General features: G+C 44.2%; 4 protein-coding genes across 11 annotated transcripts; 1 reads left to right on the forward strand and 3 right to left on the reverse strand.

Moving 5' to 3' along the window:
* Positions 1 to 28,782: 28,782 nt before the first annotated feature.
* LOC106570429 (zinc transporter ZIP4) lies at positions 28,783 to 71,207 on the reverse strand. 4 transcript variants are annotated; one of them, XM_014142755.2, is made up of 18 exons: positions 70,946 to 71,207; positions 66,483 to 66,603; positions 66,142 to 66,251; positions 65,606 to 65,770; positions 65,171 to 65,333; positions 64,730 to 64,884; positions 56,792 to 56,900; positions 47,306 to 47,617; positions 46,684 to 46,888; positions 45,881 to 46,137; positions 38,221 to 38,392; positions 36,897 to 37,069; positions 35,155 to 35,322; positions 34,673 to 34,768; positions 33,080 to 33,134; positions 30,131 to 30,283; positions 29,623 to 29,810; positions 28,783 to 29,347 (listed from the first exon to the last, which is right to left on the reverse strand). In XM_014142755.2, the coding sequence occupies exons 7-18, from the start codon at positions 56,837 to 56,839 to the stop codon at positions 29,219 to 29,221; spliced, it is 1,956 nt and encodes a 651-aa protein (XP_013998230.1). In that variant the 5' UTR covers positions 56,840 to 56,900; positions 64,730 to 64,884; positions 65,171 to 65,333; positions 65,606 to 65,770; positions 66,142 to 66,251; positions 66,483 to 66,603; positions 70,946 to 71,207; the 3' UTR covers positions 28,783 to 29,218. The 4 variants fall into 4 exon arrangements, with proteins under 4 accessions (XP_013998230.1, XP_013998229.1, XP_013998228.1 ...); XM_014142754.2 differs by having other exon boundaries at positions 64,712 to 64,884; XM_014142753.2 differs by lacking the exons at positions 56,792 to 56,900; positions 64,730 to 64,884; positions 65,171 to 65,333; ... (2 more) ...; positions 66,483 to 66,603; positions 70,946 to 71,207 and adding an exon at positions 49,135 to 49,485.
* On the reverse strand, positions 70,946 to 80,268 carry LOC106570431 (uncharacterized). Its single transcript, XM_014142757.2, has 12 exons — positions 80,234 to 80,268; positions 79,866 to 79,951; positions 79,529 to 79,678; positions 76,797 to 76,937; positions 76,018 to 76,140; positions 73,768 to 73,932; positions 73,482 to 73,572; positions 72,480 to 73,312; positions 72,280 to 72,363; positions 71,697 to 71,881; positions 71,152 to 71,272; positions 70,946 to 71,061 (listed from the first exon to the last, which is right to left on the reverse strand). The coding sequence occupies exons 7-11, from the start codon at positions 73,552 to 73,554 to the stop codon at positions 71,227 to 71,229; spliced, it is 1,221 nt and encodes a 406-aa protein (XP_013998232.1). The 5' UTR covers positions 73,555 to 73,572; positions 73,768 to 73,932; positions 76,018 to 76,140; positions 76,797 to 76,937; positions 79,529 to 79,678; positions 79,866 to 79,951; positions 80,234 to 80,268; the 3' UTR covers positions 70,946 to 71,061; positions 71,152 to 71,226.
* Positions 80,269 to 81,028: 760 nt separating this feature from the next.
* On the forward strand, positions 81,029 to 86,662 carry hgh1 (HGH1 homolog (S. cerevisiae)). 5 transcript variants are annotated; one of them, XM_014142750.2, is made up of 7 exons: positions 81,029 to 81,175; positions 81,550 to 82,186; positions 82,510 to 82,610; positions 82,799 to 82,897; positions 84,637 to 84,728; positions 84,901 to 85,023; positions 86,253 to 86,662. In XM_014142750.2, exons 2-7 carry the CDS (start codon positions 81,645 to 81,647, stop codon positions 86,436 to 86,438), a joined length of 1,143 nt encoding a protein of 380 aa, XP_013998225.1. In that variant the 5' UTR covers positions 81,029 to 81,175; positions 81,550 to 81,644; the 3' UTR covers positions 86,439 to 86,662. The 5 variants fall into 5 exon arrangements, with proteins under 5 accessions (XP_013998225.1, XP_045550829.1, XP_013998224.1 ...); XM_014142749.2 differs by having other exon boundaries at positions 81,099 to 81,175; positions 81,612 to 82,186; XM_014142751.2 differs by lacking the exon at positions 81,029 to 81,175 and adding an exon at positions 81,188 to 81,489 and having other exon boundaries at positions 81,612 to 82,186.
* A 22-nt stretch (positions 86,663 to 86,684) lies between these two features.
* On the reverse strand, positions 86,685 to 97,024 carry LOC106570427 (testis-specific serine/threonine-protein kinase 5). Its single transcript, XM_014142747.2, has 8 exons — positions 96,716 to 97,024; positions 96,369 to 96,476; positions 93,989 to 94,191; positions 91,303 to 91,358; positions 91,059 to 91,191; positions 90,605 to 90,720; positions 89,969 to 90,148; positions 86,685 to 87,185 (listed from the first exon to the last, which is right to left on the reverse strand). Exons 1-8 carry the CDS (start codon positions 96,920 to 96,922, stop codon positions 86,791 to 86,793), a joined length of 1,398 nt encoding a protein of 465 aa, XP_013998222.1. The 5' UTR covers positions 96,923 to 97,024; the 3' UTR covers positions 86,685 to 86,790.
* Between the last annotated feature and the right edge of the window lie 10,259 nt (positions 97,025 to 107,283).

The raw sequence follows: 107,283 nt of genomic DNA on the forward strand, positions 1-107,283 counted from the left end.
CCCATTATTCTTATAACAGTAACGACTCAATTAGGCTTATTGTTTACCCAAGTAATTATTTCCCTCCAGTCAGAGGAAACCCGCTGGTTCTCAGGGTAGATGGTGTCTGATGTAATAGATAGTTCTGCTTTAAGCAGAGAAGGAACATGGGAGTAAATACCATCTGTCTGGCTGGCTTCCTCCTCCTGATTTAAATCCCCTCTCTTCTATCTTTTCTATATCATATCATAGGGTAAGATAGCATATCCTAGCACATACAGGAGAAGAGAGCAAGCTGTGACCCAAATAGCAAACTCAATAATCTCCTGAAACAGATTCAGGAAGTGGAGGAAGAGACTTCACTCAATAAAATACTTCAGGGATTGTTGTTGCCGACGAGGCTGCGGCAACTACCAGCCAGCACAACAACATAGCACACAAGAAAGAAGAAAGAGAAGACAAAAGTGAAAGAAATCACCAAAGAATGTGGACAGATATAAGTGTGGTATGGGAATTACTGTACAGATGTAGGATATTAATTTGAGCCAGTTTTCTTGCTACCGCAGGAAAATAATCCTGCAGCAACAGGAAATATGAATTATTGTTTGGATTATAATTAATGGTCATTTTTAAACATCAAATACACTACAAGGTTTACATTTCTTGCATAGCAGGAACATTTTCCTGCAACAGGGTGATCAAATAAAGACCCTACATCTGTAGTTAAATAATGGTGGTCTAAGCCACAGAGGAAAATCTGTAAAACGGGTCCTTTCTTTGACCCCAGCATATCCAATTTCACTCCTCAATAGAAACGCAGAATTTTGAGTTGAGACTGAACTGAGAAACGAAACTCTGGAGAACATTTTGGTGTTAAGATAAACCACACAGACACACACACGTGAGCGTATTGACGCACGCACGCACGCACGCACGCACACACACACACACACACACACACACACACACACACACACACACACACACACACACACACACACACACAGTCTCAGACAGACAGAGACACAAACACACACACAGATGCCGGGAACGCACACACCGACAAGGACTATGCATCTATGCATTGGATGACAACTGAACCTCACCAAACTTCTGTGCATCAACAACACCCTCTATAAATAACATGACTATAACAAGTGGTAGCGAAGGAGCCGAGGAAAGACCTTAAACCTCCCACCCCACACCCCGTCAGAGTCAGACTCTACCATTACACATAAACCTCCCACCCCATACCCCGTCAGAGTCAGACTCTACCATTACACATAAACCTCCCACCCCACAACCAGTCAGAGTCAGACTCTACCATTACACATAAACCTCCCACCCCACAACCCAGTCAGAGTCAGACTCTACCATTACACATAAACCTCCCACCCCACAACCCAGTCAGAGTCAGACTCTACCATTACACATAAACCTCCCACCCCATACCCAGTCAGAGTCAGACTCTACCATTACACATAAACCTCCCACCCCACAACCCAGTCAGAGTCAGACTCTACCATTACACATAAACCTCCCACCCCACAACCCAGTCAGAGTCAGACTCTACCATTACACATAAACCTCCCACCCCACAACCCAGTCAGAGTCAGACTCTACCATTACACATAAACCTCCCACCCCACAACCCAGTCAGAGTCAGACTCTACCATTACACATAAACCTCCCACCCCACAACCAGTCAGAGTCAGACTCTACCATTACACATAAACCTCCCACCCCACACCCAGTCAGAGTCAGACTCTACCATTACACATAAACCTCCCACCCCACAACCCAGTCAGAGTCAGACTCTACCATTACACATAAACCTCCCACCCCACACCCAGTCAGAGTCAGACTCTACCATTACACATAAACCTCCCACCCACCACACCAGTCAGAGTCAGAGACTCTACCATTACACATAAACCTCCCACCCCACAACCCAGTCAGAGTCAGACTCTACCATTACACATAAACCTCCCACCCCACAACCCAGTCAGAGTCAGACTCTACCATTACACATAAACCTCCCACCCCACAACCCGTCAGAGTCAGACTCTACCATTACACATAAACCTCCCACCCCACAACCCAGTCAGAGTCAGACTCTACCATTACACATAAACCTCCCACCCCACAACCCAGTCAGAGTCAGACTCTACCATTACACATAAACCTCCCACCCCACAACCCAGTCAGAGTCAGACTCTACCATTACACATAAACCTCCCACCCCACAACCCAGTCAGAGTCAGACTCTACCATTACACATAAACCTCCCACCCCACAACCCAGTCAGAGTCAGACTCTACCATTACACATAAACCTCCCACCCCACAACCCAGTCAGAGTCAGACTCTACCATTACACATAAACCTCCCACCCCACAACCCAGTCAGAGTCAGACTCTACCATTACACATAAACCTCCCACCCCACAACCCAGTCAGAGTCAGACTCTACCATTACACATAAACCTCCCACCCCACAACCCAGTCAGAGTCAGACTCTACCATTACACATAAACCTCCCACCCCACAACCCAGTCAGAGTCAGACTCTACCATTACACATAAACCTCCCACCCCACAACCCAGTCAGAGTCAGACTCTACCATTACACATAAACCTCCCACCCCACAACCCAGTCAGAGTCAGACTCTACCATTACACATAAACCTCCCACCCCACAACCCAGTCAGAGTCAGACTCTACCATTACACATAAACCTCCCACCCCACAACCCAGTCAGAGTCAGACTCTACCATTACACATAAACCTCCCACCCCACAACCCAGTCAGAGTCAGACTCTACCATTACACATAAACCTCCCACCCCACAACCCAGTCAGAGTCAGACTCTACCATTACACATAAACCTCCCACCCCACAACCCAGTCAGAGTCAGACTCTACCATTACACATAAACCTCCCACCCCACAACCCAGTCAGAGTCAGACTCTACCATTACACATAAACCTCCCACCCCACAACCCAGTCAGAGTCAGACTCTACCATTACACATAAACCTCCCACCCCACAACCCAGTCAGAGTCAGACTCTACCATTACACATAAACCTCCCACCCCACAACCCAGTCAGAGTCAGACTCTACCATTACACATAAACCTCCCACCCCACAACCCAGTCAGAGTCAGACTCTACCATTACACATAAACCTCCCACCCCACAACCCAGTCAGAGTCAGACTCTACCATTACACATAAACCTCCCACCCCACAACCCAGTCAGAGTCAGACTCTACCATTACACATAAACCTCCCACCCCACAACCCAGTCAGAGTCAGACTCTACCATTACACATAAACCTCCCACCCCACAACCCAGTCAGAGTCAGACTCTACCATTACACATAAACCTCCCACCCCACAACCCAGTCAGAGTCAGACTCTACCATTACACATAAACCTCCCACCCCACAACCCAGTCAGAGTCAGACTCTACCATTACACATAAACCTCCCACCCCACACCCCAGTCAGAGTCAGACTCTACCATTACACATAAACCTCCCACCCCACAACCCAGTCAGAGTCAGACTCTACCATTACACATAAACCTCCCACCCCACACCCCAGTCAGAGTCAGACTCTACCATTACACATAAACCTCCCACCCCACACCCCAGTCAGAGTCAGACTCTACCATTACACATAAACCTCCCACCCCACAACCCAGTCAGAGTCAGACTCTACCATTACACATAAACCTCCCACCCCACAACCCAGTCAGAGTCAGACTCTACCATTACACATAAACCTCCCACCCCACAACCCAGTCAGAGTCAGACTCTACCATTACACATAAACCTCCCACCCCACAACCCAGTCAGAGTCAGACTCTACCATTACACATAAACCTCCCACCCCACAACCCAGTCAGAGTCAGACTCTACCATTACACATAAACCTCCCACCCCACAACCCAGTCAGAGTCAGACTCTACCATTACACATAAACCTCCCACCCCACAACCCAGTCAGAGTCAGACTCTACCATTACACATAAACCTCCCACCCCACACCCAGTCAGAGTCAGACTCTACCATTACACATAAACCTCCCACCCCACAACCCAGTCAGAGTCAGACTCTACCATTACACATAAACCTCCCACCCCACACCCAGTCAGAGTCAGACTCTACCATTACACATAAACCTCCCACCCCACAACCCAGTCAGAGTCAGACTCTACCATTACACATAAACCTCCCACCCCACAACCCAGTCAGAGTCAGACTCTACCATTACACATAAACCTCCCACCCCACAACCCAGTCAGAGTCAGACTCTACCATTACACATAAACCTCCCACCCCACAACCCAGTCAGAGTCAGACTCTACCATTACACATAAACCTCCCACCCCACAACCCAGTCAGAGTCAGACTCTACCATTACACATAAACCTCCCACCCCACAACCCAGTCAGAGTCAGACTCTACCATTACACATAAACCTCCCACCCCACAACCCAGTCAGAGTCAGACTCTACCATTACACATAAACCTCCCACCCCACACCCCAGTCAGAGTCAGACTCTACCATTACACATAAACCTCCCACCCCACAACCCAGTCAGAGTCAGACTCTACCATTACACATAAACCTCCCACCCCACACCCAGTCAGAGTCAGACTCTACCATTACACATAAACCTCCCACCCCATACCCAGTCAGAGTCAGACTCTACCATTACACATAAACCTCCCACCCCACAACCCAGTCAGAGTCAGACTCTACCATTACACATAAACCTCCCACCCCACAACCCAGTCAGAGTCAGACTCTACCATTACACATAAACCTCCCACCCCACAACCCAGTCAGAGTCAGACTCTACCATTACACATAAACCTCCCACCCCACAACCCAGTCAGAGTCAGACTCTACCATTACACATAAACCTCCCACCCCACAACCCAGTCAGAGTCAGACTCTACCATTACACATAAACCTCCCACCCCACAACCCAGTCAGAGTCAGACTCTACCATTACACATAAACCTCCCACCCCACAACCCAGTCAGAGTCAGACTCTACCATTACACATAAACCTCCCACCCCACAACCCAGTCAGAGTCAGACTCTACCATTACACATAAACCTCCCACCCCACAACCCAGTCAGAGTCAGACTCTACCATTACACATAAACCTCCCACCCCACAACCCAGTCAGAGTCAGACTCTACCATTACACATAAACCTCCCACCCCACAACCCAGTCAGAGTCAGACTCTACCATTACACATAAACCTCCCACCCCACACCCAGTCAGAGTCAGACTCTACCATTACACATAAACCTCCCACCCCACACCCCAGTCAGAGTCAGACTCTACCATTACACATAAACCTCCCACCCCACAACCCAGTCAGAGTCAGACTCTACCATTACACATAAACCTCCCACCCCACAACCCAGTCAGAGTCAGACTCTACCATTACACATAAACCTCCCACCCCACACCCCAGTCAGAGTCAGACTCTACCATTACACATAAACCTCCCACCCCATACCCAGTCAGAGTCAGACTCTACCATTACACATAAACCTCCCACCCCACACCCCAGTCAGAGTCAGACTCTACCATTACACATAAACCTCCCACCCCACAACCCAGTCAGAGTCAGACTCTACCATTACACATAAACCTCCCACCCCACAACCCAGTCAGAGTCAGACTCTACCATTACACATAAACCTCCCACCCCACAACCCAGTCAGAGTCAGACTCTACCATTACACATAAACCTCCCACCCCACAACCCAGTCAGAGTCAGACTCTACCATTACACATAAACCTCCCACCCCACAACCCAGTCAGAGTCAGACTCTACCATTACACATAAACCTCCCACCCCACAACCCAGTCAGAGTCAGACTCTACCATTACACATAAACCTCCCACCCCACAACCCAGTCAGAGTCAGACTCTACCATTACACATAAACCTCCCACCCCACAACCCAGTCAGAGTCAGACTCTACCATTACACATAAACCTCCCACCCCACAACCCAGTCAGAGTCAGACTCTACCATTACACATAAACCTCCCACCCCACAACCCAGTCAGAGTCAGACTCTACCATTACACATAAACCTCCCACCCCACAACCCAGTCAGAGTCAGACTCTACCATTACACATAAACCTCCCACCCCACAACCCAGTCAGAGTCAGACTCTACCATTACACATAAACCTCCCACCCCACAACCCAGTCAGAGTCAGACTCTACCATTACACATAAACCTCCCACCCCACAACCCAGTCAGAGTCAGACTCTACCATTACACATAAACCTCCCACCCCACAACCCAGTCAGAGTCAGACTCTACCATTACACATAAACCTCCCACCCCACAACCCAGTCAGAGTCAGACTCTACCATTACACATAAACCTCCCACCCCACAACCCAGTCAGAGTCAGACTCTACCATTACACATAAACCTCCCACCCCACAACCCAGTCAGAGTCAGACTCTACCATTACACATAAACCTCCCACCCCACAACCCAGTCAGAGTCAGACTCTACCATTACACATAAACCTCCCACCCCACAACCCAGTCAGAGTCAGACTCTACCATTACACATAAACCTCCCACCCCACAACCCAGTCAGAGTCAGACTCTACCATTACACATAAACCTCCCACCCCACAACCCAGTCAGAGTCAGACTCTACCATTACACATAAACCTCCCACCCCACAACCCAGTCAGAGTCAGACTCTACCATTACACATAAACCTCCCACCCCACAACCCAGTCAGAGTCAGACTCTACCATTACACATAAACCTCCCACCCCACACCCCAGTCAGAGTCAGACTCTACCATTACACATAAACCTCCCACCCCACACCCCAGTCAGAGTCAGACTCTACCATTACACATAAACCTCCCACCCCACAACCCAGTCAGAGTCAGACTCTACCATTACACATAAACCTCCCACCCCACAACCCAGTCAGAGTCAGACTCTACCATTACACATAAACCTCCCACCCCACAACCCAGTCAGAGTCAGACTCTACCATTACACATAAACCTCCCACCCCACAACCCAGTCAGAGTCAGACTCTACCATTACACATAAACCTCCCACCCCACAACCCAGTCAGAGTCAGACTCTACCATTACACATAAACCTCCCACCCCACAACCCAGTCAGAGTCAGACTCTACCATTACACATAAACCTCCCACCCCACAACCCAGTCAGAGTCAGACTCTACCATTACACATAAACCTCCCACCCCACAACCCAGTCAGAGTCAGACTCTACCATTACACATAAACCTCCCACCCCACAACCCAGTCAGAGTCAGACTCTACCATTACACATAAACCTCCCACCCCACAACCCAGTCAGAGTCAGACTCTACCATTACACATAAACCTCCCACCCCACAACCCAGTCAGAGTCAGACTCTACCATTACACATAAACCTCCCACCCCACAACCCAGTCAGAGTCAGACTCTACCATTACACATAAACCTCCCACCCCATACCCAGTCAGAGTCAGACTCTACCATTACACATAAACCTCCCACCCCACACCCAGTCAGAGTCAGACTCTACCATTACACATAAACCTCCCACCCCACAACCAGTCAGAGTCAGACTCTACCATTACACATAAACCTCCCACCCCACAACCCAGTCAGAGTCAGACTCTACCATTACACATAAACCTCCCACCCCACAACCCAGTCAGAGTCAGACTCTACCATTACACATAAACCTCCCACCCCACAACCCAGTCAGAGTCAGACTCTACCATTACACATAAACCTCCCACCCCACAACCCAGTCAGAGTCAGACTCTACCATTACACATAAACCTCCCACCCCACAACCCAGTCAGAGTCAGACTCTACCATTACACATAAACCTCCCACCCCACACCCAGTCAGAGTCAGACTCTACCATTACACATAAACCTCCCACCCCACAACCCAGTCAGAGTCAGACTCTACCATTACACATAAACCTCCCACCCCACAACCCAGTCAGAGTCAGGCTCTACCATTACACATAAACCTCCCACCCCACAACCCAGTCAGAGTCAGACTCTACCATTACACATAAACCTCCCACCCCACAACCCAGTCAGAGTCAGACTCTACCATTACACATAAACCTCCCACCCCACAACCCAGTCAGAGTCAGACTCTACCATTACACATAAACCTCCCACCCCACAACCAGTCAGAGTCAGACTCTACCATTACACATAAACCTCCCACCCCACACCCCAGTCAGAGTCAGACTCTACCATTACACATAAACCTCCCACCCCACACCCAGTCAGAGTCAGACTCTACCATTACACATAAACCTCCCACCCCACACCCCGTCAGAGTCAGACTCTACCATTACACATAAACCTCCCACCCCACAACCCAGTCAGAGTCAGACTCTACCATTACACATAAACCTCCCACCCCACAACCCAGTCAGAGTCAGACTCTACCATTACACATAAACCTCCCACCCCATACCCAGTCAGTCAGACTCTACCATTACACATAAACCTCCCACCCCACAACCCAGTCAGAGTCAGACTCTACCATTACACATAAACCTCCCACCCCACAACCCAGTCAGAGTCAGACTCTACCATTACACATAAACCTCCCACCCCACACCCCAGTCAGAGTCAGACTCTACCATTACACATAAACCTCCCACCCCATACCCCGTCAGAGTCAGACTCTACCATTACACATAAACCTCCCACCCCACAACCCCGTCAGAGTCAGACTCTACCATTACACATAAACCTCCCACCCCACAACCCAGTCAGAGTCAGACTCTACCATTACACATAAACCTCCCACCCCACACCCCAGTCAGAGTCAGACTCTACCATTACACATAACACATGAAGAGTTAGATAATGAAGTTAATGGGAATACTCCAATGAGGCCAAAAGCATCTGCTGTGCCCAAGGAGGTCCTGCTGGCTGGTATGTGTGTGTGTGTGTTGTGTGTGTGTGTGTGTGTGTGTGTGTGTGTGTGTGTGTGTGTGTGTGTGTGTATGGGTGCATGCATGTCTACATGCTTGCCTGTGTGTGTGTGTGTGTGTGTGTGTGTGTGTGTGTGTGTGTGTGTGTGTGTGTGTGTGTGTGTGTGTGTGTGTGTGTGTGTGTGTGTGTGCATGCATGTCTACATGCTTGCCTTTGTGTGTGTGTGTGTGTGTGTGTGTGTGTGTGTGTGTGTGTGTGTGTGTGTGTGTGTGTGTGTGTGTGTGTGTGTGTGTGTGTGTTTTTATGGGTGCATGCTTGTCTACATGCTTGCCTGTGGTGTGTGTGTGTGTGTGTGTGTGTGTGTGTGTGTGTGTGTATGCTTGTCTACATGCTTGCCTGTGTGTGTGTGTGTGTGTGTGTGTGTGTGTGTGTGTGTGTGTGTGTGTGTGTGTGTGTGTGTGTGTGTGTGTGTGTGTGTGTGTGTGTGTGTGTGCTCCTCCATGTAGGTACCTGAGGCAGACACACACACAGACGCTAATTGCAGTAATGACCGCAGCACAGACGCCAATTAAAAGATAGGAGCTGGATGGTGGTCTGAAGAAGGAAGCCCTGACGAGTGCACTGACGAGGCCTGACAGCACATGCTGGCATCCAGTAACAAAGACATTCTCTCAACAGGGAAAAAAAGGAAAATAGGAGTAAATATTTCCACACACGCTGACCATATGGCACTGGGGTAATTATAGATGTTTTCTTCTTCTCCTCTCCAACGAAGGAAAGCAGCCAGTGGATGTGTTAGCGTGGCCCTGAAGTATTTTATAGAGCAGAATTATTACTGTTTACGGCTTATGGTTTTGATTGCATATCTAATAACGTATCGGCACATGTAATATCTCAAACTATAAACACATTCAAAGACATAGACCACCTCTTCAGATACATGTTAATGGTTATCTTATTACGCCTTAATGAATATGTTATTAAACATGAATGTTTCTGTTCTTACGCCTCAATGAATATGTTATTAAACATGAATGTTTCTGTTATTATGCCTTAACAAATATGTTATTAAACATGACTTGTTATGTTATCCAGGCTACATCACATCTGGCTGTGATTGGGAGTCCCATAGGGCGGCGCACAATTGGCCCAGCGTCGTCCGGGTTTGGCCGGTGTAGGCCGTCATTGTAAATAAGAATTTGTTCTTAACTGACTTGCCTAGTTAAATAAAGATTTTTAAAAAATGAAGAAAAAAGCAATGTTATTATGCCTTAATGAATAGGTTATTAAACATGAATGGTTCTGTTATTACACCTTAATGAATATGTTATTAAACATGAATGTTTCTGTTATTACTTCTTACTGTATATGTTAAACATTAAGGTTATGTTATTACGCCTTAATGAATATGTTATTAAACATTAAGGTTTGTTATTACGCCTTAATGAATATGTTATTAAACATTAATACTTATGTTATTACGCCTTAATGAATATGTTATTAAACATTAATACTTATGTTATTACGCCTTAATGAATATGTTATTAAACATTAAGGTTATGTTATTACGCCTTAATGAATATGTTATTAAACATGAATACTTATGTTATTACGCCTTAATGAATATGTTATACACATTAATGATTATGTTATTACGCCTTAATGAATATGTTAAACATTAAAGGTTATGTTATTACACCTTAATTAGTATGTTATTAAACATTAATGGTTATGTTATTACGCCTTAATTAATATGTTAAACATTAATGGTTATGTTATTACGCCTTAATTAATATGTTAAACATTAATGGTTATGTTATTATGCCTTAATAAATATGTTATTACACATGAATGGTTGTTATTACGCCTTGATGAATATGTTATTAAACATTAATACTTATGTTATTACGCCTTAATGAATATGTTAAAAATTAATACTTACGTTATTACGCCTTAATGAATATGTTAAACATTAAAGGTTATGTTATTACACCTTAATTAATATGTTATTAAACAATAACGGTTATGCTATTATGCCTTAATAAATATGTTATTACACATGAATGATTGTTATTACGCCTTGATGAATATGTTATTACAGATGAATGGTTATGTTATTATGCCTTAATGAATATGTCATTAAACATTATTATTGTATTATTTTACTGCTTCTATCCCAGACAACAGAGGTTGTATCTCTGGCCCTTCATCTCCAAGTGATAAAGCTGCTTCACACTGCGTCTCTACAAAGAAAGCATACACAGCATTCTTCACTCTGTAATTTAGGTCCAATAACCAAGGACATTCCTACTTGGAAGCCAAGTTCACCTTGGATGAAAACAAAAGCAGTTTTCCAAATTGACTTTTCCGGATGAACCAAGGGACAATTACTCTGGATGAACATGTACCCAGTCATCTGTGGAATCTGACGCAAGCTCAACCGCTTACCACACTGAACTGCCCTGTCCCTAAGGAGCATGGGTTTTAGACTTACCCCACCGCCACCAGAAAACTATTTGAGGACACTCGCGATTAAGTGGTTCAAGTAGCGTTTAATTACATATAGAAATGAGGGCTGATTTCTTGTTAATCAAAGCTCTATTAACGGCCAGTGAATCCCAATTAACGTCCAATACATATTTAACAGATAAGGAGCTGGCTGAAAAACACCCTCACGTTTCCTTCCCCCTCTCTTTTTCCCCTCCTATGTAATATTTGTGAAGCGGTGCATATTACCTATCATAACAGGTTTAATTAGCTCTCTGACCTAGCCCTGAAGCATGTAGGACAAAATGGCACCTACTTCTCCAGCACTCTACTCAGCACCTCTGAAGAGCTCTAGCAGTCACTTTGACCTCATTGTATTCAACATAGAGGTGGTCCTCACCTTCTTTGAACAACGGAAGTGAAATTTAAACCTGGATAAAAAAACATTGTTGTTGTTGACACATTAGGAAATAGTATTTCCCTTAAACCGGCAAAGGAAAAGATTAACCCTCAGTGGAGAAGTGAATTTCAAACACAGATTCAAATACAAAGACCAGGGAGGCTTTCCAATGCCTCGCGAAGAAGGGAATCTATTGACTAATGGGTAAAAATTAAGGAGAAGCAAACATTGAATGACATTGAATATCCCTTTTGAGCCTGGTGAAGTTATTAATTACACTTTGAATGGTGTATCAATACACCCAGCCACTACAGATACAGGCTTCCTTCCTAACTCAGTTGCCAGAGAGGAAGGAAACCACTCAGGGATTTCACCATGAGACCAATTGTGACTTTGAAACAGTTACAGAGTTTAATGGCTGTGATAGAAGAAAACTGGGGATGGATCAACAACATTGAATGTTTCTGAGTGGCCGAGTTACAATTTTGCTTTTATTCTACTTTAAAATATATGGCAAGACTTGCAAATAGTTGTCTAGATGATGATCAACAACCAATTTGTCAGAGTTTGAAGAATTTTGAAAATAATAATGGGCAAATATTGTATTATCCAGTAGTGCAAAGCTCTTAGAGACTTACCCAGAAAGACTCACAGCTGTAATCACTCCCAAAGGTGATTCTAACATGTATTGACTAGGATGTGAATACTTTTGTAAAGTATATATTTGCTAACATTTCTAAAAACGTTTTATCACTTTGACATTATGGGGTATTGTGTGTAGATGGTTGAGAAAAAAAAAACAATTTAATACATTTTGAATTCAGGCTGTAACACAACAAAATGTGTAATAAGTCAAGGGGTATGAATACTTTCTGAAAGCACTGTATGACATTTTACTGCATTGTTAGGAGCTAGTAATTGTTAGGAGCTAGTAACATAAGCATTTCACTGCACCCGCTATAACGTCTGCTGAGGTGTGTATGCGATCAATAAACTTTGATTTGATGGATTTGAAATAGATACACAGAGATACATCACTGAAGAGCACATATACAGTGGCTTGCGAAGTATTCACCCCCCTTGGCATTTTTCCTATTTTGTTGCCTTACAACCTGGAATTGAAATGGATTTTTGTATCATTTGATTTACACAACATGCCTACCACTTTGAAGATGGAGAAATGTTTTTATTGTGAAACAAACAAGAAATAAGACCAAAAAAAACTGAAAACCTGAGCGTGCATTACTATTCACGCCCCCCCAAAGTCAATACTTTGTAGAGCCACCTTTTGCAGCAATTACAGCTGCAAGTCTTTTGGGGTATGTCTCTATACGCTTTTCACATCTAGCCACTGGGATTTTTCCCATTCTTCAAGCCAAAACTGCTCCAACTCCTTCAAGTTGGATGGGTTCCACTGGTGTACAGCAATCTTTAAGTCATACCATAGATTCTCAATTAGATTGAGGTCTGGGCTTTGACTAGGCCATTCCAAGACATTTAAATGTTTCTCCTTAAACCACTCGAGTGTTGCTTTAGCAGTATGCTTAGGGTTATTGTCCTGCTGGAAGGTGAACCTCCGTCCAAGTCTCAAATCTCTGGAAGACTGATACAGGTCTTCCTCAAGAATTTCCCTGTATTTACCGCCATCCATCATTCCTTCAATTCTGACCAGTTTCTCAGTCCCTGCCGATGAAAAACATCCCCACAAAATGATACTGCTGCCACCACCATGCTTCACTGTGGGGATAGTGTTCTCGGGGTGATGAGAGGTGTTGGGTTTGCGCCAGACATAGCATTTTCCTTGATGGCCAAAAAGCTCAATTGTAAGCTCATCAGACCAGAGGACCTTCTTCCATATGTTTGGGGAGTCTCCCACATGCCTTTTGGCGAACACCAAACGTGTTTGCTTATTTTCTTCTTTAAGCAATGGCTTTTTCTGGCCACTCTTCTGTAAAGCCCAGCTCTGTGGAGTGTATGGCTTAAAGTGGTTCTATGGACAGATACTACAATCTCCACTGTGGAGCTTTGCAACTCTTTCAGGGTTATCTTTGGTCTCTTTGTTGCCTCTCTGATTAATTCCCTCCTTGCCTGGTCTGTGAGTTTTGGTGGGCGGCCCTCTCTTGGCAGGTTTGTTGTGGTGCCATATTCTTTCCATTTTTAATAATGGATTTCATGGTGGTCCGTGGGATGTTCAAAGTTTCAGATATTTTTTTATAACCCAACCATGATCTCTACTTCTCCACAACTTTGTCCCTGACCTGTTTGGAGAGCTTCTTGGTCTTCATGGTGCCACTTTCTTGGTGGTGACTGCTGACTGCTTCTTCCCTAAATAGTTATTGCATAGTTTGGAGCTGTGCTTTGGGTCATTGTCCTGTTGTAGGAGGAAATTTGCTCCAATTAAGCGCTGTCCACAGGGTATGGCATTGCGTTGCAAAAATGGAATGATAGTCTTCCTTCTTCAAGATCCATTTTACCCTGAACAAATCTCCCACTTTACCACCATAAAGCACCCCCAGACCATCACATTGCCTCCACCACCAGATGGTGTCAAGCACTCCTTCAGCATCGTTTCATTTTTTTCTGCATCTCACGAATGTTCTTCTTTGGGATCCGAACACCTCAAACTTAGATTCGTCTGTCCATAACACTTTTTTCTAATCTTCCTCTGTCCAGTGTCTGTGTTCTTTTGCCCATCTTAATATTTTTATTTTTACTGGCCAGTCTGAGATATGGCTTTTTCTTTGCAACTCTGCCTAGAAGGCCAGCATCCCAGAGTCGCCTATTCACTGTTGACGTTGAGACTGGTGTTTTGCGGCTACTATTTAATGAAGCTGCCAGTTGTGGACTTGTGAGCCGTCTGTTTCTCAAACTAGACACTCTAATGTACTTGTCCTCTTGCTCAGATCAAGTTTGAGAAATTTAAGTTTTTAATGTTGTCTACCCGGCCAAAAACGGAGTCTGCAAGAGCAGGCCGCAGCAAGCCCGCGCCCTCTCCCGATTCACGCCCGCCACCGGACGCTGCTAATGCCGGCCCCACGGAAACACTGACTGTGGAGATGCTAAAATCCGTGATAGGCACCCTCAAAACCGGCAAAATTGACTCTCTCTCTACCAATCTCAGGTCAGAGATATCAATGGTCAAAGACGAGCTTAAAAAATAAGCTTGACGCACACGGATTGGCCTTATCGGATTTGGAACGAGGTGCTACAGACCACAGCACTCGCATTAGCGAGCTAGAGGCTAACATTGGCTCATTGACAACTAAGGTGGCATACCTCGACAATAGATACGGAAATATTGCAAAAGTAGAGTGCAGGGGAACAACATTAGTCTACTGGGAATACCGGAGGGAGTGGATGGCCCAGGAACCACGGAGTTCATGGCCCAGCTGCTTCAGAAGCTGCTTGGTCTGGAGGAGAAGCCACTGCTAGACCGGGCCCACCGCACTCTGCGTAGCCGACCCCGGGATGGAGAACCCCCGCGACCATTTGTCATCAGGGTGCATTTCTTTCATGTCCGCAATCACATACTGAGGAGATCGGGAGAAGCATCCCCTCTCCTCTATAAGGGTAAAAGAGTCTCGATTTTTGCGGACTACACCACAGCTGTGGCTAAGAAGCGGGCTAGCTTTGGAGCTATGAAGAGCCAGCTACGCGCCTGCCTGGGCGTGAAGTTTGGCCTCATCTACCCTGCAGTTCTGAGACTGACTTTATCGGACGGCTCCACGCATAGATTAGAGGACCCGGCTTTAGCAGCAGATTTCATTAACAAGAACGTGAAAGCGGCTGTTGTACTGCATGGTGTGGAACATTTGGTTGGTTAGCTGGTATTCTTAGCAGGCTAGTTAGCAGGCCGACTGGTTTGCTAGCGAAGCCAATTTTATTGGGATCACCGACATTTAAATGTCATTCTCTTTTAAAAAAAATCATTTCTAACCCAGGTTGCCGCCTCTAATGCCAATATCTGTCTGTTTTCATGGTTCAGTCGTAGTTTTACCATCTGTATTGCTGTTAAACCTCTCTTAACCAAAGTTAGTTTTCCTCAGACTCTGTTGGGGACCAATCTATGTATGTTGGCTTACTCTAGTTAAATGGTCACAAATCTCAGGTAGCACAGAATAAGAGTTATCATGCTTTGCTCTAAACTTTTTTTGTATTTAGGGTTTTGCTTGCATCTCAGTTGGGGAGATGCTTCGGCAAGGGAGGGTGTGAGGGAAGGAGTTTTTCCCTCTTTTATTTGTATATAGTTTTTACATGTCTTTTGTGCCTCGTCGTTTGTCTTTGTTTTTTAAATTTGCGCTTTTAGGGTCAACTAAGATCTTCAGTTTACATTGTACCTTGTCCTTTACACATCCTCTCTCTCTTAAGACATGACTCAGCCTAGTGTAGCCCATCCTGCTGGAGGGAATGGCTTTCATTTTCTCACTTGGAACTGCAGGGGCATAAATAACCCAGTTAAATGTAGTAAGGTGCTACACCACCTTCATCAATTGAAAGCTCACATCATCTTTCTCCAAGAAACTCATCTGAAGGTATCACAACACTCAAGTCTTAGGTGCAGGTGGGTGGGTCAGGTGTTCCATTCCTCATTTCAGAGTAAGGCAAGAGGGGTGGCTATTTTACTTCACAGATTGGTACCTTTTACATGTTCCAATGTGATCGCAGATCCCCATTGTAGATACATAATTGTCAGTGGTAGGTTGCTCAATACGAATGTACTTCTTGTTAATATTTGTGCTCCGACTTGGGACACATGGTGATGTTTTTAAATCAGTTTTCTCTACACTCCCAGATATGTTTTCCCATATGTTGATTTTAGGTGGTGACTTTAACTGTTGGTTAGACCCACATTTGCATCAATCCTCCACTAAACCTACCACCTTATCAACCTCAGCTAGAGTTGTCCAAACCTTTATGTCTGAATTCGCCGTTTCAGATCCTTGGAGAATGTTTAATCCAGCTGGAAAAGCATACTCTTTAAAATGATAAACTTGGATTAGCTAACACAACGTGCCATTGAAACACAGGAGTGATGGTTGCTGATAATGGGCCTCTGTATGCCTATGTAGATATTCGCTAAAAAAATCTGCCGTTTCCAGCTACAATAGTCATTTACAACATTAACAATGTCTACACTGTATTTCTGATCAATTTGCTGTTATTTTAATGGACAAAAAAATCTATTTTCTTTCAAAAACAAGGACATTTCTAAGTGACCCCAAACTTTTGAACAGTGGTGTGCAATTAGTGGATGATATCCAATGCAATTGTGGTGATCCTTCACATAACAATGGACCTCATGGGAGCTTCCTGTTCAGCATACAAGGCCAGGGGACAAACAGCTTGGCAGGGTGATGGTCTACCAACACACATCAAATCAAATTTGATTTGTCACATGTGCCGAATACAACAGGTGTAGACCTTACCATGAAATGTGTACTTACAAGCCCTTAATCAACAATGCAGTTCAAGAAATAGAGCTAAGAAGATATTTACTAAATAAACAACAACAAAAAATAAATTCAAAAAGTAACACAAAAAAATGACATAACAATAACGAGGCTATATACAGGGGGTACCGGTACCGAGTCAATGTGCGGGGCTACAGGTTAGTCGAGGTATTTTGTAAAGTGACTATGCATAGATAATAAACAGTGAGTAGCAGCAGTGTAAAAACTAAGGGGTGGGGGGGTTAATGTAAATAGTTAGGGTGGCCATTTGATTAATTGTTCAGCAGTCTTATGGCTTGGGGGTAGAAGCTGTTAAGGAGCCTTTTGGCCCTAGACTTAACGTTTCGGTTCCGCTTCCTGTTCGGTAGCAGACAGAACAGTCTATGACTTGGGTGACTGGAGTCTTTGACAATTTTTTGGGCCTTCCTCTGACACCACCTAGTATATAGGTCCCCTTCACTCATATACTGCTCCACCTTTCCAGCCCTCCATCCCTCCCCCCACAAACCCTCCATCCCTCATCTCATTGGCCCATGTCCATCACCTCCCATCTGCCTGATAAGGCTGGCCACATGTGACCATTAAGGGGAGGTGAGGGACAGCTGAGGTGGTTAGGTCCCAGAACACTGTTGGTGGGTGACTGACAGGCAGAGAGGGAACTGGGCATGGCCCTCTAAAGCATAGGTCACTTAGCTGTGGCTGGGGGGGCGAAGGTCTCACAGTGGTCCTATCAGTAACATTATCTGTGTTAGGAAGAGAGACAGAGGCACAGAGAGCAAGAGAAAGAGAGAGAGGGAGAGAGGGAGAGAGGGAGAGAGAGGGAGGGAGAAAGAGAACGAGAGAGAGAGGGTAGAGACAGACATTAGAGGGAGAGAGAGAATGATTACAGAGGAGTGAAAAAGTGTTTGATGGAGGAAGAAGAAGGGAGAGAGAGGTTGATGTTCTTCCCAGCTGGTGAGGACAGTCCATGCCCCCCCATCCCTCCATCCCTCCATCCCTCCATCCTAACTCACGACCACCTCTCCCTTCTGTTCTGACATGTGAGACAGAGCTGCTGTTAATTATCTTAATCACTCTTTACAGCTTTTCTAGGCTTATCGGCCCTCTCACTCCTTCAAAGACACTCACAGAGGCCTTCGCAGCCAACAGCTGAACAGCTGAGCCGGCTCCCAAATAACAAAGAGAAGTGGAGAACAGCGTTGGGGGGCGGAGGGATAGGGCTACAGGAGGATCTGATCTGAGAAAAGTTCTCCCGAGTACCCATCTTTAGGAAGTGTGTTGAGAGCGGTCTTCAGAGATTACCAGTGTTTTTTATTTATTTCCGGAGGTAGCAACTTCATGTGAAAGCACAGCGGGAGTCCCAGCTTCAATCAGCCCAACTAGCGCTTGGAGACAAGGACACTGCTTTTCTACTTGGCCATGCTCTTGAAAAATAGAAAGAGGAAAAACACTTTTTAAACGGCTAAATGGATTAGCCGTCACACGTTATTTTCGTAATGGAAACATCAGCAGAGGAAATATAACGGAGTAAGAAGTGAGTACATGGAGGGTCGTCCAGTGCAGATGAATCCAGGGTGGCAGTATCATCTGAAAACTCTCCCAGTTGAATAAAGGATCTGCCACTAATGCCACCAATGTGACGTTTTCCTTAACCATACCCACTTTGAAATCTGAAGACACCAAAACACACTTTTAATCTGTCCGGTCTTAAGCATCCATGTATTTCAAATGGAAAATGGGCTTTGGTTGGTATGTGACTGAGTCAGTGTGTGTGTGTGTGTGTGTGTGTGTGTGTGTGTGTGTGTGTGTGTGTGTGTGTGTGTGTGTGTGTGTGTGTGTGTGTGTGTGTGTGTGTGTGTGGTGATGAGGAACTTGATGAATCTCTGTTGAGTGGGGCTACAGGTGCGTGCGTGCGTGTGTGTGTGTGTATATGCTTGTGTGTGGATGTCTTTAACTATACTTGTGTGGACCAGAAGCCCCCACAAGACTAGTAAACAAAAACAATTTCACCATCCTTGGGACATTTCGTTGGTCCCCACAAGGTCAGATGCTATTTCTAGGTGGTTAAGGGTTAAGGTTAGAATTAGTGTTAGAATTAGGTTCAGGGTTAGTGTTAGGAGCTCTAGGGTTAGGTTTAGGGTTAAAGTTAGGTTTTCGGGTTAAGGTTAGGGTCAGGGTACAGGTTAGGGTTAGATTTAGGAGTTAGGGGTTGAGGAAAATAGGATTTTGAATGGGACTGAATTGTGTGTCCCCACAAGGTTAGTTGTACAATAATGTGTGTGTGTGTGTGTGTGTGTGTGTGTGTGTGTGTGTGTGTGTGTGTGTGTGTGTGTGTGTGTGTGTGTGTGTGTGTGTGTGTGTGTGTGTGTGTGTGGTGAGGAACTTGATGAATCTCTGTTGAGTGGGGCTACAGGTTCATCTGAAAGCTGACAAAACAGAGAGCGACTGGAGAAAGGGGGAGAGAGGGATGGAGGGAAAGAAGGCGGGAGGGAGGTGATTGAGATAAGCAGGTCAGTGTGCAGCCAGGACAGTGGGGGGGCAGCACTGGGGGGTGGCGGCAGTGTGTGTGCATGTGTGTGTGGTTTAGTCTCAGCTCAGGGATTAGGAACACCACGCTGACCAGGGGAGGAATGGGGTGGGGGGGCAGATGTCCAGGGTCCCACGGCTGGCCCCAGGGGAAACCAAACGAAGGGACACAGCAGCGGAATCCCGCCCGCCCACTGTCACCATAGCAACATGCCAGGGCCAGAGCTGCCCTACACTGTATCACTATAATGTCTTATACTGAGATAAAAACTGGAATCAGATGGTAGACGAAAGGATATATTTAATAAAATGTCTTACCTTCACTTTGAAGACCATGTTCAACAATGGATAATTTAACCTCGAGTGTGCAACAGCTCTTCCCATCCACTCTGTACACTCTGTGGAGGCTATTGACAGAATGATCCAGAGGGGACTATACTTTACATACGGTAGACTACCACCATCCATATCACAATGAGGCTATGTGAATCACTGCATTATAAACACTGTAAACTACTGAAGCAAGCCCACCAAATCAACTTCTCAGATCATCATTTACTACCAAACCTACAAGGTCCTTGACTCTTGACAGAGTCAATGGAGAATACTGTTGCGTGGCTGCCAGTGTTAGTGTTCAGAGCGAGGGCGACACAGCCTTAAGGAGTAAACGGCTTCGGCGCTGTTCAGGCCCACTGTTCACCAGGCAGGACATTCATCTTCTTGTGTTAGCATCATCAGCCTCAGCAACACACCGTCTCTACCCAGCATCACACTACACACGCAAACGGACAAGCACACACATACACACACACATGAACACACACACTGTCTCTACCCAGAATCACAGCACTATCTCTCACCGCCACATATTCATTATCCACTCAACTGACGAGGACCACAATACCTGCTCCAGCTATAAAACTTATCATCGTAATGCTACTAGGCATAAATCTTGTGCTAAGGAGACAGGCTACATTGAGGAATGGGGAGCCAGTGTGTTTTGGCTGTATGGGGATTAGATTGATGATTTAGATATGCTTATACTTCCCAGCAGCGTGGTTTATAATATAAGACAATGTTGTGGAACAGGGAGCAGGTACATGGGTTTTGAAGTTCGTTCAAGTGAGAAATAAATTGGATGGAGAGTGTGGGTTTTGCTTAGCTAGGCAAGCATGAAGCGTCACATCTAAGAGAAGTCTACTTTACACATCCCCCACAACTGGAATACTGTCATTACTAGACTCTGTTTACACTTTAACTTGATCATCAAAGAACCAAACTTTTCGGTCATTTAGCATCAGACAGAGGTAAGCTAATTGGCCAATTCAGAGTGACAGGGCAGGGGGCGAGCAAGGCCCTGAGACAAGTCTCCCAACCCTAACTGCCAATCACAGATTGGCACATTGTAATCTCAGAATGTGAGACTGTGAGAGAGTAAATCCCCCTCATCCAGACTCTTGCCCCGGGGCCGTCCTATCCTGTTTTCCCATAGCTGTCACTAGGCCTCAGAGCTGGGCACATGCACACACATGTACACACACAGGCACAAGCACGCACATAGACATACACAACGTGGACGCACACACACAGATCAGGATAGTTTCTCTCCCCCGTCCCCCAGGCAGTACTGATAATCCTAGCTGGATTAGTGAAATTATGGGGGAGCTGCTGTGGAGGAAGTTTTCTGACCCAGGAGATTAATTTGAGTGTGTGACTAGTCGTTTAACAGCTAAAATGACTCAGGCTGACTCCTAATGGCCAGCCACCGCCTGCCTGCTCAGTGTAAGTATATCAACTCAGTGTAAATATATATGTATATGATGGTGTGTATAGACAATTCGTGCAGTATATGGATAGACAAGGTGTGTAAAGCAGTAGTTATATAGGATAGGCCATGACTAGAATACAGTATATACATATGAAGTGGGTAAAACAGCATGTAAACATTATTAGTGACCATGACTATACGGCAACAGTCTCTAAGGTGCAGGGTTGAGTACCGGGAGGTAGCCGGCTAGCAACAGTGACTAAAGTTCAGAGCAGGGTACTGGGTGGAAGCCGGTTAGTGGTGAGTCTGGTGACTGACTGTTTAACAGTCTGATGGCCAAGACATAGAAGCTGTTTTTCAGTCTCTTGGTTCCAGCTTTGATGCACCTGTACAGTCTCTGCCTTCTGGCTGGTAGCAGGGTGAACAGGCCGTGGCTCGGGTGGCTGAGGTCCTTGATGATCTTCTTGGCCTTCCTGTGACATTGGGTGCTGTAGATGTCCTGGAGGGCAGGCAGTGTCCCCCTGTGATGTATTGGGCTGACCGCACCACCCTTGGGAGAGCACTGCAGTTGCGGACGTTGCAGTTGCCATACCAGGCGGTGATACAGACCGGCAGGATGCTCTCAACGGTGCATCTGTAGAAGTTTGTGAGTGTCTTAGGGGCCAAGCCGAATTTCTTCAGTCTCCTGAGGTTAAAGAGGCGATGTTGCACCTTCTTCACCACACTGTCTGTGTGGATGTACCATTTCAGGTTATCAGTGATATGCACGCTCTCCACTGCAGCCTCGTGGATGTCATTTTATTGACATTGATAAAGCAAATCTGAAGAAAACGCTACCAAAGTTTTATCAACACATTGCCACGCACCCTTGTGGGGCCCCCATGTTGAAGAGCAGTTTTTGCCTACCCTCACCGCCTGGGGATGGCCTGTCAGGAAGTCCAGGACCCAGTTGCACAATGCAGGTTTCAGACCCAGGACCCCAAGCTTAGCGATGAGCTTGGAGGGCACTATGGTATTGAAGGCTGGGCTGTAGTCGATGAACAGCACTCTTACATAGGTATTCCTCTTGTCCAGATGGGTATTAAAGTCCGGAGCTACAATAAATGCGGTCATAGCATATGCGGTTTCCAGTTTGCACAAAGTCCAGAGCCGTCGCAGTGTCGGCTTGAGGGGGACTATACACGGCCGTGACGATGACCAAAAAGAATTCTCTCGGGAGGTAATGCGGTCGGCATTTGATAGTGAGGTATTCCAAATCGGGAGAACAAAAGGACCTGAGTTCTTGTACATTACCACAATCACACCAAGAGTAGTTTTTTTATTTGGTTTATTTTACCTTTATTTAACTAGGCAAGTCAGTTAAGAACAAATTCTTATTTTCAATCACGGCCTAGGAACAGTGGGTTAACTGCCTTGTTCAGGGGCAGAACGACAGATTTTTACCTTGTCAGCTCAGGGATTTGATCTTGCAACGGTTTTCGGTTATTAGTCCAACGCTCTAACCACTAGGCTACCTGCCACCCCCAGTTCATGGTGAAGAATACACCTCTGCCTTTCTTTTTCCCAGAGATTTCTTTCTTCCTGTCTGTGCGATGTAAGGAGAACCCCGCTGGTTGTATGGACAGGGACAGTATATCCTGAGAGAGCCATGGTTCTGTGAAACACAGTATGTAACAGTCCCCGATGTCTCTCTGGAAGGAAATCCTCACCCTGAGCTCGTATACTTTATTGTCCAGGGATACTCGGAAGCGGTGGATGCTACAAGTCCACTTGATAATCCTCTTCTCCGTTGGCGGCGTCTTGGAGCAGCCCTTGGGATGAGTGGAAATGCCTCGGGGGATAAGAACAAAGGAACCAATTCAGGAAAGTATTATTTTTTTTTAAATGCTGGTGAGTGACCGCTAATCTAATATCCTAGATTTATTTCCGGACTAGCTAATATTGCAAGAAATGTTCTGAGCAAATAATGTAAGAAATAACACAAAAAAATATATATGGCAAAGTTTGTTAGGCGCTAGGAACACGGCAACCATGTCTGTCGGCGCCATCTTGTTCCATCTTGCTCCGTCTCTCTCTCTCTCTCTCTCTCTCTCTCTCTCTCTCTCTCTCTCTCTCTCTCAAGGTGCTCCGCTCAAGCCTTAAAAAGATAAACAAACAAACAAGAGCGGAATGTTGACAAAGAGCCTCTGACACTCACACAAAAAACTACTGGGCAGGAGCAGTCTGAGAGCTGCAGTAGTACAGTTACTGCAGGGCTCTTCTCAATCTCAAATATCCATGAGAGGCTGAAAGAAAAACGATACACACAGGAAGCATTTAGCTGGAGAAACCAAACAAGCTGCAGGGGTCTGGACCAGGCAGGGGGCTGTGGAGTGAAGCCTTTTTCTCTGGGTTGTTTTGGCCATCCAGAGAGGATAGATAGGCAGCGTCTCAAATGGCATTATATTCCCTTTATAGTGTATTAGTTTTGACCAGAGCCCCGTAAGGTCCTGGTCAAAAATAGTGCACTTCATAGGGAATAGGGTACCATTTGGGATGTAACCATAGATCAGTGGTGTCCTATCAGGGCCGGTGTTACTGGGGCTGCATCTCTCTCCCCCGATGGATGCTCTTTTGTGGAGGGCTAACCTTTAATTGGCTAGTGAAGTGGTGAGGCGAATAGGAGGGTCTGCTGTCTGTCTGTCTGTTGATCTGTCTGTCTTTGTGAAGCTAATGCCTCTTTGGTCTCAGCCACACATTCCCTTTGAATAGGGAGTGGAGCCCCACTCCCCTGTGAACACGGCTATCTGTTTCTTCATTTAACGCTTCATTTGTGATTGCTGTCACAGTAATGGTGTGCGTGTGCGTGTGTGTGCATCTGTGTGTGTGTGTGTGTGTGCGTGTGCGTGTGCGTGTGTCTGCCTGTGTGCATTGGGGAGGGTGTTAGGCAGGGGATGGTGTTAACATCCTCAGTGTGTGTCGTCTATCCAGACACAAAGGGTGTCCCCATGTGGGAGCAGCAGGAGCAGTCCTCCCCAGTCCTCCTCAACCCACTATAGGGTCCCACAGGGCACCTAATGGGAATGTCATTAACCACACAGACAGATAGAGCTGAATGGGAATGAGGGGAGAACAGGCCATGGATTAGATTAGAAAACCATTTATGTCACTCTCCTACTTCAACAGTGAATGACACTAGTGTTCCATGTCAACACATGTCAAACACATGAAATGTTACAATTCTATGATGATTACAAAATGATAGGGATCTTGCAAAGGCAATCTCCATGTAACTCACCAAGGTACAGTGCAAATGAAAAATATAAAAAAGAAAAGCACAAAATTGAACTGTTTTCGAGCAACAGAATGTAGAGCAACATCAATTAGCTCTCTACCTGTTGACATCAAAGACATGAAAACATTACAACATCCAAGACCTTAAGTTCTGCTAAAAGTATGAATAACAAAACATTACAACATCCAAGACCTTAAGTTCTGCTAAAAGTATGAATAACAAAACATTTGCATAATGTATTAATAGATTCTTCAAATGATAGTTCAGCTTCTTTATCTTTGTATCTGAGGAACCTCCTGGCATGTCATACCTTTTGTCCGATGCCTACCATATTCCTCCGTATCTGGCACCTAAACCAAAGTTATTGGATCTTTTCCGCTTTCCTACAACAAACAATGACACATGCATTCTATCCTGCAGACCTAAGCATGCCTCTGTGTCTATGAATAAATTAATCGATGCTTTCTAAAGAAGACTGGCAGGCTTACCACAATGGTTCTTAACATATCTAAGATTACGCTGCCATCTTATTGGCTCACACAGAAGCTTCACCCCCGCAGGAGGACGATAAGTAACGAATCAGATTCCTGATAGGCTCCATGGCTGTGTCTCAAATGGCACCCTATTATAGTATATAGTGCACTATTTTTGAGCAGAGCCATTTGGGACGCCGACTCTGTGTTTACAATCTAGCTCGGGGCTTCTGAAGGTTCTCCATGCAGTTTAGCACCACAATAGCAGGCATTATAAGGCATCTCTAGTTTGATTCTGAATGGGTACATTGTCTATTTCTAGCTATTTGTAGTTGTAAAGATGACAATTGTATAAACCTTGTTTTCTACAGAATTGTCACATCATTGTCAAATTATGATGCTGGTTTCATAAGGTTGGACATGGAGAATATTTGACAGGGAGGAGTTTATGAATAGCCTGACAGTTTGAAATGCTCTGCAGTATTTCTTTGCCTATGTCATCAGCAGTTGCAAAACAGGCAAATTATAATAGGTGGTAAATCATAAATGTTCTAACAACCTGTTCAATTAATGTTACTGTTAAGCTGTGACTGTAGTGAACTGACAAGGAAGGCGTAAATATTTTTTCAAAAAAAATAATATCCACTGAAAAAAAAACCTTCACTCATATTACAAAATAGGAAGGACATCAATTTACCTCACTATTTACAAAACTATATTCTGACAATCATGGTTGACATCTGTGAAAGCTTTGAATTATTAAGGTTCTATCTGCATTTTGTCAAAATGTAGTTATTGTCGTAGCCTTGCTCTGTAAAAGGTTCTCCACCAATATAGTACATTAAATACCCCAATTCATGTTGTTAAGTTAAAAATAATAAAATATTTTAAAAATTGCTCACACCATTCAAGCCAATGAGTGGTTTGGTACTTTAAAGCCAATTATCTTAGAATCATCTTTTTGCAGATAGAGCCTTATAATTTGAAGGTAATGCGACTTATCTATCATTGCTGTGGAAAGAAGACATCCTATGGTGATATACAGTATCTCTCCTCTAATGTGGCCATGTGTCGGGTGAATTTCAAGGTAACAGGAATACATAATATTATGAGTCTCAGAGCTCCCTCCAGTGGTCCATTTGAACACATACACTACTTATAAGCTACTTAATAATTATTACTCAATCATGTCTTCAAGAAAAAGCCTCAATTGACTATAAACTTAAAATTGAATGGGTATCTTCAACTCACCACAACCCTGTCACATTCTCACATTCATACACACTGTGTACACTTGCATCAACTTCACACGTCATAAGATCACAAATTCAAAAACAGCATCTACCTACTTTACTATACAGTGCACACTGCCAAGTACAGTACCGTCAGAAAGTATTCATACCTTTTGACTTATTCCACGTGTTGTTGTGTTACAGCCTGAATTCATAATGTATTACATGTATTTATTTATCTCACCCATCTACACACAATACCCCATAACGACAAAGTGAAAACATGTTTTTAGAAATGTTTGTACATTTATTGAAAACGAAATACAGAAATATCTCATTTACAGTACACAAGTATTCACACCCCTGAGTCAATACATGTTAGAATCACCTTTGGCAGCAACTACAGGTGTGAGTCTTTCTGGGTAAGTCTAAGAGTTTTGCACTCCTGGATTCTAAAATATTTGCACATTATTATTTTTTAAATTCTTCCAGCTCTGTCAAGTTAGTTGTTGATCATTGCTAGAAAACCATTTTCAAGTCTTGCTATAGATGTTTGAAAGGCTGGTCATGGCTCACATCAACACCATCATGCCGGAAATCCTAGACCCACTCCAATTTGCATACCGCCCCAACAGATACACAGATAACGCAATCTCAATCGCACTCCACACTGCCCATTCCACATGGACAAAAGGATCACCAATGTGAGAATGCTGTTCATTGTCTACAGCTCAGCATTCAACACCATAGTACCCACAAAGCTCAACACTAAGCTAAGGACCCTGGGACTAAACACCTCCCTCTGCAACTGGATCCTGGACATCCTGATGGGCCGCCCCCAGGTGGTAAGGGTAGGCAACAACACATCTGCCACACTGAACCCCAACACTGGGGCCTCTCAGGGGTGCATGGCCAAGCATGACTCCAAAACTATCATTAAGTTTGCTGACGACACAACAGTGATAGGCCTGATCACAGACAACGATGAGACAGCCTATAGAAAGGAGGTCAGAGACCTGGCAGTGTGGTGCCAGGACAACCTCTCCCTCAATGTGAGCAAGACAAAGGAGCTGATCGTGGACTACAGGAAAAGGAGGTCCGAACAGTCCCCCAATTAACAACGGGGCTGAAGTGGAGCGGGTCGAGAGTTTCAAGTTCCTTGGTGTCCACCAACGAACTATCATGGTCCAAACACACCAAGACAGTTGTGAAGAGGGCACGACAACACCTTTTCCCCCTCAGGAGACTGAAAAGATTTAGCATGGGTCTCCAGAACCTCAAAAGGTTCTACAGCTGCACCATCGAGAACATCCTGACCAGTTGCATCACCGCCTGGTATGGCAACTGCTCGGCATCTGACCATAAGGCTCTACAGAGGGTAGTGCGTACGGCCCAGTACATCAATGGGGCCAAGCTTCCTGCCATCCAGGACCATCCAGTACCTATATCCAGGACCCCCCTCTTCTTACACTGCTGGAATAATTGTATTCTGTACAGGCTTCCTTATTTTAACTTTGTCAATTAGGTTAGTATTGTGGAGTAACTACAATGTTGTTGATCCATCAGTTTTCTCCTGTCACAGTCTTTAAACTCTGTAACTGTTTTAAAGTCACCATTGGCCTCATGGTGAAATCCCTGAGCGGTTTCCTTCCTCTCTGGCAACTGAGTTAGGAAGGACGCCTGTATCTTTGTAGTGACTGGGTGTATTGATACATCATCCAAAGTGTAATTAATAACTTCACCATGGTCAAAAAAATATTCAATGTCTGCTTTTTTCATTTTTACCCATCTATCAATAGGTGCCCTTCTTTGCGAGGCATTGGAAAACCTCCCTGTTCTTTGTGGTTGAAATTCATTGCTCCACTGAGGGACCTTACAGATAATGAATTGTATGTGTGGGGTACAGAGATGAGGTAGTCATTAAAAAATTATGTTAAACACTATTATTGCACACAGAGTGAGTCCATGCAACTTATTATGTGACTTGTTAAGCACATTTTTACTCCTGAAATTATTTAGGTTTGCCATAACAAAGGGGTTGAATACCTATTGACTCAAGACATTTCAGCTTTTAATTTTGAATTCATTTATAAACATTTCTAAAGCAGAATGTTTTATAAGCCAATGACACAAGATCTCAATTTAATCCATTTTCAATTCAGGCGTTAACTCAACAAAATGTGGAAAAAGTCAAGGGGTGTGAATACTTTATGAAGGCACTGTACATGAGGTTAATACAAAAGGTGTGACAATTAGAGAGGAAGTAGCCTGAGGACCTGTGAGTCCCATTATAAATATAGGTTGTATAAATTACAGTTTGAACTAATCACATTCAGATGATATCCCTTCAAATAGTAACATTAGCACCAATGGCAGGATGTGTCCAAACAGAACACCAACAGATTATACTTCCATGTGTTAGATGCATAAGATACACCAGAACTAGCCTGTATGCTCATACTGTATATAACATCTAGAAAAGTAATGTCAGGTAATGTTGTGTCATTTAGAAATACCAAGCGTGTTACAGATACAGTAACAATCTCAAAACAGGTGAAATATAGCATAGCCTACAGAGTGTCATTTGTAAATGTATTGTACTGTACAGTGTTAGGACTGGGAGGCTCTAGAAGCCAATTTTATCCTCATATAGAGAGAGGAGCAGCAGGATGCCCCAGCCAGACAGCAGTCCTACGTTCTGCAGCAGGAACATGAGCCAGGGCCTACGGTTGTCCGCATGGACCATGGTGGGGAGCTGGGGGATGAGGATTAAGACAATAAAATGCATTTAAATCATTGTTCAAAATATATCATATTTATAGAAATGAGGCATTGCTGAAAGGAATAGGAGCAACTGTGGCATAACTAGGGGTCAGAGTTATTCCTGGTCAGGTCAGATGGCCAGGAGATGCTCAAGGCCCAAGTCAAAACAATTGAACTATTCGTGCGACAGATTCTCATTTGAAAAGAACCCCCAAGAAGCTATTCCTCCTATCCTGTTTGAGAATGTGGTAAAACTAGCATACTAACCATATCAGCCAGACCCACGTACAGGAAGAGACCAGAGGTGATGGCAGCGATCCACTGCTTGGTGGCCATGTCAGTAGAGATGGTGAGGGCGATGTAGAGTCCGATGAAGGATGTGAGGGCACTGGCCACGTTCAGCATCAAGGCCTTCTTCACTGACACCCCGCTGTGCAGCAGGATAGCGAAGTCACCTGGGAGATGGAGAGAAGGGAGAGAGGAGAGGTTTAAAGGGATGACACTGGTGATCAAATGTGGGTCTTAGGTTGATGTCATTGGAAGGATTGTGTGAATTAGAAATCTGGAAACAGAGCCAAATGGCTAAACTGTATATCTGCTAATCATCTACCTTTCATCTATTGCTATTAATCTATTCTAATACTTTATTGTTCAAAATGAAAGATATTCTTCTGAAATCAAACAAATCTAACTATATATATATATGGCTGGACCTTATTCTCAAGAGCCTTTTTCAACATGGCCAACTAGAGGAATCAGTCGGGTCTCCACTCACCCAGTTCATGAGGCAGCTCATGACAGAACACAGCCAGAGACGTGGCAAGGCCTGACTTCCAGGACACAGAAAAGGCCGCTCCGATAGCCAGGCCATCGGCAAAGTTATGTATGCCGTCCCCTATGGTAACCATGTAGGGTAGCAGACGCTGTTCTAGTGGAGGGGAGAGACAGAAGGGAAACTCAGAGAGAGGCTCAGTCATCTAAATAAGTCCATTCAAATGCAGCTATTGTTAATAATTGTATATATACTGCTTAAAAAAATAAAGGGAACACTTAAACAACACAATGTAACTCCAAGTAAATCACACTTCTGTGAAATCAAACTGTCCACTTAGGAAGCAACACTGATTGACAATACATTTCACATGCTGTTGTTCAAATGGAATAGACAACAGGTGGTAATTATCGGCAATTAGCAAGACACCCCCAATAAAGGAGTGGTTCTGCAGGTGGTAACCACAGACCACTTCTCAGTTCCTATGCTTCCTGGCTGATGTTTTGGTCACTTTTGAATGCTGGCGGTGCTTTCACTCTAGTGGTAGCATGAGACGGAGTCTACAACCCACACAAGTGGCTCAGGTAGTGCAGCTCATCCAGGATGGCACATCAATGTGAGCTGTGGCAAGAAGGTTTGCTGTGTCTGTCAGCGTAGTGTCCAGAGCATGGAGGCGCTACCAGGAGACAGGCCAGAACATCAGGAGACGTGGAGGAGGCCGTAGGAGGGCAACAACCCAGCAGCAGGACCGCTACCTCCGCCTTTGTGCAAGGAGGAGCAGGAGGAGCACTGCCAGAGCCATGCAAAATGACCTCCAGCAGGCCACAAATGTGCATGTGTCTGCTCAAACGGTCAGAAACAGACTCCATGAGGGTGGTATGAGGGCCCGACGTCCACAGGTGGGGGTTGTGCTTACAGCCCAACACCGTGCAGGACGTTTGGCATTTGCCAGAGAACACCAAGATTGGCAAATTCGCCACTGGTGCCCTGTGCTCTTCACAGATGAAAGCAGGTTCACACTGAGCACATGTGACAGACGTGACAGTCTGGAGACGCCGTGGAGAACGTTCTGCTGCCTGCAACATCCTCCAGCATGACCGGTTTGGCGGTGGGTCAGTCATGGTGTGGGGTGGCATTTCTTTGGGGGGCCGCACAGCCCTCCATGTGCTCGCCAGAGGTAGCATGACTGCAATTAGGTACCGAGATGAGATCCTCAGACCCCTTGTGAGACCATATGCTGGTGCGGTTGGCCCTGGGTTCCTCCTAATGCAAGACAATGCTAGACCTCATGTGGCTGGAGTGTGTCAGCACTTCCTGCAAGAGGAAGGCATTTATGCTATGGACTGGCCCGCCCGTTCCCCAGACCTGAATCCAATTGAGCACATCTGGGACATCATGTCTCGCTCCATCCACCAACGCCACGTTGCACCACAGACTGTCCAGGAGTTGGCGGATGCTTTAGTCCAGGTCTGGGAGGAGATCCCTCAGGAGACCATCCGCTACCTCATCAGGAGCATGCCCAGGCGTTGTAGGGAGGTCATACAGGCACATGGAGGCCACACACACTACTGAGCCTCATTTTGACTTCTTTTAAGGACATTACATCAAAGTTGGATCAGCCTGTAGTGTGGTTTTCCACTTTAATTTTGAGTGTGACTCCAAATCCAGACCTCCATGGGTTGATAAATTGGATTTCCATTGATTATTTTTGTGTGATTTTGTTGTCAGCACATTCAACTATGTAAAGATAAAAGGATTTAATAAGATTATTTCATTCATTCAGATCTAGGATGTGTTATTTTAGTGTTCCCTTTATTTTTTTGAGCAGTATATATATATATATATATTTTTTGTAAATACAGAATATACTGTATATATACACTACATGACCAAAAGTACTGTATGTGGATACCTGCTCGTCGAATATCTAATTTCAAAATCATGGGCATTAATATAGAGTTGGTCCCCCCTTTGCTGCTATAACAGCCTCCACTCTTCTGGGAAGGCTTTCCACTAGATATTAGAACATTGCTGTGGGGACTTGCTTCCATTCAGCAACAAGAGCATTAGTGAAGACGGGCACTGATGTTGGGCGATTAAGCCTGGCTCGCAATCAGTGTTCCAATTCTTCCCAAATGTGTTCGATGGGGTTGAGGTCAGGGCTCTGTGCAGGCCAGTAAAGTTCTTCCACGCAGATTTCCCTTCATTGGAATTAAGGGGCCTAGACCGAACCATGAAAAACAGCCCCAGACCATTATTCCTCCTCCACCAAACTTTACAGTTGGCATAATGTATTGGGGCAGGTAGCGTTCTCCTGGCATCCACCAAACCCTGATTCGTCCATCGGACTACCAGATATTGAAGCGTGATTCATCACTCCAGAGAATGCGTTCCACTGCTCAAGAGTTCAATGGCGGCGAGCTTTACACCACTCCAGCCGATACTTGGCATGATGATCTTAGGCTTGTATTGGGCTGCTCGGCCATTTCATGAAGCTCCCGACGAACAGTTCTTGTGCTGACGTTGCTTCCAAAGGCTGTTTGGAACTCGGTAGTGAGTGTTGGAACCGAGGACAGACGATTTTTACGTGCTACACGATTCAGCACACGGTGGTCCGTTCTGTGAGCTTGTGTGGCCTACCACTTTGCGGCTGAGCAAAGTTGCTCCTAGATGTTTTCACTTCACAATAACAGCACTTACAGTTGACAGTGGCAGCTCAAACCCTGACCTATATTTGTTTTATTATTATTATTATTATCATCTTCACTGCTCAGTCATGTCACTACTTACTTTAACACATTTCTTAGTCTATATTGTATATTCTTATTGTGTTTATATTTACAAACATTAATATAAAAAGAAAAAGGCTTTCCTGTGCAAGTGACCAATAAACTTTGATTAGATGTAATGTCTTATGAAAAGGTTGTATGTAGACCCAGAAGACTTTCTTACCCCTTGAGTGTTGGTTTTGTTCTGGAAAGGCTTTCTCTGTGTCATTGCTATCAACCTAGCAGGATCAGAACATTACAGAATAATAACATCTGAATTACAGCAGTGAAAGGGTTAGTGAGGGACAAGGTCTTCAGAAACACGGGTAGTAGAGACGTAAGACTACATGCTGTGCCAGGTAAAAATATAGGCTTACTATGAAACTGGCTTTTCAGTCATGGACCTATGTCTGACTCAGTTCCCCAAGAGAGAGGTTAGAGGGTTTACAACCTACCAAGTCTGTCTGTGAATAACTGTTACACAACCTACCAGGTCAGCCTGTGAATAACTGGTACAGAACCTACCAGGTCAGTCTGCGAAAACTGGTACAGAACCTACCAGGTCAGTCTGCAAATAACTGTTACACAACCTACCAGGTCAGTCTGCGAATAACTGGTACAGAACCTACCAGGTCAGTCTGCAAATAACTGTTACACAACCTACCAAGTCAGTCTGCGAATAACTGGTACAGAACCTACCAGGTCAGTCTGCAAATAACTGGTACAGAACCTACCAGGTCAGTCTGCGAATAACTGGTACAGAACCTACCAGGTCAGTCTGCAAATAACTGTTACACAACCTACCAAGTCAGTCTGCGAATAACTGGTACAGAACCTACCAGGTCAGTCTGCAAATAACTGGTACAGAACCTACCAGGTCAGTCTGCGAAAACTGGTACAGAACCTACCAGGTCAGTCTGCAAATAACTGGTACAGAACCTACCAGGTCAGTCTGCGAAAACTGGTACAGAACCTACCAGGTCAGTCTGCAAATAACTGGTACAGAACCTACCAGGTCAGTCTGTGAATAACTGGTACAGAACCTACCAGGTCAGTCTGCAAATAACTGTTACACAACCTACCAAGTCAGTCTGCGAATAACTGGTACAGAACCTACCAGGTCAGTCTGCAAATAACTGGTACAGAACCTACCAGGTCAGTCTGCAAAAACTGGTACAGAACCTACCAGGTCAGTCTGCAAATAACTGTTACACAACCTACCAAGTCAGTCTGCGAATAACTGGTACAGAATCTACCAGGTCAGTCTGCAAATAACTGGTACAGAACCTACCAGGTATGTCTGTGCATAACTGGTACAGAACCTACCAGATCAGTCTGCAAATAACTGACACCGAACCTACCAGGTCTGTCTTTGAATAACTGGTACAGAACCTACCAGGTCTCTGTGAATAACTGGTACAGAACCTACCAGGTCTGTCTGTGAATAACTGGTACAGATCCTACCAGGTCTGTCTGTGAATAACTGGTACAGATCCTACCAGGTCTGTCTTTGAATAACTGGTACAGAACCTACCAGGTCTCTGTGAATAACTGGCACAGAACCTACCAGGTCTGTCTGTGAATAACTGGTACAGATCCTACCAGGTCTGTCAATGAATAACTGGTACAGATCCTACCGGGTCTGTCTGTGAATAACTGGTACAGATCCTACCAGGTCGGTCTGTGAATAACTGGCACAGAACCTACCAGGTCTGTCGGTGAATAACTGGTACAGAACCTACCGGGTCTGTCTGTGAATAACTGGTACAGAACCTACCAGGTCTGTCTGCGATACAGACTGCTTGTTCTTTTTGTCCTGCAGGTACATCTCCAGGACTTTACCATGGTCACAGTGATGGGGCTCAGACTCCGCCTGGAAACACAATGAGACAATGTGCTCATAATATCAATATCTTTTGATTGCAGACAACATAGAACATGTATCTACTGTTATTACCTAACAATTATCACATTTTGGAACCAGTAAGACCTGACGAATTTCTGTGACCGAAGTGTTGCACTTTATTAAAAGTTTATTGCAAATATACGTGTGGGAGTTTTTTTCACCGTGGATCCACCGAACCAGTAAGCGGACAGAACAGTGGGGTTCAGTAAGAAGATAATATTTCGAAACAGAGTGAAATTGGGAGGTACTACCTGAAATTGTCCAATAAGGTCACAGATTTTTGTTTCTTGATGCAAAACATTTTGCTACGTTGGGCCCTACTGAACACAGCCCAGGGGATAGACACTACTTACCCCATGGTGATGCGGGGCATGGTGCGTGGTGACGATGGAGAAGATAGTCTCCATGAGATAGAAGCAGTAGATGCCAGCCATCAGCACCAGTATCTTATAGATGTAGTCTGGAACCTCCTCTGAGTGGCTGTGGTCTGTTCCTTCACTGTGAACATGGAGGCCTAGGAACTGAATCAAAAGAGGAAACACGGTCACAATACGGCCAGACACAGTCAGCCCAAAGTCATTATAATGACAGTGTTATGACAGTGTTATGTAACCTTTATGACGGCAATACACAGGGAAGGATAAAACCAAATACTGGTGATGCAATCAACCTGTGGGTCCATTACTCTGAAATGGCCTCCTTCACATGCCACTGTTCTGACAGATGAATGTTTAGAGTGGAGACTGGTACCTATCCACCATATTGCTTTCACCAATCATGTCCTCTCAATAGGTAGTTGTTAAGGAGAGGAGAGGGGGAAACAATTTCGGCACCATTGGGACACAGTGTTATGTTGCTCTCATCATTGGCTTTGTAATGACCGAAGATTCCCTGAAGCAACATCGGCCCATTTCTCTGTTTGTCCAATGAGAGGGTGTCGTTTCAGTTCCTTAATCACATTATTTTACACTGTAGCTGAGGATAGGGTGTGACAGCCTGCTAATATGTCGTCCTGTGATGTTGGCATGGATCTAAAAGGATTGAGCTACAGGAACAGGAAGTTCTGTATCTCCTTTAGAAGAGTCTGTCTGCCCTGGGGGAAATTAGCCAACTAAACTCAACTCCACGATTTACGATGCAGTTCAGTGGCGACAATGTCAAGCTATTCTTTGGGTGCTGAAATCAGTATTTTTTGATAAAACCATTTTATGTGACGTCGTAGCTCCAGTCCGCCCACACAAGTTGCAGCTCAGCTCCATCGTAAATTGTGGAGTTAAGTTTAATCAAAGGCTCTCAGACATCTAGATGATCATTGGGTCGCACAGACATTAAAGGCCCAGTGCAGTAAAAAAATGGATTTCCTGTGTTTTATATTTATTTCCCACAATATGTGGTTGGAATAATACTGTGAAATTGTGAAAATTATGACAACGGCCATTTGGTGTAAGATCTGTTTGAAAAGACCGCCTGAAATTTCAGCCTGTTTTGGTGGGATGGCGTTTTGGCCTTCCATGGTGACATCACCATGCAGTAAACTAGTTAACAGACCAATAAGAAAGAGCGTTTCAAACCTCTGGCAATAACAGCTAGTTTTCAGTTTTCACCCTCCAAACTCAGACCACTCGCAGACAGTCCTAGCAAAATTCTTGCTTGAGAAATTGCTCTGTTTAGAATCTATTTCTTTATATTTTTTGTACCATTTTAATTTAAAACAATCACAGTAAGGTACTTAATTGTTACCCAAAAATTATTTGATGTTGAGATAAAAATGGCTGCACTGGACCTTTAATCATAACACTTCAAGGAAGTGTTGAGGAGAAAGAGGCCTAGCTGGCTAGATTGTGATGTTGCGTGTGATGCGCTGCTGGTACAATCTAAAAGGTAATGCTGCTGAACAATAACCAGATGATACCTGACGATATACCTGTTATGCTATAAAGTGAGTATTAAGTCTAAATCAGTGGTTTTATTTTCACATTGTCCATTCCAGGCACAGTTCCAGCAACTATGATGGGTGTGTAACTAGGCTAGCACAGTACAGCTCAGCTTGAATCAGCTGGGCTCGGTAATGTGAATATGGTACTGTGGTGCTCACCATAGGCAGGAGGTGCAACAGGGCGTCCCCAGTGAGGGAGCCCACGGCCAGGCTGACACAGAACTGGATGATGAGCTGGAAGACACTACTACAGGAAGTACACAGCAGCACCACAACGCCAACCACAGCGGCCAGACAGATCAGAAGATTGGCGATGGTGGCATACACATACTCTGTGGAGAGAATTAATATTACCGGGTTCAATGTATACAGTAATAACAGGACTAAAGCAAATCAGTCAGTCAAGCCATGAAAGGTCAGTTAGACGATAATATATTTCACATACTGTGATCATGCTTGAAATAGGCCAATTACCTAATGATAACATCCATCTATACTGAACAAAAATATGAATGCAACATGCAACAATTTCAAAGATTTTACTGAGTTAAAGTTCATATAAGGAAATCAGTCCATTTAAATAAATTCATTAGGCACTAATCTATGGATGTCACATGACTGGGCAGTGTCGCATCCATCGGTAGGTCTGGGAAGGTATAGGCCCACCCACTAACCCAATGGGGAGCCAGGCCCAGCCAATCACCAATCAGAATGAGTTTTTCCCCACAAAAGGGCTTTATTACAGACAGAAATACTCTTCAGTTTCATCAGCTGTCTGGGTGGCTCAGACGATCCCACAGGTAAAGAACGCGGATGTGGTGATCCTGGGCTTGGCGTGGTTACACATGGTCTGCGGTTGTGAGGCCGGTTGGACGTACTGCCAAATTCTCTAAAACAACGTTGGAGGCGGCTTAAGGTAGAGAAATTAAAATTACATTTTCTGGCAACACCTCAGGTGGGCATTCCTGCAGTAATGCTGTTTAATCAGCTTCTTGATATGCCACACCTGTCAGGTGGGTGAATTATCTTGGCAAAGGAGAAATGCTCACTAACAGGGATGAAAACAAGTATGTGCACAAAATTGGAGAGAAATAAGCTTTTTGTGTTTATGGAACATTTCTGGGATCTTTTATTTCAGCTCATGGGACATTGGACCAACACTTTACATGTTGATTTTATATTTTTGTTCAGTATAGTTTACATTTTGGAGCGTTTATATTTATGAACATAGTAAATGTATTGGTGCAGAGTCTCACTATCATTCCCTTTTCATTAAAAAGTAAATAGTGATGAATGGGCCTCTCTGTATCAAAAGGAGAGGAGTGAGTGTTGAATAAAGTGTGTACTGTAGTAGTCAATCAATCACATATATTTTAGAAATCCCTTTTAACATCAGAAGTTTACATGTACCCATCCTAAAATCCCAAAGAGCAAGCAATGCAGAGGCAGAAGCACGGAGCTAGGACTGTAGCAGTCCACTCACTCTCTATGGTGCTGAGCTGGTCTGATGGTCCAGTAGGGGGAGAGGTGCTGTTGCAGGCCCCACTGAGGATCTGCTGGACCAGGGCTGGGCTAAGCCGGGCCACGTCATACCTGGACAGGCTAGATCCATTCAGCCCATGGATCTTTACCAGTTCCTCTGGGCTGAAACATGTCTACATGGAGAAAACAGGGCTGAAATACGTCTACTTAGGCAGGAAATGCCAACAACGAACAGTCTACCTCATATTTATGCATTAATAAACAAATAATAAAAGAAAGTAAAAATAATAAAAGAAAGCATTGTAAGTTTGAGTTTTTTCTAAAGTTGGTGCGGGAGAGGTTGATTTATTTTTGTTATCGATCAATAATGACACACCTTCTGGCATTGACAACTTAGATGGAAAGCTACTGAGGATGGTAGCTGACTCTATGGCCACTCCTATATGTCATATCTTTAATCTAAGCATACAGGAAAGTGTGTGCCCTCAGGCCTGGAGGGAAGCCAAAGTCATTCCGTTACCCAATCAGAACTATCAGCTTTTTGCCAGCTCTTAGCAAACTGTTGCAAACAAATGCAATGCTATTTCTCTGTAAATAAATTGACGTGCAGCATGCTTATAGAAAAGGGCATTCAACATGTACTGCACTGACACAAAATGACTGATGATTGGTTGAAATAAATTGATAATAAGAAGAATGTGGGAGCTGTACTGTTAGATTTCAGTGCAGCCTTTGATATTATTGCCAATAACCTGTTGTTGAGAAAACGTATGTTTTATGGCTTTTCAACCTCTGCCATATCGTGGACTCAGAGCTTTTCTTCTAATAGAACTCAGAGTTTTTTTTTACAGAAGCCTCTCTCTAATGTAAAACATGTATGGTATGGAATACGGCAGGCAGGTCTCTAGGCCTGCTATTCTTTTTCATTTGACCAATGACCTGCCACTTGCATTAAACCAAGCCTGTGTGTCCATGTATGCTGATTATTCAACCATATACGTGTCAGCAACCACCGCTAATGAAGTCACTGAAACCCTTAACAAGGAGTTGCAGTCAGTTTTGGAATGGGTGGCCAGTAGTAAACTGGTCCTGAACATCTCTAAACTAAGAGCATTGTATTTGGTACAAATCAGTCCCTAAGCTCTCCCTAAACTAGACCTGTAGCTGAATCTGGTAATGAATGGTGTGGCTGTTGAACAGGTTGAGGAGACTAAATTACTTGGTGTTACCTTAGATTGTAAAGTGTCATGGTCAAAACATATAGATTCAATGGTTGTAAAGATGGGGAGGTCTGTCCATAATAAAGAGATGCTCTGCTATTTTGACACCACACTCCAAAAATCAAGTCCTGCAGGCTCTAGTTTTGTCTGATCTTGATTACTGTCCAGTCATGTGGCCCAGTGCCGCAAAGGAAGGTCTAGTTAAGCTGCAGCTGGCCCAGAACAGAGCGGCACATCTCGCTCTTCACTGTAATCAGAGGGCTGATATAAATACTATGCATGCCAGTCTCTCTTGGCTAAAAGTAGAGGTGAGACTGACTGCATCACTTCTTCTTATTATAAGAAACATTCACTTGTTGAAAATTCAAAATTGTTTGCATAGACAACTTACAGCTCTGACACACACACTTACATACAGGACATGCCACCAGGGGTCTTTTCACAGTCCCCAAATTCAGAACAAATTCAAGAAAGCTTACAGTATTATATAGAGACATTATTGCATGGAACTCCGTTCCATCTCTTTGCTCAAGTGATCAGCAAATCTGGTTTCAAAAAACAGATAAAGCAATACTTCACGGCACAACGCCGCTCCCTATTTAACCTAGATATTGTATGTGCATGTATTGATATGTAGGCTATGTATGCCATTTAAAAAGTATGTAGTTCTGTCCTTGAGCTGTTCTTGTCTATTATTGTTCTGTATTATGTCATGTTTCATATTTTGTGTGGAACCCCAGGAAGAGTAGCTGCTGCTTTCACAACAGCTAATGGGGATCCTAATAAAATACCAAATACATGGAGGAAACAGCGCTGAAACATGTCTACATGGAGGAAACAGCGCTGAAACATGTCTACATGGAGGAAACAAAGATGAAACAAGTATACATGGAGGAAACATGAATGAAACACATCTACATGGAGGAAACAGGGATGAAACACATATATATGGAGGAAACAGGGATGAAACAAGTATACATGGAGGAAACAGGGATGAAACACATCTACATGGAGGAAACAGGGATGAAACAAGTATACATGGAGGAAACAGGGATGAAACACATCTACATGGAGGAAACAGGGATGAAACAAGTATACATGGAGGAAACAGGGATGAAACACATCTACATGGAGGAAACAGGGATGAAACAAGTATACATGGAGGAAACAGGGATGAAACACATCTATATGGAGGATACAGGGATGAAACACATCTATATGGAGGAAACAGGGATGAAAGACATCTAGCGTGGCTTGCGAAAGTATTCACCCCATTGGCATTTTTCCTATTTTGTTGCCTTACAACCTGGAATTAAAATTTAAATTTTTTTGGGGGGGGTTTGCATCATTTGATTTACACAACATGCCTACCACTTTGAAGATGCAAAATATGTTTTATTGTGAAACAAACAAGAAATAAGACAAAAAACAGAAAACTTGAGTGTGCAAAACTATTCACCCCCTCAAAGTCAATACTTTGTAGATCCACCTTTTGCAGTAATTACAGCTGCAAGTCTTTTGGGGTATGTCTATATAAGCTTGGCACATCTAGCCAGTGGGATTTCTGCCCATTCTTCAAGGAAAAACTGCTCCAGCTCCTTCAAGTTGGATGGGTTCCTCTGGTGTACAGCAATCTTTAAGTCATACCACAGATTCTCAATTGGACTGAGGTCTGGGCTTTGACTAGGCAATTCCAAGACATTTAAATGTTTCCCCTTAAACCACTCGAGTGTTGCTTTATCAGTATGCTTAGGGTCATTGTCCTGCTGGAAGGTGAACCTCCATCCCAGTCTCAAATCTCTGGAATACTGAAACAAGTCTCCCTCAAGAATTTCCCAGTATTTAGCACCATCCATCGTTCCTTCAATTCTGACCAGTTTCTCAGTCCCTGCCGATGAAAAACATCCCCACAAAATGATGCTGCCACCACCATGCTTCACTGTGGGGATGGTGTTCTCGGGGTGATGAGAGGTGTTGGGTTTGCGCCAGACATAGCGTTTTCCTTGATGGCCAAAAAGCAGAATTTTTGTCTCATCTGACCAGAGTACCTTCTTCCATATTTTTGGGGAGTCTCCCACATGCCTTTGGCAAACACCAAACGTGTTTGCTTATTTTTTTCTTTAAGCAATGTCTTTTTTCTGGCCACACTTCCGTAAAGCCCAGCTCTGTTGAGTGTATGGCTTAAAGTGGTCCTATGCAGCTTTGCATCTTTGGTATCTTTGTTGCCTCTCTGATTAATTCCCTCCTTGCCTGGTCTGTGAGTTTAGGTGGGGGAGCCCTCTCTTGACAGGTTTGTTGTGGTGCCATATTCTTTCAATTTTTTAATAATGGATTTAATGGTGCTCCATGGGATGTTCAACGTTTCAGATATTTTTTTATAACCCAACCCTGATCTGTACTTCTCCACATCTTTGTCCCTGACCTGTTTGGAGAGCTGCTTGGTTTTCATGGCTCCCCTTGCTTAGTGGTGCTGCAGACTCTGGGGCCTTTCAGAACAGCTGTTATATACACTGAGATCATGTGACACTTAGATTGCACAAAGGTGGACTTTATTTAACTAATTATGTGACTTCTGAAGGTAATTGGTTGCACCAGATCTTATTTAGGGGCTTCATAGCAAAGGGGGTGAATACATACGCACTCACCACTTTTCATTTTTTTTCCTTTTTTCACTTCTTTTAAACAATTGATTTTTTTCATTTCACTTCACCAATGTGGACTATTTTGTGTATTTGTCCATTACGTGAAATCCAAATAAAAAGACATTTTAATTACAGGTTGTAATGCAACAGAATAGGAAAAACATCAAGGGGGATGAATACTTTTGCAAGGCACTGTATATGGAGGAAACAGGGATGAAACACATCTATATGGAGGAAACAGGGCTGTAACACCCTATAGTGCACTGCTTTGGGCACTATAAAGGGAATAGTGTGCCATTTGTGACACAGTCAGATACAGTATTTGGATGAGTAGACAAGTATATTCATTGAATAATTAATTTGCATTTACATTTTACATTGATGCACTGCACAGCATTTTCAGCTATTCTTGGGGTAGGCCGATACTTTTTTTATTTTTTATTTCACTTGTATTTAACCAGGTAGGCCAGTTGAGAACAAGTTCTCATTTATAACTGCGACCTGGCCAAGATAACAACAAAAACAACAACACAGAGTTACACATAAACAAACGTACGGTCAATAACACAATAGGAACATCTATGTACAGTGTGTGCAAATGTAGAAGAGTGGGGAGGTAGGTAATAAATGGGCCACAGAGGCGAAATAATTACAATTTAGCATTAACACTGGAGTGATAGATGTGCAGAAGATGATGTACAAGTAGAGATACTGGGGTGCAAAAGAGCAAGAGGGAAAGTAATAATATGGGGATGAGATAGTTGGGTGTGCCATTTACAGATTGGCTGTGTACAGGTACAGTGATCGGTAAGCTGCTCTGACAGCTGATGCTTAAAGTTAGAGAGGGAGATATAAGTTCCCAGCTTAAGTGATTTTTGCAATTCGTTCCAGTCAATACCTTAAAAGAACACTCCTTGATGACTAAAGGAAAGATGTCATTGGGCATTCATTCATCTCTTGTGGAAAGACTATGTAAACATAAATGGTAGATCTGACCAACTTACACAAGATTTTAGTTCTGGGTTTAGTTCGAGATTAGGCATTTATAAAGTGGGGACCAATATTACAAGTGACATGTCATTATGCCTCAGCTGTGCTCCTTTTCATTCAGATTTCTCCAATAGAGATGTTACCATGGAGGGAATCCTATAGCTCCCAATAGCGCAGGCAATCTAAAGCACATCTAAGGCTCATTACAACACACTGGAAGAGCAGCAGACACCAGGGGTTTAGCAGTTTGATAATGAATCAGAGTGAAGGAGTGTGGGTGGGTGGGTGTGTGTGTGTGTGTGTGTGTGTGTGTGTGTGTGTGTGTGTGTGTGTGTGTGTGTGTGTGTGTGTGTGTGTGTGTGTGTGCTGTGTGTGTGTGTGTTGTGCCTTTAAGCCCCTGAAGCTAAGGCCTTAACCTAATTACCCACCAAGCACTGAGGTGGTTCAGTATAATAATGACCCACCAAGCACTGGGGTGGTTCAGTATAATAATTACCCACCAAGTGCTGAGGTGGTTCAGTATAATAATTACCCACCAAGCACTGAGGTGGTTCAGTATAATAATTACCCACCAACCACTGAGGTGGTTCAGTATAATAATTACCCACCAAGCACTGAGGTGGTTCAGTATAATAATGACCCACCAAGCACTGGGGTGGTTCAGTATAATAATTACCCACCAAGCACTGAGGTGGTTCAGTCAGGGGCGGAAATCCCGGGGGGGACGGGGGGGACACGACCCCCCCATCCTGGGAAAAATATGATTTGTCCCCCCCAATATATCACTGAAACATAACTATGTAATTTAAATAATATTAATAATACGCAATGAAAGCAATTGTGCTGATTATAGACACTTAATAGCGCGTTTTTAAGTTTCAAAAGTTGCAAACCCCCCACCCTTTGCCTCACAATGGTTTGATCCACTGCCAGTTCCTTAGCTTGCTAGGTAACGTAGAGGTCGTATCTACTGTCTGAAAGGCACTCAATGCACGTAACTGACGTGAGGTTAATCCAGTCAATCGCGCACACACACTAGCTGAATATGCAGAGCTAGCGCGCAAATATTAACTATTAAGCTAGCTAGTACCTATTCCATTTATGTGGCGTCGTCAAAGATGGAATCTTTGCTATCGTCAATTTATTCCAAGATCAGCATGCATGTAAGTTAGTGCTTCAAAGTCCCTGTGATAAGGTTAGCGATAAACTGAACAGAACTACACTCTCTTCTACCATTGTTTTAAATATATTTAATGGTCTCGTTGCAAAAGCTAAATTGTCGCAAGGGAACTTTTATTTATATATTTTATTTCACCTTTATTTAACCCGGGTAGAAAGGATTATAGCAAACACTACTGAATTGGTGCTCGCTAGCTTTGCAAATTCAGCTATTGTTAGAAGCCAGCCAATATGAAACAAACAATTAAAATTACAAAAGGTTGCAGCATATGTTGTGTAAATGGTGAACTCATACAGCTGTCAACTCTTGTCACCGCAATCCGTTTCACATTTGCTAGCTACCTTTTAGATCGAAGCCCATATAGAATGATAGAAGATAAGATGATAGAAGCCCATCTCCTACTGTAAATAACCTACATACTGTGTGTATGTAGCCAGCCAGGTAGAAAAATGGCAGAAAAAAGACGGACATCAGAGTATTTTTCAGTACATCAAAACGCAAAGTAAGAACCCTAGTAGCCTAATATCTCAAAGACTAGTTGATAAAATGTTCATAAGAAAGAAATTAAATTCTAATGGAAATGTTTCACAATGATGTCATTAGGCAGAGCAGGCAACAGATGGCACACAGACAGCAGAGTTGGGGACAGACTGGCAGAGACAGGGAGTCTCAGGTAAGTTTGTTGAGTCTTTGTTTGGCAACATTATGAAAGGTTCTCAATTTTTTTGACTTGTAAAATAGGAACATAATTGGAAAATGCCATGGATACCCCCACTCTCAACTTAAACTGGTGACTGAACTAAGATTTGTTAAAGGCAATGGTATTGCTGTTGTGATTAGTTGTGTAGTTTTGGGTACCGGTAGTTAGGAGTACGGCAAACACCTTATTTCTTTGGTTCCTCAATATACATTTACCATATTACAACGTAGGCTATGTGTTACAGCACTACTTTTGGTGTCCCCCTAAAGAATTGCTCTTGAGAAAATTTTATGTAATTGTCCCCTCCAAAGTTGATATCAGATTTTCGCCCCTGGGTTCAGTATAATAATGACCCACCAAGCACTGAGGTGGTTCAGTATAATAATGACCCACCAAGCGCTGGGGTGGTTCAGTATAATAATTACCCACCAAGCACTGAGGTGGTTCAGTATAATAATGACCCACCAAGCACTGAGGTGGTTCAGTATAATAATTACCCACCAAGTGCTGAGGTGGTTCAGTATAATAATTACCCACCAAGTGTTGAGGTGGTTCAGGATAATAATTACCCACCAAGCACTGAGGTGGTTCAGGATAATAATTACCCACCAAGCACTGAGGTGGTTCAGGATAATAATTACCCACCAAGCACTGAGGTGGTTCAGTATAATAATTACCCACCAAGTGTTGAGGTGGTTCAGTATAATAATTACCCACCAAGCACTGAGGTGGTTCAGTATAATAATGACCCACCAAGCACTGGGGTGGTTCAGTATAATAATTACCCACCAAGTGCTGAGGTGGTTCAGTATAATAATGACCTACCAAGCACTGAGGTGGTTCAGTATAATAATTACCCACCAAGCACTGGGGTGGTTCAGTATAATAATTACCCACCAAGCACTGAGGTGGTTCAGTATAATAATTACCAGGTCCCAGCTGCTGATGTTCCTCTGGTAGTACCCCTCCTCGTGACTCTGCCTGAAGGCTTCACTTCCACCTCGACCCCCCCAACCACTCTGAGCACCTCGACCCCCGCTAGTGGTACTGTGGTCACTATGGTCATGGTCAACGTGGTCATCGTGACCATGGTCATCGTCGTGTCCATCTTGATCTCCATGTTCATGATCGTGGTCCTCTTCGTGGATTCCACCCAGTTGCAGGCTCTTCATAATACCTTCCAGCTCTACAGAGATGAATCAGAATGATATGATTGGTGGTAATGTATATAGCAGGCCATTGGGGAACAGCAGGGGCGAAACTTTGGCTTTAGAAGTGGGGGGGGGGTTATAACTTTTTTTCTCCAGTCAGATAAACACTCCAAAGAGCCTACCCGGCCCCTCGGAGGCATCCGCATGGTCCTAAAGCACACCGTTGTCTCCTTTTGTATCACATTCCAATGATCAAACTGGGGGGAATATGTCCCCCCCGTCCCCAGTGAAAGTTGCACCCCTGGGGAAAAGTAATATACACTCTCATTACCAGTGGTTTTCATGGGGTAATGTTAATAGCATAGCCCCTCAAGGGCAACATGCTAAATAAAAGATGAACTATGTTTGACACAACATGGATGAATGAGTAGGTTGAAGTACAGGCAGGAGGATGACATTACATGGCAGTGTAATAAAACTAAAACTAAAGAATAAGATCAAAATGATTCATACTAATAGGAATAGTCACTTGTTATGAGGTAATATGACAGTAATAACATTAAAGGGTTATCTTATGGTACCGTGAATAGTGATGTTGTCGGAGCCGAAGCGGTTGAATATGAAATCCAGAAAATAGTCTTCTTCAGGTAATGCTCTGGCCATCATGCAGTCACCTCGTAAAGCATGGTAAACTATGTATCCAAACACCACATCCGTGTTGTGAGGGTCACCGTAACTAGTTGACGCGCTGCTCTCCTCTAAGATGTCTTGACCAGTGAGACAGTGCTAAATGACCATGATAACAAGACAGGACAGACTTACACTGTTGAATAGAATAGAAATACTTTGTTGAGACAAATTAAATATTTAGAAAACAGGTCAGTATATACAGTATTTTGCTATTCTTCATTATAAACCGGGTAGTTTGAGCCCTGGATTCCGATTGGCTAAAATGCATGGCATATGAGACAATATACCACAGGTATGACGCAATCTCCTGGTTTACTGTTCTAATTACGTTGGTAACCTGTTTATAACAGCAATAAAGCACCTCTGGGGTTTGCAGTATATGGCCAATATAACACGGCTAAGGGCTGTAGCCAGGCACTCTGCATTGTTTTAACAGCCCTTAGCCGTGGTATATTGGCAATATACCACACCCCCTCGGGCCTTATTGCTTAATTATTACACATCAGCTCCAACCTGGTCGTACTGCTGATCAGGCCGGTAGTGCTTCTCCATGTTTCGGAGCAGAGTCTCTATGTCACTGCTCTCCATGTCTCCGTGTCCATGCCCATCCCTGTGTCCGTGGTGGTCATGGCCTGTGATTTCCTGGATGAGGTGGTCCGTCTCATCCCCCCACCTCCCTGCCCTCACGGCAGAGCAGGCCTCGGTGGGAGAGATGAGGTAGAGGTGGCATCCTGCCGCTACTCTGAAGAAGCCCTCGTTGTGAAGGAGACCACCAGTGCTGGTGAAGTTACCCACCAGCTGGTCTACTGACTGCACAGAAAGGCACTAGAAACAAGAAGGCTTGCTTCAGTGTTACATGTAGATTATTTATGTACTAAGGACAAATATAGGTCTAATTTATAAGAGAAAACAAACGTACGGTCTTACTGTTTTGTCATTATGACCACAAGCTAAAGGAAAGGAGTTTGGGTTGGTTTGACTTGGGTGACATTTTCTGATCTTTAAGAGCAGACTATACTCTGGGTTTTTGAGTCAGGACATACAGTGACTTTGTACAGTATCATAATGTAGATAACAGTCCGAATCTACTTCACATCCAAAACCGACTAGTGAATGTGCTGGAGGCAAAATGCAAAAGTGGAGGAACAGGAAAACGTCTCCACACATTTCCAGCCAGATGTAAACGTATTTTAGAAGAGGCGGAGCTTGATGCAGGTCGGACTGACTGAAAGTTCAGGCTCTGTTAAAAATCCATTTGCATCTGACTGGACGTGTGCCGAGACTTTTTTCTGTTTCAACAGTATCATCTTACACACATATATTTTAATTAAGATCTCAAGCCATTGTTGCATTAGCAGCACACACTGTCTAAATACTGATAATTAGTGTAAGTCTCGAACATGTCTGGCCAATCTATAACATTTCTCACATAACATGGAACGGAAAACTGCCTCTAGATGGTCATAGGTACAGATTACACCTGCCAAGGTAAAGTCCAAGGCCTTCCATATCTTTACAACGGGACATGGATTCAAAATGGAGAATAGAGCAATGCATACATTTTCTCTACAGTAAATCAAAGGAAACCAAAATGAACATGTATTGGTGCCTTGGCATGATGGACAGAATGAAAGAAATATGAAATAGAATTTGAGAAATGGAAGGAAAACAGAATGCCTGATCATTAAGATGCGATTTAAACAACCTGCACTGTGAAGTGTGAAACAACCAAGACATTCAAATGAAAAGCATTCATATCAAATTTTATATTGGGGTTATGATCATTGTAATAGTCATACAGAAGGCTATGCTAATACCTGTAACCCAGCCATAGCCATTTAAGCCTAAGACATTGCTCTGTAATATCTACTACCCTGTTTTAATGTTGATCAGTTGCTTTTATGTCATTGTTATAGTTAGAACATAAAGGTCGGAATAAATGTAGTTACAAAACTCTGGTACAAAACAATCTGCAATGCTGATGTGTAATATCTCTCTGTGTAATAATAACACGAATCATTATTGTTTTTAGTCTATAATACAGTAATAATAACAATATAGATTTTAAAAAATATTACGGAGCAAGCTTTAACTTTAAAATTGCTCAGTGCTCAAGATATATGTATCAATAAAAATTAAAATAGACTCGGTCAGAGACTGATAAATAAAAAAAATACGGATATATTTTAGCTATTGGTCTAACAAAGAACTGTGACATACTGTACTGCACGTACAGCGTAGTCTCCAGTAGTGTAGCGCACGGCACGGCACAGTAACAGGTGCAGAATGGACCTCGACCTTTCCTAAAGCGCAAGCTGTAGCGAGTGTAAGAAAAAAGTTACCTTTTCACACGACACACCAGGGCACTGCACACGCTTCTCTAACAGTTTGAAAAAGGAGCGAACTGACATTTCATCCAGGTATTCCTCTCCTGGCGACACTAGCTCGACCACTTTGTCATATACATCCACAGGTGAATACCACGCATAGGTGAACAGGTTAAAACTCAGACATAGGAGAATAACGGGGAAATACTTATATGTAGTTTCCATTGTTCTATCTATAAAGATAAAATCCTCTATAAAAAATAATACAAAATAAAGTGCAAAAACAGTGAGTTTAGTCGATGAGTTGATTCCCGAGTGGCGCAGATCATTCCACACGCGGTTTTAAGTTCATCATACAGGTCTCTATAATTACTAAGTTAGAGATTTCGACCTGTAAGCTTGCCTTTGATTGGTCCAGAGGCGAGGTGTGCTTCCCTACCAGTCCATAAATAAGTGACCATAGCAGTTCACCTGAATGAGGGGTACATGTCCAAATCACCTGTCTTCATTGTAGACTCGGCATAAACTGACCTAAACTGAAATAATGGCAAGTTCGTTTTTTTTGTCAGTACAATATGTTGCTTGAATACAGGCAAAATATGTGTGCCAAGTGACACACTTACACCCTCAATGGCCACAACTGTCTTGATGAAGACCATCACTAGCTGTTTTTATCTAAATATCAAATCATTGTACAATGACATACCTTACTGTGATTGTTTTAATTTAAAATGGTCAAAAATAAACCAAAATAGCTTCTTAGCAAAGGGCAATTTCTCAAGCAAGAATTGTGCTAGGACTGTGTGAATGGTCTGAGGAAAACATTGCTGTTATTTGCAGAGAGGTTACCGCCTGGTGATGTCTCCATGGAAGGCCAAAACTCCATCCCACCAAAACAGGCTGAAATTACAGGCAGTCTTTTCAAACAGCTCTTACACTGAAAGGGCATAATCATAATTTTCCCAATTTCACAGTATTATTCCAACCCCATAGTGTGGAAATATATATAAAACACAGGAACATCTCATGTTTTACTGCCCTGGGCCTTTAACACTTCCCTTTACTGAGAATAGATTGTGTATGAGGAAAATTGACAACATGATGTAACGAGACAATGTATTACTGACAGCGTGGAAGGTGGCAGGTGGAACTTTTGTCAAAACAAATAATACACATACTGTCAATTCTACAGTTCTTTTTCTGTTCAAAAAATAAACAGCCAACACATAGTTGAGGAAAAGTATTGATGAGTAAATTCAGAGGCCCCATTCTTCACGTTCACCCATTTTGTGGAGTAAAAGTACTTTCCATGGACAACATTCAAAATGTTGCATTGACCGTGTGACTGGATGATTGAGTCCCATATTGAGTCCCATAGTTTTTCCTGGCAATGACTAAGAGAAACTTTCTCACGGCGAACGAAGAAGATAAGATGTACCAATGCATACACAACCTTCAGTATAATCTAGAAGCCATATGATGCCATGTTAACTAATTCACAAAGTGTTCATGTGAATTACCAATGAGGACATATAGGTGTTCATCTACTTAACCAATGAGGACATATAGGTGTTCATCTACTTAACCAATGAGGACATCTAGGTGTTCATCTACTTGACCAATGAGAATGAGACCAATGTTGTGTTACATGTTGTGTAAGGTGACAGTACATGAGCAGGAGTATAACGTATGTTTGGCAAGGTGTTGTCTGAGCACGATCCTTCCATCGCGATGTAAATTAAAGACTTGAATTCGATTCAAGCTTTTGTCATTTGTTCTCAATATATTCATCACCATTCACAACTCAAAACCCTGCACCAATTTTTTGGAGTAAAATACTATCCATGGACATCCATCATTTGCATTGACCGTGTGGCTGGATGATTGGGTCCCGTATTTAGGGACAATAGTTTTTCCTTACCATGACTAAGATAAACTCCTGGCCCCCACAATGGTTAGTGGACTGCCATTACTGTAACACCTGCTACACACCTGTTGTCACAAGTGCATCTCAAGCCATGGGGGGAAGTTTCCCCTAGGTACTTATCTGGGATCAGCTTTCCCTCCCCCAATCCTAACCATTATTGGGGAAAATTGAAAACTGACCCAAGATCAGTGTCTTGGGGCGACCACCCTTCACCGCATCATCACAACAGAGACTGGGCAAGGTGAGACTGGTCTAACACATCCTTGTCAACAGGATATGAGGAGGAGATCCCCTGTATCCAAGTCAAACATGAAGCTGTCTGAAGGGTCTTTGGATGTAAGTGTGAGTATGGACATCCAATGAGGTACCCAAAGTAGGCCTTCAGTAGTTTGACACCTGTTACTTTGAACATATTTGGATGAAAGAAAGGCATGTGCAGAGTAGAAGAGCAGTGAGCGTGAAACTGCTGCCTTGCGGGAGATTTTAATCCGGAGGGCGCAGCAGGATTTCTGGATCTGTATAATGGATTTGCGACGTGTTGTAGCCTTGACATCACGTTATCAAAGGAACAGTCATCATGTGGTAATGATCTTATAAAAAAAACATTATGGTCAATATTAACATTATCATGGTCAATATTAACATTATAATGGTCAATATTGATGTTAATTATGGCAATATTAATATTATTCTTAATATTAAACATGATATTTGATTCATATTTTGCCACAATGATTCCCCATAAGTCAACATTCAAAATAATAATTTAATATATTTGATGTTTGGTTTCATAGACCACTCTCTCCATACAACAAGGTTGCCAGGGATAGGTAATTAGTTTAGCCTCCCATTCAGTGAATGCATGCTACCTGACAAAGTTCACAGTCGACAGAGACAATAAACCTTATCTTGAGTTACAGCTACACGACTTTAATCTCAAAAGGTCATCACTGACAGACTACGGTGCCTTCAGAAAGTATTCATAGTACCCCTTGACTTATTGCACATTTTGTTGTATTACAGCCTGAATTCAAAACGTAATAATTCATTTTTCTCATCCATCTACACACAATACCCCATAATAACAAAGTGAAAACATTCTTTTAGACATTTTAGCAAATGTATTGAAAATTAAATACCGAAAATTCAAATTTACATACTGTAAATATTCCCACCTCTGAGTCTATACTTTGTAGAATCACCTTTGGCAGTGATTACATCTGCGAGTCCTTCTGGCTAAATCTTTAAGAGCTTTCCACACCTGGATTGTGCAACATTTATCCATTATTCTTCTCTAAATTCTGTAACCCAGCCACTTAAAAACATTCACTGTCTTCTTGGTAAGCAACTCCAGTGTAGATTTGGCCTTGTATTTCAGGTTATTGTCCTGCTGAAAGGTGAATTCATCTCCCAGTTTCTGGTGGAAAGCAGGCTGAACCAGGTCTTCCTCTAGGATTTTGCCTGTGCTTAGCTCCATTCATTTTCTTTTTATCCTGTAAAACCCGCCAGTCCTTAACAATTACAAGCATACCCATGACATGATGCATCCACTACTACGCTTGAAAATATGGAGAGTGGTACTCAGTAATGTGTTGTATTGGTTTTGCCCGTAACATAACATTTTATTCAGGACAAAAAGTGAATTCCTTTGCCACATTTTTTGCAGTATTTATTTAGTGCCTTGTTGCAAATAGGATGCATGTTTTGGAATATTTGTATTCTGTACAGGCTTCCTTATTTTCACTGTCAATTAGGTTAGTATTGTGGAGTAAGTACAATGTTGTTGATCCATCAGTTTTCTCCTATCACAGCCATTAAACTCTGTAACTGTTTTAAAGTCACCATTGGCCTCACGGTGAAATCCCTGAGCGGTTTCCTTCCTCTCTGGCAACTGAGTTAGGAAGGACGCCTGTATCTTTGTAGTGACTGGGTGTATTGATACATCATCCAAAGTGTCATTAATAACTTCACCATGGTCAAAGAGATAGTCAGTCTGATTTTTTTTTACCCATCTACCAATACGTGCCCTTCTTTGCGAGGCATTGGAAAACCTCCCTGTTCTTTGTGGTTGAATCTGTGCTTGAAATTCACTGCTCGACTGAGGGACCTTACAGATAATTGTATGTGTGGGGTACAGAGATGAAGTAGTCATTCAAAAATCATGTTAACCACTATTACTGCACACAGAGTGAGTCCATGCAACTTATGTGACTTTTTAAACACATTTTTACTCCTGAACTTATTTAGGTTTGCCATAACAAAGGGGTTGAATACTTATTGACTCAAGACATTTCGGCTTTCATTTGTAAAAATGTCTAAAAACATAATTTCACTTTTACATTATGGGGTATTGGGGTTGGCTAGTGACAATTTAAAAAATATATTTTAATCAATTTTATATTCTGGCTGTAACACAACAAAATGTGGTAAAAGCCAAGGGGTGTGAATACTTTCTGAAGGCACCGTATTTCCCCAAATAATCAGATAATAAAGACAAAGACAAAATATTTTTTTTCTCTACATACAGCATCTAATAAACAGCTGTAGCCTATTGATTGTGTTATGCTCACATTATCTGTCCAGAAGTCTTCCTTCAAGACTGTTACAGACATGTTGGCAGAAACCTAAGTCAGCAGTAGCTATATTACAGTAATGTAGAGCTCAGGTTGTTCTGAACAGATAGTTAAACTGCACTGCAGTCATTTCATCAAGCAGACGTTACTCAGAATGTCCTCACTTTGTGGTCACCATCACCACTAACAGACAGAGAAGTCATACTATCTGCTAGTTAAAGTAAAGTGACACTGCTCTCTGTGGAGTCAGTCAGCATTTTCACTCTGACCCTGAGAAGACAGACATGACCACACACAGCCTCCATAACTGCAGCAACATCAGGGCTGCTTCAAGATACTGCAAAGCCCAAAATACATTTTCACAACAACTCTAAGTTGAAGAGTTTACAGTGTGAAAGGGTTTAGGTCCAACGTGGCATTATTCCATCTCATAACAGTTTCACACTTAGACTGTACCATTCTGCAGCAACAAAGGTGCAATACTGGAAATACTGTGTGACCTAGGCCCTGAGATAATCAGCAGTTTCAAATGACCGTGTTCCTTAGAAATGTGTTTATATTTCAGTTCAAAGATAATAAAACATGGGTTCAAGACTAGGTTATGAACATTGACCGGCTTAGTCAAATAAATTCCTGGCGCAGACGCCCCAAAATCACATAAGAGTAATCTTGAATACATATAATCTAAAGAGTAATCTTGAATATATAAACCAAATGTTTATACAATGGGAGAGTCACATTTGTAGGTTCGTATTTGAACATCCTCATTCCAGCCATCCATTTCCTGAACCCTGTGAGACCCAAGCATAGATCCAAATGAGGAATTAATGTGACGACCCTTCAGAAATACTTGTATTAGGCCTCTGATTATGACAATAATCCGTTTTTTTTCTCAAATGTGTAGTACAATTTTCTGGAAACGTTGCAAAAATGCAACATTGTGCTTCAATGGTAGAAAACATTTGTGGAAAGAAAACTGAAATGTTATGATAATCACATCAAAATCATGTACATGTGATGGGACATATGTTCGAGTGGTGTATACATGTACATTTGAAATGAAGTCATATTTTGTCTGAAATAGACTAAATGAATCAACTTCACCAGTTTACATTTTAGTATTTCGCTATCAACATTTTCTTCAAAGGATAAACTATTTTGTGGGTTGTATGGAGAACACTAACTTACTTTAAGTAATATTTGGTTGTCCTTTCAGGCTTCATTTGGAGAGATAACATCCTATCTTACTTAATAAAATGAATGGTCATCAATGGAAGTATTCTGACCTCATAAACCACACTTATATAGATAAGTATCTATATACACATTTTTGTTCTTTTGATGTGTGGAGGGGGCATCAACGTTACTCTAAGTATTTGGTTGTCCATATTTGCAGAATTTGGAAGGGAAACAATTTCTTTAACTTCTCTATCAAATTACGTGTAAGAATGTGGTCCTGTCTGAGGTTGGCAACAATTACCTCGAGCTCAGAATGTTTGTTTCTCAATTATTATTTAATTTTTTTCAAAATAAATTACTACATCTTCGAGAAGACAGGAACAAATATTTTAAGTCATTTATTTGCATCGATGGCCTACAACATTATGCTTGTGTAGGGAATCAGTGTGGTGTAAGACTAATGTACAGATTTGTAATGTTTCAGAGGCCACCGATGCCACAATAAATCACACTGACACACAACACATACCACTAAGAGACACGTGTGCGTCTAAGGAGATGCACGATGTAGTGTTTCACATGATATTTGTTTAGGAACTGTATAGGATGCAATTTAGGAAATGTTGCATTTGTGCAACGTTGGGTCTCACAGGGTTGAATGTGTTTTCCTCCCTAGGGCATGAGCCAATGAGTTTGGATCCATATCAGGAAACAAAGGAACTACTCTGACACACCTGGACTTCATGTATTACATACTACAATTATGCAATGCACACCAATATTGGAAAACTCAGTCAACCATTGAATGAAATCCTTCTGTACCTTGATCAAGGAGCAAACCAGTTTCAATAACATCAAGCACTCACCCTTACATGACATACAAAAATAAATTGGATTCAAATGGGTAGAGAAACAACATTACAAACATCAAAATACAGAAACCATACCATAAAACAGCAATTCATATCATAAAAACACACAAAACATGATTTACAATAAATACATTGCATGTTAATGGAAGCAGCTGAGGTAAGAAAATTATCTAACAACTTTTTACATAGAATATATTTTTGTATTATTTGATCACTTGAATCGAACGATCTCCTGAATAGCAAAACGGATGATTTCATTGAAATCGAACTGGATGTATTTTCTCCAGTATCTCCAGCCGAAGGTCTGAGCTGGGTAACATGGACTTCCTGGAAACAAAAATATAGAGGATTTTCCAGTTGAATTACTAAAACAAACTGATGTCCATGATTGCAGTCGAGTGGAGGTGCATCTGCGACAACCAAACATTGGACACAATCCAACATGGGAAAACACATTGGTTTTCCAAAAGCAAGGTTTACTTCAACTTGGCAATGACAACATAGCTGCCATTGTTCATACATTTTTCTAAATAAACTTTTCTCTACCTCCGTATCACACAGTCAAACTGAAAACATTTGTGTACTATTAATTGGTTAGGAGGGAGAACTCACATTATATACTCTTAAATCTATGAATCTCCGCCCAAAAGTTGGTTTCTGTTTCAGTCATGTCTTTGGTCAAGTTTGTGTGGGTCAAACAAAAGCATTAATTTCTGGTTGACAATAGTGATTCCCACAATGCATGCAATGGTTGCAGGGTGCAGTTGGTGCAGCGACTTGCAGTCAACTGCATCAAGAACTGCATAACCTTAGATCATTTAGGCGCAAGCCAGACAATTTTTTGCCCCATAATGTAACACATTGAAAGTCAATAATCAGTGGTGATGAAGGATAATCACCGACTGCATGAAACTGATCAGCACGACTGCGTCCATACAGTTCAAACACATGGCACTAAATAAGCCACCCCCTAGTGACAAGGAGCCAACATACCACAACACCCGGAAGTAGTTCTGGGAGTTTTCAGTGGGAAACCTTCCATGGGAATGTATGGGAACTTAGCAATTTCCCTCCTTTGTGACCCTAGTCATATTGAGAATAATAAAAATGGGAAAACTCACCAATTCCATGGAATATTCTAGCGACAACTCTGCCAGAGAACGTCTCATCACTGTGGTTGCCCAGGAAACTCTGAATATCCGCTCTGATCTGACCCTCCCAGTCCTTCATCTAAAAAACACACACACAAAAAAAAAAACCATCCAAATCTGAATCACTTACATACCAGGAGTTTGACCTGGTTTGGACAAACATTTACAGAACATACAGACGGAATTTAGACAATCTACATAGAGTATAGATCACAGGATGTTGGCGGCACCTTAATTGGGGAGGACAGGCACGTGGTAATGGCTGGAGCAGAATGAGTGGAATGGTAACATATACAGTGCATTCAGAAAGTATTCAGACCCCTTGACTTTTTCCACATTTTGTTAAATTACAGCCTTATTCTAAAATGGATAAAATAGTTCCCCCCCCCCTTCATCAATCTACACACCATACCCCATAATGACAAAGCAAAAACAGGTTTATAGCAATGTTTGCAAATGTATTACAAATAAAAAACAGAAACATCACATTTACATAAATATTCAGACCCTTTACTCAGTACTTTGTTGAAGCAAAGCACCTTTGGCAGCGATTACAGCCTTGAGTCTTCTTGGGTGTGACGCTACAAGCTTGGCAGACCTGTAATTAGGGAGTTTATCCCATTCTTCTCCACAGATCCTCTCAAGCTCTGTCAGGTTGGATGAGGAGCGTCGCTGCACAGCTATTTTCAGGTCTCTCCAGAGATGTTAGATCAGCTTCAAGTCCGGGCTCTGGCTGGGCCACTGAAGGACATTCAGAGACTTGTCCTGAAACCATTCCTGTGTTGTCTTGGCTGTTTGCTTAGGGTCGTTTTCATGTTGGAAGGTGAACCTTCGCCCCAGTCTGAGGTCCTGAGTGCTCCGGAGCAGGTTTTCATCAAGCATCTCTCTGTACTTTGCTCCAGTCATCTTTCCCTCAATCCTGACTAGTCTCCCAGTCCCAGCCGCTGAAAAACATCCCCACAGCATGATGCTGCCCCCACCATGGTTTACCGTAGGGATGGTGCCAGGTTTCCTCCAGACGTGACGCTTGGCATTCAGGCAAAAAAGTGTTCAATCTTGGTTTCATCAGACCAGAGACTCTTGTTTCTCATGGTCTGAGAGTCTTTAGGTGCCTTTTGGCTCCAAGCGGGCTGTCGTGTGCCTTTTACTGAGGAGTGGCTTCCGTCTGGCCACTCTACCATAAAGGCCTGATTGGTGGAGTGCTGCATTGATGGGAGAACCTTCCAGAAGGACAACCATCTCCACAGAGGAAGTCCGGAGCTCTGTCAGAGTGACCATCACCTCCCTGACCATCACCTCCCCCGATTGCTCAGTTTGGCCTTGCGGCCAGCTCTTGGAAGATTCTTGGTGGTTCCAAACTTCTTCCATTTATGAATGAGGCCACTGTGTTCTTGGGAACCTTCAATGCCGCAGACATTTAGTGGTACCCTTCCCCAGATCTGTGCCTCGACACAATCCTGTCTCGGAGCTCTACGGACAATACCTTCGACCTCATGGCTTGTTTTTTTCTCTGACATGCACTGTCAACTGTGAGACCTTATATAGGCAGGTGTGAGCCTTTCCAAATCTTGTCCAATCAATTGAATTTACCACAGGTGGACTCCATTCAAGTTGTAGAAACATCTCAAGGATAATCAATGGAAACAGGATGCCCCTGAGCTCAATTTCGGGTCTGAATGCAAATAAAGTATTTCTGTTTTTTAATTTTGATAAATGTGCCAAAATGTCTAAAAACCTGTTTTTACTTCGTCATTGTGAGGTATTGTGTGTAGACTGATGAGGGAAATGTTTTGTTTCATCCATTTTAAAATAAGGCTGTAATATAACAAAATGTTGAAAAAGTCAAGGGGTCTGAATACTTTCTGAATGCACTGTAAATCAAACACATGGTTTCCATTAAAATGAGCTGTCCTCCCCTCATCAGCCTTCTGTGGTATAGATACAGTAAAAACAAAACAATTATACATAATAAAAAAGTATATAAAAAAACAATTTTAAAGTAGAGGATATACAATATAAACTAACTACGTTACTCTAAAAATGCGATGGCCCAGATTTATTTCTATTAGGTTATTATCAGGGTAAAACATTTTTATTTTCTATTTTTTTTATTAACCCTTCCACCGACACCCCTCTTCGGATTTTATGCTACATATTGTGGCATACAGCAGGTCAGCCACCAGGAGGAGACTCGTCGAGGCCTGGTAACAGATGGAGTATACATCACAAGGCGATGGCTCCATCTGCTGGACGTGCCAGGTCTCGACGGGCTCTCCAGCCAGGACTAATTGGGGCTGATTGGGAGCTTGTGAGTAATCAAGGGCGGATTGCTCACCAGCTGTGCAAGGCCCATAAAGCTGCCAGAAGGGCAGCACACAGGGGAGGAATGGGGGAAGAAAGGACTCCTGTGTTATTGTTAACGGTTGCAGAGGTAACAAGAGGGAGTTCAGTTTTGTCCCCGACAGGAAACATCCAGACCCGGAATCCCAGAAGACGGCATCCCGGAGAGGGTCTCATAGGGGAGACATATTCTTTTCTTTTTGAGATTTTATTTAAATAAACACCCATGAAACTGAGCTAATCCTTCTCTGTCCGTGTCTGATATGGGTAAACGTCTTGACCAAACCCTCTGGTCTGCCACAAGTGGTGGAGAATGCGGGCACTTCTGATAACGTGGTCAGATCAGGGTTGACGTTTACGCAGCATCAGCATGGATGAATTGATAGCTCAGTTCGTCTGGGCCCAACAAGCACAACAGGCGGTTCAGGAACGAACGCTGGAGGAACAGCGACTACAAAACGTCCTCCTCGTTGAGGAAGTCAGGAAGCTGCAAGGAGGAGCGTCTCCTCTATCACATCCCAACCAGTTTTTGATCAAGCTAACAGAAGATGATGAAATCGAAACATACCTCTGTACATTTGAACGGACGGCACTACGGGAAGGATGGCCAAGGTTGCAGTGGGCAAGTCTGCTGGCCCCGTTCCTCTCTGGGAATGCCCAAAAGGCATATTGGGACCTGAACGATGAACAGGCAGCTAACTACGACAGACTCAAACGGGAGATACTCAGCCGCTATGGGTACAGCCTGGCCCATCGGGCTCAACGGTTCCACGACTGGAGGTTTGTACCCGACGCATTCCCGAGTCCAGATGAGCGACCTACTGCGCGTATCCACCCTTTCCATCCTCGACAAAGTGGTCCTAGATCGCTTCTTACGGGCACTACCCCATGACATGAAGAGGGCCACAAGTCTATGCGCGCCCCAGACCTTGGAGGGCCTCAAAAAAGCAGTGGAGACGCATAAGAACACTCAGGCACTGCTGAGTGGGAACCAGGACGAGTCGGCGACCCGTCCGAGGGGACGGAAGGACAGCCCCACCGCGGTGTACCCCGAACTGACAGTTGGCAGGGCCAAAGGACCGCAAACCCGTAGAGAGACGGCGGGGGTAGGGCTGACCCACCACCAATGACCCCAGGTAGATGGAGACCAAATGAGGTGTTTTGAGTGTGGCGCCCGGGGGCACATTGCCTGGAATTGCCCGGCTCGAGGGGAGTTGATGCCATCAGCTAGCCCCTGAGGCGAGGTGGGTCACGCCGTGAACTATGTCACCTCCTGTTGGGCGCACCACAAATCAACTGCACCCATGGTCCCGGTGAAGGTGGACGGACACGACACGGAAGCGCTATTAGACTCCGGAAGCATGGTTACGCTCGTAACCACGAGCCTGCTGAACCAGGTGACCGAACGGGGTAGGGAGATGTGTTACCGTGAACACAGGAAATGGACAAAGCAGTATCCCACCGTATGGACCAACATCGTGACGCCACAAGGGAGCTGTCAGATGATGGTGGGTGCAGTACCAGAGCTGCCGGTACCTCTCCTAGTGGGACGGGATTGTCCGCTGTTCGTGGCCCTATTGGGGCACGAATTGAGGAAGAAGGTACAAGCCGGCAGAAGAAGAGAGCAGGGACGACCAATAGCCTGTGCGGCCCGGAAGCAACTGGTTAACCAGCATGTGTCTACGGCTCCGGAGTTGGCGCCGGAACCCGATCCCCCTCGGGAGCCCCTGGAGGAACCCATCCTCCCCCTCCTCGATTTCGAGGGGCCAGTAGAGACCCCCGCTGGGGGCCAACTGAGGGGACAATTCGGGATGGCCCAGTGGGAGGATCCGAACTTGAAAGCTGCTGCCGCCCAAGTGATAGTGGTGGATGGACAGCTACTTCCGGGGGTGAGTGACTGGTGATACCCCCATTTCCAAATCAAGAATAACCTTTTGTATCAGGTGTCGCACCAACAGGGGGAACTTCGAGAGGTATTGTTGCTGCCCCGACGGTACGTAGGAACAGTTCTTCAGCTGGCCCACACCCACCTGTTGGGGGCGCATCTGGGAATGGAGAAGACCCGGGAACGGACCGCTGCCCGGTTCCACTGGCCAGGGATGAGGAGGGCCGTGGAAGACTACTGTCGCAGCTGCCCGGAGTGTCCCCCTGCCAATAATCGGGGTGCCCTTTGAACGCATCGCCATGGACATAGTGGGACCACTGGTAAAGACTGCATGAGGACACAGGTACATCTTGGAAATAGTGGACTATGCCACCCGGTATACCGAGGCCATTCCCCTATGGGCGGCGGTGTCCAAGGGAATCGCCCAGGAGCTGTTCCATCTCTTTAGCCGGGTGGGCATCCCAAACGAGATCCTGACAGACCAAGGTACGGAGTTTATGTCCCGCCTCATGAAAGAGTTGTGTGCCCTCCTGCAGATCAAGCGGATCCGGACCTCCGTTTTTCACCCTCAGACGGATGGGCTCGTCGAGCGCTTTAATAAAACGCTCAAACAGATGCTGCAGAAGGTCATCGAGCAGGACGGGAAGAACTGGGACCAGCTACTACCCCACCTAATGTTCTCAATCCGAGAAGTACCCCAATCGTCCACAGGGTTTTCCCCGTTCGAACTCCTATGGGAGGAGGCCACGCGACCTACTAGACCTCGCAAAGGAGGCGTGGGAAGCCCAACCGACCCCCTTACGCAGCGTGGTAGAGCACGTGGAGACGATGCGGGAGTGGATGACAGCCATATGGCCAGTCGTGAGGGAACATATGGAGAAGGCCCAACGCGCCCAAACCCAGGTCTACAAACAGGAAGCCCAGCCCCGAGAATTCCAGGTGGGAGACAGGGTCTTGGTCTTGATCCCCACGGCCGAAAGTAACTTCCTGGCAACATGGCACAGACCATACGAGGTGATCGAGAAGCTGGGACCTGTCAATTACTGTGTGCAGCAACCCGGAGAGACTGAAACCCCAATAGATTTAACATGTGAACCTGTTGAAGAAGTGACACGAGAGGACAGCCTTGGCCGTGTTATGGTCGGGACCCAGGACGCCAACGATACCAGTGGAGGTCCCGAGCAATGAGGACCTCGACCTGGCCCAGAAGCAAGAGCTCAGGGAGTTCGTCGATCGGAACACGGCGGTCTTCTCCGAGAAGCCGGGCCGCACGACCCTCATTGAACACCACATCCGTACCCGGCCCAGGGAAACGGTACAAAAGAGGCCATATCGGATTCCGGAGGCCCGAAGGGAGGCTGTGAAACAGGAAGTGGAGGTTATGCTGAGGATGGGGGTCGTGGAAGAGTCCCACAGTGCATGGTGCAGCCCCATCGTGTTGGTGCCTAAACCGGACGGTAGCCTCCGCTTCTGTAACGATTTCCGGGGGTGAACGACATCAGCTTGTTTGACGCATATCCCATGTCGAGGGTGGACAAGCTCATCGACCGATTGGGAAAGGCCCGGTACATCAGCACCCTTGACCTGACCAAAGGTTAGGTGGCAGGTACCTTTGGCAGCCTCCTCCCGGGAGAAGACGGCGTTTTCGACACCAGACAGATTGTATCAGTACCGGGTGCTGCCCTTCGGTCTCCACGGAGCCCCGCCCACATTCCAACGGCTGATGAACAGAGTGCTTTGACCCCACCAGCAGTACACAGCGGCATATTTAGATGATATCATCATCCACAGCCAAGGTTGGGAAGAGCACCTGACATGCCTCCAGGCGGTGCTGGACGCGCTCAGACAAGCCGGGTTGACCGCAAACCCCAAGAAATGCAAGCTAGAGTTCGAGGAGGTGAAGTACCTGGGGTATTTGATCGGACGGGGGAACGTCAAGCCCCAGGAGAGGAAGGTTCACGCGCCCGTTCCACGCACCAAGACACAGGTCAAGTCCTTCCTGGGACTGGCAGGATATTATAGCCGGTTTATCCCCAACTTTGCGGCTATAGCTTCCCCCCTCACCGATCTAACCAGGGCCCTCCTCCCAAAAACAGTGAAATGGACGGACGAGACAGAAGCGGCGTTCAACAGTCTGAAGGAAGCGCTGTGTTCCCATCCGATTCTCGTAACGCCCGAATTCCAGGTGCCGATGGTGGTCCAGACGGACGCATGTGATACGGGACTAGGGGCCGTTCTGTCCCAGGTACACGAGGGGGAGGAGCACCCCATCACGTACATCAGCCGAAAGCTGATGCCTAGAGAAAATAAATACTCTATTGTTGAGAAAGAGTGTCTAGCGGTGAAGTGGGCGCTAGACACTCAAGTATTACCTGCTAGGTACCCACTTCACCCTGGTCACGGACCATGCATGAAAGGACACGAACGATCGGGTCACCAGGTGGTTCTTGTCCCTTCAAGGCTTCTCTTTTTCTGTTGTGCACAGGTCAGGGGCGAAGCATGGAAACGCGGATGCCCTATCGAGAAAGGAGACCTACGTTGCACTGATGACAGTCCCCTCCCCGACAGAGCTGGGGGGGGTTCGTACAGTAGGTCAGCCACCAGGGGGTGACTCGTCGAGGCCTGGTAACAGATGGAGTATACATCACGAGGTGATGGCTCCATCTGCTGGACGTGCCAGGTCTCGACGGGCTCTCCAGCCAGGACTGATTGGGAGCTGGTGAGTAATCAAGGGCGGATTGCTCACCAGCTGTGCAAGGCCCATAAATCTGCCAGAAGGGCAGCACACAGGGGAGGAATGGGAGAAGAAAGGACTCCTGTGTTATTGTTAACGGTTGCAGAGGTAACAAGAGGGAGTTCAGTTTTGTGCCCGACAGGAAACATCCAGACCCGGAATCCCAGAAGACGGCATCCCGGAGAGGGTCTCATAGGGGAGACATATTCTTTTCTTTTTGAGATTTTATTTAAATAAACACCCATGAAACTGAGCTAATCCTTCTCTGTCCGTGTCTGATATGGGTAAACGTCTTGACCAAACCCTCTGGTCTGCCACAAGTGGTGGAGAATGCGGGCACTTCTGATAACGTGGTCAGATCAGGGTTGACGTTTACGCAGCATCAGCATGGATGAATTGATAGCTCAGTTCGTCTGGGCCCAACAAGCACAACAGGCGGTTCAGGAACGAACGCTGGAGGAACAGCGACTACAAAACGTCCTCCTCGTTGAGGAAGTCAGGAAGCTGCAAGGAGGAGCGTCTCCTCTATCACATCCCAACCAGTTTTTGATCAAGCTAGCAGAAGATGATGAAATCGAAACATACCTCTGTACATTTGAACGGACGGCACTACGGGAAGGATGGCCAAGGTTGCAGTGGGCAAGTCTGCTGGCCCCTTGACCAAACCCCTGGTCTGCCACAATATACATACACAGTACTTATATACAGCAATCCCATAACAATAATACATTACCAAACATAAACTCTGTAATCCCACCCCTCACCCACTCTCAGCCCATCCCACCTATCACCATAGACCCCCCTCGTTTGGTTTCCATGTGCCATATATTTTTCAGTTGTAAGTGTACTTCGTTTAGTATTAGATCAAGGCATTAGCTTCATTAGCTTTACAGCCAGTAAAAACCATCACGGAATCTTAGGAGAAACAAACTTTGCATTTCATCAACACCTCGTCCGTCCTCTCCATCCTTCTCTTCCTGGTACTTCCTGCTCAGGTCCAAGTCTCTCCTCTTGTCAAAGTAATCCCACAGAAGCCCTTTCAGCTTCAGGCTTCGCCTCTCTTCCAGCTCGTCTGTGCAGAAACTACAGCTCTTGTATGCGACACTGCAGAGAGGCATACAGTGTGACAAAAAGAGTAATAAACACATCACCTGAAAGATGAACCTTAGCATAAACTGATCTAGAAATATCAATGTCTTTAAACATACTCCAAGCACCACTGGGTTAACAGCTACAATACCAGGCCTATCAGGCCATGTAACTCTGGTAACCAGAAGCCTCTTCAGTACCTTTTAGATGTTCCTCTATGGTATAATTTGGTGCTATATTTGTGTAGCCCAGTGCTGGTTAGAGTTCTTAATAGTGGTATATAGTGTAGTGCAGTGCTGACCTGCGGAAGGCCTTGAAGCAGGCTTTGAGCTGGTACAGCTTGGTGCTCTCCTGGGCCACCTCCCTGCCATACAGGAACTTACACACTCGGTCCATCTCATCCGGGGTCAAGTCACCGTAGGAACGGAAGTAGAAGGACAGGTTGGAGAACTCCACCAAGACTCCTGTAAAAGACAGGATATACTCGATGAAGGACAGGTTGGACAACTCCACAAGACAGGATATATATGATACGGAGATATGAGATGTATAATTATTTAACTTGAATGGATTTTTATCAAAATGTAACACTCATTCAGGCAGAATGTGACTCACTATGGTTTATTAACACATTTTAATAACCAGTGCACACAATTATGTGTGATACACACTTTTGACTATGCTCCACTGTAGTGTACATTTTTTCAACCATAAAAACACACACACACACACACACCTGTTTGTGGCCCATTGTAGTTGTCTGAGACCTCTCTTCACCAGACCCAGCTGCCAGCCCATAGTGTCTGCCACCTCCACCACGTCAAAGTCCAGCGAATCACAGGCCTCCACTCGCTCCCCTGCCATCCGTTTCCAGGCCAACACCACGGCAACAGGTGGGCAGCTGCCAATCAGACGGCACACACCCATCATCAACACCCCTCACCATAAACATTACTTATCTACAGCAAAGTGGTTTAAGCACCTGGTAAACATTAGTCATCTATTGCCTTAACATGAAAATAACAAACCACATGACAAATGTACCTGACCACAAAAACGTCACATGAGCAAATAATACACACCTACATACTGTACACAAACACAACCTATCCAACACGACTTTGTTTCTTACAGGTAAACAGTCTACTGTAACAGACTGGCCATGTGTTCAGAGTGAGTTCTGCAAACTGAAAATGCACACAGTTTAAAAAGAAATATATACGGTGTGCCCTAATGAATGAACATGAGCCGGCTGTTGTGATGTTGCCCTACATCTTGGTGAGTTTGCAGAGCTGCTGAGGGCCGTTGTAACAGACCATCTTACAGACGGAGAGGGTGGAGCAGACGATGCAGCTCCAGGTAGCACAGCAGAGTCGCCAAACCTGACAGACACACAGAGACAGAGGGGACACAGTCTGACTTACAAGTTACATTGTTACTCTGATGTCTGACGGGCAGGTGGGGAGACTCACTGGTCTTGACAGAAAAAGAGAAATTAAAGTGGGATTTCATTCTAATGACATATTTACTGTGACACAATTGGCCGTTTTATTGAATTAAACAACAGACAAGATATTTCACCTGTCCTGTGCTAGGTATAGTGAGGTACTCACCTTCCTCAGTGATGTCCAGGGCTTCCACAGTGTCCTGCATAGGGATGGCCCTCTCATGGGTGTGACACACCCTAGTCGTGGGCCAATCACCACCTCCCCCTGGCCCCTCCTCTTCCACTTCCTGTTCGCCATCATTATTTTTACATTTTTTTCAGTTGAAAAATGTAAGAGCACACAAAGACATTTAGGAGCAGAATGAAAGTATTTGAGGAAGAGTGTTTTTATGATAAGAAATGACAAAAAGTTAATGAATAAAAGGTTTTTGGAGTGTTCCATGCTCAATCAAGCACAATGTATCCTCAAATACTTGAGTCACTTAGGTGAGACACATTTTCAGCTTTCCCTTTCAAAGGTGGGAGGTTACCGTGGTATGGGGAACTCACATGTCTTGGTGCTTTCAAGACAATTGGGAGCTCGGGAAAATCATGATGTCAGTGATCTTCAGGTCGTAAAGTCAGCACTCTAGAAAGATGCACAAGTTTCTGACTTGGAATTCCCAGTTCCAAGTCAGGAGCTCGCTTTTTCCCCGAGTTCCCAGTTGTCTTGAATGCACTGGAGACGTCAAGTCGGAGATTTCCGAGTTCCCAGTTGTCTTGAACGCACTGGAGTCGTCAAGTCAGAGATTTCCGAGTTCCCAGTTGTCTTGAATGCAGCATCGGTCTGAGGGTTTTGACTCGAAAATATATCCATTCAAGACATGACCGTCTGTGAGAGATGAGATTCTCCTGTCTCTTTGCTAGCAGTTGAGCAAGCTCAAATGAACATAGAAAAACAACCTAGCGTGTGAACAAAACTATGTACATAACTAAGAAACACGGGACAAAGTCACACTGTTGAACTTAACCGAAAGTCTACAAAACTTCTATGTCTGGGCTCTTCTAAAAATTCATCTTTCAGCAATTCACTCACTATTGCCGTGTGCGAGTTGGGATATATATTTTTATTTTATTTAACTAGGGAAGACAGATAAGAACAAATTGTTATTTACAATGACGGCCTACCAAAAGGCCACCTGCGGGGATATAGAACTAAACACAAGTCACGACAAGAGAGACACCACAACACTACATAAAGAGAGACCTAAGACATATATGGGACTCCACATAGTTCTTTGTGTGATTAGCGACCAGTTATGAAACAAAATGGCAGAAATACTTTTAAAATAGCTACAGCAGCATTTATTTTTTGCTATAAATCACAACTCTCCATGTGCTCATACCTTTTCATCTATTTTTAGGCGCAAGTGCGAGTACAATAATCTTGATACTATGGGTGTGTTCATAAATTCACTCTGGAGTGCCAGAGTGCGCTCTGGGCGTTCGTAAATTTAGAGTGTTGTCAGATTGTCTGTTCATAAATTCAGAGCGTTTCGCTCTCGGGAGGGGAAACTGGACGCTCTGGCAGAGGAGTAGGGTTGATCCAAGCGGTCTGAGCTCAAGCACCCAAGCTAACTGGCTAAAGTTGGCTAGCTTGCAAGCTACTTCCAGACAAAAATGAACTCACCTTACTCTGACCATTTTACTCGCCCTAGCAGAGCTGGTTAGGCTGTTTTCATGTTATCCTGAGTGTTGGCGACTGAAACTGTGCTGCTGGCAATATTTTTTGCCGACGTTTACTGGCACCGGCCATATTCAACGGGTGTTGAGCATTAGTAAATTCATCAGTTATTCTGCGCTCTGGTACTCAGACGAGAGTGCTCTGAAATCGGAGTACACAGTAAATTTACGAACGTACCCTATTCGTTTTCTTTCAAATAGTTTAGCTCTGCTTGATTGGGCTTGCCTGGCCTAAGGAACGGATGAGCGATGACATAGTCCCAAATTGAAAACTCCATCCAGGCAGACTCAATCAAATGATCAAAGTCTTTGGAAGAAAACACATAATATTTGCATCCTGGTCTGCACAGGATACACACTCGCAAATGTTGCAGATATACGGTCTCAACCTTTAAGTCTTTATTGAAGACTCATCTCTTCAGTAGGTCCTATGATTGACTGTAGTCTGGCCCAGGAGTGTGAAGGTGAATGGAAAGGCACTGGAGCAACGAACTGCCCTTGCTGTCTCTGCCTTGCCGGTTCCCCTTTCTCTGCCTCTAACCCTATTACAGGGGCTGAGTCACTGGCTTACTGGTGTTCTTCCATGCCGTCCCTAGGAGGTGTGCGTCACTTGAGTGGGTTGAGTCACTGACGTGGTCTTCCTGTCTGGGTTGGCGCCCCCCCTTGGGTTGTGCCGTGGCGGAGATCTTTGTGGGCTATACTCGGCCTTGTCTCAGGATGGTAAGTTGGTGGTTGAAGATGTCCCTCTAGTTGTGTGGGGGATGTGCTTGGCAAAGTGGGTGAGGGTATATCCTGCCTGTTTGGCCCTGTCTGGGGGTATCATTGGATGGGGCCACAGTTTCTCCTGACCCCTTCTGTCTCAGCCTCCAGTATTTATGCTGCAGTAGTTTATGTGTCGGGGGGCTAGGGTCAATCTGTTATATCTGGAGTATTTCTCCTGTCTTATCTGGTGTCCTGTGTGAATTTAAGTATGCTCTCTCTAATTCTCTCTCTGAGGAGGAGGAGGACCTGAGCCCTAGGACCATGCCTCAGGACTACCTGGCATGATGACTCCTTGCTGTCCCCAATCCACCTGGCCGTGCTGCTGCTCCAGTTTCAACTGTTCTGCCTGCGGCTATGGAACCCTGACCTGTTCACTGGACGTGCTACCTGTCCCAGACCTGCTGTTTTCAACTCTATAGACAGCAGGAGCTGTAGAGATACTCTGAATGATCGGCTATGAAAAGCCAACTCACATTTACTCCTGACCTGTTGCACCCTCAACAACCACTGTGATTATTATTATTTGACCCTGCTGGTCATCTATGAACATTTGAACATCTTGGCCATGTTCTGTTACAATCTCCACCCGGCACAGCCAGAAGAGGACTGGCCACCCCTCATAGCCTGGTTCCGCTCTAGGTTTCTTCCTAGGTTCTGGCCTTTCTAGGGAGTTTTTCCTAGCCACCGTGCTTCTACACCTGCATTGCTTGCTGTTTGGGGTTTTCGGATGGGTTTCTGTACAGCACTTGTGACATCAGCTGATGTAAGAAGGGCTTTATAAATACATTTGATTGATTGAATTTGAGTATCTGTTCTACAATACATTTCTGATGTAAAATAGTGAATGGTGTCAGATCTATCTATTACAGTTCTAGGTTCTGAACATTCTGAATGTTTCACTACACTAAACACCTTCAGACAAAACGAGTATCGTAACAGATATGGGACATTTTCTGGATACGATTAGTATTTTTTGTAATTATCCATAATCCAAGCATGTTTCTCATGTCAGTCAGTCACAATTTCTAAACTATACGTACTGTCCTAGAGTCAGTCGGGCCTCCCGAGTGGCGCAGCGGTCTAAGGCACTGCATCGCAGTGCAATAGGCATCACCCGGGTTCGATCCCAGGCTGTGTCGCAGCTGGCCACAACCAGGATACCCATGAGGTGGCGCACAATTGGCTCAGCGTCATCCGGGTTAGGGGAGGGTTTGGCCGGCCGGGATGTCCTTGTCCCATCGCACTCTAGAGACTCCTTGTGGTGGGCTGGGCGCATGCACTCTGACACGGTCGCCAGTTGTACGGTGTTTCCTCCGACACATTGGTGCGGCTGGCTTCCGGGTTAAGCGGGCAATGTGTCAAGAAGCAGTGTGGCTTAAAAGGGGCATGTTTCGGAGGACGCACGGCTCTTGACCTTTGCCTCTCCCGAGTCCGTACGGGAGTTGCAGCGATGGAACAAGACTGTAACTACCAATTAGATATCATGAAAAAAAGGGGGTAAAAATGACAAAAATAGAGCCAGTCATGTGCGTGCTAGTTTGCCTGTCGGTAAAGAGGAGGGCGGGCTGTACATTGATCCTGCTGCTCTGATTGGATAGAGTGAATCTGTATTTCTCCGTCCACTCACTTCATAATTTCACATGATCATGAGAAAGACCCCACTGAACGATTTAGAAAATTAAGAATCATATGTCTCTGGTCTGATCAGTTGGATTGCTGCTGCCACCTACTATGATTAATCACATGGTGAGGACATTTGCTATCAATTTATCAATGAGCATAATATCTAACAAGTGGGACAAGGTTAGGGAAGAAATATGAAACGTTGGCACGCATTCTGACTAAGTAACAGCAAACTTGGCTGTCCGCTGGAAGTTGAGGACAGACACACACCCCTCCGCTCGCTGATACTAATCTGCAGATTTTTTGCAGTGAGAACGTGTAGGGAGGTATTTTTCCATCATCTATTTAGGCATATTAAAACACTTCATTCTTTTCCAATTACAAGTATCATCTGATCCGACTATCAACTGTCAATTTATGGATACGATTACAAGTATTTGCATGTCAACACATCCCTAACCTCAACCGTATGTATGTATGTATGTATGTATGCATGCATGCATGCATGCGTTGCTATCCTACCTGGTCCTTGTCTCGGTCCATGGAGACAGACAGCTGCAGGTTGTGAGGCACTGCGGCTGAGCGGACAGCGATACCGTCCTGGTCAGTGATGTCCAGGTGTTGAGCGATGTCCAGGGCTGTGGACAGGGTGGCAGTCAGACCCAGCAGGCAACGCACGCCCAGACGGTCCCTCAACACCTAGGAGATGGAACAGAGATGGTACCTACCTGAGACATGAAGACTGGCGTTAGCTCCCTGAGCTACAGTAATGCCCAGGCTTTAGCTCAGCAGGCTAATATCGTCTAGCGGTGTGCAGATGACCTGGACGGTCCCTCAACACCTAGGAGACTGAACATACAATAAGAGGGCACTTCAACACTGAGGGGAAGAATGGCATTTACTGTATGTGTGTAACCATGTACAGCTATAATGGTAAGAGACATGCTCCTAATTTAGCAAAGGACTTAAAGAACATTGAGTTATTATATTCATTTTAAATTAGTTAACAAATGTTTTATAAACACAGAGGCCATTGGCGGTTCTATATATGAGAGAAGAGATGGCATAACATTTGCTCCTAACAAAAATCTTTGGTTCTGCTTGTTTTGTGAGTTGAGAGTGGATTTAGGGATTCCTGACAGTGAGTTACAATGGTTCATTTGCAGACATGGAACCTAAGTGGAAAGAACAGAGCTTCTGCTCTTCTTTGATCTGACACTTACTTGACAGTTGCTGTTTATCATATATTGGGTGGTCAATGACCAGATCTCACCTTGCAGAGACGCAGGTAGCTGGGCCTGAAGTTGTGGGATCACAGACACAGTGGGCCTCGTCAATACAGGCAAAGGCCACCGGGGGGAGCTGGTCAGCTGGGGGCAGACAGCCAGAGCCAGAGTGACCTCCACCTACCAACGCCTCAGGGGACAGGAGCAGGACATGGACCTCACCTGCCTTAACCTGGAGGGAACACACAGACAGAGATACCCAAAGCATATACAATCAAATCAGAAAACTTTGTGATGCAAATCACCACCAACATCAATGCAAATATGACTGACACCATTGTAGTAGCAGCTCCATGGCATCACACAGACAGATGACACACACAGACAGGTTATGCATGAGAAAAGACACCACTGAGAGATAGCACCCTAACGCCAGATCAACATGATTAACAGCTCAGTTGGTATGGTGGAGCAAGCGTGACTAAGTCGCTTTGGATAAAAGCGTGTGGCATATTTCATTCAGTTCAAATCTGACATATATAAACGTTATGCAAAAATAGAGAGGAAGTCGATGTTTAGGACTAGATAGAGCATAGTTTAACTAGGCAGATTGTAATCGGATGTCAGTACCTTTTCAATGGCTGCCTCCCTCTGTTTTTTAGACATATTGGAGTGAATAGCAGCTGCTTTCAGTTTGGATGGGAGTCCAGATAGCTAAGGAGACAAAATCATTACCTGGCAGTATTTCATTCAATGACCTTTATTGAGACATTCACAAGACAGTGTCCGTATCAATAATGTGTTGTATAACTAGGGGGCAGATACGTTACCTGATCATCCATAAGAGATACCAGTGGTGATCCCACTAGAGTGATACTGTTGGACCTCTGGGCATAGAGGTAGGCAGGCAGCTGGTAGCACAGAGACTTCCCCATGCCTGTGGAGAACACCACTAGAGTGATACTGTTGGACCTCTGGGCATAGAGGTAGGCAGGCAGCTGGTAGCACAGAGACTTCCCCATGCCTGTGGAGAGCACCACTAGAGTGATACTGTTGGACCTCTGGGCATAGAGGTAGGCAGGCAGCTGGTAGCACAGAGACTTCCTCATGCCTGTGGAGAGCACCACTAGAGTGATACTGTTGGACCTCTGGACATAGAGGTAGGCAGGCAGCTGGTAGCACAGAGACTTCCCCATGCCTGTGGAGAGCACCACTAGAGTGATACTGTTGGACCTCTGGACATAGAGGTAGGCAGGCAGCTGGTAGCACAGAGACTTCCACATGCCTGTGGAGAGCACCACTAGAGTGATACTGTTGGACCTCTGGACATAGAGGTAGGCAGGCAGCTGGTAGCACAGAGACTTCCCCATGCCTGTGGAGAGCACCACTAGAGTGATACTGTTGGACCTCTGGACATAGAGGTAGGCAGGCAGCTGGTAGCACAGAGACTTCCACATGCCTGTGGAGAACACCACTAGAGTGATACTGTTGGACCTCTGGACATAGAGGTAGGCAGGCAGCTGGTAGCACAGAGACTTCCTCATGCCTGTGGAGAACACCACTAGAGTGATACTGTTGGACCTCTGGACATAGAGGTAGGCAGGCAGCTGGTAGCACAGAGACTTCCCCATGCCTGTGGAGAGCACCACTAGAGTGGACAGACCTGGAGAGGGACACACACACACACAAAGTGAGCATCATGCTTGTAACAAACACAAATCTTTATGTGAGGAAGCGACCACTTGTTCTATCTCGACAATATCAATTTACTGAGGTAGTAAATGAAGTACTGTATAATTCTGTTCACTGTGTTTTACCCTCTTCCTGCATACCTGATAGAATTCTCATGATGGCCTGTTCCTGCCCTGGTCTGAAAGACTTGTACCCAAAGTCTGAGTGCTTCATAAACTTCAGAACACGCCGCTGCAGAAACAAAGTAAGAAAATAGGTATATAAACCCTACCGTACTAATTATTTAATTTGCTGAATCAATCAACTAAATCAAATGTATTTTATAAAGCTCTTTTTACATAAGCAGTTGTACTTTGCAGATACTAGGCCTAGAAACAATTAATTGAATAATTGTATTTACAACAAACAAACAAAAAAACAGGGTACCTTGCACTTTGCCGTCCTCCCCTAGGGGGTAGAGGGGCTGCATGGGGGGCGGAGGGGGAGGGCGTTCGTAGTCTGGCCTGATCACATTCAACAAGACCTCATCACCATCCTCCTGCTGCTTCTCTCCCTGACGCTCATTCTCCTCTTTAACACTGGGGGGCGCCACTGTGTAACAGAGATAGACAGGTTACGTCCCAAATGTTACCCTACTCCCTTTATTTTACAATTATAAAAAATAATAGGGAGTACTACAAAGGGAATAGGGTGTACTATACAGGGAATAGGGTGTACTATACAGGGAATACGGTGTACCTATGAAGGGAATAAAGTGTACTATAAAGGGAATAGGGTGTATTACAAAGGGAACAAAGTATACTATAAAGGGGAAAAAAGTATACTATAAAGAGAATAGGGTGTACCTATAAAGAGAATAGGGTGTACCTATAAAGAGAATAGGGTGTACCTATAAAGAGAATAGGGTGTACCTATAAAGAGAATAGGGTGTACCTATAAAGGGAATAGGGTGTACCTATAAAGAGAATAGGGTGTACCTATAAAGAGAATAGGGTGTACCTATAAAGAGAATAGGGTGTACCTATAAAGAGAATAGGGTGTACCTATAAAGAGAATAGGGTGTACCTATAAAGAGAATAGGGTGTACCTATAAAGGGAATAGGGTGTACCTATAAAGGGAATAGGGTGTACCTATAAAGGGAATAGGGTGTACCTATAAAGGGAATAGGGTGTACTATACAGGGAATAGGGTGTACTATACAGGGAATAGGGTGTATCTATGAAGGGAATAAAGTGTACTATACAGTGAATAGGGTGTAATATAAAGGGAATAGGGTGTCATTTGGGACGTAACCATCGACAGAGGGACCTCACGTACAGAGCTGTAATGACTTAATTCCACCACTGGTCTAGGGGTCAGCTTTGGTGTCGAGTTTGTTATGACTGAGGTTTGTATTGGAGTCGGGAGAAACTGAGCCTAAATCAGTTGTTGTTATGGGCAGGGAACTGGGAGGAAGTAACCGGAGTGAGAGAATTGCAGGGGGGCAAGCATGAGCTCTTTGACCTTTTGGCATGCAGGTTAGTTTAGTAGCATGACATCATTGCTTTGCCAGACAGTGGAGGAGCTGTTATGCTCATCTAGTTTTAAACCGTAGGTCTGCCTGTTCCGTCTTGGTTTAGAGGGGCCTCTGTTTCTGCCTGCACAATCACTCCGACGTTTGCTGGACATCGTCTGTATATGGGGCTGCATTTCACTCTATGTGCTTCCCAAATTGCACCCTATTCCCTACATAGTGCACTACTTCTGACCAGAGCTCTATGGGTTTCCCTAAGGGCCCTGGTCAAAAGTAGTGCACTATATAGGGAACAGGGTGCCATTTGGGACACATGGCGTGCTATGAAAATGAGTGTTGAGCGTTCCGTGGGGACCCTCCGTGATTGGTCTTACCAGTGACATTTTCCCCCCTTAAGTCCATGCTAGACACATCTTGCGGGCTCCGATCCCTTACAGTACAGACTGTATCCAGCTAAACTAAACAGCCGCTTGAGTTTGGAGTTGTGGTTTTATCTCCAGTTGGGATGTCTGGGGCCTGCGTTCAGACATGTGGAGAGTGGCGATGTATTACAGAGAGTGGAAAGACGGGTCGTTTCCACTCTGTTGTGCTGGGTAGACACTCTGCCAGGGCCCGAGGGCTTCACCATAAAAGACTGCTTTTAACATCACAGGCACAGGACTAGCCCAATGTAACCCAAAGTGTGTGTGTGTTGTTGTTATATTGTTTTTTAGATATTTCATAGAATTTATTTTTTGTGTTTCTACTAGTGAAACAGATATTCTGGGCTACTGAAGGGAGTTAGACTTGGGTGAAATACTCACAGCTGACAGATACACTGTTAGAACCTCCCTTATCAATAAACTATATCAACTGGATCAACAAAGTTACTGAGTGTATGGGGAGGATTCTAATCAGTCACATTTCTACAAAGTTTGTGTATATTTATCTTATTGTAATGCTTCAAAGTATGCGTGTCCCAAATAGCACCCTATCCCCTTCACAGAGCCCTACTTTTGAGCAGGGCCAATAGGGCTAAGGTCAAAAGTAGTGCACAATATAGTGAATAGGGTGCCATTTGGTATGTATATTGGGAATATTTTGATTGAGATTGAAGGGAGAATCTGCCTCAACATTTTCACTAAAGTAAATCTCATCACCAGACAGGGTGACAATGACATACCCAGAGGCTCGGAACGCAGAGTTCCTGTTGCCCGGGCAACCTCCTCCAAGGTTGGCAGCTCAAAGGGCTCCTCCTCAACCGCAGACGCCTCATCAGCAGCAGCACTGTCTACTGGAGCTGCAACTGGAAACAGGAGGGGCACACAAAAGGTTAACTAGGGGTTATATAACAGTCAATATATAACATTCACATGGTACAGGGATGTATTCAATAGGGAGAAATTTACAAAATGTTGCAGACAGAAATGTAATGTAGAGTGCTGAAATTACTATTGCATAGGACAGAGAATCAGATCTGTTGAACAAAATACATTTCTATCTGAATGTTCTATAATGTTGCACCTGACCTTGCTCAACAGAACTCAGGTGCATCAAAGAAAACCGTTTAGCACAGTATTTTATATATCAACTTAGTAAAGATAAGCATGACGTGGTAAATGAGACTAGTTTCTGAAGAACCAATCATCTAAACAAGTTAATTTAGCTGCCACGGCTCATAGTGAGTCGTTACAGCATTCTTCAGTCGTCACACGACCGTGTACTGTATGTCCTGTGACCTCTCACCTCTGCCCTTGCAGTTCATAGCCCAGTGTCCTGTGCCTCCGCACTTGAAGCAGCAGTCACCTGGACGTTTGAACTTTTTCAGGTTGATCTTCACAGTCAATGAGGAATATGTATTTAAAGGGGCTCTCGCAAGTGCATAGGTGAATTTGTAAATCTAAATAATATTGTTTGTTGAAATATATTAGTAGTCTAAGGGTAATATAGAGTATAACCCACTTAGGTCTCATAGTGTTGCTCCCTCTGTTCCTGGCAGCTTTGACATCTTCCTCATCCACCTCTCCTAGGACGTTCTCCTGTGGAACCCTTGGTTTCTGCTTCACCACTTCCTTCTCTGTGACATCAACATCCTCCTGGTCGCTGACGATATATCAACTCCTCATTAGGGTTTGGAGCTCTGCCATTTAAAATATATACATTTTTCCTGCACTATAAACTGTTTCTAGGAGAGACCGGTTTCTCTGAATAAGTCGTTCACTCCTCGTCGAACACCTCGTCGTGGAAAGACGTCCAGAGCCCAAACCCTGCAGCTGGAGCTGCAGACAGCCATACACTGTTATCCCCTCTGCCAAAGACAGCCATACACTGTTATCCCTTCTGCCAAAGACAGCCATACACTGTTATCCCTTCTGCCAAAGACAGCCATACACTGTTATCCCCTCTGCCAAAGACAGCCATACACTGTTATCCCCTCTGCCAAAGACAGCCATACACTGTTATCCCTTCTGCCAAAGACAGCCATACACTGTTATCCCCTCTGCCAAAGACAGCCATACACTGTTATCCCCTCTGCCAAAGACAGCCATACACTGTTATCCCTTCTGCCAAAGACAGCCATACACTGTTATCCCCTCTGCCAAAGACAGCCATACACTGTTATCCCTTCTGCCAAAGACAGCCATACACTGTTATCCCCTCTGCCAAAGACAGCCATACACTGTTATCCCCTCTGCCAAAGACAGCCATACACTGTTATCCCCTCTGCCAAAGACAGCCATACACTGTTATCCCTTCTGCCAAAGACAGCCATACACTGTTATCCCTTCTGCCAAAGACAGCCATACACTGTTATCCCTTCTGCCAAAGACAGCCATACACTGTTATCCCCTCTGCCAAAGACAGCCATACACTGTTATCCCCTCTGCCAAAGACAGCCATACACTGTTATCCCCTCTGCCAAAGACAGCCAACACACATCAAGACCCCCTGGCCATCACCTGTCTTAGCCTTCTTCCTCGCTTGGGGGGCTTTATCTGTCCTTCTCTTTTTCACCACCCACTCCTCTTTCTCCGTGCCTGCAGGGTTCTCTCCATCTGTGTCAGGATTCCTTTGTCTTTTTCCACTCCTTTTCTTTGTAATCTTCTTCTCCAGTCCGAGCTCATCACCTTCGGCCTGCGGTGGCTGCGTTAACACTCTTGCCTCCTCCACATCCCCTCCTCCCCGGCCCTTTCTGGTCCTCACTCGAGATTTCTTGGCAGTGGTGGTGCAGACGGCGGTCTCTTCTATCGTACCGCCCTCTGCCTGTCCTTTGAGACCTGATCTGGTTTCTCCATCCTCTCCTCCTCCAGAGCCAGACCCTAATGAGGAGTGTTGTCCAGCGGGCCACAGACTGGCTGGGTCTGTTGCAGACGTTACGCCACCACCAATCTGGGGCTGGTGCTCGTCAGAAGGCAGATCCTGTGGCATGGTACTCTTGGAAGCCCTCTCCCCCAGGAGAGTTGTCCCTTCGTTCTGCCTGGAAGGTGTGACAAAGGAACTGGCGGCACATCCTGCGATCTCTCCCTTGCCAGCGCCTCCCCTTTTGGCGTGCAGCGAACTCATCGCCGCTTCCACGGCAAGAGACAAATTACCCACAACCGGCTTCTCTGCGTCACCCACCTCATCAAACACCTGACATCTCTCCAGCCAGCTGCTGACTACAGAGGTCAGTCTCTTGGTGAAGGTCTGTCTGAGCTGCTGGGCCCTGCTGCCTGCCTGTCTGTCTGTATGATGAAGATGCCCCCGCTGCAGGAGACCATAGCTTGGAGGGCGTGAAGGTTGTTAAGGGCTCAAAGGGCTCCTCCGGCAGCTGCTCTGGGTGTTCTGTCCCTGTCTGCATTGGAGAGGCCAGGGGGTCTTGACGTGTGTTGGCTGTCTTTGGCAGAGGGGATAACAGTGTATGGCTGTCTTTGGCAGAAGGGATAACAGTGTATGGCTGTCTTTGGCAGAGGGGATAACAGTGTATGGCTGTCTTTGGCAGAGGGGATAACAGTGTATGGCTGTCTTTGGCAGAGGGGATAACAGTGTATGGCTGTCTTTGGCAGAGGGGATAACAGTGTATGGCTGTCTTTGGCAGAGGGGATAACAGTGTATGGCTGTCTTTGGCAGAAGGGATAACAGTGTATGGCTGTCTTTGGCAGAGGGGATAACAGTGTATGGCTGTCTTTGGCAGAGGGGATAACAGTGTATGGCTGTCTTTGGCAGAGGGGATAACAGTGTATGGCTGTCTTTGGCAGAAGGGATAACAGTGTATGGCTGTCTTTGGCAGAAGGGATAACAGTGTATGGCTGTCTTTGGCAGAGGGGATAACAGTGTATGGCTGTCTTTGGCAGAGGGGATAACAGTGTATGGCTGTCTTTGGCAGAGGGGATAACAGTGTATGGCTGTCTTTGGCAGAGGGGATAACAGTGTATGGCTGTCTGCAGCTCCAGCTGCAGGGTTTGGGCTCTGGACGTCTTTCCACGACGAGGTGTTCGACGAGGAGTGAACGACTTATTCAGAGAAACCGGTCTCTCCTAGAAACAGTTTATAGTGCAGGAAAAATGTATATATTTTAAATGGCAGAGCTCCAAATTCTCCACATCTGATTCATGATTTCTTGCAATTGATGTTTGCATTTTACATGCAAATCACATTTATGCTACAGAGTTTGCAAAACACAACATGTGGAACTGGACACACACAGACCGTACCTTTGTTAGAGCTCCTAGGTCCAGGTTTGACTTGAGCTTCATGCCAAAGTACTGGGCCGAGGACTCCCTGTCCTTGGCTGTCAGAGTCAGTTTGGGGGCAGCCACCGTTATGCTCTTACGGTTCAGCTGAGTGCCCCAGCAACCTGAGTCCTTCAAAGAGAAAACATATTAAAATGGGAAATCTGCAACAAAGCAGTCAATGGGTATAAATAATTATTTGAAAAATCCCAAAATGTATGTAACAATCTCAAATTGCCCCTTTAAGTACAGTTAACTAATTATAACTGGAGTTTGAGATTTATAACAATATAATTATACTGAACCGAATGTAACCTACCTTTTCAGATGATTGAGTCTGTGAGGTAGGTGTTGGGTCTGTGTGCCCATTTGCTTGCTTGAGTGTTGGATACTCTTTGTAGAACTCTGTGAAACACACGCAGAAACATCAAATTCAAAGCAACGTATTTCAGTAACTGACAAGAACTATAGAAGGCTACCTGTGTCCTATTCAGTAGAAGCAAACGGACCAAACGGAGAGACCTAGCTGAATTTGTCCAATAAGAAACACTTGTTTTTGTTTATCTGTTGCTAAACGTTTTGCTACAGTGTTCATTAATGAATACAAGCCCAAGGACAGCAATATATTGATCCTGTGTTTCAGTTCTGTTAATGCAGGGAGTCAGTTGATTATTGATATGCACTTACTTTTAGTCTCTTCTGGGGCTCCGTCAATATCACCCTGAATAATAGAACAAGTCAGAGTGGGAAAGACAATATGTTAGTTACTGTAGTCTTCCAGTAATGAATGATACAGAAATTGAATAGATAACTAGCTACCTTGTTGGGGTTTCTTTGATGTTCTTGAACAAATGACTGCTCCCAGGTTTTCAGAAGAATCTTGACATCATTGTATCGATCCATCACTTCCACAGATATATTATCGACCTTGTAGGAATCCGTTTGCTGAGATGATGAATAATTCATATTATAGCCGGTAGAAATGTGTTGTAAATATGACGTTAGACTAGAGTTCAGAGAGTTTGTGCAAGTTTGAAAGTGAACGGTATCTATATAAATATATAAGTCAGTGATTTCAGCAGTATCCAAACAGCTGGGTCTCATGACAGTAAAACTCCAAATCATTGTTAGCATTCATTATAAACGTAGTAGCTACCTAAGGGGTCAGACAAGAGCCACATGAGAATGTAAACAACGTCAAATCAGAGAGCAGACACAGCTAGCCTTAGCCATCTGACTCTGAGCTAAAGCTACAACAGTGGGTTAAAAAAGTCCCAATGGCCGTCATCTCAAACTAAATAAGTCTGACATTTCTTACCTGACTGCGGGCAATAATAAATCATCGTAAACGCTGCCTTAAAGGGGTTAGTTCAGCTTCTTACACCAGGAAAATGACATAGCTAACTATTGTACCGAGCAGTTATTTCCACAATTTTAGCGCGCTGTAAAAGTGACGTCCACCTATCTACCAATGGAAGGCTGCTGAGGAAGTAAAAACCAATCAGAAGGAAGGATTACTTTTAAGGGCGGGTATATGTTGGTTATCCGTAATCCTATTGGAGATGTACAATGTCATTTCAAAATACGGATGTACGTATTTATCAGCATGGAAAGGCACATGAGGATGATGTGAGTGTGCTTCAACATTTTATCAACTTTACAGAACCGCACGTTTATTAAAATACAGAACTATTTATCTAGCAAGCTACTTTGTTTTATATATTTTTAACATTCAAGAAAGTCGTGTGGTTGTGGATTAGTTAGAACCTAGCTAACGTTATCATAATTTCGACCCGACTAACTAGCTACAACGATCGAAATGACTCAAAGTGATGATCATGCCATGACAGCATGATTTGACACTATTTTTTTAAAATATTTTTTTAATGGACTTTGGATGCCCCTCGCAACTGTCTTGTATGTTTAAGTTGTGTTCTAACTAGGTACATTGTCTTGCTAACGTTAGCTATTATTACTTCTCGTTTTCCTCTCTCTCTTTGTAGATAGTTATCTTTACAGGTGATGAACTGTAACCCTGTGTCTGTCAACTTTGGGATTTCTTAAGATTTGGATTACAATATTTCTACTGACCACCAACATGCTGAGTGAGGTAGAGGCCAAAGAGCTGCTGTCCTTCCTCACACTGGACACCAGGCCAGACGTCAAGGGCCAGGCTACGGAGTACATCCTGGGCCTCTCTGGCAACAGGGATGGCTGTCGCTACCTACAGACAAAACCTGACTTCCTTAAAGCCTTGGTGACCCTTACTACCGACCCCTCCATCGCTATCGTCAAAGACTGTTACCACTCTCTCATCAACCTCTCGGCTGATGAGACCATGCACCAATCGCTGATCAAAGACTCGGACTTCCTCCCTATGTTGTTTAAAAACCTCCTGGACCCAGAATTTATGTTTGCGGACCGTATCTGTACGATCCTCACTAACCTGTCGCGGCACGTGAAGACGTGTAAAGAGGTGTTTAAGGCTATGCAGGAGCAGGAGATAGGTTTGGCGCAGATAGTGGACATCTTCTGCACTGAGGGCTACAACAATCAGGCATCGCTCCATTACCTGGGCCCCCTCCTCTCCAACCTCACACAGCTGCCCGAGACCAGACACTTTATCCTGGATAAGGAGAGGTCAGTGGCTGGGTGGTTAGCTCATGAGATCCAGGGCTAGGCCATGTCTTTGACTTCTCTCATAATCCAGTAATACCAATGCTATACAGGCCTGAAGAGCTGTAAAACCAGTCCTGTATTCAGTGTCAATTATGATTTAGAAGATAAACTGATTGTAGATCAGCAACACTCCTTTTCTGAGACGCTTAATGCATATGGGCCCTGGTGCCTTCTTTTTCTGCCCCATAAAAAGTGCTTTCTTTCTTTTGCTGATCATCCAGCATGTTGCCTATGGAAGACCACTCACTCACTGTGTGTGTGTGTGTTTTGTTGATGTTCCACAGGTGTGTAGTTCAGAGGCTCCTTCCCTACACCCAATACCAGGCCTCAACAATCAGACGAGGGGGAGTCATTGGCACTCTGAGAAATTGTTGCTTTGATCATGGTAGGGGAGGAAGACACACATAATAGCTGTACGACAGTCAGTTTTAACCTTCATAGTTCATGCCTGTTTTGTGTTGAATTGAGTAGGATTCATTTCCGATAAATGCTCTAGATATGTAGAGCTTTTACCTTGTAATCAATGGGAAGATCTCAATTGCATACTCCAAACTTTTTATCTTTTTTTCCCAGCTCATCATGAGTGGTTGCTGAGTGATGCGGTGGACATTCTGCCTTTCCTGTTGCTGCCTCTCGCAGGGCCTGAGGAACTGTCTGACGAGGAGAATGAAGGTAAATCATTGTTCCTGTCTGAGTGACCTTGCGGTTTAACCCCCCCCGCCCTCGGCACATATGACCCCCACCACCAGCGTGGGTACAAATCCAAGCACCTACCGGCCCCTACTCTATCTCCCTGTTGTCTCTGAAAAACAAAACACAGAAGGATTTTTTAAAAGGACTGTGTGTCTGGGACATGACCATGTCTGCTGCAGTGGCCCTCTCATCCATAGGGGACAGTATGTTTGTTCTGTGCAGATGACAGGTGGAATTTCAGGGCACCACCCTATTTTATTTTGTATTATGAGTAGACACAATTCGCATCAGGCTAACTTCAGATTAGAGGGGCCCCAAATGGAAACCGTTGAAGATCCTTCCAAGGAAGTTGTGAATTTGTGCTGTACTCAGCGTCGGTTCAAAGGCAGTGAACACATAAAATAGTTAGAAATCTGTTATGTTTCACTCTTGTGGAACATACTAATGTTAACCAGTCTTTAAAGTAGGCTAAGCAGCCTGAGATGCCCGACAAGAGCCAAGCTCCTAGAGATTGTGGGCGTCACAAGGCCCACACTCAGTAGTGTAAACAACATAATACATACTGTGTGTGTGTGGTATTTATTAGCTAGCTAAACATAGATACAGTGCCTTCTGAAAGTATTCAGGCCCCTTGACTTTTCCACATTTTGTTACGCTACAGCCTCCTAAAATGGATTAAATTGTTTTTATTCCTCAGTCTACACACAATACCCCATAATGACAGCAAATGTGTTAGAAATAAACTGAAATATCACAGTTAAGTATTCAGACTCTTTACTCAGTTCTTTGTTGAAGCACCTTTGGCAGCGATTACAGAATTGAGTCTTTGGTATGACGCTACAAGCTTGGCATACCTGTATTTGGGGAGTTTCTCCCATTCTTCTCTGCAGATCCTCTTAAGCTCTGTCAGGTTGGATGGGGAGTGTTGCTGCACAGCTATTTTCAGGTCCTTCCAGAGATGTTTGATCGGGTTCAAGTCCGGGCTCTTGCTGGGCCACTAAAGGACATTCAGAAACTTGTCCCGAAGTCACTCCTGCGTTGTCTTGGATGTGGGCTTAGGGTCGTTGTCCTCCCTGACCAAGGCCCTTCTCCCCCGATTGCTCAGTTTGGTCGGGCGGCCAGCTCTAGGAAGAGTCTTGGTGGTTCCAAACTTCTTCCATTTAAGAATGATGGAGGCCACTGTGTTCTTGGGGACCTTCAATGCTGCAGACATTTTTTAGTACCCTTCCCCAGATCTGTGCCTCGACACAATCCTGTCTCAGAGCTCTACGGACAATTCCTTCAACCTCATGGCTTGGTTTTTGTTCTGACATGCACTGTCAACTGTGGGACCTTATATAGACAGGTGTGTGGCTTTCCAATTCATGACCAATAAATTAAATTTACCACAGGTGGAGTCCAAGTTGTAGAAACATCAAGGATGATCAATGGAAACAGGATGCACCTGAGCTCAATTTTGAGTCTCATAACAAAGGGTCTGAATACTTATGTAAAGAAGGTATTTCTAAACTGTTTTCGCTTTGACATTGTGTTATTGTGTGTAGATTGAGGATTTTTATTTAATAAATTTTACAATAAGGCTGTAATGTAACAATGTGGAAAAAGTAAAGGGGTCTGAATACTTTCCGAAGACACTATATTGCTACTGCACTTGAAGATATCTGCATTGAAAATTAAGCCTAGTACTATTGATGGTTCTTTGTTCTTATTCAATGAAGGGTTACCCGTCGACCTCCAGTACTTACCAGAGGACAAGGAAAGAGAGGAGGATCCTGACATTCGCAAGATGCTCATTGAGACCATGATACTGGTTTGTGTCACCTGGAGTCAATGCCATGCTTCCACCAACACACAACCATCTGTGTCACTGAACCAGTAAAGCTTTGTTTCTCTGTATAATCCAAACTGCTTTTAACAGCGAAAAAAAACAGTTTGCTTGCTGGAAATACTCATATCTTTACGTGTGTCTCTTTTGCACCCAGTTGACAGCTACCAAAGTAGGTAGGCAGATTCTGAAGGCCAGGAACGTCTACGCCATCATGAGGGAGTTCCACAACTGGGAAAAGGAACTTCACGTGGCCGCTGCTTGTGAGAAGCTCATACAGGTAAACTATGAATATAACTTACATACATTTGTTTGTACTAAGGTACAAAAACATACCTATGGTTTACCATAGTAAATCAATACAGAGCAACCTCATGGTGAGCTGCTGGGGATGTGTGTGTGTGTGTCATTCACAACCCAGTCCAGAGCTGGGGTTTCCCAGCTGTCGTCTTGGCAGTTATGTAGTGGTAGAAGAAAAAGGTGGGTATTACTCTGATCGCCGGTCGCAGTGAAAAAGGTAACGCTTACTATACTTTAAATGCATTTTTCAGCAAAAGGTGGGTAAACTGTTGAGAGAAAGAAATAAGTGAGTGAACTGCGTTTACTTGCGTTTACCCTCCGTTGCACCTTGGTAACCGTTACATTCAGGAAGAACAACTATTTTCTTTTCATGACTTCTTATTGTGCTTGGTAAGACAACCCAGTCTATGACGCCAATGAATCTCATGACATCTCAGTACTCTGAGTGCTGAAATTTACAGCATCGGCAGGTTTAAGAAAACAGAGTCCACGTTCCAAATGGCACCCTATTCCCTACATAATATTGGGTCCTATAGGCCCTGGCCAAAAGTAGCACACTATATAGGGAATAGGATGCCATTTGGGACACAAGCAGGATGTTCTGATTGGCTGGAAAAAGCTTCCACTGTTCCGTTCCTGCCTAGTGCCTGCTCTGCGGTGGCAGTCTTGTAGTGGGGAACGACCGAGTGGAAAAGATGTCACTCGGTCTCGCATAAAAATAAAACCCTGATACACTCCATAACAGCTCGGAGATCCCTTTTGAACTGTGGTCCAGAGGCACAAGTTCAGTCTTTAGCTACCCAGCCAGTTTTAATCACTGTCATAAAACATCCAAATCTAGCGAGTTGAAATCCGAGCGTGATATTTATCCAAGACTAATGGGCTTTTTATGCTGAATTTTGTGGATTACAAGGCTGTAACGTTTTATCATATTACTTTAAGAAAAACTATTTATTTCCAATAAGTTTTTTTTCAGTTGTTTGGAGCTTGTCCCGATGCCGTTCTGACATTTCTTGGGCTAATTCGTTGTCAATTACAGTCTGCGGTAATGTTGAGGATGTCATTGGAATATTTTGGCCTCTGTTTTTCACTGAAAGTAGCCAAAATACTGGATAGGAAGATCTTGAAGCCAAGGCAGCATTCGACTGAGAGTTGGGGTCAAGACACTTAAAAAAAAAGTGTGTGTGTGTATGCACATGTCTCTGCCAGGTGCTGATCGGGGACGAGCCAGAGCCAGGCATGGAGAACCTGTTGGAGGTGGAGATTCCTGAGGACGTGGAGGTGAAGCTCAAAGACATGGATGCCAAGGAGCAGGAGCAGTTGGAGAAGGACCAGGAAGATCTGTTAAATCCAGACAAGTCCCAGCAGTGTGCTGGCATAGTGAGGATGATGTAGCAAGGTGGTCTTCTCTACATTTAAACTGGTCAACCATCTTATGAACAATGGAACCAACTGCTAACTCAAATTTAACAGAACATTCTTGACATCACAACAACAAACAGCATGAAATCAGGACTCGGAAGGACTGTGTGCAATCTGAAACCAGTTGTATTTTCACACCATGTAATTTCACACCACAAAGTCTTAAATCGATTAAAATAATGTACTTTTATTTTTAACGAAAGGAGTATGTCCTTGATTTTGTTTTCTGTACGAATCCCAAAATGTTTCTGTCACACTTGATTGAGCCCATGGAAGAGGTCCATGGTTAGCAGCCCCCTCGGCTAGTACTGAGGAGTAGAACACCTCAGAAGGTGGTTGGGGGTGCTGCTGTCAGCTTGCCTGAGGGGCTATGCAGCTGCCTGGAGCCAGGCTTCCGGAAGTTGGGGAGGTTGTGGAAGGGCTTTGGGGCGAAGGGCGGCCGGGGCCGGGTCACAAAGAGACGGTTGGTGTTGGTGCTCTGGCTTTGGGTGGGTCTCATCAGGAGCCGACAGGGGGACACCAAGGGGGGCTTGGGGCAGGGCGGCTCCTCTCTCTTCTCCTGTGGCGGTTCACGGCGATGGCAGCCTGCGCTGCTGGCCCCGGGGCGGTAGTGGGGGGCCACTACAGTTCGCTGGGGCCTCTCGGGCAGGCTGGTGTGTCTGAAGGATGAACGGGTGGGGGTGCCAGGGCCCGAGTGGCCTGTTACGCATCCAGTCGACTCTGTATTTCAACATGCCAGGTAGACTGAGTTTATAACACATCCAGTCGACTCTGTATTTCAACATGCCAGGTAGACTGAGTTTATAACACATCCAGTCGACTCTGTATTTCAACATGCCAGGTAGACTGAGTTTATAACACATCCAGTCGACTCTGTATTTCAACATGCCAGGTAGACTAAGTTTATAACACATCCAGTCGGCTCTGTATTTCAACATGCCAGGTAGACTGAGTTTATAACACATCCAGTCGACTCTGTATTTCAACATGCCAGGTAGACTGAGTTTATAACACATCCAGTCGACTCTGTATTTCAACATGCCAGGTAGACTGAGTTTATAACACATCCAGTCGGCTCTGTATTTCAACATGCCAGGTAGACTGAGTTTATAACACATCCAGTCGGCTCTGTATTTCAACATGCCAGGTAGACTGAGTTTATAACACATCCAGTCGGCTCTGTATTTCAACATGCCAGGTAGACTGAGTTTATAACACATCCAGTCGACTCTGTATTTCAACATGCCAGGTAGACTGAGTTTATAACACATCCAGTCGACTCTGTATTTCAACATGCCAGGTAGACTGAGTTTATAACACATCCAGTCGGCTCTGTATTTCAACATGCCAGGTAGACTGAGTTTATAACATTTTAGTCTTGTAGAAAAGGGTTTCCAGAACTCTGTCCGGGGCCCCTGTACACATTTTGTTCTAACACTACTCAGCTGATTCAAATAATCAAAGCTTGATGATGATGAGTTGCTTATTTGACCAAAACGTGCACCCAAGGCGTGCCCCAGGACCGAGTTTGCCAAGCCCTCATTTAGAAGACTCTCTTATCCAGAGTGATTTACAGGAGCAATTAGGGTTGAGTGCCTTGCTCAAGGGCACAGTGACAGATGTTTCACCTAGTCCGCTCGGGGATTCAAACCAGGGACATTTCGGTTACTGGCCCATGTTCTTAACCGCTAGGCTACCTGCTGAAGCTGGTTTCTATAGACAAAGAACCGTAGTAGTATTTCACATACTGCTAGATATCTACCTTACATGATGTATAACAGTAATTTACAAAAATGTCATGCCATCTAAAATAATTATGGAGTTAACTTGCTTGAAAGAGCCAGACTAAGAGTCCATTCCAAATGGCACCCTATATAGTGCACTACTTTTGACCAGAGGCCATAGGGAAGTAGTGCACTACAGTGGCAAGAAAAGTATGTGAATCCTTTGGCATTATCTGGATTTCTGCATAAACTGGTCCTAAAATTAGATCTGATCTTCATCTAAGTCACAACAACAGGCACACAGCCTGCTTAAACTAATAACACAAACATGATTGTATTTTTGGATAAAGTATGTGAACCCCTAGGCTAATGACTTCTCCAAAAGCTAATTGGAGTCAGGAGTCAGCTAACCGGGAGTACAATCATTGAGGTGAGATTGTAGATGTTGGTTAGAGCTGCCTTGCCCTATAAAAAACTCACAAAATTTGAGTTTGCTATTCAGAAGAAGCATTGCCTGATGTGAACCATGCCTCGAACAAAAGAGTTCTCAGAAGGCCCAAGATTAAGAATTGTTGACTTGCATAAAGCTAAAAAGGGTTACAAAAGTTTCTCTAAAAGCCTTGATATTCATCAGTTCACGGTAAGACAAATTGTCTATAAATGGAGAAAGTTCCACACTGTTGCTACTCTCCCTAGGAGTGGCCGTCCTGCAAAGATGACTGCATGATCACAGCGCAGAATGCTCAATGAGGTTAAGAAGAATCCTAGAGTGTCAGCTTAAGACTTCGAAATCTCTGGAACATGCTAACATCTCTGTTGACGAGTCTATGATACGTAAAACACTAAACAAGAATGGTGTTCATGGGAGGAAACCACGGAAGGAGCCACTGCTGTCTAAAAAGCATTGCTACACATCTGAAGTTTGCAAAAGAGCATCTGGATGTTCCACAGCACTACTCAAAATATTCTGTGGACAGATGAAACTAAAGTTGAGTCGTTGGGAAGGAACACATAACACTGCGTGGAGAAAAAAAGGCACAGCACACCAACATCAAAACCTCACTCCAACTGTAAAGTATGTTGGAGGGAGCATCATGGTTTGGAGCTGCTTTGCTGCCTCAGGGCCTGGACAGCTTGCTATCATCGACGGAAAAATGAATTCCCCAGTTTATCAAGGCATTTTGCAGGAGAATGTAAGGCTATCTGTCTGCCAATTGAAGCTCAACAGAAGTTGGGTGATGCAACAGGACAACGACCGAAAACACAGAAGTAAATCTTCAACAGAAGAAAATACGCCTTCTGGAGTGGCCCAGTCAGTGTCCTGACTTCAACCCGATTCAGATGCTGTGGCATGACCTCAAGAGAGCGGTTCACACCAGACATTACAAGAATATTGCTGAACTGAAACAGTTTTGTAAAGAGGAATGGTCCAAAATTCCTCCCGACCGTTGTGCAGGTCTGATCCGCAACTACAGAAAACGTTTGGTTGAGGTTATTACTGCCAAAGGAGGGTCAACCAGTTATTAAATCCAAGGGTTCCACCCTGCACTGTGAATGTTTACACAGTGTGTTCAATAAAAATGTGAAAACATATGGTTGTTTCTGTGTTATTAGTTTAAGCAGACCGTCTATTGTTGTGACTTAGATGAAGATCAGATAAAATGTTATGACCAATTTATGCAGAAGTCCAGGTAATTCCAAAGGGTTCATGTACTTTTTCTTGCCACTGTATATAGAAAATAGGGCACCATTTATGGAGTGACAGAGGGAACATCTCACCGTCTTTAAGCTTCTTGTCCAGGGCTTTGTTCTTGTGGGTGATGTCGCTCCTGGTGGCACGCAGCTTGTAGAGTAGGCCGGTCATGGATGGCATCATCCACTGGTGTGTGTTGACCTGGTCCAGGGGCAGGCGGGCGGTGGGCTGCCACTCTAACAGCTTCTTAATCAGGTCCTGGCAGCCTGGAGGGGCACAGACAGCCGGGGAACATTAGGACTGGAGCTTTTTATGTCAAAAGTATTTTAATTGACTTTAAATTAATACACGTCAACAAGTAAAGACAGGCACCACCCCCCAAAAAAAATCCACTTTATATCACTATCGTTCTATAATAATCATACAGATGCTAATTTCAGATATTGATGAAGGCATTTCTTTTTTGGAAACTGGGCTGGAATGCATTTGGGTACGCTGTCTTTCCAAGGCAAACAGTGTTATATATATTTTTTAAACACATTTTTCAGACCAGGGCCCGTATCCACAAAACATCTCAAAGTGGGAGTGCTGTTCTCGGATCAGTCGTGTTTTCTAAATCTTTAAATAATAAGATTGCATAGACTGGGGACCTGATCCTAGATCAGCACTCCTACTCTGAGATGCTTTATGACTATGGCCCCTGTTTATTGCTGGCAGAATACCTGAAGAAACTGGGTGGTGGAACGGCAGCTCTTTCCTGATGAGTTGGACCAGTTTGCGTGGGTGCTTCTCATGGTAGGGAAGCTTCCCTGTGACCATGGCATACAGAATCACCCCTCTGGAGAGGAGAGACACAGCCAACTAACTTCCAGTAAGCAGAAGACACAGTTGTATTCAAAACTAACACAGTTGGGATATGTGATGCCCCCTTGACAGTGTGATTTATTGATAACATGACTGTCAGTATATACAGTAAGCAACTAGTATGCAGGTGCACTGGGACCAATGGGAAGTATAGCTATTTAACGAAGTGTGAGACTTGTGTCGAGGCTGTGTCCCAAATGACTCCCTAATCTATATAGTGCACTACTTTATACCAGGGCCCATGGTCAAAAGTAGAGCACTAAATAGGGAATAGGGTGCCATTTTGGACGGAATGTGTGTCTGATGACTCACAGGCTCCACAGGTCAGCTTGTTCTCCGTTGTATTTGCGAGACAGTAGGATCTCTGGGGCAGTGTAGGCCACGGAACCACAGAAGGTGTTCATCAGAGCACTCCTGTCTGTGTAGTGGTTGGCAAAGCCAAAGTCTGCCAGGCACAGCACGCACACACAGAGTCAGGGATGCACATGGTTTTACCATAGGCTGGATTTAAAAACCTGTCTGGTGAGGTGGTTATTGGAGTTCATGGTTATTTTACCAGTCAATTTCACAAATCCTTGCTCGTCCAACAGTATGTTTTCACATTTCAGGTCCCTGAAAAGGACATCGTCATGGTGAATGCAACACATAGACATTACTTGTGACTATTGTGGGTGTGTCAGGCGCAACAGTGCTTGGTGACCTGTGTTTGGTTGCTGTGGTATTACCTGTAAACTACGATATGTGATTGTAGCAGTCATGCACTATGTGGTTGTTGTGGTTTTACTCAACATTACCTGTGATTGGTGCAGATATAGAATGACATGGTTGCAGGAACAAAAGTTATGTGTTACCTGTGTACTATGTGGTTGTTGTGACAGACAGTGAGGTGTTACCTGTGTACTATGTGGTTGTTGTGACAGACAGTGAGGTGTTACCTGTGTACTATGTGGTTGTTGTGACAGACAGTGAGGTGTTACCTGTGTACTATGTGGTTGTTGTGACAGACAGTGAGGTGTTGCCTGTGTACTATGTGGTTGTTGTGGCAGACAGTGAGGTGTTGCCTGTGTACTATGTGGTTGTTGTGGCAGACAGTGAGGTGTTACCTGTGTACTATGTGGTTGTTGTGACAGACAGTGAGGTGTTACCTGTGTACTATGTGGTTGTTGTGACAGACAGTGAGGTGTTACCTGTGTACTATGTGGTTGTTGTGACAGACAGTGAGGTGTTACCTGTGTACTATGTGGTTGTTGTGACAGACAGTGAGGTGTTACCTGTGTACTATGTGGTTGTTGTGACAGACAGTGAGGTGTTACCTGTGTACTATGTGGTTGTTGTGACAGACAGTGAGGTGTTACCTGTGTACTATGTGGTTGTTGTGACAGACAGTGAGGTGTTACCTGTGTACTATGTGGTTGTTGTGACAGACAGTGAGGTGTTACCTGTGTACTATGTGGTTGTTGTGACAGACAGTGAGGTGTTACCTGTGTACTATGTGGTTGTTGTGACAGACAGTGAGGTGTTACCTGTGTACTATGTGGTTGTTGTGACAGACAGTGAGGTGTTACCTGTGTACTATGTGGTTGTTGTGACAGACAGTGAGGTGTTACCTGTGTACTATGTGGTTGTTGTGACAGACAGTGAGGTGTTACCTGTGTACTATGTGGTTGTTGTGACAGACAGTGAGGTGTTACCTGTGTACTATGTGGTTGTTGTGACAGACAGTGAGGTGTTGCCTGTGTACTATGTGGTTGTTATGACAGACAGTGAGGTGTTACCTGTGTACTATGTGGTTGTTATGCCAGACAGTGAGGTGTTACCTGTGTACTATGTGGTTGTTGTGCCAGACAGTGAGGTGTTACCTGTGTACTATGTGGTTGTTGTGCCAGACAGTGAGGTGTTACCTGTGTACTATGTGGTTGTTGTGACAGACAGTGAGGTGTTACCTGTGTGCTATGTGGTTGTTGTGCCAGACAGTGAGGTGTTACCTGTGTGCTATGTGGTTGTTGTGCCAGACAGTGAGGTGTTACCTGTGTGCTATGTGGTTGTTGTGACAGACAGTGAGGTGTTACCTGTGTGCTATGTGGTTGTTGTGACAGACAGTGAGGTGTTACCTGTGTACTATGTGGTTGTTGTGACAGACAGTGGGGTGTTACCTGTGTACTATGTGGTTGTTGTGACAGACAGTGGGGTGTTACCTGTGTACTATGTGGTTGTTGTGACAGACAGTGAGGTGTTGCCTGTGTACTATGTGGTTGTTATGACAGACAGTGAGGTGTTACCTGTGTACTATGTGGTTGTTGTGACAGACAGTGAGGTGTTACCTGTGTACTATGTGGTTGTTGTGACAGACAGTGAGGTGTTACCTGTGTACTATGTGGTTGTTGTGACAGACAGTGAGGTGTTGCCTGTGTACTATGTGGTTGTTATGACAGACAGTGAGGTGTTACCTGTGTACTATGTGGTTGTTGTGACAGACAGTGAGGTGTTACCTGTGTACTATGTGGTTGTTGTGACAGACAGTGAGGTGTTACCTGTGTACTATGTGGTTGTTGTGACAGACAGTGAGGTGTTACCTGTGTACTATGTGGTTGTTGTGACAGACAGTGAGGTGTTACCTGTGTACTATGTGGTTGTTGTGACAGACAGTGAGGTGTTACCTGTGTACTATGTGGTTGTTATGCCAGACAGTGAGGTGTTACCTGTGTACTATGTGGTTGTTGTGACAGACAGTGAGGTGTTACCTGTGTACTATGTGGTTGTTGTGACAGACAGTGAGGTGTTACCTGTGTACTATGTGGTTGTTGTGACAGACAGTGAGGTGTTACCTGTGTACTATGTGGTTGTTGTGCCAGACAGTGAGGTGTTACCTGTGTACTATGTGGTTGTTGTGCCAGACAGTGAGGTGTTACCTGTGTACTATGTGGTTGTGACAGACAGTGAGGTGTTACCTGTGTACTATGTGGTTGTTGTGACAGACAGTGAGGTGTTACCTGTGTACTATGTGGTTGTTGTGACAGACAGTGAGGTGTTACCTGTGTACTATGTGGTTGTTGTGACAGACAGTGAGGTGTTACCTGTGTACTATGTGGTTGTTGTGACAGACAGTGAGGTGTTGCCTGTGTACTATGTGGTTGTTATGACAGACAGTGAGGTGTTACCTGTGTACTATGTGGTTGTTGTGACAGACAGTGAGGTGTTACCTGTGTACTATGTGGTTGTTGTGACAGACAGTGAGGTGTTACCTGTGTACTATGTGGTTGTTGTGACAGTGCATGACAGCGTTGACTATCTGTTTGAAGAGCCTCCGAGCCTCCTCTTCACTGAGGCCCGGGCTGCCCTTGCTATGGGACACGGCGTTGATGTGTTCTAAAAGGTCTCCGCTCAGAGCCAGCTCCAGAATCAGATAGAACCGCTTCAGTGAACGGAACATGTCATACAACTGGACCTGTTCAAAAGTAGAGTACCCACCACATAAATATAATCTATTTACCTAATGATTCTATTTCTATGGTACACACTTTGGATGCAGGTGCATGCTTAACATCACATCAAAACTTTCCTGCAAAACCATTTAGGTGTCTAAGGGCCAGATTCCCGGAGCCAGATTTGGCCTATTCCTGGACTAAAGGCATGTTCAATGGAGATACTCTACTAGTCTAAAGACGGTCAGTTTTATTACTTCTTTAAATCAGGACAACTGTTTTCAGCTGTACTAACATAATTGCAAAAGGGTTTTCTAATGATCAATTATCCTTTTAAAATGATAAACTTGGATTAGCTAACACAACGTGCCACTGGAACACAGGAGTGATGGTTGCTGATAATGGGCCTCTGTACACCTATGTAGATGTTCCATTAAAAATCTTCCGTTTCCAGCTACAATAGTCATTTACAACATTAATAATGTCTACACTGTATTTCTGATCAATTTGATGTTATTTTAATGGACAATTTGTTTTAGCAAGGCCATTTCTAAGTGACCCCACACTTTTGAATGGTAGTGTACAGTACCAGTCAAAAGTTTGGACACACCTACTCATTCAAGGGTTTTTCTTTATTTTTACTATTTTCTACATTGTAGAATAATAATAATGAAGACATCAACACTATGAAATAACACATGAAATCATGTAGTAACCGAATAAGTGCTAAACAAATCAAAATATATTTTATATTTGAGATTCTTCAAAGTAGCCACCCTTTGCCTTGATGACAGCTTTGCACACTCTTGGCATTCTCTCAACCAGCTTCAGCTGGAATGCTTTTCCAACAGTCTTGAAGGAGTACCCACATTTGCTGAGCACTTGTTGGCTGCTTTTCCTTCACTCTGCGGTCCAACTAATCCCAAACCATCTCAATTGGGTTGAGGTCGGGTGATTGTGGAGGCCAGGTCATCTGATGCAGCACTCCATCACTCTCCTTCTTGGTCAAATAGCCCTTACACAGCCTGGAGATGTGTTGGGTTATTGTCCTGTTGAAAAACAAATGATTGTCCCACTAAGCACAAACCAGATAGGATGGCGCATCGCTGCAGAATGCTGTGGTAGCCATGCTGGTTAAGTGTGCCTTGAATTCTAAATAAATCAAAGACATTGTCACCAGTAAAACACCATCACACCTCCTCCTCCATGCTTCACAGTGGGAACCACACATGCAGAGATCATCTGTTCACCTACTCTGTGTTTCACAAAGACACAGCAGTTGGAACCAAAAATCTCACATTTGGATTCATCAGACCAAAGGACAGATTTCCACCGGTCTAATGTCCATTGGTCGTGTTTCTTGGCCCAAGCAAGTCTCTTCTTCATATTGGTGTCCTTTAGTAGTGGTTTCTTTGCAGCAATTCGACCATGAAGGCCTGATTCCCACCATCTCCTCTGAACAAGTGATGTTGAGATTTGTCTGCTACTTGAACTCTGTGAAGCATTTATTTGGGCTGCAATTTCTGAGGCTGGCAACTCTAATGAACTTGTCCTCTGCAGCAGAGGTAACTCCGGGTCCTCCTCTCCTGTGGGGGTCCTCATGAGAGCCAGTTTAATCATAGCACTTTATGTTTTTTCCAACTGCACTTAAAGAAACGTTAAAAGTTCTTGAAATGTTCTGCATTGATTGACCTTCATGTCTTAATGTAATGATGGACTGTCTTTTCTCTTTGCTTATTTGAGCTGTTCTTGCCATAATATGGATTTGTATTTTACCAAATAGGGCTATCTTCTGTTTACCACCCCTACCTTGTCATAACACAACTGATTGGCTCAAACGCATTAAGAAGGAAAGAAATTCCCCCAAATTAACAAGGCCCACCTGTTAATTGACATGCATTCCAGGTGACTACTTCATGAAGCTGGTTGAGAGAATGCCAGGAGTGTGCAAAAATGTCATCAAGGCAAAGAGTGGCTACTTTGAAGAATCTCAAATATAAAATATATTTAGATTTGTTTAACACTTTTTTGGTTACTACATTATTCCATATGTGTTATTTCATAGGTTTGATGTCTTCACTGTTATTCTACAATGTAGAAAATATAAAGAAAAACACTTGAATGAGTAGGTGAGTCCACACTTTTGACTGGTACTGTATATCAATCTGAAGTGTGGTGTTTGTACTCTAACAACACTCACCACCCCTGGGTGTCTGTACGTAGCGTTCAGAGCATATATCTCTCTGTGTAGGAATTTCTTGGAGTATTCTAGGGGAGCCTCGTTGATAGAGATGATTTTGATAGCCACCTGAACAATTTATGGTTGTATGGGTGAACGTCCTCATCCACACAGTTCACAAAAATTACAGCAAGGTTGTTATTAAAGTGTCACTGCAGTGCTAGTCTTAGCTAGATACTGTTATTATAAAACATGTCCAGCAAATATAAGGTCCGGATATAAAAAAAGTGTTTATGTTATGCACATTAAATGAAGTTTTTAAAAATGATTTACCATGGTAAAAATGTGGCAGAAAAACAGTACTTTACCATATTGTGGTTCTTGCTCCTCAGGTCATTGGCCAGCTTGTAGTTCTTACTGATCTTATTTGGGGTAGCGTACCCCAGGTAGACCTTGGAGAAAGCACCTGTCCCAATCTTCTTGCCAGAGAGAAGGTAGCCATTCTCTCGACACTCTATGGTCCTCTCATGAAGCGACTTCCCAGAGTCCTTTACTCTCGTACCAGTTGCACTCATACTAAAGTATATGACTTCAATCCACTTCTTCTCCTAGTGGCTGCATATCTTTTCCTGTGCATCTCAGATTATGCTCCCTATTAAATCATTTTATGCATGACATATTTTATATTCATCTTTGTAATTTTTAGCTATAACCATGACCACACAAAAGGTGTGAACTGTCTGAAATGATGACAATGCATTTGGAACCTTCTCCATGGCAACATGAATGTTACAGTACAAACAAATTCTAAAATATAATGTTGAGGGGGTTCTCTTTACTTTTACATGAATGGAATGGAACCCTTTGCTAATAATCCATTGTTCCACTATTACATGCTGGAGTATATTATTTTGTAGCTCATAACTCCTTGCTCTAGCTGCAGTACTGTAGATATTTAGTCAGGCTATAACAGTGCATTCAGTGCTTCACAACTCCACATATTTTCCTTCCACGAATCATCTCATTCTCTGAGCCAAAGTTGAGCTAAATAGAGGGATGATTTCAAAGTGTATTAATCAAACTTAGACAAGTCTGGCCAGAGGGGCGAGCGATGACTTGTGAGACCAGCTCATTAGGAATGCATGACAATAGGAAAACATGGGCTATGGCCCAAATGGCACCCTATTCCCTTTTTAGTGCACTACTTTTATCCAGGGACCATAGGGCTCTGGTCAAAAGAAGCTGCCATTTGGGACATCGCCCATGGCCCTGGCCCAGATTAATACAGGGCTGAAAACAATTAAGGAGTCTATTAAATTGACTTAGTTATTCCTGCTGGAGAGGCCAGCTTGAGGAAGAGACACTTCATAAGTGTAAGTGATATATCAATAGCTCATGGTTCACCATCCAGGCCAATTTAGTTTCAGCACTGCATACTTGGGCCAAGGAGAGATGGTTGTTCTGGCTTAAGTGATACTTGGGGACATAATGCATTAGCCTTTTATTTTCGTATAATTGCTTAGATGAATACTGATTTGCATACGGCTTAGCAAGTAAAATGGAAAAGAAACTGAGGTGAGGATTCCACTCAACAAACTACTCTCTCAGATTGTATTTATCCAACCTACCTTTGCCAAGGCACTATACTATTTTAAAACTTTATGATATATCTACAATGCACATTTATTTCTCTTTTTTTGACTGCTCCGCAATAACGTTCACAGACGTACAAGGAGTCAGTGTTTTTAGCCATTGGCTGTAATATGTCACCCTCTTGTGGACATCTACGAAGGGATTTTATCTTAACGGTATGCATTTGCTTGCCCCCACCTACAAGCTTGAAGGAAAAAAAAACATTCCACCCGAGAAATATGAAGGATTAGTTTGAATAATATCAGCACATTCTCCAGGTTCATGGAATCTACCTCAAAGGTCTATAGTAGATAATATAGTGCTGTGCTTCCTCTCTGAAGTACTCTAAATATGGCCCCTATCATGGTAAAAACATTTAATATTTCCACTAGGGCTTTACTTGACTACCAGAGGACTCTGAACACCTCAATCCTACTAGGGTTTCATCCGGAAGAGTGTAGGAGGTAGGGTCCGTCCCAAATGGCACCGTATTCCCTATACAGTGCATTCGGAAAGTATTCAGACCCCTTAAATGTTGTTACGTTACAGCCTTATCCTAAAATGTAATGAATAGTTTTTTTCCCTCATCACAATACCCCATAATAAAAAAGCAAAAACCGGTCGTTAGACATTTTTGCTAATTTACAGCAATATACCATTTACATAAGTATTCAAACCCTTTACTTAGTACTTTGCTGAAGCACCTTTGGCAGTGATTACAGCCTCGAGTCTTCTTGGGTATGATGCTACAAGCTTGGCACACCTGTATTTGGGGAGTTTCTCCCATTCTTCTCTACAAACCCTCTCAAGCTCTGTCAGGTTGGATGGGGAGCGTCGCTGCACAGCTATTTTCAGGTCTCTCCAGAGATGTTCGATTGGGTTCAAGTCCGGGCTCTGGGCTGGGCCACTCAAGGACATTAAGAGACTTGTCCAGAAGCCGCTCCTCCGTTGACTTGGCTGTGTGCTTAGCGTTGTTGTCCTGTTGGAAGGTGAACCTTTGCCCCAGTCTGAGGTCCTGAGCGCTCTGGAGCAGGTTTTCATCAAGTATCTCTCTGTACTTGGCTCCGTTCATTTTTCCCTCAACCCTGACTAGTCTCCCAGTCCCTGCCGCTGAAAAACATCCTCACAGCATGCTTCACCGTACGGATAGTGCCAGGTTTCCTCCAGACATGACGCTTGGCATTCAGGAAAAAGAGTTCAATCTTGGTTTCATCAGACCAGAGAATCTTGTTTCTCCTGGTCTGAGAGTCCTTTAGGTGCCTTTTGGCAAACTCCAAGTGGGCTCTCATATGCTTTTTACAGAGGAGTGCCTTCTGTCTGGTCACTCCACCATAAAGGCCTGATTTGCGGAGTGCTGCAAGGATGGTTGTCCTTCTGGAAAGTTCTATCTCCACAGAGAAACTCTGGAGCTCTGTCAGAGTGACCATCAGGTTCTTGGTCACCTCCCTGGCCAAGGCCCTTCTCCCCTGATTGTTCAGTTTGGCCTTGCGGCCAGCTCTAGGAAGATTCTTGGTGGTTCCAAACTTCTTCCATTTGAGAATGGAGGCCAATGTGTTCTTGGGGACATTCAACGCTGCAGACATTTTTTGATACCCTTCCCCAGATCTGTCTCGGAGCTCTATGGACAATTCCTTCAACCTCATGGCTTGGTTTTTGCAGCGTTTGCAAAAATTATTAAAAACTTGTTTTCACTTTGTCATAATGGGTTATTGTGTGTAGATTGAGGAAAAGGCTGTAACAAAATATGGAGAAAGGGAAGGGGTCTGAATACTTTCCGAGTGCACTACTTTTGACCAGGGCCCGCAGGGTGCCATTTGAAACGCAACCATAGACAAGGAAGGAGCCGCAAAACGTTGCATTACTCTCCTTTCACCATTTCTCTTGACTCCTGCAGGAGCTGGAAATGACACTTTCCACTGTACTTAGTAGTACTTTGGAGCCTTAATTGTTGAAACTGATGACCAGGAAGTAAATCTAGCTTTGATCCGCTAATAGCAGATTCACCATCACCTGAACGTTAATGCTCTCCGAACGAACTTGAAACCTTGAGAGAGGCTGGATTCCAGGGGAGAGACTGGTCGGACTGTTTGGCTTTGATGACATAAGTGTTCATCATCATATGTGAACAGAAAGCGGTGTGAAATTCGATATTGGACTAGTGAATCTAGTACGAACAGAACGCACTGAGTCTGCATGCATCATGCTACTTTATTCTGTTTAGCGTTTTTCATTACAAAGAGAATCTCAAAGACGCCTTAATAACAAAACTAAAGCAACTGTAGGGTTCTAGCAGTGGCAGGTCTTGACTTAGGTGATGGTCTTCCACAATTGAAAGGATGTTGAGGCAGTTCAGAATGCCAGGAGTTGTGAAGGGAGTGTCAATGGAATAATTAGGGCCAGGAGTTTTTCCTGACCTCGTGAGCTGACCAACAACAACTCTGGGACTCAGTTACAAGCTTCAACTAGGGCCCAGAGTGTTTCAGTCACAGGCTTCAACTAGGGCCCAGAGTGTTACAGGCTTCAACTAGGGCCCAGGGTGTTGCCAATTCCTTCCTTTATTTGTGATTCCTTCTTGATAAAAAAAACTGACATTTGTTTCACACATGAATCACCAACACTATTAGGTTTTTGTGGGGACCCATTTTGTGCAGCCCCTGTGTTTTACAGTGAAATTGCGGTTTGATAAACTCTCCTCAACATAGGGCTAAGGCTAAGCTAAGTGAAGCGTCGTAGACCAAACTAATGTGGAGATGGAACAGGTGGTAAGAGTATTATCCAGAAAGAACTTGGAAACCAGATGGACACACGCCACCGAAAACAATCTCCAGCGATTCATGCGGCAGGACAGCGTAAACGAGGAAGAATAACAAATTACATAAAGTAAGTAAAATCGGGTTACTGCTAAAATAAACGTTGAATAAGTTTAGCTTTTTTAGCTTCTTTTTCAGCGACTGGACCGTCATCCAGGTGGGTTGTGGAGGAGTAGTGATACTTCTGTTTTCCTTTGATTATGTGCCTCCTCTACCTCCTTCCCCTCCACCTCTCTCTCACCCCCCTCCCTACCTTCCTCCCACTGCCAAACCATGGAGGTAGAGGGGTTACCTGGAGGCAAAGCCTTTTGACAGACAGACAGACAGTGTGCTGCTGTTACTCCACCATACACTGTCCAGACAAGTGAAACACTAGTAGCTACCTCACCGTCACCGCTAAAAATACTTTCATACTGGCACACAGCTCTTCAGACTGAAGACGGGCAGTTTTCACTCAGTCTCTCACACAAAAAGAGATGCTGCCTGCACTGCCCACAGCCTGAGAGACCTGGCCTCCATCTGAAATGCCATTTCAATACCATTTTCATTTTTCAAATGTCATTTCAGACTAGTCAAAAGTAGTAAACTATATAGGGAATAGGATGCCATTTTAGCTTGAGCCACAGGGAAATCCCTGGGGTGGTGCCCCGGGTTGCTCTTCCAGAGTATGTATTTCAGGGGATGGCTCGGGGGAATGAAGGTGAAACACTCAAAATATTTTCACGACAAGATGAACAAACAGAGTGTATGTAATGGAGAAAAAGGCAACCTGAAAAATGAGCATGCAACTAGGTTGAACAAAGTCCGACTCCCAAATCAGGATTTTTGTACTACGGAAAAATGCGCCGTCCAATTTCAGCGCCCTAACTGTGAACGTACACTGAGCAAAGGTGACGGGTAATATATTTCAGAAATTCTCCTTCACCTTCTCATGAGTTGTGACCTAAATTTGACACTTCTCATATCATAAACCCTGTCTGTCCATAAATGTGAGGAACACCAGTGTTTGGGCCTTGCCCATAGAGCTCCTGTTTCTCCCAGAAACTCAGGCAGCCTCCTTCCTTGCCAAATGGCTCCACATCGACTCAAGGCTACTTTTCTGGCAAACTCACCGTGCACTTTAGCACTGCACTGTTTTACTACCTAATTGGGCTTTCTCTTATTGACCACAGAGAAAATATCACTGTGTTTAAACAGCTGTTAACTACAATTCGCTATCTCCGGAGTACTGTCAACACTTTGAGAAGAACGAGGGTCCTACCCAGACTCGGTTCTCTCCCAGTCGCCTCACTGACTTATACCTGCCAGTTCCTAAATCACTATATTTGCATCATACCGGCAGTATTTATGTATTTTGAAAGTTATATATCTTAAACTTGATTGCTGACATGCAAAATATTTTGGGACTATATCAACAATACCAAAATAAAGTTTTGGGGTGGAATTGTCCTTTAAATGTGCCAAGCCCCATGGCATCAACTAAACTATAACCATCATTGAAATTCTCCACCTCTCCTGTGTGATATTGGCTTGCCTAAAGTCTGACTGACATGTTGTGACAATGTGTAATAGGGTTTGGATAATTAAGCCCTTAATTGCCAGTTAAATCTCCAAAAGCAATAACTCATTCTTCCCTGTAGGAAAAGTGTATATTTACACTGGTTACTAAAGGCCCTAAAAATGTACTGTTAAGCATATTTGTCTTGAGGTTTAGAAAAATGAAGCGACCGGATGGAGTTCGATTTCATTGTTTAACATGAAAAAATATCTGGCCATATATTTAACAAGAGGTTACATTGGCATGCATCCATCTAGTTGCATGGACAGATAAGTACATAAATAAATAATAAATAAACTTCCTATCACTAAGTTATGGCTGTTGCTGCTGCCTGAAACAGTGAGCCATATGAAAACCATATGTGTAGCAAATTAGCATCATAGGTCTGAGTCGTGTGTCTCCCTGCTCTGTCGAGGTTCACATCCTGATCTGCCTGCTCCCGCTGGCCTATCGCCAGGGGTAAATGACAGTGACACAGCTGAGGGGTCCACTCCCTGGCTTGGCGGGGTCTCAGGTTTGACATCCTGTAGAGCTGTGAACGGACCGTATCGCAGAGGGCTGATGAAGATGGATAGAAGGTCCACAGTGGAGGGAGGGAGGGTCAGAGCCGGGCCAGCACTAGGGTTATTTCCTCATTATTATGCTCTAAAGTGCTATAGAGTAAGAAGGGTCTGTGGACTGCACTCCGCTGCATGCTCCCTCTATGACACGTTAAGTTACGCAGTTCTATGCAGGTTGGACTCTGTGGCTTTGGCCTTCCGCTCATAAACACCATCCGATCCTTTCAGGGAGAGGCTGGGGAAAGGCTGGGTTGGCTGTCTGCTGGATATCCCTTACAGCCCAGACCATACCAGACCACACCAAAACAAGGTCAGATGCTGTCTGGAACACAACATGCCCCCATATCCAGAACAGCCTCTAGACCAGGTCCAAGCCTAGTCCCCATGATCATGTCTGTTATTACACTAATGTAATGTATTATAATAATAACACCACAATAATAAGAACACTGTGAAGCAACATGTTACTGTCAGTTCATGTTGAAGTCATCCCAGACAGCGGACCTGCACATACTGTACATGCACAATGACAGACGGACACAAACTCAGGAAACTGGACATTCTCTCATGACAGCCTTGAACCCATTTCTCATCAGTGACAGAGTGACAATAACAATAACAGTGACAATATCAATAATGTTTTCAGAGCAGGCCCTCTCAGCCTGCTGTACCTGTGTAGACTACTCAAAGGCCACTAGCACAGACAGCATCTGTCTCCCATTTAGCACGTTATCCTTGAACTGGACCTCCTTCAGTGTGATACAGGCCCTTAACAGCCCCCCTGGGACACCCCCCAACCCCGCCCCCCGAGCCACCCCCTAGAGCCAGGCGCGTTTCAGCACCGTCGAGCCCCCTTCTCTTATGGTGGCCAGATTGATTGCATTCGATATGAATTGTATTTCGTTTAGCCCCAACATCAGGTGTTAGATTTCTCAGAGAGCTTTACGTCCATTGTAAATTTATATAATTGTTGAGATTGAGAGATTTCTTTTTTCAATCTCTTGGTGATTTATTATTTAGAGTTTTTTGGGGGGGTGGAAATTGAACAGTGTTTTAGTTGCAAAGCGTGGGAGAGCTCAGAGCTGTGTAAGGTTATTGCTTCACCTGTGGCTTTAGTCTGCTCCGTTGAGGAAGGGGATAAAAAAATAACCAAATACTCCCAATGTAATATTCAAATGTTACCCAAGATCATAAATTGGAGTGTCACAATGTAATTTGCTGGGCCATCATTGTAAATAAGAATGTGTTCTTAATTGACCTGTCTGGTAAAATAAAGGTAAAATTGAAAGTAGCCCCAGAGTACCATGATAATACTCTCCTATTAGTACTACAAGTAGTGGCTTACCATGGTAATTCTATGCTCTGCTATTAGTACTACTAGTAGTGGCGTACCATGGTAATACTCAACTATTAGTAGTACTCGTAGCGGTGTACCATGGTAATTCTCTCCTATTAGTACTACTATTAGTGGTGTACCATGGTAAAACTCTCCAATTAATACTACTAGTAGTGGTGTACCATGGTAATACTCTGCTCTCCTATTAATACTACTAGTAGTGGCGTACCATGGTAAAACTCTCCTATTAGTACTACTAGTAGTGGTGTACGATGGTAATACTCTCCTATTAATAATACTAGTAGTGGCGTACCTTGGTAATACTCTCCTATTAATACTACTAGTAGTGGTGGACCATGGTAATACTATGCTCTCCTATTAATACTACTAGTAGTGGTGTACCATGGTAATACTATGCTCTCCTATTAGTACTACTAGTAGTGGTGGACCATGGTAATACTATGCTCTCCTATTAGTACTACTAGTAGTGGTGTACCTTGGTAATACTCTCCTATTAATAGTACTAGTAGTGGTGTACCATGGTAATACTCTCCTATTAATACTACTAGTAGTGGTGTACCATGGTAATACTATGCTCCTATTAGTACTACTAGTAGTGGTGGACCATGGTAATACTATGCTCTCCTATTAGTACTACTAGTAGTGGTGTACCATGGTAATACTCTATTAGTAGTACTTGTAGTGGTGTACCATGGTAATACTCTCCTATTAATAGTACTAGTAGTGGTGTACCATGGTAATACTATGCTCTCCTATTAGTACTACTAGTAGTGGTATACCATGGTAATACTCTCCTATTAATAGTACTAGTAGTGGTGTACCATGGTAATACTATGCTCTCCTATTAGTACTACTAGTAGTGGTGGACCATGGTAATACTATGCTCTCCTATTAGTATTACTAGTAGTGGTGGACCATGGTAATACTATGCTCTCCTATTAGTACTACTAGTAGTGGTGGACCATGGTAATACTATGCTCTCCTATTAGTACTACTAGTAGTGGTGGACCATGGTAATACTATGCTCTCCTATTAGTACTACTAGTAGTGGTGGACCATGGTAATACTATGCTCTCCTATTAGTACTACTAGTAGTGGTGGACCATGGTAATACTCTCCTATTAGTACTACTAGTAGTGGTGGACCATGGTAATACTATGCTCTCCTATTAGTACTACTAGTAGTGGTGGACCATGGTAACACTATGCTCTCCTATTAGTACTACTAGTAGTGGTGGACCATGGTAATACTATGCTCTCCTATTAATACTACTAGTAGTGGTGGACCATGGTAATACTATGCTCTCCTATTAGTACTACTAGTAGTGGTGGACCATGGTAATACTATGCTCTCCTATTAGTAGTACTTGTAGTGGTGTACCATGGTAATACTATGCTCTCCTATTAATAGTACTAGTAGTGGTATACCATGGTAATACTATGCTCTCCTATTAGTATTACTAGTAGTGGTGGACCATGGTAATACTCTCCTATTAATAGTACTAGTAGTGGTGTACCATGGTAATACTATGCTCTCCTATTAGTATTACTAGTAGTGGTGTACCATGGTAATACTATGCTCTCCTATTAGTAGTACTAGTAGTGGTGTACCATGGTAACACTATGCTCTCCTATTAGTACTACTAGTAGTGGTGGACCATGGTAATACTCTCCTATTACATTTACATTTAAGTCATTTAGCAGACGCTCTTATCCAAACGTACAAATTGGTGCATTCACCTTATGATATCCAGTGGAACAACCACTTTACAATAGTGCATCTAAATCTTTTAAGGGGTGTTAGAAGGACTACTTTATCCTATCCTAGGTATTCCTTAAAGAGGTGGGGTTTCAGGTGTCTCCGGAAGGTGGTGATTGACTCCGCTGTCCTGGCGTCGTGAGGGAGCTTGTTCCACCATAGGGGTGCCGGAGCAGCGAACAGTTTTGACTGGGCTGAGCGGGAACTGTGCTTCCTCAGAGGTAGGGGGGCCAGCAGGCCAGAGGTGGATGAGCGCAGTGCCCTCGTTTGGGTGTAGGGACTGATCAGAGCCTGAAGGTACGGAGGTGCCGTTCCCCTCACGGCTCCATAGGCAATCACCATGGTCTTGTAGCGGATGCGAGCTTCAACTGGAAGCCAGTGGAGAGAGCGGAGGAGCGGGGTGACGTGAGAGAACTTGGGAAGGTTGAACACCAGACGGGCTGCAGCGTTCTAGATTAGTTGTATTAGTAATACTAGTAGTGGTGTACCATGGTAATACTATGCTCTCCTATTAGTACTACTAGTAGTGGTATACCATGGTAATACTCTCCTATTAATACTACTAGTAGTGGTGTACCATGGTAATACTATGCTCTCCTATTAGTACTACTAGTAGTGGCGCACCATGGTAATACTCTCCTATTAGTACTACTAGTAGTGGCACAATATGGTAATACTATTCTCTAATAGTAGTACTCGTAGTGGTGTACCATGGTAATACTATGCTCTCCTATTAGTACTACTAGTAGTGGCGCGCCATGGTAATACTCTCCTATTAGTACTACTAGTAGTGGCACAATATGGTAATACTATTCTCTAATATTAGTAGTACTCGTAGTGGTGTACCATGGTAATACTATGCTCTCCTATTAGTACTACTAGTAGTGGTGTACCATGGTAATACTATGATCTCCTATTAGTACTACTAGTAGTGGCATGCCATGGTAATACTCTCCTATTAGTACTACTAGTAGTGGTGTATCATGGTAATACTCTCCTATTAATACTACTAGTAGTGGTGTACCGGGGTAATACTCTCCTATTTATACTACTAGTAGTGGTATACCGGGGTAATACTATGCTCTCCTATTAGTACTACAAGTAGTGGCGCGCCATGGTAATACTCTCCTATTAGTACTACTAGTAGTGGCACAATATGGTAATACTATTCTCTAATATTAGTAGTACTCGTAGTGGTGTACCATGGTCATACTATGCTATCCTATTAGTACTACTAGTAGTGGTGTACCATGGTAATACT

The sequence above is a fragment of the Salmo salar genome, chromosome ssa14, assembly GCF_905237065.1.
Source record: "Salmo salar chromosome ssa14, Ssal_v3.1, whole genome shotgun sequence".
Taxonomy (NCBI): Eukaryota; Metazoa; Chordata; class Actinopteri; order Salmoniformes; family Salmonidae; genus Salmo; species Salmo salar.

Coding starts and splice junctions, on each gene's coding strand:
- hgh1 (XM_014142749.2), top strand. CDS start 81,116: ATGTCATTTCAAAATACGGATGTACGTATTTATCAGCATGGAAAGGCA. Junction 81,176..81,611: donor GAAAGGCACATGAGGATGAT/GTGAGTGTGCTT, acceptor GGATTTCTTAAG/ATTTGGATTACAATATTTCT. Junction 82,611..82,798: donor AAATTGTTGCTTTGATCATG/GTAGGGGAGGAA, acceptor TTTTTTTCCCAG/CTCATCATGAGTGGTTGCTG.
- LOC106570429 (XM_014142753.2), bottom strand. CDS start 49,344: ATGGAAACTACATATAAGTATTTCCCCGTTATTCTCCTATGTCTGAGT. Junction 35,323..36,896: donor TGTTGCACCTCCTGCCTATG/GTGAGCACCACA, acceptor CTTTTGATTCAG/TTCCTAGGCCTCCATGTTCA. Junction 33,135..34,672: donor CTGTATCGCAGACAGACCTG/GTAGGTTCTGTA, acceptor TGATCCTGCTAG/GTTGATAGCAATGACACAGA.
- LOC106570427 (XM_014142747.2), bottom strand. CDS start 96,922: ATGAGTGCAACTGGTACGAGAGTAAAGGACTCTGGGAAGTCGCTTCAT. Junction 94,192..96,368: donor CGTACAGACACCCAGGGGTG/GTGAGTGTTGTT, acceptor ACTTTTGAACAG/GTCCAGTTGTATGACATGTT. Junction 90,721..91,058: donor CAAGCTGACCTGTGGAGCCT/GTGAGTCATCAG, acceptor TCTCCTCTCCAG/AGGGGTGATTCTGTATGCCA.
- LOC106570431 (XM_014142757.2), bottom strand. CDS start 73,554: ATGAAGCACTCAGACTTTGGGTACAAGTCTTTCAGACCAGGGCAGGAA. Junction 72,364..72,479: donor TATCTCTTATGGATGATCAG/GTAACGTATCTG, acceptor TTGTCTCCTTAG/CTATCTGGACTCCCATCCAA. Junction 71,273..71,696: donor GCTACCTGCGTCTCTGCAAG/GTGAGATCTGGT, acceptor TTGTATGTTCAG/TCTCCTAGGTGTTGAGGGAC.